The sequence below is a fragment of the Gymnoscopelus braueri genome, assembly GCF_963280865.1.
Source record: "Gymnoscopelus braueri genome assembly, chromosome: 11".
Classification (NCBI taxonomy): Eukaryota; Metazoa; Chordata; class Actinopteri; order Myctophiformes; family Myctophidae; genus Gymnoscopelus; species Gymnoscopelus braueri.
Genome location: NC_137613.1, coordinates 9,886,167 through 10,030,345, shown reverse-complemented (window position 1 = coordinate 10,030,345; position 144,179 = coordinate 9,886,167). Strand labels below are relative to the sequence as shown.

Here is a 144,179-nt window from a genome sequence, read left to right as displayed (position 1 = left end):
TGTGTGTGTGTGTGTGCAATCCTTTAAAAAGGTTACCAGAACAGTATAATAAAGTTGTGCATTTTCAAAAGTGCAGTTACATTATGTCCATGGGTGCCGTTTATTAACTGTATAACTATAAACTGCACAAACAATAAAAAATGTAATAAAACATCACAAACCAACCTTGGTGTAGTCATAGATTAGGAACTGAATTTCAACAGCAATATTATGAACACAATTAAAGTCAGCCTACTTTCACCTGAAGAATATATCACAGATTAGAAGAATATTACAGTATGTCTCAGCAGGATTTAGATAAACTTGTCCATGCATTCATCTTCAGTATACTTATAACAGTCTTGACTAGTGGTCTCCCTAACAAATTGTCAGGCGACTGCAGTTGATTCATACTACTACTTCTCCTTGCTAATACCTAGAAAGTGGAGTTCTTAAAGCCTTACACTGGCTCCCAGTATGTCAAAGAATTACTGTTGTAATATTACTGTTGGTTTAAAAAGCATTGAATGGTTTAGGGACAAAATACATTTATGATCTTGTGCGATATCATGCACCACCCAGACCCATACAGGTCATCTGGGAAAGGTCTGTTTTATGTTTTTATGCAGGTGAAACACATTTAATTGCCTTGTTGTTTAAATGTGTGATACAAATAAACGTTCCTTTATTCACGTTGTTGTTTTAATAGATCAGAATTAGATATTCAATTCTGAAACCAAAACATGGACAGGGGCCAAAACATCTTATTCAGTGTATAAGCCCAAAGTGAATATCCCAGACATTGCACAGTGAAAGGTTTGTTTTCAGTCACAGCAGTGAGACACGAAGAGAAGAGTGGATTTCATTTCACCTCTGCTGCATTCCAGTGATTATCACCTCATTTCATGTTTCTATTGTCTCAGACATTGATCCCCTTTCAAAGAGACCAGATGTTAATTATAACTACTAAATGGCAAGACAGGTTTTATTTGTGTAACACATTTCAACATCAAGACAATTCAATGTGCTTTACACACAGAACATCAAGCAAACTATCAATTGTGCTCCTTAAACTATTAGCATAGGAATGTTGTGAAGTACTGTACAGACTCATCCATTCACATCTTTGACCATTCACTGTGGCCAAAGATATATAGTGCATTGGTTCTCAAAGTGATGTCTGGGGACCACCAGGGGTCCTTGAGGGGGGTTCCAGGGGGTCCCCAGCCAAATTAGTTCATACAACATAAAAAACTGTTTAGCAACTTCAACCTTATATATAATCTGGACATATGAAAAATTTGAAATATTTTAACAATGGGGCTGGCACACACACACACACACACACACACACACGCGCGCGCACACACACACACACACACACACACACACACACACACACACATGCACACTCACACAGACACACACACTCAATATTAAATGAACATTACAAGTAATTCATTATTAAACATAATGTAGACATCATATTCTAAGCTGCATTGTAGGCTAAACAAAGACTTGAGTGAAGATGCTCTGGTGGATCCTTTAATAATCTTTAGTGGAGATGTGTACATAACAATGTATTAAGTCACATGAGATACATTCCAGTTATTATCACCTCATCCAGGACTCACAGGGTTTGTGAAGCTAATGGGCCATTCAATGAAGTCAACACATGTATTATACATTTACACAGTACAGTACAGTACAGTACAGTACAGTACAGTACAGTACAGTACAGTACAGTACAGTACAGTACAGTACAGTACAGTACAGTACAGTACAGTACAGTACAGTACAGTTATCAGTTTAGGCTTAATCTTGAGCGATTTACAGTAAGCAAGGTAAACATAAGGTCATACATCAAATGCAGACACAGTGTGTAGTGCCTCTGTAATCTAGGATCTAAACCAAGAACCGATCATCAGTCTAAAATTATAATACATAATATGTATATTAAACTATACAAACTACAGACAGGTCAACAAATTAACCTGCCATCAAGTATGGTACAGTGATATTTCATATTTTAAAAATAAGCAATTTAGGCTACAGTAGTAATGAATCACTGTATGAATCACATATCCAAAACCAAAATAAACAAATTGAAGATCATTGTTCCATGAGAAATGCATGTTTACTGTTTGTTTCCACTGTCATTCTGATATTCCTTATGATTTACATTATTATCTAAAATGCAATTACATTTAATAGTTTTTATTTCTATTTTCTATTAAATAAAACTAAACAAGAATGTTACACCAAGATGTACCTCCAGAGGATCTGTTGGACATGGTCTATTGTTATTGTGGTCATTGACTCCACCCTGGCCATCATAGCTCAACTGAAAATGTCCTCATTAAATCAGGAATTCACACCTTCTAATGTCCTATTGTTCCAACAGGGTTTATATCCAGAGACCTGGACTTCTGCTCATTCAACACAAGCTACTGACTGAGAGAAGTTCTCAAACCACTGCTCTGTGTCTGGGACTTGATTCTACAGCAAACAAAGATACAAGATGTCTGAAGACCATGGACCTCACCTGTCTTACCAAGCTCCATCCCATGCTACTCAGCAAGACAGTTTCAACAAGTGCAAAACCTACTTGGCAATGATTGCCTTCATCCTACAAGACTCTCCAGACAAGATGCTCACCTTTAGTCAGGTAAGAAACAGAGAATCCTGCTAACTGTTTGATGCATTAACTTATTTCATTTCACTGTTAACTTATTTCAGACTGCATTTGTAACTTGATTTCTTTTTCCTCCAGTTGATGGACAGACTGGAAGCATGCGGGTGTATGAGGACAAGATCCTTTGAGAACAACATCCGAGTCTGTTTGTCAACCAACAAATGTTTTGTCAAGGTAAATATAAATCCCTCAAATCAACATTTCACTGATACAAATGTAAACTGTAAATAGCTGAATCAAGCTTCATCAAATACTGACAATATACTGTGCTTTCATTTTCAGATTTCAATGAGCCCAGCAGACCCATGGAACAATTGGAGACTTGATCATAGTAAATTAACAGAAAAGATGGCACGTCGTCACCTCAAAGGACTTCTAGGGTTGTTCCCTGAGTTCTTTTCCATAGAGAGAAAGGAGCTGTTGACCACATCACCACCACCACCAGACCACTACACAACTCTCCATTCTCCTGAAGCTGCAACCTGCAAAGCTGTTAACAGTAGATGTGAGGTGAAGTTCAGCAGTTCTTTCTCCATTGAATCCATCCTGAAGAAAGACAGTCCCTCTGGTCTGTGCTGCAAAGCCTCTCCTCCATCAGAGGAGTCCAGTGTGCCTAGTTGGTCCACAGAGAGAACTGTTGGACTCAAGATGAAGTTCACCTGGGACTCTTCACCTGTGGACACACACCGTGTTCACTCCGGCTACACAACAGGAGGCAGCCCAGACCATGGACTCACTGGTGATGGTGCTTCTAGACCCACCAAGAGGATGCTCATGAGTCCTGATCCATCCAGTGTAACGCAGCAAGAACGTTTCAACAAGTGCAAATCCCACTTGGCAATGGTCGCCTTCATCCTACAACACTCTCCAGAAAAGATGCTCACCTTTAGTCAGGTAAGAAACATACAATCCTACTAATCATTTAACAGTTTCTCTTTCCCGGGCAGCATTGCAAGGCTAGTGTGGAGATATATAATCTGGTCCTTGGTCTGCCCCGTAGCCTTCTCTCAGCGGGACGTACCACAAGGACCTTCCGAGGGAAACGACCATTTGATATCAAATGTTACGTTGACTTGTTTAAGACCTCATTTGTAACTTAACCCTTTATTTTTTTTCCCCTGCAGTTGATGAACAGACTGGAATCCTTTGGATCTGTGCGGACAAAATCCTTTGAGAACAACATCAGAGTCCGCTTGTCAACCCACACATGTTTTGTCAAGGTAAATATAAATTCATCAAAAAAATAATATTTGACTGGTATTGAATGCATATTATTTATTTACACATGCTCTCATCAAGCTTAATTCTAACAAAAGTGTTCTTTCATTTTCAGATTTCATTAAGCCCAGAGTCCCCATGTAACTACTGGAAACTTGATCATAGCAAAATAACAGAAAAGATGGTGCATCGTCACTTTGAAGGACTCCTGGAGTGGTTCCCTGAGTTGACCTCCATAGAGAGAAAGGATATGTTGACACCACCACCACCATACCACTACACAACCCTCCACTCTCCTGAAGCTGCGTACTGCAAAGCTGTTAACAGTAGATGTGAGGTGAAGTTCAGCAGTTCTTTCTCCATTGAATCCATCCTGAAGAAAGACAGTCCCTCTGGTCTGTGCTGCAAAGCCTCTCCTCTGTCAGAGGAGTCTGGTGTGTCGGTCAAAGTGGAGCAGAAGCCTAACTGGTCCACAGAGAGAACTGTTGGAACGAAGAGGAAGTTAAACTGTGACTCTTGTGGACACACACCTTGTTACTCCATCTGAACAACAGGGAGCAGCAAAGATAATTAATTCACTGATGATACCATCAGGTCCACCAAGTGGATGTTCATGAGTCATGATTCGTTCCACAACAGAAGACTTATAGCACTGTTCCTTATTTCTACACTTATGCCAAGTATGGACTCATACTGATATTGACCCTGAAATTCATATTCATTTTTGTCTGTAAGAATTGTTATAGCTGTACTTCACTTGACTTAATTCATACTTGTGGATAGCAGTTGAGTTTTATTTTGTAATAAAAGCATTGAAAACATTTTTTATTCATTTTCATTATTTCCCTGAGAAAATGTACTAATACTAATACTAAATAACTAGATAAATTAATAATAATAACTTAATAGTTGCTGCCCTACTCTTAGTAGCCAGATATCCTGATTTTAGTCTATATGTACCATTATATTAATGTTATTGGGTTGCACCGTTTTGATAGGTAGTTTCAGTTCTCTGTGAGGACATTAGACCATGAAAGTGACAAATGTGGTCCCATTGCTTTTCTTGAAAGGCTCTTATCACGGCATAATGATATTATTGGGTCGTAATCCTAGATTTCCTCCTACCCTTCTTTCTGCTATAGCATATTTGTGTTGTGTAAACCATGAATGCACAGGTACAGATGTAATGCAGATTAGCAGCAAGCTTTCACTGTCATTTAGAGTGCTAAATAGTGTCTAAGTCAAATCTGGTAATAAACCGTAAGCCTACACTTCTCATTTTTATTGATTGAATACTTTATTGGTCAAATTGAACAGCACAGCAGTACAAAACATTTGGACTATAAGGATATCACAAAAAAAGCCCTGGGGACTTGTTTCCATTGTGGTCCTATTTATTCAATTCATGAAAAGAGCACATTAAGACACAATCTTACTATAAATGCACCGAATCTCTCTATGTATGTCTGTAATCCACGTATCTTGAGAACCGTCCGACCACATTACATTACATTACAGTCATTTAGCAGACTGGCTTCAAATTTGCCACACATATGTCACAAACGACCCGAGGGAGAAAATAACTCTTGAATGTGTACGTTTTAAGTATTTGAAAAACTAAAAGTTAAGTGCGCCCCATCAATATACCCCTCTCTTTCATACGTTTTTGGTTTCACCCAGCCATGTATCCAGACGCTCTGCTTTCAGTTTCAACAGTGTGGCAGAATCGGGATTCTTTTCCTGTGTTTTACCCTTTTCACTCACTGTGGCAACACAGAGGATGTACAGTGACAGGTTTCTTGTTTACAGACATTACTGGGCGTGTGCACATTAAGGGTGCAAAACCACTTTAAAAGAAACACGCACAGCTGAGATTAATACACTTTTTGATTCGAGTCAGCTAGAGCCATGAGCTTGCAGTGTGATGGTGATCACTTTACCTCAAGTGTCTCAAACTAAATATATTAAGACCTCTATTGCTATAAGGAGGCATTCCAGATAATGTAAAGAGTGCTGCGTTCATCCCAAACAGAAACCTGTTCATTAATTGCAATGGTACAGTGCAGTATAACATATTGTATATGGGCATTCAACAGCCACCCATGTGAATGGCAATGTGGCAATGTGTGTGTGTGTGTGTGTGTGTGTGTGTGTGTGTGTGTGTGTGTGTGTGTGTGTGTGTGTGTGTGCAATCCTTTAAAAAGGTTACCAGAACAGTATAATAAAGTTGTGCATTTTCAAAAGTGCAGTTACATTATGTCCATGGGTGCCGTTTATTAACTGTATAACTATAAACTGCACAAACAATAAAAAATGTAATAAAACATCACAAACCAACCTTGGTGTAGTCATAGATTAGGAACTGAATTTCAACAGCAATATTATGAACACAATTAAAGTCAGCCTACTTTCACCTGAAGAATATATCACAGATTAGAAGAATATTACAGTATGTCTCAGCAGGATTTAGATAAACTTGTCCATGCATTCATCTTCAGTATACTTATAACAGTCTTGACTAGTGGTCTCCCTAACAAATTGTCAGGCGACTGCAGTTGATTCATACTACTACTTCTCCTTGCTAATACCTAGAAAGTGGAGTTCTTAAAGCCTTACACTGGCTCCCAGTATGTCAAAGAATTACTGTTGTAATATTACTGTTGGTTTAAAAAGCATTGAATGGTTTAGGGACAAAATACATTTATGATCTTGTGCGATATCATGCACCACCCAGACCCATACAGGTCATCTGGGAAAGGTCTGTTTTATGTTTTTATGCAGGTGAAACACATTTAATTGCCTTGTTGTTTAAATGTGTGATACAAATAAACGTTCCTTTATTCACGTTGTTGTTTTAATAGATCAGAATTAGATATTCAATTCTGAAACCAAAACATGGACAGGGGCCAAAACATCTTATTCAGTGTATAAGCCCAAAGTGAATATCCCAGACATTGCACAGTGAAAGGTTTGTTTTCAGTCACAGCAGTGAGACACGAAGAGAAGAGTGGATTTCATTTCACCTCTGCTGCATTCCAGTGATTATCACCTCATTTCATGTTTCTATTGTCTCAGACATTGATCCCCTTTCAAAGAGACCAGATGTTAATTATAACTACTAAATGGCAAGACAGGTTTTATTTGTGTAACACATTTCAACATCAAGACAATTCAATGTGCTTTACACACAGAACATCAAGCAAACTATCAATTGTGCTCCTTAAACTATTAGCATAGGAATGTTGTGAAGTACTGTACAGACTCATCCATTCACATCTTTGACCATTCACTGTGGCCAAAGATATATAGTGCATTGGTTCTCAAAGTGATGTCTGGGGACCACCAGGGGTCCTTGAGGGGGGTTCCAGGGGGTCCCCAGCCAAATTAGTTCATACAACATAAAAAACTGTTTAGCAACTTCAACCTTATATATAATCTGGACATATGAAAAATTTGAAATATTTTAACAATGGGGCTGGCACACACACACACACACACACACACGCGCGCGCACACACACACACACACACACACACACACACACACACACACACACACACATGCACACTCACACAGACACACACACTCAATATTAAATGAACATTACAAGTAATTCATTATTAAACATAATGTAGACATCATATTCTAAGCTGCATTGTAGGCTAAACAAAGACTTGAGTGAAGATGCTCTGGTGGATCCTTTAATAATCTTTAGTGGAGATGTGTACATAACAATGTATTAAGTCACATGAGATACATTCCAGTTATTATCACCTCATCCAGGACTCACAGGGTTTGTGAAGCTAATGGGCCATTCAATGAAGTCAACACATGTATTATACATTTACACAGTACAGTACAGTACAGTACAGTACAGTACAGTACAGTACAGTACAGTACAGTACAGTACAGTACAGTACAGTACAGTACAGTACAGTTATCAGTTTAGGCTTAATCTTGAGCGATTTACAGTAAGCAAGGTAAACATAAGGTCATACATCAAATGCAGACACAGTGTGTAGTGCCTCTGTAATCTAGGATCTAAACCAAGAACCGATCATCAGTCTAAAATTATAATACATAATATGTATATTAAACTATACAAACTACAGACAGGTCAACAAATTAACCTGCCATCAAGTATGGTACAGTGATATTTCATATTTTAAAAATAAGCAATTTAGGCTACAGTAGTAATGAATCACTGTATGAATCACATATCCAAAACCAAAATAAACAAATTGAAGATCATTGTTCCATGAGAAATGCATGTTTACTGTTTGTTTCCACTGTCATTCTGATATTCCTTATGATTTACATTATTATCTAAAATGCAATTACATTTAATAGTTTTTATTTCTATTTTCTATTAAATAAAACTAAACAAGAATGTTACACCAAGATGTACCTCCAGAGGATCTGTTGGACATGGTCTATTGTTATTGTGGTCATTGACTCCACCCTGGCCATCATAGCTCAACTGAAAATGTCCTCATTAAATCAGGAATTCACACCTTCTAATGTCCTATTGTTCCAACAGGGTTTATATCCAGAGACCTGGACTTCTGCTCATTCAACACAAGCTACTGACTGAGAGAAGTTCTCAAACCACTGCTCTGTGTCTGGGACTTGATTCTACAGCAAACAAAGATACAAGATGTCTGAAGACCATGGACCTCACCTGTCTTACCAAGCTCCATCCCATGCTACTCAGCAAGACAGTTTCAACAAGTGCAAAACCTACTTGGCAATGATTGCCTTCATCCTACAAGACTCTCCAGACAAGATGCTCACCTTTAGTCAGGTAAGAAACAGAGAATCCTGCTAACTGTTTGATGCATTAACTTATTTCATTTCACTGTTAACTTATTTCAGACTGCATTTGTAACTTGATTTCTTTTTCCTCCAGTTGATGGACAGACTGGAAGCATGCGGGTGTATGAGGACAAGATCCTTTGAGAACAACATCCGAGTCTGTTTGTCAACCAACAAATGTTTTGTCAAGGTAAATATAAATCCCTCAAATCAACATTTCACTGATACAAATGTAAACTGTAAATAGCTGAATCAAGCTTCATCAAATACTGACAATATACTGTGCTTTCATTTTCAGATTTCAATGAGCCCAGCAGACCCATGGAACAATTGGAGACTTGATCATAGTAAATTAACAGAAAAGATGGCACGTCGTCACCTCAAAGGACTTCTAGGGTTGTTCCCTGAGTTCTTTTCCATAGAGAGAAAGGAGCTGTTGACCACATCACCACCACCACCAGACCACTACACAACTCTCCATTCTCCTGAAGCTGCAACCTGCAAAGCTGTTAACAGTAGATGTGAGGTGAAGTTCAGCAGTTCTTTCTCCATTGAATCCATCCTGAAGAAAGACAGTCCCTCTGGTCTGTGCTGCAAAGCCTCTCCTCCATCAGAGGAGTCCAGTGTGCCTAGTTGGTCCACAGAGAGAACTGTTGGACTCAAGATGAAGTTCACCTGGGACTCTTCACCTGTGGACACACACCGTGTTCACTCCGGCTACACAACAGGAGGCAGCCCAGACCATGGACTCACTGGTGATGGTGCTTCTAGACCCACCAAGAGGATGCTCATGAGTCCTGATCCATCCAGTGTAACGCAGCAAGAACGTTTCAACAAGTGCAAATCCCACTTGGCAATGGTCGCCTTCATCCTACAACACTCTCCAGAAAAGATGCTCACCTTTAGTCAGGTAAGAAACATACAATCCTACTAATCATTTAACAGTTTCTCTTTCCCGGGCAGCATTGCAAGGCTAGTGTGGAGATATATAATCTGGTCCTTGGTCTGCCCCGTAGCCTTCTCTCAGCGGGACGTACCACAAGGACCTTCCGAGGGAAACGACCATTTGATATCAAATGTTACGTTGACTTGTTTAAGACCTCATTTGTAACTTAACCCTTTATTTTTTTTCCCCTGCAGTTGATGAACAGACTGGAATCCTTTGGATCTGTGCGGACAAAATCCTTTGAGAACAACATCAGAGTCCGCTTGTCAACCCACACATGTTTTGTCAAGGTAAATATAAATTCATCAAAAAAATAATATTTGACTGGTATTGAATGCATATTATTTATTTACACATGCTCTCATCAAGCTTAATTCTAACAAAAGTGTTCTTTCATTTTCAGATTTCATTAAGCCCAGAGTCCCCATGTAACTACTGGAAACTTGATCATAGCAAAATAACAGAAAAGATGGTGCATCGTCACTTTGAAGGACTCCTGGAGTGGTTCCCTGAGTTGACCTCCATAGAGAGAAAGGATATGTTGACACCACCACCACCATACCACTACACAACCCTCCACTCTCCTGAAGCTGCGTACTGCAAAGCTGTTAACAGTAGATGTGAGGTGAAGTTCAGCAGTTCTTTCTCCATTGAATCCATCCTGAAGAAAGACAGTCCCTCTGGTCTGTGCTGCAAAGCCTCTCCTCTGTCAGAGGAGTCTGGTGTGTCGGTCAAAGTGGAGCAGAAGCCTAACTGGTCCACAGAGAGAACTGTTGGAACGAAGAGGAAGTTAAACTGTGACTCTTGTGGACACACACCTTGTTACTCCATCTGAACAACAGGGAGCAGCAAAGATAATTAATTCACTGATGATACCATCAGGTCCACCAAGTGGATGTTCATGAGTCATGATTCGTTCCACAACAGAAGACTTATAGCACTGTTCCTTATTTCTACACTTATGCCAAGTATGGACTCATACTGATATTGACCCTGAAATTCATATTCATTTTTGTCTGTAAGAATTGTTATAGCTGTACTTCACTTGACTTAATTCATACTTGTGGATAGCAGTTGAGTTTTATTTTGTAATAAAAGCATTGAAAACATTTTTTATTCATTTTCATTATTTCCCTGAGAAAATGTACTAATACTAATACTAAATAACTAGATAAATTAATAATAATAACTTAATAGTTGCTGCCCTACTCTTAGTAGCCAGATATCCTGATTTTAGTCTATATGTACCATTATATTAATGTTATTGGGTTGCACCGTTTTGATAGGTAGTTTCAGTTCTCTGTGAGGACATTAGACCATGAAAGTGACAAATGTGGTCCCATTGCTTTTCTTGAAAGGCTCTTATCACGGCATAATGATATTATTGGGTCGTAATCCTAGATTTCCTCCTACCCTTCTTTCTGCTATAGCATATTTGTGTTGTGTAAACCATGAATGCACAGGTACAGATGTAATGCAGATTAGCAGCAAGCTTTCACTGTCATTTAGAGTGCTAAATAGTGTCTAAGTCAAATCTGGTAATAAACCGTAAGCCTACACTTCTCATTTTTATTGATTGAATACTTTATTGGTCAAATTGAACAGCACAGCAGTACAAAACATTTGGACTATAAGGATATCACAAAAAAAGCCCTGGGGACTTGTTTCCATTGTGGTCCTATTTATTCAATTCATGAAAAGAGCACATTAAGACACAATCTTACTATAAATGCACCGAATCTCTCTATGTATGTCTGTAATCCACGTATCTTGAGAACCGTCCGACCACATTACATTACATTACAGTCATTTAGCAGACTGGCTTCAAATTTGCCACACATATGTCACAAACGACCCGAGGGAGAAAATAACTCTTGAATGTGTACGTTTTAAGTATTTGAAAAACTAAAAGTTAAGTGCGCCCCATCAATATACCCCTCTCTTTCATACGTTTTTGGTTTCACCCAGCCATGTGTATCCAGACGCTCTGCTTTCAGTTTCAACAGTGTGGCAGAATCGGGATTCTTTTCCTGTGTTTTACCCTTTTCACTCACTGTGGCAACACAGAGGATGTACAGTGACAGGTTTCTTGTTTACAGACATTACTGGGCGTGTGCACATTAAGGGTGCAAAACCACTTTAAAAGAAACACGCACAGCTGAGATTAATACACTTTTTGATTCGAGTCAGCTAGAGCCATGAGCTTGCAGTGTGATGGTGATCACTTTACCTCAAGTGTCTCAAACTAAAGATATTAAGACCTCTATTGCTATAAGGAGGCATTCCAGATAATGTAAAGAGTGCTGCGTTCATCCCAAACAGAAACCTGTTCATTAATTGCAATGGTACAGTGCAGTATAACATATTGTATATGGGCATTCAACAGCCACCCATGTGAATGGCAACAAGCCAACGACATGCACAATGCCAACACAGCACGTAAGTCACATTTCTTTGACATTTCAGGTATTTTAACTCCAGTTGTTTGCCTAGCTAGTAGCTCTGGTCCACGTTAGAGTTCTCCTAACGCTATGGACCAAAGATGGTTGCCCTCCCATTCAAATATCTTTGATCATACATTATCTATGCTCCTGGCTGGAAATTAAACACAGACGGCTTAGATGGCTCAGACATGTCCTGACATGGCCAGACTAATATCACTGTACATATTAATCTGCCGAGGGCTATCTTTATTTTCTTTGTACTGGCAGATTTGTCTGGTTTCCAGACTAGACCAGAACCGCTTAGTTCACATGCTGGCTGTCACATATGTGTACTGTACATTGTGTGTACATGTCACTTTACAGACCCCATTGGTCTTTCATTGGGCCAATTGTTTCTGTCCGAGGGACCCCTGTATATGAAAATGTCATAATTGGACATGAGAAACAGATTTGATGGTGACAACTAGCCTCCCCTGTACAGAAATGCCACATTTATGCCAATCTCATGCAGTTTTGGGCAAGAATCATGCACTTTATTGCATGCAGTACAAGTATGTAATTTCCGCCTATTGTAAAAAGGAGACCACTTTACTGTATCTATAGCTGCATGAGATCACTGTACTGTATCTATAGCTGTATGAAACCACTGTACTGTGTCTAGAGACCACTGTACTGTATCTATAGCTGTATGAGACCATGTACTGTATCTAGAGACCACGGTACTGTATCTAGACCACTATACTGCATCTATAGCTGCATGAGACCACTGTACTGTATCTATAGATGCATGCATGAGACCACTGCACTGCATCTAGAGATCACTGTACTGTATCTAGACCACTGTACTGCATCTCTTGCTATATGAGACCACTGCATCTATAGCTGCATGAGATCATGTACTGCATCTTGACCACTGTGCTGCATCTATAGATCACTGTACTGTATAGACCACTGCACTGTATCTATAGCTGTATGAGACCACTGTATTACATCTATAGACTACCTACTGTATCTATAGAATGCTGTACTGTATCTATAGACCACTCTAGTGCATCTGTAGACCACTGTAATGCCTCTCTAGCCCACTCTAGTGCACCTGTAGACCACTCTATTGCATCTGTAGACCACTGTCGTGCATCTGTAGACCACTGTCGTGCATCTGTAGACCACTCTAGTGCATCTGTAGACCACTCTAGTGCATCTGTAGACCACTCTAGTGCATCTGTAGACCACTCTAGTGCATCTGTAGACCACTGTAGTGCATCTGTAGCCCACTCTAGTGCATCTGTAGACCACTCTAGTGCATCTGTAGCCCACTGTAGAGCATCTGTAGACCACTCTAGTGCATCTGTGGACCACTGTGCTGCATCTACCGAGCCTTCGTGGCAGTACAGGCATCTCATACAGCTATAGATACAGTACAGTGGTCTCTAGATACAGTACAGTGGTCTCATACAGCTATAGATACAGTACAGTGATCTCATGCAGCTATAGATACATTAAAGTGGTCTCCTTTTTACAATAGGCGGAAATTACATATTTGTACTGCATGCAATAAACTGCATGATTCTTGCCCAAAACTGCATGAGATTAGCATAAATGTGGCATTTCTGTACAGGGGAGGCTAGTAGGTATACATGTAACCCATTTCAATTCACTTATATCGAGGCGACAGCTCAAGGGACCATTTGGAAAATGGTGATGGAAAATGTTGTCTAACTTTGAATCCTTAGGTATTTATTCCCCTTACTGACAAGGTAGCATGACAAGGTTGGTCCCATTGGAAACCTGAGGTTGTCTAGAATCAAATGGTATCTCTATCTTTGGGCTAAGTCTAAATTTGAGCGTGCCACAGTCTCCGAAAGACAGTCTCGCCGGCGTTTCAGCCAGCAATCCTGCAGGTCTCATAGGGGTAATAAAACATAAGAAGAAACACACTTTGGACCACTTTTTTTCTAGGGATCATCAAAATCCCTATATTAGAGGTCCTATGAATGCCAAAAATCGAAACTAGGAAAACAAATAAGAGGGTGCGTGTGGACCCCTCCTAGGGCCTCTACTACTTAGGGTGAAGGGTCACACCAAATCCTTAACAAGTTGTGAGTTATCACTTTTATCCTATGATGAAACATTTCTATCTTGATGAGAGGGGTCTCTTCCAGGATGACAATACCCCCATCCACAGGGCATGAGAGGTCACTGATGATTTCATTTTTATAATCTGTTTATTGGGTTTTTAGGATTTTCCCCCCATATAATGAGGTCATTATTCACGAAAGGTACATATACAGTACATATCATTCATTACATTACATTACAGTCATTTAGCAGACGCTTTTATCCAAAGCGACTTACAATAAGTGCATTCAACATAGGTAGGGAACGAAACTACTAATCACCAGAAGTCTTAAGTGCATTTCCTGCAAAAACAAGCAACCAAGAGTATACCTAGCGCTAAGGTAAAAGTGCAATATATCAGCTACCTACTTTCTTAAACAGATGAGACAAAATAGCAAAATCAAATGAGCACGAGCTAAAACAAATAAGTGTATCGACTAAACAAGATCCAATAAAACAATACAAAAATAAAACAAGAGTTCGTACAACTAGTTAACAACAAGTAGGCCAGGCAAAGAGGAAGGGTAGTGTTTCCTGAAGAGGTGGGTTTTCAGCCTGCGGCGAAAGATGGGCAGTGACTCTGCTGTCCTGACATCAGTGGGAAGTTCATTCCACCACTGTGGGGCCAGAACAGAAAAAAGTCGTGACTGTGTCGATCGACCAGAAGGACCCTTGAGTGACGAGGCAATCAGTCGCCCGAGGTGGCAGACCGAAGTGGTCGGGCAGGGGTGTAGGCATCGACCATAGCCCGGAGGTAAGAAGGAGCTGTTCCTTTCACTAACCTATAGGCTAGCACCAGGGTTTTAAACTGAATGCGAGCCGCTACGGGGAGCCAGTGCAGAGAACGGAGAAGGATAGTTGTGTGGGAGGACTTGGGGCGGTTGAACACCAGACGAGCCGCAGCTTTCTGAACAAGCTCCAGAGGTCTGATGGCTGATGCCGGAGCACCAGCAAGGAGGGAGTTGCAGTAGTCCAGGCGGGAGATGACAAGAGCCTGGATGAGCACCTGGGCTGCCTTCTCCGTGAGGAAGGGGCGAATCCTCCTGATGTTGTAGAGGAGGAATCTGCAGGACCGTGTCACTGATGCGATGTTAGCCGAGAACGACAGTTGATCGTCCAAGGTCACACCCAGATTCTTCGCAGTCCGAGTTGACGTCACCTTCCCCGCCCGTCCGCTCGCTCCACTGAATGTTTTGATGAGTATGAAAATTGTGTGAATCATATGCTATGACGTTATTAGTCACCGGATCTCAGTGGTGTAAAGTTACTAAGTACATTCACTCAAGTACGGTACAATTTTGTACAAATAAAGTAAATGTTGAGGTATTCTTTACTTGAGTATTTTCAACTTTCTATACTTTTACTTCTACTCCACTACATCGCAGAGGAAAATATTGAACTTTTAATCCACTACAATTATTTGAAAACTTTAGTTACTAGTTACTTTGTAGATATAGATCATTATTACAAAACACACATTAACCACTTCAGCCCTATACATTTCGACCATTTGAAAATAGCCGATCTACAAGCTCACAATGCGTTGTGATGTGACGCATTGTGAGCTTGTAGATCTGCTGTTTTCAAAAGTTCATTTTCTTTTACTTGAAAAATGGGATATATTTTTTACTTAAGTAACTTGAGTAAAAGGACTTTCACTTGTAACAGAGTATTTCTACATTGCAATATTGATACTTTTACTTAAGTAAAACATTTGAGTACTTTTTCCACCACTGCCAGATCTCACTGTCGTCAAAACACCACATGAGGGAATGTAGTTCTGTTAGCTTGTGGTGGCCCAAGCCTTACTAAGCCACTTTATGTGGATTTTTCATTTAATTTGTCACCCATCTCTCTGTATGGCCCCTGTCAAAGTCTTAACCTAACCCCCCCCCTCCTCCTCCTAAAGCTGTCTATTGTACATATTATTTGCTTTTCATACCAGTAACCTGTAAGCTGATTGTGTGACGTCCTGCATAGTAGTGTATATTTGTCTGTCTTCTTAAATGTCATCATGATTTGAGTGCATGGGGATCTCATTTTAAATAAGCCACTGGGCTTTTATGAGCGATCCAGTTTAGAGGACCTTGTATTGTGAATTGTACTTCCATGCTGTTTCCATGTCTTTCTAAATAAAGTATTCAATCAATCAAAAGTATGGGTGTTTGTACAAAGTATATTCACAAGTAAGACGCGCGAACGCTGGAAGCGAACGCAGCTCGAAAATATTGTGTATTTAGAGACTTGTAATCCGTGTTATTTCACCATGATGGGGAGAGAGAGTGTGAGTGTGTGTGTGTGTGTGTGTGTGTGTGTGTGTGTGTGTGTGTGTGTGTGTGTGTGTGTGTGTGTGTGTGTGTGTGTGTGTGTGTGTGTGTGTGTGTGTGTGTGTGTGTGGCAGGCTGGTGTGCATTGTCTAAATTCCTGCACTCTGGCGCACTCGGGTGGCTGCTTACAGGCAGTGCAGGCATGTGAGTCACATGGGTGCATGCAGCCAATGAGAGGTGAACACAGACGGACAGACAGACACACACACACACACACAACCTGAGCAGGTTTACATAGTAAGCTCCACTTGGTCGGAGGCGCGGCTTCGCCGCGCCTCCTTCCGCGTTCGCAATAACAGATATTTGTCCCTTTTTCTTACTATTTCTGTAAAAGTGAACTTCAGACAAGTCAGGAATTGCTATGCATTTTACACCACAACAAACATGCATGAACTTTATAAAGGAATATTTTATTGGGAGTATAATAATGATTGATACAGTATACAGTGCATTGATTTATACAGTGTGTGTGTGTGTGTGTGTGTGTGTGTGTGTGTGTGTGTGTGTGTGTGTGTGTGTGTGTGTGTGTGTGTGTGTGTGTGTGTGTGTGTGTGTGTGTGTGTACAGTACAGTACATAACAATATCATTTGTTTATGATTAAATGCTTAAATCAAAATATTTTGTTAGATTTCATGTCATGATTGTTAGAATAACCTATGGATTAAAAAAGCAATAGCAATGAATCTTCATAGAAAAGGACCCCCCCCCCCCCCCCGTTACACACACACACACACACATACACACCAGGTCAAGGTGTATGCATCAGATGTTGACATCAGATCGAATAACAACACATCCCTGCTTCACCTCCACCACAGTGTTAACCAGTTGAACGCCGAGGAGGCTGTTGAGGCCGGGTATAGCCACGCCCTGAGAGAGCATGGCATTCAGTTGAGGCAAGAACATCGTCTTGATGGCATTCTCCAGTCCAGCAGTACAATTGTTCACTTTAAAAAATATTATATTCAAAGATTTGCACAAATATTCCAGATTTTTCAAAAATAGCAGATCTACAAGGCACTAATCTGAGTTCCCAGAAGTTTTCGCCTGCTCTGGCGAGGAACTTCTGGGCCAGAGCCCTGGTATTTGTGGGCGGGATGTAGCTTACGCTCAGAATCTGAGTGGACACGCCTCTTACCGGTCTTACTCGTCTAAAAGGTCCGACGAGAGGCAAACAGCAGTACACAACAATGGCGGCCGCAATTTCTCAAGGGGAAATTGCTTCCCGTCGATCCTATTTAGATGAACACCCACTGCATGTGGATCCCGCCCCCTTTTCTTCATTGGCTGTTGATTTGAATCACAACGCAGTGGCCGCGCCCCTGCTGTCCAAGCTCCGACGCAATGCCTCCCAGACTAACAAGGCACAAGCTCATAGCCGCGCTATGAGCTTGTATATCTGCTATTTTTTAATAGTCAAAGTATAAAGGTTAAAGTATTTAAAACTATTGTGATGCTATATTAACGCATTTTGCTGGGGACCCCCTGGTACCCCTCCAAGGACCCCTGAGGGTCCCCGGACTTTGAGAACCAACGGAATAGGCTCTATATCCACCCCTGAAAGTCTCAAAACGAAAGTGCACTGCCGGATGCCAAATACAGATGTTATTAAGTTACAGAATTCACACCGCAAAATAATCTGTGGACATACATGTATTGGGTACTGTACTTATACTGGGGTGACAATGGACCCACAATATAGGTGAATTTGAGAAATAGAGAAAGTTTCCTGGTCCTCATAGGAATGGTTGTTTTAGGTTCAAAATGATTTCTTTGTAGGAAAAGGTTCAGGTTAGAATTATAGGCGTTTAGATGTTAGGTTTAGGAGATATGTGGTTAGCTTATTATACATACTGTATATACAAACTCACAACGTATAGACGAATCCACAGACGCGCTGCCTGTAGCTGCCTGTAGGCGGCCATTGCTGCGGTGTCGCGTCCGCGGAGCGTTGACACCGCAGCAATGGCTGCGCCCTGGGCAGCGCTCCGTGGATTCGTGTATAGATAGGCTATTTTTTGCTGTGTGACACCAATGCGCAACTAAGTATAAGTCAGACTTTATTTAATGTTAAAGCGTGTGTGTGTGTGTGTGTGTGTGTGTGTGTGTGTGTGTGTGTGTGTGTGTGTGTGTGTGTGTGTGTGTGTGTGTGTGTGTGTGCTCCTAGGACACTGCAGACCTTCTAGAGTGAGCCAGTACGCCAGCCCTTTTATCCAGCAAGTCTGTTTGTCAAGGTGAATACGTTTATTAAGGGGCGTTTATTCAACTATGCGGTTATGATTAGAAGTGGCCAGGGTTGCAGCCGATTAACTGCAGGGTTAAGGCCTTAAAATCTGAGAAATTGTATTGTTACATTTACAGTATATTTGTTTGTACATTACAGATGGTATTTCGTAACTTCTCAGCAGTTTGAGTCTAATACAGTATAATAATAATAATTGATTATCACAATGAAGTTATCAATGGGACTTGTTTTGATGGTTGTTAGGTTTATGTGATTGCAAAGTTTAAGTAATGATGACCCTATACAGGCCTATGTTAAATCTAATGTGCTTGGGCATACATGCGGCCCCCACCCACACTTAATGCGGCCCACAGGTTAATATTGGAATACTGATATATTATTGATTTCACCTGTCACAATTCCAAATATGCAAACATGACCTGCTTTAATTACTTCAGTCTATATTAGTAGTTTAATGACTAGTATTAAAATTACATTGTCTGTGTTTTTTGTCCAATGTATTTGTATTTAAGTTTTCAGGATTCCAATTCAAAAATAGCAAAACATAATTCAGGATTCCAATTCAAAAGTAACAAAAATAGCAGATCTTCAAGCTCAAAAGTGTGTTGCAATGTGCCCCCTTGGAATGAGTTTAGAAATATAGTGGCCCTCTCCATCATCAAAGCTGCCCACCCCTGTGCTTGGCGCTCGGGTGGTGCAGGGGTAAAGTACCTGACCACCTCTGTGGAGTATAGAGGTTGAGCATTTACAGTTTCCCTAAGGTGGCATACCCATTCCTCATTCCGGTTCATTTTCCGGTTCATTTTCCGGTTCATTTTCCTCATTCCGGTTCATACTTTTGTACTTATACTCAAGTAAATTCTGAATACCAGACTTTTAACAGAGTATTTAATTATAATAATAACTAGAGGTTTAACCTCTAGTTTGGTTCTAGTTTGGTTCCAGGGTATGTCAGCCCTTGGTTCCAGGGCATATCAGCCCTGAACATTTGAACACTCTCAGAGTTAAGGAGGTCCTTGAAAATAAAACATTTGAGAACCACTACCAGTGGACTCCTAATGTGCCATAGTGTCACAGTAAATCATATTTTGAAGAAAACCTGAAGACTAATATTCAGTAATTAGGTCTTGTGGTCAAAATAAGAACATTATAATGTTATGTGTATAATGTTATATTATCATGATTTGTCAATCAATGTAAAAGAACAGAAAATCTAAAATTTGCCACGGACAAGGACAAGTCTTGCCACGGACACATTTGTTCATGTACGGACATATTGATGACCTGTATGGAATCATTTCATTCCTAGCTTTAGTAGGAGTGTGCACACAATTGAAAGTTCAGTCCAAGATAGCAGAGAAATGTCAATATAGACAATAATATATAGATGGAATGATCTGCAGCTGATTTAAATATAAATATATAGGCTAGAGATGATAGTAATTATTTAAAAATATATATATATATATATTTATTATGATTATTATGATTATTATGATTATTATTATTATTATTATTATTATTATTTACAATAGTAGTATAGACAAATGTCATTGTATCTCTTGTTTTCGTTCCTCTTTACTCGTCCACAAACTACAGGTTTGACCCAGATCCTCCTACAGACCACTGCTGCCCTCTTGTGGATATAACAATAAGTGCAGCGTAGACTTACACTCATAACCACATAGAACTCAATACATCAGTGTAAACATGTGACACCTAAAGCTATAATTATATTATTATAATAATTATTATATTACTTTTCCATTTAACTGCTGACTGTCCACTTGTTAGACATGTAAGCATACATTAATTAATGGGTATGGGGCAAAGAGAAAGGGGATTCAGGTCTCCCAATAAGATAACACAATTATTGGCAGTAATATTTCAGACAGACAGCCAGTGGTGTAAAGTTAAGTAACTAAGTACATTTACTCGAGTACTGGAGTATTTACAATTTTCAGTACTTTTACTTCTACTCCACTTCATCTCAGAGGCAGATATTGTACTTTTACTCCACTACTATTATTTGAAAACTTTAGTTACTAGTTGATTGATTGATTGATTGATTGATGTAGTTTATTTAGAAAGACATGAGAATAGTACATGATAGTACATAACAGTACATGGAAGTACAAATTCACAATACAAGGTCTACTAAACTGGAAACCCTCATTAAGCATTACGCTTGTTTAAGATGAGAACCCCATGCACACAAATCATGATGAAATATAAGAGGCAGGCAGATATACACACTACTATACAGAATGTCATACAATCAGCTTTCAGGTTACTGGTATGACGAGAGAAAAAATATATAAATATATACAAAAGTTACTTTGTAGATTTAGATTGTTATTACAAAACAGGCATAGGCCTACCCCACTTCAGCCCAATACATTTCGGCCATTTGAAAATAGCCGATCTACAAGCTCACAAGTGTCTCGATGCAAGGCATTGTGAGCTTGTAGATCTGCTATTTTCCAATTATTATTATTATTATTATTATTATTATTATTTTTACATTTTATACATTTGAAAATGTGTGAAATTGGACATTCTGCATACTTTTGGTACTTTTACTCAAGTAGGCTACATATTGAAATCCGGACTTTTTCTTGTAACAGAGTATTTCTACATTGCAGTATTGATACTTTTACAAATAAAGTATGTGAGTTATTTTTCCACCACTGGAGTACACGCAGCGTTGCGATGACTCACCGCAAGAGGGCAGCATATGAGTGGTGTAGGGCTAACATTTCCCATACTTCAACATTTACAGCTCAGATTCAGAACCAGGTAGCAAGCCATTAGCCTCTAAGCTCTGGGCCGGGCGCCGGGGCTCATTAGAATTATAGCAGAAGAAGATTAGCACATGTCTCTGTGTGATTATGTTAAACTAAATATCCAACATTTCAAAGTGTAAAGCCAGTAAAAAGCGGTGCGGGGTGCGGCGGCAAGCCATTTTTCCGCTGCCGCCCTGCGGCGACTCCGTTGAGGAGACCAGCGTCAACGAGAGAGAAAGCGGCAGCCAATCAGAAACGGACGGGAATCAGAATGTCGCTACGTTTCTAAACTCGCGTTTCTATTTACCACTCTGGGTTCCGAATCCGGTTTAAAGCCCGCCTACTGTATCCGGTCTTTTTGCACGTGCCTATACAAGAGAAGCACCGTTTCCGTATCCGCTCTAGACCTCAAACCGGATCCCCAGTCTATTTAGCAAGTTTCCGATAAGTCCTTCCCACATGTGTTGCCATGTCCCGCTTATTATAAGCGACTTTGGGCTTATTGTTCTGTAAAGACGTTTGTAAATATTGGTATTTTGCGGGTTGCTGTTTTTTGGGCTTGTTTCTAAACGTGTAGTCACTTATTTGTATTTTCCCTTGTTTCTAAATTGTAGTTGTTTATTTGGGCTTGTTTCTAAAGTAAAGTGTAGTTGTTGTTTATTTGGGCTTGTTTCTAAAGTGTAGTTGTTTATTTGTATTCGCCCTGGTTTCTTAAGTGTAGTTGTTTATTTGGCCTTGTTTACAAAGTGTAGTTGCTTATTTAGGCTTGTTTCTGAAGTGTACATTTGGGCTTGTTTCTAAAGTGTAGTTGTTTATTTGGGCTTGTTTCTAAAGTGTAGTTGTTTATTTGGGCTTGTTTCTAAAGTGTAGTTGTTTATTTGGGCTTGTTTCTAAAGTGTAGTTGTTTATTTGGGCTTGTTTCTAAAGTGTAGTTGTTTATTTGGGCTTGTTTCTAAAGTGTAGTTGCTATTTGGGCTTGTTTCTAAAGTGTAGTTGTTTATTTGGGCTTGTTTCTAAAGTGTAGTTGTTTATTTGGGCTTGTTTCTAAAGTGCAGTTGTTTATTTGGGCTTGTTTCTAAAGTGCAGTTGTTTATTTGGGCTTGTTTCTAAAGTGTAGTTGTTTATTTGGGCTTGTTTCTAAAGTGTAGTTGTTTATTTGGGCTTGTTTCTAAAGTGTAGTTGTTTATTTGGGCTTGTTTCTAAAGTGTAGTTGTTTATTTGGGCTTGTTTCTAAAGTGTAGTTGCTATTTGGGCTTGTTTCTAAAGTGTAGTTGTTTATTTGGGCTTGTTTCTAAAGTGTAGTTGTTTATTTGGGCTTGTTTCTAAAGTGCAGTTGTTTATTTGGGCTTGTTTCTAAAGTGTAGTTGCTATTTGGGCTTGTTTCTAAAGTGTAGTTGTTTATTTGGGCTTGTTTCTAAAGTGTAGTTGTTTATTTGGGCTTGTTTCTAAAGTGTAGTTGTTTATTTGGGCTTGCTTCTAAAGTGTAGTTGTTTATTTGGGCTTGTTTCTAAAGTGTAGTTGCTATTTGGGCTTGTTTCTAAAGTGCAGTTGTTTATTTGGGCTTGTTTCTAAAGTGCAGTTGTTTATTTGGGCTTGCTTCTAAAGTGTAGTTGGTTTGCTGGGCTTGTTTCTAAAGTGTAGTTAATCAGTTGGGCTTATTTCAAAAGTTTTGATTGATTGATTGAATACTTTATTAACAGTTTGCCAAAAAGCACAGATAAGTATGATTCATACAAACTGATGCTGGTTGCTTATTTCTCTCACAACCTGGCAACACTGCTTCCCACCCGAAACCAAAGCAAAAACATCAGACCCTGGAGCGGTGGGACATGGAGGACCGTCTCATTGTGGCCGTCAGCTGCCATCCGATCCTCTACGATAAACACGTTGTGGACTTTAAGAACCTCAACAAGAAGAAGGCGCTATGGGAGAGCATTGCCATGATGTGTGGCATGACGGGTCAGTTCCATTATAATATAGACACTAAACCAGATATATGGGTGATTTTATTTGTGCACGTGTAACAAGACACGATGTTTACTATTAAAAATGCCAAGTTTGAGCTTCCAGAAAACACGCAAAACGTGTTAAAATGCATTTCTAAGTTGACGTTGTGTATGTATTGTTTGTATACAACAACAACATGCCACAAGAGGCCGTGCATGGTTTACTGTGTGGAGTGGGGCATTGGTGGGACAAGTACTCAAATGTTTTACTTAAGTAAAAGTATCAATACTGCATTGTAGAAATACTCTGTTACAAGTACAAGTCTGGAATTCAAAATTTACTTAAGTAATAAGTACAAAAGTATTGTTATCAAAATGTACTTAAAGTAGAAAGTACTCATTATGCAGAATGTCCCATTTCACAAGTTCAAGTTCAAAATGTATACACATCTTTTGAAAATTGTAGATCTTCAAGCTCACATCGCCAGACTTGTGGGTAAAATGCATATGGACTGAAGTGGTACTGTATGTTTTGTAATAATCAAAATCTACAAAGTAACTAGTATCTAAAGTTTTCAAATAATTGTAGTGGAGTAAAAAGTACAATATTTGCCTTTGAGATGTAGTAGAGTAGAAGTAAAAGTACTGCAAACTGTAAATCCTCCAGTAAAGTAAAAACAACTCAAAATTGTACTTCCAAGTACAGTACTTGAGTAATTGTTCGTAGTTACTTTCCACCACTGGTCACTGGGGGTGTTTTATTAACACTTTAAACTAACTACAAGAATGATGTCAAAAAGTATCCCCTGCATGGACAAACAAGGAGGTTGTTCTGTAAAGCCACACAGAAGGTCAGAGTAAGCCTTGTTTAAAAGTGATTTATAAAGGAATGCAATGCATTTGTTGTCAAAACCTGACAGGATGTGGAGTGAGTCAAAACGAGCGCTCCCCCTTCTCCCCTGCCAGGAAAAACAGTGTGTGTTTATAAAGTAAATACACACTTAGTAAGTATTTTACTACTCAGGAGGACTCAGGCCAGTCAGAATCTGGCAACGGAACTATCAGTTCTAAGAAAACAAACACCTGGAAAATGAACAAGGAGACGTACATCTTTTTATTCTTTTCATCATGTATTTCCATGTGCAGTTGTAGTAGGCTGCCAAAACAAGCTTGTTACAATCTAGACCAGTGGTTTTCAACCGGTGGGGTCCTTGAGGGGGTTCCAGGGGGTCCCTAGCCAATTTAGTAGTTAGGAACCAAATTGACCCTTATATGTGTCTGTAACTCTGAGAGTGTACAAATGGAACCAAATGGACCCGTTAGGGTCCATTTGGTTCCATTTGTACACTCTCAGAGTTAAATGAACACTAATGATGATGATACAGTGTGTAGATTAAGACCCCCAAGAAATAGAAATGGTTGAGTCCCTGGCATATCTTTATCTTTTCAAATGGGGGTCCGTGGGCTAATATGTGTCAATTTGGGGGTCCTTGACGCGGAAAAAGGTTGAAAACCACTAAGCTAGACAATTCCAATCTTACCATCAGTATTAGCCTTGGATCAAGACTTCATCATAGATGTATTTTATCGATTTTGACATTTGCATGCGTTATCATAGATACAAAAAGTAAAAGTCAGACTTGATAAAATACATCTATGATAGTCTTGATCCAAGGCCACATCAGCATCTTTGTATGGTAGCTACTAGCTGGTTTAGAATGAACAGAAAATACATTTTCAGGTGTGTGACAACATTTCAGCCAATCAGGAGAGAGTACCCATTTATCAGCTTCATTTTTTATAGTGTTCCAGTTCCAGTTTTGTCTGCTCAATTCTTTATTTGCACTTGTTTTATCTGTATCCCGACTGAGTTGGTCTCCTGACCTGCATTTTCTGTTTAATAACGAGCTGGGGAGACTGAACAAACACTCTATACCTATACCGATGATTACTATCAGAATATAGAGCTGTTTAACGCTTATTTGAACCAAAGAAAATCGCTTACCCTACCTTTTTAAAACTTTCTCTTTGTGACTATCAGTTTGTGTCGTCAGTCCTCCACACCAGGGTTCAGGTCATACATAAAACGTTTTTTTCGTCTTGTGTTCCCCCCCCCCCCCCCCCCAGTTGACAAGGCCCAGGCCAAATGGAAAAACCTGGTGGACACCTACCGCAAGATATTAAAAAAAGAAAAAGACCAAAACAGAAGTGGCTCTGCGGCGTTGCCGGGGAAGGAGTGGAGGCACGCGCAACGCATGTCTTTCATGGCGCTGCACATCATGGGCCGTGTCCACATCGTGGGCAACAACAGCACCCGATCGCCACCTCCGGCTCACCAGGGCGCCATCGCCCTAGCGCCGCCGCCTACGGCTTCCCAGGGCGCCGTCATCCTGGCGCCGGCTCCGGCGGCTACCCAGGGCACCGTCATCGGCACCCTAGCGCCACCACCAGCTCCTCAGGGCAACGGCACCCTAGCGCCACCTCCAGCTGGCCAGGGCGCCAGCAGCACACTACTTCTTACAGCTAAGGAGGAGGCCAGTCCGGACACCACACACGCCCAGGTAAGGGCTGCTGGGAACGATATCGATATTATTTAGAGACCGACCGATGCCAGATTTTTGACTTTAAAGCCCTGGTCACATATCTGTCTGTATTAGACGTGTCCGCTTCCCCGTTCACCTCCATATAGAGCATCGCAGTTCCCGCCCACTTCCTGGTTTTTCCTGGTGCCGGAAGGAAAAACTCCAAAAATATTTATATCAATTAATTTAAGCCTAGAATCAAGCCAATAAAACATGACCATCATCATGACCATAAAACGTTTTTTTCTGTGATTTTCTTTTATTTTATATTTAATTATATGATATACTATATTTAATAAATACCCTTTGTTTTGCCGTTTTCTAAAAAAAAAAATCACAGAATCAAACGTTTTATGGTCATGATGATGGTCATGTTTTATTGGCTTGATTCTAGGCTTAAATTAATTGATATAAATATTTTTGGAAATGTCAATGGGAAAAATGCATTGAGTATTTTCCGGTGGAACCCGGAAGGGGCGGGAACTGCGATGCTCTATATGGGAGAAAAGGGGTGCAGCCATTGTTGTAAGGACTAGAGGTTCTAGTTGTTCTATTTGTTGCCTTTACCCACCTAGAGATTATATAGGCATTTATGATGATTATTTACCCCAAATCACATTGTGTAACTATTAGTGATGCACGGGTCAGGTTTTTTCATAACCCGCCCCGCCACGGAGCCCAACCCACCCCAACCTGTCCCGCAAAACAATATATAAAAATCAACGACCGGCCCGCTAAAACAAAAAGCTTTTCAACACACTCAGCGTCAAGTCCGTCCATTCAATCGCTTTAGAGAGCGAGAGAGAGACGTAGGGAGAGAGAGACGTAGGCAGAGAGAGAGGGGGAGAAGTAGGGAGGGAGAAGTAGGGAGAGAGAAACGGGAGCAAACGGAACCATTCAACACCATTCGGTTTAGCTGCTATAGACAATTCATATTTTTCCTGTCCTTTAATTTTGTGTAGGCTTCGTGAGAGAACATTAAACGATAACGTAGATATATACAGTGAGTGTCCTACTACTACAACATAAGGGACATTAAAATAAATAAAGTTGGCATGCAGCGGGGATATCATTAGAGGCAGCTGTGTTCATAATTGATCCGATAAGCGACACATTGAACACAAGCTCATGATTCCAGGAGGAGAGACAGGAGAGAGGGAGTGAGAGAGACAAAACAGGAGAGAGAAGGTATCAGAATGCTTTTTCTTTTTTCTTTTCTTTTTCGTGTGCCTGTCCCAAGATAATTGCGTCAGAAATCTTGACCCGTCCGCCTGCCCCACGGCTCAACACGCGGGACCTGCGGACAACGGGTCGGGCCCGCGCATCACTAGTAACTATATAGTGAAAGCCCCAACAGCCATCCTCACAATATCATCATAACATTAATATAGGAACTTGGTCAAAACTAATGTAATGTTTAATTTTGTCCCTTATCGCCAGCCATACACCCCGGAAACCCCAGACATCCTGGAAGCCCCGGACATCGCGGACACCCCGCCAGAGTTCTTGTACGAGGTCTCGGAAGAGGAAGACGAAGAGGACGAGGAAGAAGAGCTTCCGGTCCCCGCCAAAGTGCGCCGCTACCACTCGCACGAGCCGACGCTGACCCCTTTCCAAGCAGGCCTGTTGCGGGCGATAGAGGAGACCACCTCTGTCCCCTCGTCCCAGCCTCTGTCCGACCGGGACGCCGATGAAATGTTCTTCATGAGCCTCGTCCCCACGGTGAAAAACTTTTCGCCGAAGCGCAAGGCCGCCGTGAAATTTAAAATATACCAGCTGATTTATGAGAATGAGACTGAGGCACTGAATGACGCTTCTTCAACACAGGAACAATAAAAAAGGGGATTATTTTTTAATGATGCCATCAAGTAGTGCACAGTGAGACATGCAACCACTTCCTAAACCAAGGGTTCCTAAACGTTTCAGGCCCCAAAATAATCATATTTATACTGGGGACCCCCCATCCTGACAAGCACTTGGAATTGTAGGCATTACATTTAGTTTGACTCGGTTCCACAGATAAATATTGTGAAAATAGCCAAACTACAAGTGCCTTGTTCTGCCAGGATTTGTGAGCTTGTAGATCGGCTATTTTCACAATGTTTGCCTCTTTCTTATGTAATATTTGACATGTTGGCCAATTTGGTATTAAAATCTCGCAACGCATCTCGGATGCGTTGTGACCTTGTAGATCGGCTATTTTCAGTGAATGTTTGCCTATTTGACATTCATGTGGTTAAAAGGTAGGAACTAGGGCTGTTGGCCAATAATGACTTTTGAATATTCCTTTAAAAAGCATTTGAGCTATTCGAATATTTCGCATTTCAAATATATATTTTTAATATGAAATATTGTATGCAGTAAAACGTAAAGACCGCAGACGTCTCTGTCTTTCACTTTATGTGCCGGCCGTGGTTGGTGCTTTTTTTTTTTTTTTTTTGGTGAGATTTGACGTTCATAGTGACAGAACACTGTCCCAAAAAAAATAAAAAATAAATAAAAAAACAGAAGTCTCGCTAGACGAGATTGAAATCTCGAGATTTCAATCTCGTCTAGCGAGACTTCTGTTTTTTTTTTTTGGTTGCATAGTGTTCTGTCACTATGAACGTCAGATCTCACAAAAAAAAGAAAATAAAAAGCTATTAAAATATGTGATCTAACCTAAGGCCTATCCGCGCACCTTCAATCCAAAGAGTAAGGACCTTAGTTCAAAGCACTTTGCCTAGTATGTTCTTTATGCCAACCTTATTTTTAAAAAAAATATAATTTAGAGTAGCCAATAATTCTTTACCCCTTTTTCTCCCCAATGTAGTCGTTATGCCAATTGATTCATCCCCACACACATTTCTGTGTTGTCACTGCTGTCGTTTCCCACCGGGAGGACATTCATCCTACTCTTCCCGCTCAACATTCCCTGCTGACCGGTGCCGCCCCAGCCAGTAGGGGTACATGCAGAGACCAATGTCACCCTCCCCGCCCGGCTTCCCTCCCTTGAACACGGGCCGATTTGTGTTCGTTTAGAGTAGACGCCCGACCGACAAAGCCGGATGTACCGCGTTGGATTCGAACCTACAACTTCCGTGGTGGTGGGCAGGGACTTTACCACTGCGCCACCCGAGCGACCCACCTTATTAGTGTGCTTGTTGAACTGTGCACTACTTCATGGCACCATTATTATTATTTGTTTCTGTTTTTCTGCCTTCAAGGAGCTTTCTTTTTTTTAAATATTCTTTCATAGTTTTATTTCAGCCAGTTGGGAAGCCCTCCCCCTGCTGTTCGTCCTTATGTTTAGCACTTGACTTGTTCTAATGTTCACTTGACTTCTTGCTGGAGTGTTTTTATTTCCCCCCCTTTTTTTGGACTGTTGTAACTTAGGCCAGGAGTTTTGTATATATTTTTTTGTATATAGTGTCAATAAATGTTGTTTAACTATTTGGTAGCACAATGATTTCTTTTGCCACTCATTTAGCTGTTATGTACAGTAAATGTAAGTATGACAATAATACTACAAATTCTGCATATATTGGTATATGTGTGGTTCTTTAAAAAAACAAACAGCATTTGTGTGCTTGTGCATATACCTGTATACTGTTGAGGAATTGTGGATCAATCAGGATGTTGAGGCAAACTGAGTGTATTATAAGGTAGTTTATTACATGAGGTCATGGGAGAAGTACATGAATCACTTACGTGCTATGTTTATAGTTTGTTGTACAATAAATGGCGAAAGTAGCAGATCTACAGGCTCAATGCGTTGCAATGCGACATGTGAGCTTGTAGATAAGCTATTCTTTATGGATATTTTGACACTACTTGCTTTTTTTCTCTCTATGGGAGGAAACTGATGACAAAAAAAGAGAGAAGTATGACTGAGTTACAGAAGCTGTCAGTTTTATCATCGTCATCATGTTGAAATCGGTTGTCAAAAATGTGTGTGTGTGTGTGGCTGCAGAGTGTGTGAGTGGGGGGGACATTGTTTTCTTGACTTTTCCACTGGCGACAACAAAGAGTCAAGAGAACGCACGGCTGCATCGATAGAGAGACCGGTGAGTGTAGAAACCATTTAATATATTCTAAATAATTATGTATTGAAAGATGTTTGTCTTTGGCGTGACTCCCCGCTGCCAGGAATTGAACCAACCACCCGACCTGGCGACCTCCCATTTTCAGGGCGGACACTCTAAACACAATGTTTCACAGATAAATATTGCGGAGTGAGTGAATTTAAACCATTTCAAATATTCGTGAAGAGAAAAGGGTATTTGTTTTCTCTACTTTTCTAGGAGAACGCACGGCTGTATCGATACAGTGGCAGCAGGTGAGAATTTAAATATTCAGAATAAGGTATTTAAAATGTTGTATTTGTGATATGACGACATTAAAACTGATTGCTGCCTGTAAACCAGGGGTCGGCAACCTTTTTGACATGAAGTGCATGTATTTATTTTCTTGATAGTCAGTGTGCCACATCAACATTAAGTTGAATTATGACACCACATTAAAATGAAATATTTCCAACAGATTTTTATTTGTCCATAAATATAACTTTTTATTGTTATTCTGCAATATTTTCTTTCACATCAGGACATGATCATAACACTCAGAGCGATAACCCACCTACCCCCTAGACTCCCTCCCCAGTCAAGTTCAGAGTTTGAATGAATATAGAATTATGTGCAGGATGTAATTTGCATCCAGATGTGAGGGCGCTTAATTTAATTGACTAAATGTTTTAAGTATTTTTTATTTTAAACCAAAAATCCTCTCTCACACTTATGCCAGTGTGCCAGTGATTACCCTCCCCTGTGCCAATGTTGGCACCCGTGCCCAGTGGTGGAAAAAGTACTCGATCTGTTTACTTAAGTAAAAGTATCAATACTGCAATGCAGAAATACTCTGTTACAAGTAAAAGTCCGGAATTCAAAATGTACTTGAGTAAAAGTACAAAAGTATTGGCATCAAAATGTATTTAAAGTATCGAAAGTAAAAGTACTCATTATGCAGAATGTATAAAAATCTTTTGAAAATAGCAGATCTACAAGCTCACAATGCGTCGCATCGCAACACAACCCATTGTGAGTTTGTAGATCTGCTATTTTTAAATGGCCGAAATGTATATAGGGCTGAAGTGGGTAATGTATGTTTTGTGATAATAATCCAAATCTACAAAGTAACTAGTAACTGTAACTAGTACATTTTCAAATAATTGTAGTGGAGTAAAAGTACAATATTTGCCTCTTGAGATGTAGAGTAGAAGTAAAAGTACTGAAAATTGGAAGTACTTAGTACCTAAAAATGTTACTTAAAGGGGAATTTTGGACCCCGGTTTTCTTACCTTTTCTATGATGTTATGATATCTTAGGATGAATGCTACAGTAGAAAAAATTCAGAACTCGCCACAGCTTAAAATGTGCACCAATAGGCCTTGCGTTAGATTGCGTTTTTTTTTGTTTTTGATCTGACGTTCATAGTGACAGAACACTATGCAACCGAAAAAAAATAAAAATAAAACGGGAAGTCTCGCTACAAGAGATTGAGATCTCAAGATTTCAATCTCGTCTAGCGAGACTTCCGTTTTTTGGTGTAGCCCGATGGTGTAGCCCAGCAAAAATAGCCAATTTGCGAGCTCACAACAACCTGTGAGCTTGTAGATGTGCTATTTTCACTTCTTCTTTTTTTCATGTCATTTTTTTAAACAAAGGTTTGCCTATATATGTCAAAAATAGGGAAGCCAAGTTGACTGTGGTTAAATGTGTTAGAAGAGTTGGAGGACCCTTTCCTTAGGATGCAATACCCAAGGCACCAGTAGAGCCCCTCCCACCTTGGAGGTGGTTCGAACACTGCCTCAACGGCAGGCTTTTCCCCCGGGCATAATGACGGTGGGACATTTGCCAAACATTCACGCTTCACGTTGCCACACGTGAGATGTTCAGCTAAGAGATTTGGTGTAGCAGGAAAAAAGGAAGGGACCAATTAGACCCCTGGGGGACGCCAGTCAATGAAATATATAGGGTTTAAAAGATTAATCGGATTAGACCGTCTCATGAAAGAAAAGAAAACCCACATCACTACTCTACCTCTTTTTGCCTCCCTCCTTCTCATTCTGTCTTCATCCTTTAGTCTCCCTTTCTCTGGATCTCCTCCTCCTGCATGCAGCAGAGATGGCGGCTTATCAGCGCCAGCAGGAGAACATGACAGAAGAAGAGAGGACCGAGCTCATGGAGTACCTGGAGAAGGGTACCTGTATGACGGTGTTGCACCAGAACAAGACAGAGTTGGCCAATGTGCAGGTGATCATGGAGACGGGACAGGTGGCCAGAAGAAGCCTCTTGAAGTCTCTTGTATTCAGTGAGTAAAACGCAAACACATCAGGGATGCTATATTTTATCTTAAACTGGAAAAGTCCTCCGTAAAGGGTAATGCTGCAAATCTTTCCCCTAAATGTATAAATACAATGACATCCAGTGTTTCCCCTAGCCAGAAGATGACGGTGTGGGGGAGGATGCGTGGCGCGCACGGCGGAATAACTTTTGGGTTCTCAAAATGCATATTTGTGCTCAAACACGAAGACTTATATAGTACATGTGCACAGTAATGAGCAGTAATATATCTGTATAGTTTACATATGAATTGTCTCCAGATTTAGGAAAATATACTTTTACTAGACCAAGTAGTATAGACAAACTGTCAAACATAACAAAAAAGACAGTGGTGGAAGAAGTACTCACACTTCTTACTTAACACATTACCTGACAATCACGGATATGTCCATGATTAAAACAAAACAAAAAATGATTTAAGGGGTGGCGGACCGCCACTGCTTAATGCATATAGGGGAAACACTGACATCAGTCCCCAAAAAAGATCTATCTTCTTCTGTTTCAGTGGACGTGTTTGAGATCAGGGAGATTCGTCGAGGAAAGAACTCAAAAGACTTTGAAGACAGCAAGGATGAATCGACCAAGGGATGGAATGAAAATTTCACAATCTTCTATGGCTCAGAGTTTGTACTGAACACGCTGAGTATTACAGGTGGGTATTCAGTAAATCCTTAATGTTCATTTATCCCCAGCTGGGGGGGGGGGGGCGGGGGGGCTACTGTATGTTTAGCAATTTTTGCTCTTCCCCAACATAGTATATTAGGCCTTTACATTTTTGCTAAACTAATTTGATATGAAACGCTGGTGAAATACCGGTATCTGTGATTTTGCAGCCGATTCGGTGCAGGATGCAGACAAATGGGTGACAGGACTGGAGTTACTGAGACAAGAGACACTGGTGGCCCCTACTCCACACATCATAAAGAGGTAGATTACTCATGTACACATGCTAATGCTAATGAAAATGCAATGAATGACATGGTTATCTTACAAAACACTTACTGTGTTTCTGTACTTCTAGATGGTTGAGAAAACAGATGTATTCCATCAGTAAGACCAAGAAGGACAGGTAGAGTATTATGCTTTGTGTTTGTCTCTATTATAGATATACAGTATTGTACATAGACCTTTTATTTTACTTTATTGCTTGTTTGTTTTGATTGTTTGTTTTGTTTTTCTCCAAAGAAAAGTTTGACGTCACCAATTTGCCTGAATAATTGAGTCAATGTTAGCTAAACATCTTTGCATGGACAATTACTCATGGATGTTTGAATTTCATTCATAAATCAATATAGTCGGCTACAAATTTCAAATCAATTTCACACTGTTCACACTGGCACGGCACTCCAAATCGGATTTTGGGCCTATTCAGATTGCTATCAGATTGTGTTTTTATTAAGTCTGAACAGCAAAAAAAAACTACTTGGGAAACTTTTATTTTCAACTCATATTTGAATTACATTCCTCAGCCTTGTTCAGTACTTCAGACTGCATATAACCAATCTGACTCACCAATCATTTGGGCTGGCAGTCTGAAGAAGACCACGAAGACCAATTCAAATGTAGCCTACTACCTAAACCCTTAAGTCCTGAACCCTCACAGACTTAAGTGACGTCACTTGGTAAATGCTTGAGCGTGAGAGGCTGCAAGGACTCCAGATTATATAAAAGGGTTAGAATTGAAATAGACCTTTGGAACTGTGCCAGAGAAACGAGATGGAGAGAGACACAGAGACAGAGAGACATGGAGACAAAGTAACAGATAGACATACAGAGAGACAGAAACGGCCCATGACAAAGGCACCATACGCCAGAGTCCAGCCATAGAAAATACATATTTTAAATTCAGTCTCTTTGTTCTTACTAGAGCTGCAAGTTATTAACAAAACATTTCTTTCCACCTGTCACTACAGCTGCAGCATCAGCTTGAAGGAGCTGAAGTCATTGTGCCCTCAGCTTAACTACAAGGTCCCTAGCATGAAATTCCTCAACGGCAAAGTCCTGGTACTGTCTTCCTTTGTCTTCACCTCACAGAATCTTTTGATTTAGATTCAGGGAGGCTTAATCCTGGACACAAAATATTCCTCACCAAATAATATTATTCACTGAATAACACAAACATGATCACCCTATACATAGGAGTTAAGACTGTCCTCTGACAAGCAGTTAGTAGGATAATACAAAGTGTGTCATGATCCTGACTGGTTAAAGGAGTAGTTCACCCAAAAGATTACTTATTTTCTATCAATTACACACCCCATGAAGCCTTGATTTCATGGAGATATATTTGTTTTCCTCCTGTTGCTTTCACAGTTAGCGAGAGCAACAAAAGACAATTTTGAGCAGTTTCATAAAGTGTACAACCTCATAATGTTTGAAGAACAGAAAAAAGTGAGTGAGCGCTGCTGTTTTAAGACAGTGGTGATATATTTTATTTATATATATTTGATATGTTTTTTTTTGTCGCATTCCTAAGCCAACTACAAATAGAGCACAGGCCTCTGCCTGGTCAGAATATGAAAAATCTGAAAGACCCGTTTTGTTTAATGACTAGAGATACTGTATACCGATTTGCATGATGTTTGGACAAAATCTGTTGGATTACTGTGTTTAGCAAAAAACAGCCTCCTGGTGGCTCATGTGAAACATTTGGGGCAGAGGTTCTGCTCTGGAGTGAGTGTGTGTGCACAGTTTCACTTCGATCAAGCCAACGGTGCCGGAGATTAGCTCTTCACAGATATACACACACACGGACGGACGGACGGACGGACGGACGGACAGGGTGCAAAACATAGTTTCCCCATGCCTACGGCCTGGCGGAGACAATAATTTGATGACCGGCGAAGGAGACTCAATGGAGACTCTTCGAGTCATCAAATTATGACAAAAACTTTGTGACAAAAACAAAAATAATAAGAGCATTTTTTGGGTGAACTACTCATTTAGTGCACATCTCAGTGAGTATGTTAAGGTTTCTTTTCATTGGGATGAGGGATTCAGACTACTATAGACACTTGAGCATATTGTATTCAAAGATAACTAAGACAAGATTATACAAGTTCACACCTACAAGCAGGCATATGTCTCACGTTGGTCAAATAGAAAGTCTGGACGCTCAATCAATCTATTGTAAACCTTTCTGAATGTAACTGTATGTTCTGTTATGGTGGTGTAAGATAATTATTTTGTTTTCCTCCTGTTGCTTTCACAGTTTGCAGGAGCTACAAAAGACCAGATTAATTCTGAGCAGTTTCATAGAGTGTACAACCTCATAATGTTTGAAGAACAGAAAAATGTGAGTGAGCGCTGCTGTTTTAAGAAAACATTGAACATCCATTCTAATGCCTCTTGCAATGCCTTGTACCATTCACGCTATCATTCTTCTATCTCAGATCATCCTTCAGGAGTTTCAATCCTTCATCAAGGGGTAAGCCTCTATTCTTTCAAACTATTTGCAGATTTCTTCTGTGGCTTTGAATTGGATTGCATGTTTAATAGTCTTTTTTAATCTTATTCTTAACATGACATGACATTACAGGCAGGTTGCAATACACAGTGTGCTTACCGAAAATCTGTGGTTACGGGGCTTGCTTGACAGTAGCTGAGCGAATTGTAGGTTGACCACATTATTGCAACAACCCCTGTTTGAATCCGGCCAGAGACCTGTGTTGCATGTCTTAGCACCACCCCAAGCCCTCAGCTTTCTGTCTGTCTATTAGTGTCCCTCACTCTACCTTATGATTCTGTGTTTTGTAACACTGAATAATTATCTTTTATTTATCTCGATTGGACATGTTGATAGCATCTATTATAGTGTGTCCGTGTGCTGTCACTATGTATTGGATCTTTTCTGTCTTGCAGTTGCACAGATGATCCTGATTACAAAGTTTATTATGATTCCGAAGTTTTGCTCCTTGACTTCCAAGAGTTTCTCCGTCAGCAGGAGGTAAAGGAACCATCTATTCTGTTGTACTTAAAGGGATATTTCACTTTCAAACATGTTTTGTGAGCACCCCAGACAGTTTTTAAGTTGGTTGATTCAGTATTTAGATATTTGATATTCATTTCAGACTACCCTTCCTATACAAACCCATTGTAACATCAAACTCCATTTTAACCATGATAGGTTAATTGAAAACACCCTTCCTTGGTTCTGGTGACTCATACTGCCCTCCTAATGCGTGAGGGGGCCATGTTTTTTTTTATTACTTTCTTCATATTTTTTTGCTGTATCTTTTTTTCATTTTCATGTAAAAAGTAATTGAAAAAACACGGCCGCCTGACGCATTACAGACAATTTCAGTCACCAGAACCAAGGACGGTGTTTTCGATTAATCTATCATGGTTAAAATGGAGTTTGAAGTTACAAAATGTATAGGAAGGGGCCGTGTCTGATTAAATGAATATCAAATATCTAAATACTGAATCAAGCAACTTGAAAAAAGCCTGAGTAGACGTTAAAATTACCCCACACATGTTTGATAAAGAAATATCCCTTCAAACCCTATACTTCCCAAGGGCTCTATACTAGGCCCCTCCTGTTTTCACTCTACACTAAAAATCACTTGTAGATCACGTTTGCCAATGTTAGTCCCAGAATAGGGTTGCTAGGGTTCAAGTGGTCAGTATAAAGATGCATTGTTATAATAATTTAGGGGCGGGGGGGTACATGGCAGACAAATGAGACACAAAACACTACAGCCATTCTCCCAATCTCTCTCTCTCTCTCTCTCTCTCTTGTTGTTTCCTTTCCTCTCTCGTCCTTCAGGAGTCGTGGGCCAGTGATGAGAACAAAGTCAGAGAGCTGATGATGACTTTCATAGATGACACCAAGAGGGAAACCAGTGTCCCCAGGTTCACCGTCATTGGGGTAATTTTTTTACTTTTTTATTTCTGTGTTAAAGCCAAAGAGCTACGGTATGTGTGTGTGTATGACAGTCAGGGAGAGTTAAGAGGGTCAACTACAAAGCTCAATGGAGCACCAATCTCTGCCAGAATCTGAATAGAATCAAGTTTCATTCATCAACCTGACGTAGAAACCAGCGCAGATCCGAGTGCAGGAATCATCTTACGACAAGTTTCACGTGTATTTTATGAAACAGTCAGTCAACCCTGAAAATGGTTGGGTGTTGATAAATGTTATGGCAGAAAATGATTGGCCCTCTCTAATGCTCATCATAAGATGGCACAATTTCTGTCTGTGTGTCAGAGGAGGGCTGTGGACAGTTCAGAAACCTGCCTACCAGTGACGTCATCGGTAGGTAGGTTTGGTCATTTCAAACAAGATTTTTTTTTTTAAATTTATGCAACAACAATTTCTTCTATTTAACACATTGGGTGCCAGAGGTTTATTAAAATATTATACGTTGAGTGCCTGCATTTCTTCCATCCACTTGCGTTATACGTTTCGTGCTGTGAGAAGCCCAGACGCGGAAGTGCATGTAAACAAAGCGTGCGTGCGAGACGGCGGAGGGTCCCGACTAACGCCTGGAACAATAATATTTCTAACGCGATCCTCCATTGCAGCGTGATCGCCGATCGAAAACGGCTCGTTTTCACCACATTAAAAAGAAATGGAGATATTAAGCTTTTAGTCAAGGAGATAACATTGAAAACGCCGACCGGAAGGATTTTTGACATGGAGCCAGATCCAGCCTCTTCTTCTCAGAAACTCTTTGGGTGATGTCAAAGTTTCGTTTTAGCGCCCCACGTGGCCCACATGTATAAAAATAGAATTGGGTCAAAAACGGTCCGGACCGTTTTCGGCACTTCTCGTTTGGATCCTCAAAAACGGTCCGGACCGTTTTTGGCATTCAATGTGTTAAGCGTATTAGCTTTCCAGGAAGAGAAAGGCTGTAGTTTCTATTAGCTTGTAATCCCCGTCGATGATGTCATTGGTAGGCAGGTTTCTTAACTGTCTGCAGCCAACCAATGAGACGCAGAGTGAGTAGACATGGTATCTTATCATCTTATAATGACTGTCTGTCTGTCTGTCTGTCTGTCTGTCTGTTTCTCACTGTCAAAGCTGACGCCAGTCTTGTCTTCTCTCTGTATCATTCACAGTTTTTAAGTTTCCTGTTTTCCAAGGAGAACTCGATTTGGAATGAGAAGTTCTCAGAGATCAACAACCTGGACATGAACGAACCCCTGTCTCATTACTGGATAAACACCTCACACAACACGTCAGTACTGTGTCTGTCACACACACACACACACACACACACACACACACACACACACACACACACACACACACACACACACACACACACACACACACACACACACACACACATATACATATACATATACATATACATATACATACACATACACATACACATACACATACACATACACACACAGTACAGTTTTCTTATTATTAACCTACTTTTGTCTTGTCTTCAAGGTACCTGACAGGTGACCAGCTTCGTAGCAAGTCGTCCACAGAAGCCTACGTACGCTGCCTGCGCCTCGGATGTCGCTGCATAGAGTGTCAGTAGTTGAAATATCTTGAAATTGTTTGTATTACTCTCCCAGTATACAATTATGTCTACCAGTAACATGAATTACCAAACAATTAAAGCTGCAATCAGTAAGATTGATGTCCTACCTGAGATTTGAACCTGGGTCTACCATGCAAGTCCCGAAATCTTTACTGTTGAGCTATAATGGAATGTTTGGGCCAGCAAGATATTATTTGAGCTTCATGCAATATCCCTTGTCACCAGTAGGTGTCCTTCTCCACCTACCACAGTTTACAGTTTAGGCATTTAGCAGAAACTCTTAATCCAGAGCGATTTACAGTAAGCAAGGACAGAAGATAATACATCATAATACATCAAATGCATAGAAATAGTAATCTAATAATAAAGTAATACATAAGTAAACCAATAATCTAATAATAACTAATACATACGTAAACGAAGAACCTATCATCAGCCTACATTGAAACTATACACACTAGATAGGATGCCAGGTCAACAGATTTATATATATATATATGTTAGATATATTATATTATCAGTCTAAACGGTATAATGTAAAAAAAATCAATAATCTGTACATTGAAACTATACACACTTATAAACTCAGATGCATGCATGATTTGAAGTATCCTTTGTATAATTCCAGTGGACTGCTGGGATGGCCCTGGTGTGACGCCAATCATCTACCATGGACATACCCGCACGTCTAAAATCGAGTTTAGAGACGTGGTCGAAGCCATCAACGAGCATGCCTTCATCACCTCAGAGTTAGTGTCAGAATAAGCCTCTCTCCATTTCTGATATTGTCACCAGTACAATGGAAACAAGGCCCCCCCTCCAATCATCACCCTCAAACGCATATGCGCGAACACACACACACACACACACACACACACACACACACACACACACACACACACACACACACACACACACACACACACACACACACACACACACACACACACACACACACACACACACACACAGACAGACTAAAGACTTGGTTGTTGTTATTCTTATGTTTTTCCACAGTTACCCAGTGATCCTGTCCATAGAGCAGCACTGCAGTACAGATAAGCAGATTAAGATGGCTAAAACCTTTAAGGATGTGTTCGGGAACAAGCTGCTGACCAAACCTGTGGAAGAAAACGCTGAACAACTTCCCTCTCCAACACAACTCATGGGCAAGATCATCATCAAGGTGAAGTAACCTCTGTTATGTCACTGAGAAAAATCCATAAAACAATAAAAAGTAACCCAGGGGAAAAGAATGAAGGAAAATGAAAAATAATCATAGTAATATAGAACCAATAAGAAACACAAAAAAAGTTTCCGAATAAACAACTGAAATCCACTTTCAAAGAAAGAAGAAAACCAGCATATCTTGACACATGGATAACACAAACAAACATAACAAACACACTCCCATGAAAAAGGAGTTGCCACCGACCAGTGGTGTGTTCTAGGTTTTTTTCGGAGGGTTTACCACAATTATTCTCTCCCACCGAATGAAATAACCACTCTATTGTTAAGTTATTGTATGAATTACTTCGAAGCTCCAATGGCCAGTGGACGTTATCACCTCAAGACAATATATACAGTAGCCACACATCACCACGGACGCCACGTTATCACATGAAAAAGGCTATTTGAACTGAAGTCTACATTCTTGTAGACTTCGGTCCCTCCTCCTGCGCATCAGATACGCTTCCTCAGATGGTTACTGGACGGTATACGATTTCTTTCCAAATTTTCTTGGACAGTATACTACGTATATAGCGTAACACGGTAGAACACACCACTGCCACTGACCCTGGTGCACCTGCACCTCAAGCACTAGCTTTGGTTGTGTATCCAACACACAGCCTAAACAGGCATGGTGGCCTAGAGGCAAGAGATAACAATACAACCAAAGAACTTCTATTCCTCTCTATTCTTCTGATGTTCTGTGGTTGTCTTGCAGCACAAGAAGCTTAAGGAGTCCAAGAAGGAAGACGGCAGTGGCCCATGTCAAAGTGTCCCTGAGCAAGGCACTGAACCCCTGACTGCTCCCGATGAGCAGGTTGGTGCCTTGCAAGATTTGCCTGTCTTCATTCTGTACCTGTTCTACAGTATAGCAGTGTTAATTTCAACAGCAAATGATGATTTAGTTTTAGTCAGTCTTTTGAATAAAATTCCATTTAGTTTTAGTCCTATTTTAGTCATTTGAAATGTTTTAGTTTTAGTCTAGTTTTAGTCGACTAAATCTACAGTTGATTTTGTTCGACAATAATGTAGTTTGGCGGACCTTGATGGCGTCGTAATGACTGATTTTACACTTGGTTGCATGCTGAAAGCAGCCGATCTACAAGCTCACAACGAGCTTACAGATCGGCTTGTGAGCTTGCAGATCGGCTACTTTCAGAGCACAACACCCGAGCGCAACCGAACATAAAATGACTTGTCTTTTAGTTCTACTGGATCTCTTCTCCACTAGTCCCTCACTAACATTTAAATTTGTATTTGTTGACAAAATTGTCAATATATTTAGTCTTTAATAAATAAAAAAAATTAGTTTTCATCAGTGAAAAAATGTAGTCGACGAACATTTTTCGTCATGGTTTTAGTCGACGAAATAAACCCTGCTGTATAGTCTTTAGCAAGGTGGATGGAATCAATTAGTATGTAACAATTGCATTTCAGGGGATTACTACAGCTAGCCTACCCTCTTAGTCTCTCACAGCCGGCCCACAAATACAGCTTTGCTCACTGTAAAAACTGAACATGCGAGATTTAGGTTGGCTTTGCGACACCCAGTGCCCACTTGCTTATGGTGTGCATTTTGAATACTTTCTGTAGAAAAGGGGTCTATCTCTCTATGCTCTGTTGTTCTCTTGCAGCACAACACACAGAGCATGGAGACTGGGACATCAAGGGCGTTAGACAAAGATGGTGACCTGCATATCTGGGATCCCATAGACGAGGTACTGTATAGCAGTAGCATGGCTCGGGACCCATTTGTGGGTAATGTTATATTGTTCAAAAGGTGGGTTATTTATTTAAAGCATCATATCTTGCAGTTTTCTAAGCAAAATGTTGTCGTGCTAAGGGGGTACTTGGACTCAGAAATCAGGTTAACGGGGTTGTGAAGCCAAAATGTTGAGAAACACTGCCTTAACGGAGTGAAACAAATGAATTTTCTGTATGTATTTTAATCTCTGTTGGATTTTCTCTGCAGCGGTGGAATACACACTACTGTAAAATCGCAAATGGAAAACTGTATTATCTAGAGGAGGAGGACAAACCGGAAGACCCCGGAGAGGTAAAGCAGTCAGGGGAATGTCTGGGTACAACTTTAAAAAAAAAAGAATTCCAGAGTGTTTGTTTAATAATTACACTCTCAGAGTAAAACTCTGAGAGTAAATCTTCCACGTGATGCTGATTTTCTCTCCAGGCACAAATTATCCATCCTAAACCCTTCTTCTTCCACACACATCTGTTTTTATCTCTCTTCCACAAACCAGTTTAAAGGTGCGGTCACACCGAACTTTAATTCTGCCTATGTGGGTGGCTTCTGCCAATTTTTTTCAATGGGAACAGAGCTTTTTTTTTGTCCAAATCCTCGAAAAGCAACAAAACGCTTTGTTCCCATTGAAAAACATTGGCAGAATCCGGTCGTATAGTCAGAATTAAAGTTCAGTGTGACTTTACTCATATTTCCTTATCTTCCTTATTTCACTGCCTCTCTTCCTCACAATTTCTTTGTCTTTGTACCTCCTGTTCACGTCCCTCCATTATCCCCTCCTTGCCTATCTCTGGATCCCGCCATCCTCCTTCCTATGTCTCATACATTTTAGCGCCACCGTTCGGAGCCGTGGTTCCACGGCCGCGTGCCAGAGGGCAAGCAGATGGCTGAGAGGCTGCTCCAGGAGTCTGGTGGCATAGATGGAACCTACTTGGTCCGTGAAAGTGACACATCTGTCGGAAACTACACTCTCTCCTTCTGGTACTAAGTCCACTTGATTTAGTTTAGAGCGTAACTTGAACTGAACATTTGAGTGCAAGCTGATTTGAGTGCAAACATTTTAATTGACTAAACATACTCTTGAAATGGTTTATAATTATTGTGTTCCATATGGTGTGTATGCTGACTGGTGTGATGAGGGAATTGAATTAGTTGTGTGTCTGAATTATTCTGTGTGGTGTGTTACATCGATCTATTTGTGTTCATACATGTACCTATAGGCGCAGTGGGCGTGTCCATCACTGTCGTATTCAATCTGGTTCAGAGGGTTACAACCTGACGCCTCAACGTTACTTCACCGACATCTACACTCTGATCCAGCATTATGGAGACAGCCCCATGTGTTTCAAAGAGTTTGAACTGTGTCTCACAGACACCATGCCTCAGCCTGACCCAAACCTGAAAGAGGGGTAAGTCTTTACTTAACCACACGCACATGCCGTGGTGCATCCGGCTTTGTCGAGGGTCTATACGAACACAATTGGGACGTGTTCTGGGGGGAGGGAAGCCGGGCAAGGAGGTTGATATTTGTCACTGCACTCCTACGGGCTGGGCCTATGACACCAGCACATGCACTCATAATCATCACACATATACACAGCCACACTTGCATACAACTTGCAAACTCTAAAATATTAGACCTGCGTATATGGTTTTGCAGTTGGTTCTACAGTAACCTGAGCAGAGGCCAGGCGGAGGACTACCTAATGACAATCCCCAGAGATGGAGCTTTCCTCATCAGACAGAGAGAGGGAGAGCCAGACTCCTTCGCCATCACCTTCAGGTAGCAGTGGTACATTATGACACAATACATACAACCCTGAAAACCCTTTGAGTCTGTCAGTAGACGACACACATTCACATGTGTATGTGTAGTTCATATACTATAATAACCCACTATAATAACCCACCCGCTCTATTCTAACCCTAACCCTATAATTCAAGGTATTCAGAAAAGGCTGATCTACAAGTAATAGTTCATATTTTGAAACATTTAGATTTTTTTTTGTCAAATTCTGACTTTTCACCTGTTAAGACATGCACAAAATAGATATGTCATGTCATGGCTAAATGTCACAATTAGAATTGGACACCAAGTTCCTGCATTTGTTATATTTTTCCCCACTTGCTTGTTGTCCTTCAGAGGAGAAGCTAAGGTGAAACACTGTCGCATCCAGAGAGAGGACGGCATTTACCGCCTGGGCACCACCATGGAGTTTGACAGCCTGGTGGAGCTGGTCAACCATTTCAGGAAAAAGCCACTGTACCGCAAAATCAAACTACGTTACCCAGTCACCCCTGAGTTGATGAACCGCTTCAGCATGGTGAGTGAGTCTTCAGGGAGGGAGGATGTATGCTAGATAGAAAAAAAACGCATGAAATATTATTCACAAGGGAACGAGAGAGTGAGTGACTTAGCAAATGAGAGAGTTTGCAATGTTTGTGCTGTTGGTCACTGTGTGGCTGCCAGTGTTGATTTCGTCGACTAAAACTTTGACGAAAAATGGTCGTCGACTACTTTTTTTCACTGACGAAAATAAAACAAAATAAAAAGCTATGATGACTAAAACTAAGACTAAATATATTGACAATTTCGTCAACAGATAACAACTAGACTAAAATGTTAGTGAGGGACGAGTGGAGAAAATATGCAGTAGAACTAAAAGACATTTAATTTGATGTTTGGTTGCGCTTGGGTGCTGCGCTCTGAAAATAGCAGATCTACAAGCTCACAACGCTGCGACGCATTGTGAGCTTGTAGATCTGCTATTTTCAGCATGCTGCCAAGTGTAGAATCAGCCATTACGACGCCATCAAGGCACCGCCAAAATACATTTGAGTCGACTAAATCAACTGTAGATTTAGTTGACTATAATCTTATGATATTTAGTCGACTAAAACTAGACAAAAACTAAAACATTTCAGATGACTATATATAAATATGACAAAGACTAAATGGAATTTTATTCAAAAGACTACAACTAAAACTGTCAACTGGTGGCTGCTCATGCTTCGCCGTAAAATACTCTGTATAATAAACTGACTACTGTATAGAAGTAGCGAATATATATATATGCTAGTTTTAAACTAGCAGTTGAAGGTGTGAAATGTATCTAGACTGAGCAACCAGAACTATAGGTACATGGCCTATGTCTTACCTAAAATGTTTACATTGTTTACACACAAGCTACCAGAGACCAGTATGGAGTGCACTTCTCTCTGTATGCTGTGAGCTCCCCAGCCGGCCACAGCAGCTCACTTTGAGCCTCCTAGTGGAGCTCTCGCTTATTTACAAGGGTGTCGCTCATAATTCAGACACACACATTGTATTGTATTTTGCAAATGTCCGCACTACAGACCTAACTGCTGGTGTAACTCTGTCTCTATAGGAGCAGGACTGTGCTTCTCTCTATGATGTCAAATTATATGTGGACCCTAATGAGACTGAGACTGAGCCATCAATGGTATGTGTACACAACAGTGAGAGTGTGTGTGCGTGTGCGCGTGTCAATTAATTATTACTTCAGTACATAGGGTTTAACCCATTCAATCCGGGAATGCATATACTGTGTCATATTAGATTTTTTAGCTATAACCATTATTTTATACTTTGGGCTATTAAAAAATTGCAGATATACAGCTCTAGCGCGGCACCGAGTGCCGCATTACGAGCTCGTAGATCTGCTATTTATTTATTTTTAATCATAAAAATGTGTCCAAATCTTTGAATATATGTTTTTCAAAAGCGTGTGTGTGTGTGTGCATGTGCGTGTGCGTGTGCGTGTGCGTGTGCGTGTGCGTGTGCGTGTGCGTGTGTGTGTGTGTGTGTGTTCTAGCCTCCAATTACTGTCAGAGCCCTGCACGCCTACCAGGTCAAGGGGTCAGACAAGCTCAGCTTCGGTGAAGGAGATCTGATACACAACGTGTCCAAAGAGACTGAAACTGAAGGATGGTGAGGACATGCACACTCTCATACACATTGCTTGATTGATTGATTGAATATTTTATTAGGCAAAAATGTAAAACAGCACATTTGTAATACTTTGTCTAAAAGGTCCGTTCAAAAAAGTCCTTGCGGTCTTGTTTCCATTGAAGTCCTTGGTATTCAATTCATAGTCATATATAGTGGCACCAATAGTTCAAATATCATCACAAAAAAAATACAGACAAAAAGAATATCACTATATGTACAAAAACACAGATCTACAAGCTAACAACGCGTCAAATTGCGACGCGTTGTGAGCTTGTAAATTGGCTATTTTCATATAGCTGATATAAGGTTAAAGTGGTTAAATTATTTGGGGGCTATATTAACTGCTTTAGCTGGGGACCCCCTGGAACCCCCTCAAGGACCCCTGGGGGTCCCCAGACCCCACTTTGAGAACAACTTACTAAGTTAGCCTACTGGCAGTATGCACAAGAAATTTGCCGCTGTTTATTCAAGTGTTCTCAGTCTGATTACCTCCGGACACATACACACACACACAGACACACACACACAGACCGACCCTTTTATAGGCGGCTAGCCTAGTGCAGAGCCACGGCGTAAAAATAAATGCATGCAACAAAATGTTGACAAAATGTGTCCGCATGTACGTCGCTGTCATTGCCATATTATTAGATTCATCTGGTTTCCAGGCTAATGTTATTTTGACACGAGATGTGCCTCATGTGCCGGCAGAGTGGCTCTTCAGAGTGGCACCGCTGTGACGTCCAGTACTCTGCGTTGCACAAAGATGGTCTTTCCTCCAGGATTCATCACACTGCTCTCTACTCTCCTACTCTCTGCAGGTGGAAAGGGGACTGTCATGGAAAACTGCAGCTGTTTTTCCCATTAAGCTACGTAGAGGAAGTGTCCAAGCCTGAGACTAAACAGAAGGTATACATTAGAACTTAAAGGGATAGTTCACCCAAACAATTACTTATTTTCTATCAATTTCTCACCCCATGGAGCCTTGAATTCATGGAGATTTTAGTTTTTGTCGCATTCCTGAGCCAATAATTTGATGAAAGGCGGAGTCGGTAGGAGACTCAATGGAGACTCTTTGAGTCCGCCGGTCATCAAATTATTGGCTTAGGAATGTGAAAAAAACTTCAAGACTCCATGGGGTGAGTAATCGAAAGAAAAAAAGTCATTTTGGGGGTGAACTATGCCTTTAATAGAGCTTCATTGATAAATTGATAAGAATTTAACTACCACACACTCAAAAAACACATTTCATCATACGAAGGTGTTGCGTGAAAATAGCCCATCTACAATGTCATCTTTTTAGAATCTCTTTTTTAATATTTTTAAGCAACCCTTAACTGCATTGTGCTGTATTTGTGCTGTGTAATGAAACAGGAAGATGATAACCTACTGAGTACACTCTGTCAAGGTGTGGTGGACATCACTAAGTGTAAGGTCCAACGTGTACCCAACTGTGAGTATATCTATAAATGTCTCAGTATGTAAGTGAGGTACATACTCTGCACTAATTATTATTCCATGTATATACTGTCTGTGTGTGTACGCACTACGCAACGTATGATGTTTGTATTTTATTTATTATATATATTGTATATATGTTACAGTACAAGCACGAAACCAGTAAGATTGAAAAAGGCTCGCTCGTTTCGAGTCTCCGAACCGAACGCTCAGCTCTGCCCCGCAGACGGAATAAAAACAAAAAGAAACGCCCGATCGCGACCGTATCACCGCTAGACCCCCCAAAAAAATTCGGCCGCGCGTGCCCAGGATAGGTGTCCCTTATTTTAATCTCTGGGAGTTGGCAACCCTAACCTTGCCATACCTTAGCTTTTGCTGAACTGACGCCACTGCAACTCACGTTTCTTGTTCGATCTTACTGGTTTCTCGAACGCAATGTCATATACGGTATATGTAACAGAATCTAAAATGACGTCTACATTGCGTCTGGATCTAAAGGTAGCTATAACCATTATTTTATACTTTGGCTATTCAAAAATAGCAGATATACAAGCTCATTGCGCAGCACCGAGTGCCGCACTTTGAGCTTGTAGATCTGCTATCTTTGAAAAATCTTGACAATTTGTGCAAACCTATGAATATATAATTTTTTTACTTAAATCTTTGCTTCTGGGGGGTTCCTGGAATGAAATATTTTGAGATGGGGGTCCAAATACATATAATTGTGGGGGTCCTTGACATGAAAAAGTTTGAACAACATAAGTTTTTCAGAAAACTGTTAGGATTTAGAAGACATTTGCAGATGCGTTCCCGGATTGCATGCGTTAAAGTGGACTATTTGCCTTTCCTCAATTCTCTCCTTCCTTCCTTACTTCCTTTTCTCTCCAGCAAAGAATGGGAAGGATCACGTGATGACTCTTCAGGATGTGGAGAATAACAGTCTGCAGTTTGACTTGGCAGCAGACTCAGTGGAGGAGCTTTATGAATGGTACCAGGTGGTCTGGTCCCATTCTAATGAGTCTCAGATCAACCAGCAGTTAATACCACATGAACATGAGGCCAGTATCTAATATCCAGCATCACATCATTTCTTTAAGTCATCCCTAAAGAGTTAGCTCAAGAGAACTAGAAGCTGGTCTGAAAAACAAACGTCTATTTATGGACAGCTTGGCTTTTATACAAAGTATTGTTTTAGATTTAGATTGTGGGTCTATTTTGGATTTATTCTCTATGTATATTATTTCTATATTTGTTTGTTAATCCTTATGCCCCCGCCCCTTCGTGTGGAAGGCACACCCATGCTTCTACCTCACAGTGGTGGAAAGTAACTAAGTGACCTCAACAATTTTGAGGTATTTTTACTTTACTGGAGTATATCCAATTTTCGATTACTTTTACTTCTACTCCACTACATCTCAGAGACAAATATTGTACTTTTACTCCACTACAATTATTTGAAAACTTCAGTTACTTTGTAGATTTTGATTATTTGTACAAAACCTACATTAATCACTTGAAACTTTGGCTATTTGAAAATAGCCGATGTACAAGCTCACAGCGCGTTGCGATGCGACAGTTATACATACTCATATTTATTGGTAGATATTGAGGGGCTTCAACCGGGATGGTTTACCAGGCTAACATAACTGTAGCCTAGTTTCACTTTGACCCATAGGGGCAACAAATAAATATCAATATCAACCTCAAATTTGAATCACATGTTGAGGGGCCACGATAAAGTCTCTTCTGACGATACAGGGCACCACAGATGTGAGAAGTTGATCCATAGTCTTAGAGACGCTACTTTTCCTTACAGATTCTACAGGCTGTGCCCATAACTTGCATCGGGGCAACCACTGTAACGTATTCAAATCTGTAATGTAAACTGTAATTCATTTGTAAATGAATTGGTAATCTGTTGTTGATTCCAATGTATTGATCCTGTTCACAGTATACTCACTGTGTTGTGTATTCCTTTCTTATTTAAATGTCATGTTTTTCCTTTCAACAGGACAAAGGAAAATCAAGTGTGAAGGAAAAGTCTTGGCTAAAACGACTTAGCAGCAAACGAAGAGATGGTGTTGAGGTGCTTTAGTTTCTATTGAGCTGCTTTTTATTTCCCCATGTTCGCTCTATAGTATATTATTATTGCATGGCTTGGCTGAATGGTCGTTTCTGATTGGTCAATCACACCATGCAGCGGAGTGATTGTACATTATGTCCAAAACCAATGGTCCACTCCTTCGGACTCGCCAAACTTATAACTATAAATTGACGTCATTCCGAACTTCGTATGGGCGGTCTCAGAACTTTTATTCAGAACCCAACGTGCACCTCCAGGTGTCCTGACTCTCTGAACTATAGTTCTGAAAGCATTTCTGAACCGGAAGATTTTACGACGTCGGAAGGAGTATAGATTGGCCTTCACTTTCCAGGAAATGGAAAAAAGAACCTCTGTTCCAATGGATCCAGTGTACTGTAGTTATTCTTTAGTCACAAGCTCTTGTTAATACAATCTTCATTGTATATTTCTATAACCCACGGACATCCTTAACCACTTTCAGTTTCACTTTCAAAATGTTTCAGAAATAGTGAAAATAGCAGATCTACAAGCTCACAACGCATCGATGTGAAGCACTGAGCTTGTATAGATCGGCTATTTTCGCTACTTTTGTGTGGCAGGGCATTAATTTGTGAAAAAACATAAAATGTTGAACTGTGGAGATAGAAGGTTTCTGCTCAACAGCAACTATGTTATATTTTATATTGTTTGATGTGTTATTTTCTTATTTAAATGTCATGCTTTTCATTTTAACAGGACAAAGGGAAGACAGCTTACCAGGATGGGAGAGGTGCCGAGCACAGTGTAAAATCAAGTGTGAAGGTAAAGTCTTGGTTTCAACGTAGCATACGAAGGCATGGTGTTGAGGTGCTTTAGTTTTATTAGGCTGCAGAATGCAGCCTCTAATACGTCTAATAATCAGAATCCAGCCAAAAGGTACCTGTCTGAAAGTACATCAAGAAAATGCTTCTGTGTTCGCGCTAGAGGGCGCTCTCCCATAGCGAGACCTTGAGTGGAGTATTGAATTTAGAACTATGTATATTTGGTTAAAAAGAAAAATCACTGTTCGATTTCGTCCTTAAGTTATTGCCCAGCCTTAAACCAGAGGAAGATAGGCTGTCAGAGTTATGCTTACAGGAAGTGGTTGTTTTGTTCTGTCCAACTTCAGTTTTCCAGTGATATGATGGACCTGGCGGTTTATTGTCAGTCACTGTTCAGCCAGGACAAGGTCAAGGACAAGGACAAGGAACGTTTTGGTAAACCACCAAACAAACAACCATACTTTCACAGAATACCCAACAGCTTAAATACTCGCAAATATACACATGAATGGTCTCATCCATAGAAGTGACCAGAGACACCCACAGAGAGGTCCGCTCCTTCGGGGAGAACAAAGTTCCAGGGAACAAGGTCCAGAAAGGCTTCCTACAGTACAACCGCACAGGTCTGAGTAGGACCTACCCTAAAGGTGATCGTATCGACTCCTCCAACTATGACCCTTACCCTATGTGGGCCGTTGGTTGTCACATGGTGGCACTGAACTTCCAGACTCCAGGTCAGTGGGCTGTTATCGGCCTTATTTTATACTTTGTCATACAGCGGTTTCAAATAGCTGATCTACAAGCTTTGTAGATCAGTACAACGCTTTGCCTCGTGATGTCTTATGAGCTTGTACATCTGTTTTTTTTTTCTTTTTCAGTCCAGTCAAAACTCCTTGGATTGCAACTTTTCACTTTTTGGGTATTTGATAACATATATTGGATCATTTCATGTTTGTCTAGATAAACACACCCAGTTGAACAGCGCCCTCTTCAGTCTGAATAAACGTACAGGATATGTTCTGCAGCCAAAGTTGATACATAACGATGGCTACAACCCCAACCATGACCCTCAGGACAAAAAGGTGTTCAAGAGCAGCATTGGCATCAGGGTAGGTCCCCACGGAAACACTCACACAGGGGCTGTTGTCATTATGACAAAATCCGGAGTTAATTTAAGTCTAACATTAGAGTTGCAGCTTGCTGTGTACTATTTCTCACGGCCTGCTCAAGATGAATATTCTGTGACTGCTGATTTATGCCCCATGCAGGTGCTTGGAGCCCGACACCTTCCTAAGCTAAACCGAAACATCAGCTGCCCTTTTGTAGAGATTGAATTGTGTGGACATGGATACACTGACTTCAAGACAGTTGCGAGCGACTTCAAGACTGTTGTCTTTTGTAAGTTGGGGGAATGTTGGAAGAATGGCGTGTTTAAAGGGAAGTGCAGTAACTCTGGCAACACCGGGCAAGCTGATAATATGGTGTGAACCCTTGCCGCTGCGTTATCGTTTTCTGCTTGTTTTAGAATGAATTTAGAATGAGGCTGCTTTAATTTTGAAGAAAGTTGACTTCCATTTTGGTGTGTGTTTCCCAGCTGATAACGGTCTGAATCCAGTGTGGAAGACAAAAGAGCCAGTAACCTTTGACGTGTATGAGCCAGAGCTGACCCTCCTACGTTTTGTGGTCAGTGAAGAGGACATGTTCTCAGACCCTTACTTCCTCGCTCAGGCCACGTTTCCTTTTAAAGGCCTCCTCACAGGTGGAAAACATGCACGCGTGTATACACACACACACACACACACACACACACACACACACACACACACACACACACACACACACACACACACACACACACACACACACACACACACAGACACCAGTGGGAAAAAAAAGTACTCGCATATTTTATTAAGTAAAAGTATCAATACTGCAGTGTAGAATACTCTGTTATAAGTAAAAAGTCCGGTAATTAAATTTGACTTGAGTGAAAGTACAAAAGTATTGTCAGAAAAATATACTTAAAGTACCAAAAGTAAAATTACTCATTTTGCAGAACGTCCCATTTCACAAGTTCATAATGTATACAAATCTTTTGAAAATAGCCAATCTACAAGCTTACAATGCGCTGCGATATGACGCATAAGAAGAAGACATATATATACTTCTGTGTCTCTGTGTCTGCACGCGTTTATCGTGGTTCATGTTTTGACAGGTTATCGTTCAGTACCATTGACGAATGGCTACAGTGAAAGCTTAGAGCTGGCCTCTCTGTTGGTCCACATCGATATAAAGGTGAGGAACAACACAAGCACAACCATAAGGTACAGATATATCAGCCTACCAGATCATCTTCTTAGGACGTCTAAATGCAAGTTAGTTGTGGCGAGAACAGCTGCTATCAAAGCTAAGCCTACTGCTATGGAAACCAGTCACTGCACCAATACGAAGTGCTGCCCTATTAACCGCCTAAAGGTAGGGTAAGTGATATTTTTTTGTTTAAAACAAAACGTTTTTTTTTGTTAAAAGGTTAAAGCTCTATATTGTGATAGTAATCGTTGCTTTAGAGTGTTTGTTCAGTAACAGGCGTCTCCCTGTCTCTCCAGCTCTTTAATAAACAGAAAATACATTTTCAGGTAGGTGACAAACTTTCAGCCAATCAGGAGGGAGTACCCATTTATCAGCTTAACTTTTAGAGTGTTCGAGTTCCAATTTTGTCTGCTCATTTCTGTGTCATCAGTCCCAATTTCACTTGTTTAATCTGTATCCTGACTGAGTTATCTATCCCGATTGGATACAATTGGTATCCCGACCTGAAAATGCATTTTCTGTTCAATAAAGAGCTGGAGAGACATGGAGACTCCTGTTCCTGAGCAAACACTCTATAGCAATGAGTACTATAAGAATATAGAGCTATTTAACACTTATTTTAGCCAAAGAAAATCACTTACCCTACCTTTAATTCCCATACTTCATTTTCTGGGGGCACCTAGGGCAGTGGTTCTCAAACTTCTTCATGTCAAGGACCCCCAAATTGACATAGCGGACCCTCATTTGAAAAGTTATGCCCAGGACCCCCATCTATATCTATAGCAGTGATTCTCAATCATTTTAATTTCAAGGACCCCCAGTTTGATATGCATCAGACCACATACTCCCATTTGATACCATTTTGATATCTGACCCCAATCAGCTGTGTTAATTTCACTCTGGGAGCGTACTGTACAAATGGAACCAAATGGACTCTTAACGGGTCCATTTGGTTCCATTTGTACGCTCTCAGAGTTACAGACACATAAGGGTCCATTTGGTTACCTAAGTAACTACGGTATCAATCATTTGGCTGGGGACCCCCTGGAAACCCCTTAAGGACCCCTGGGGGTCCCCGGACCCCACTTTGAGAACCACTGACCTAGGGTTCTCTACTTGGTCCCCTTATTTATTCCCCCGAAACGCCATGTCTCACTGGCGAAAATAGCCAGTTGGCTATTAAATAGCCAACTGGCTATTTAAGCCAATTTTGGCTATTTTTCACCGAACGTACGCCTACTTTGACAAGTCCAGTATAGGGACACTAGGGTTGCATGAAGGTTGCCCCCCCCCCCATGCAGTATACGGATGCTGGGGGTTTAAGTGGTTGAGAATTTGGATTGGTTCTGATTATTATTATTATTTTTCTTAACCACAGACTGTTGCTATGGCAACGACCCCTGACCTTGGAGGCGCATGGACTCCTACTACCCGTAGACGACTCCCGCTGCCAAATCTGGACGTGGTCAACAACACCAGGCAGCCAATCATAACTGGGGTACGCAGAGTATAGCCTGGGATCAATACCATTTTCGGGTTTTTGATCCTGTCGGAACGGTACGTCATGGTGGCCGGAACCAACGGCCGGAACCACCGGCGCTGTGCATCTCCAAAATGATTCCCCGGGCCTAGTTTAAAACGTGTTTAGTTTGGTATAATTGTTTGGTTTCTTTTGGTATAATAATGGTTTGGTATGTCCAGGCTTTCCTCCACGCCGGTGGAAAGTCTGGTGACGCGAGGTTACGTTTACTAATCTGCTTTGAACTTTAGTGACCCGGGACAAAATTATCTCCAAAGGCCTGAACATAGGCTTACTATAAGTAAGAAAGCGGCAAGCCAGCTCACAGAAAGTTGTGATGGTTTTATGGTGAAACCGTTACAAACCCTGGTTAAAATGTAAACAGTTTATTATATGACATAGATATAAAGTATTACACCTCTGCAATACCTCTGTAATACAAAAAACAAGATGAAAAAGGCACTTGATTGTTTAGCACCATCCTACCTTTCTGATCGCCTGCCCAAATATGTTACAACCCGTCTCCTTAGGTCATCTAGTGCTGGCCTCCTCGAGGTGCCAAAAATGAAGAAAGAAAAACATGGCGAAGCAGCTTACTGCTTTTATGGGCCAACGGCCTGGGACAAGCTCCCATTACATACAGTATAAGACAGGCAACGACCATAGATAGCTTTAAAAGCAAGCTCAAGACCCACTTTTTTTTACTCTTTGCTTTTAGTGGTTCCCTGCAAATGTAGATTTAGTATATCTTTCAATAGGTAGAGTCTGTGTGGTTCCTCATTGAAGTGTGTACCTTAATGACAGTTAGTCTGTGTGGTTCCCTGTAAATGTAGATACTGTAGGCTTACTAGGCTACTAGAGTCTGTAATCCTTCTAAGCAGGTGATGTTTTGTTCATGCTATTTTCTTGTATTGTTTTAATTTTGATCTAGCCTCCTTTTAATTTGTTCTTGATCATGTTTTTGATCTTATTGTTTTTATTTGATCTTGTTATTTTGATCTTTGATCTTTTTTATGTAAAGCACTTTGGGCTGCATTTGATGTCATGAAAGGTGCTATACAAGTAAAGTTTATTATTATTATTAATAAAAAACACACAGGCAACTATTATTATCTCCCTTTGAATGTTTCTATGCTGAATCGATGAACATTGTGAACCTTTGGGAATTGATAAAGTATGTCATCATACTTAAAGAGAAGTACAACACTTAATATTTCTCCCTCAAAACCTTCATGTTTGTCACTCAAAACCGTTTGCAGAGACTCTGCACGCTTATCACCGGTAGCAAGTTATCACCCGCAAACTGTCAGACTGTGACAAGACTGTCAGACAGTCAGACAAACCAATAACACTGTGACAGCTATTTTTAAGTGGAGGAGACGTTGAGGACAGCACTCTGAGAGAGTGTGTGTGTGTGTGTGTGTGTGTGTGTGTGTGTGTGTGTGTGTGTGTGTGTGTGCGTGTGCGTGTGTGTGGAAAAAAATAAAAGTGTTACAGTTTCAAAAGAAACCGTATAGACTTTTCCACAAGAGAAGAGTCAGGAGAACGCACGGCTGTATCGATACAGTGGCAGCAGGTGAGAATTTAAACCATTTCAAATATTCAGAATCATTATGTATTTTAAAATATACATATACATGTGACAACATTAAAACTGATTAATGTACACCAGGGGTCGGCAACCTTTTTGACATGAAGTTCATGTATTTATTTTCTTGATAGTCTGTGTGCCACATCAACATTAACTCCAGTGGCACTGAATGAGTTAAGTTGAATTATGACACAATGAAATATTTCCAAATTTTGATTGCCCATAAATATCACCTTTTTTTTCTTCTTCTGAAATAGTTTCTTTCACATCAGGACATTGTAATGTAGCTCTAAGCGCAAATTCAATAAAGAAGATCTAAGGCTTTATGGGAGCGCATCGCTATTGTCTGCGTCACTTCCGTTCCCACGCTGTCAGTATCTTTCCATTCACAGATCTAGCGAGCACACGCAATCGGCAGCCAGCCAATCAGCGATCGGGCTCCACTCTGTCAAATATCACTGCCGCTAAACTGTCATTCTCCTTTCAGTCGGCGAACAGCAAGCATCATTACATGGGCATGAGGTTGCATTATATCAAATCCGTATTTCTAAGTATTCTATTAGTGCTCATCATGTCTGACTCAGACGATGACATTACCAGAGAAATAGCGCTGCACGGCGACATTGTGTTTGACGCTACAGCACAGCAGCCTAGGAGAAGTCCCAGGCTATCTAGGCAGCCGGAGAGATATGATGCGGTTGAGTTACACCAGCAGTTGGTTGCTCATAATGTGAACCCAGCACCGGGGTTAACCGCCTCTCAAATTCAAAGCTTAACCGATCTAGCCTTGGCTCATGTTGCATCTGGCCCTGTTGCTGCCATAAACGCTGCTTCTACACCTGCAGCTGCACCCGAATCTGCTCCTGCTTCTGCATCCACGTCTGTTCCTGCTACTGCATCTGTGTCTGCTCCGGCTGGTGCCGACCCAAAGCCAACTCGGGGGAGAAAGAGGACTAGGAAGGCTTCTCCACCTCCTCAGCAACCGCAACCAAGCCCAAGGCCCAGCGGAAGCGGTGTCATTCAGTTCCAGCCCAGAGTCAGCGACATGCAGATCATTCTAGACAACCTCCATGCCATTAATGCTCGGCTGTCATCTTTAGAGAATGGGGCTGCCGCTACCGTTCATGCGCCTCCGGCTCCACAGGCTGTGGAGCCACCACAGCCCGTTGCAGTTATTCAGCAGCCCGCCGGGGCAAATATTCTCTCACCAGAGGAGCCACCTCAGTATTCCCTAGCCTCTGCTGTTCGCCATACAGTCCAAGGTAGAGCCTATATACCTCAAGCCTCTAACATGTCCCCCCGCTTAAGAGCAAAAATTGTTCAAGGCAAGGACATCAATTTGATCAAAATCTTACTGCCCTCTCCCGAGTGCGACAGGAGAATTGCCACAGGCGATCAGTTCGCTGCTGTGTTAAAAAACACTGATCCCCGGCTGTCAAGGGATTTGTCTATTGGGGAATTTCTAGTGGCTTTCGGCATTTATCGTAATGTCATGTGCTCTGCGTTTCCCGACAGGAGACAAGAGTTTGACTCTTATCTAGCACTAATCGGGGATTTAAATTTAAAATATGGTAGGAACATATTTTATCAGTACCACAAGGCTCTCTCCAGCAAGTCGGCTCTGTACGTATCCCAGTACAACACGATCATTGACTGGTCATTCCTCGATACTGAATTACTCGTGCTGTTAACCGGGGGCCAGCAGGCACTGTCTTGCGCTACTTGCGGTGACATGGGTCATTCAGCCTCGCTCTGCCCCAGAGTGCCATTCCAGTATCCCCCACCATCTACGGCACCACCGCCCGTGGGTGTTCCCGGGTCTCTACCAACCACAGGGTCTAAAGTTGATAGTTTCGGACGGAAGGTGGTTATGCTTAACAACAAAGCAGTTTGCAATAATTTCAATTTCAATGTTTGTACATATCCACATTGCGTTTTCCTCCATGTTTGTAGCGGATGTGGGGAGGCGCATCCCAAGTCTGTTTGCCCCCGCACGCCATCCCGCCCCCGTCCTCCTCGGAAAGGGAAGTAGGATGGTTCCAAGAACTGCTGCGGGTCCACCCTTCAACCCCAATAAATGTCAGCGTGCTGGCTGGTGAACTGGCTGAACATCAAGACCATGTCTTTTTTGACCATTTAATTACGGGTTTGTCTCAGGGTTTCAGAGTAGGTGTAATCTCAGATGTGAGTGAATCATTTGTCTGTAAAAATCTGAAATCAGCATCTGAAGAGCCTGAAATAGTTTCCCAATTACTGGAGAAGGAGTTAAAAAAGGGGTATTTAATCGTGATTCTCCTTTTCCTGTGTTTCGCACAAGCCCTGTCGGCATCGCTACTAGGAAATATTCGGGAAAGAAAAGGCTCATTTTCGATTTATCTGCTCTTCGTTCAGGCCCAGTGGCCAGCATAAACAGCCTTATCCCATTAGAACCATTTTCCCTGAATTACGCAACGGTGGATAATGCCATCAGGCTTATTAAGAAAAGTACAAAACTAAATTTTTCTCCCCCAAAACCTTCATGTTTGTCACTCAAAACCGTTTGCAGAGGCTCTGCACGCTTATCACCTTTAGCAAGTTATCACCCGCAAACTGTAACACTTTGACAAGACCGTCAGACAAACCAATAACACTGTGACGGCTGTTTTCAAGTGAAGGAGATGCTGAGGCCAGCACTGTGAGAGAGGCGGGGCTGCTACGTGGGTGTGTGTGCCGCTGCGGAGTGGGAAAAAAAGAAAAGTCTGTACAGTTTCAAAAGAAACCGTATAGACTTTTCCACAAGAGAAGAGTCAGGAGAACGCCGGGCTGTATCGATACAGTGGCAGCAGGTGAGAATTTAAACCATTTCAAATATTCAGAATCATTATGTATTTTAAAATATACATTTGTTATGTGACAACATTAAAGCTGATTAATGTACACCAGGGGTCGGCAACCTTTTTGACATGAAGTGCATGTATTTATTTTCTTGATAGTCGGTGACTGTGTGCCACATCAACATTAAGTTGAACTAGACGCGTCGCAATTCAGGGCAATTGCAAAGTGTGGTTGCGCCGACGCCGGTCGAGGGTCGCCGCCGCCGGGACTTGAGGAATACGTTTGGAGGAATACCGTCGGAGGCCGTGCGACGTGCCATTCGAATTTGGTGCCGATTGGATCCTGCGATCGTGATACATGGTGTTTTGATTTTAAGAAATAGGCCCCTCCCACTAAATAAATAGGCCCCTCCCACAAATGTAGCGGGCCAATGACATCGTCATGTAACTCCTGAGATCACCTGCTTTTCATTTTGAGAGGAGTGATCCCCCCAAAAATCATGTTTTTGCATCAAACGGTTACGTTTTGTGCATTTGTGGCGCCCCCTATGGGTCAAAGTGGAAATGCTTTTGGGGATTTGTTGAGTAAACCACCCTCGACATGTGATTTAAATTTGGGATCGATTGGACGTTTCGTTCGTGATTTTTGGCATTTTTGGTAAAACGGGCCCCTCCCACTAACTTTGGAAGCCAATTACGGACGAACGGTAAGGACTATCAAAATGCCGTTTGGATATATTTATCGCATGGGTCCATAGATGACCTGTACCGATTTGTGTGAGATTTGGACAAAATTTGTAGGAAAAGGAGCAAAAAGTGTGTTTTGAAGAAAATTCAAAATGGCGGAAAATCTATCCTGACGCAAATGGGCGTGGCCTATATGGGGAGTTTTGTCATGACCCAAGGAATCTAGGGAAAAATACATTTTGATTTTACGACCTACGGTTCAAGAGTTATAGGCCAAAAGGTAAAGTGGGCTGTTATAGCGCCACCATGTGGCCGACTGGTGTGATTTTTTTTGTAATAATTTTGCAATAATCTATTAACCTCCCCTCCAAGTCATGTAACTGTAGCCCTTATGGTTACCGAGAAAAAAATACTTGAATGGGAGTTTTTGCAATTCCCATTAAAGTGGATGGGGAAATTTAATGCACTAATAAATCAATATCAAAAAATCTATCCAGACGCAAATGGGCGTGGCCTATATGGGGAGATGCGTCGTGACCCAAGGAATCCAGGTGAAAAGAAATTTTGATTTTACGACCTACGGTTCAAGAGTTATAGGCCAAAACGTAAAGGGGGCTGTTATAGCGCCACCATGTGGCCGATTGGTGTAATTATTTTTTCAATAATTTTGGACTAAATTATGAACCTCCCCTCCAAATCTGGTAACTCTAGCTCTTACGATTTCAGAGAAAGAAATACTTGAATTTGAGTTTTTGCACTTTTTCATTAAAGCGGATGGGGAAATTTAATGCACTAATAAATCAATATCAATTAAACTATTTAACCAATCTCTTAGCAAAATACAAGCGCACGATTCCAGGTCAAGACGGTCATTTTGAGATATGGCACAACATTGGGGGATAAAAACTGTGGGAGGAGATGCGGTCTAAAGTATTGTTTATCTAGAAATAAAGTTCATCAAGTACTATAGTCTGGTTGCCCTGTTAGGGCAACCACACTAATTATGACACAATGAAATATTTCCAAATTGTGATGGCCCATAAATATCACTTTTTTTTCTTCTTCTGAAATAGTTTCTTTCACATCAGGACATTGTAATGATCATTAGATTAAGGTTAGAGCAATAACCCACCTATCTCCCAAACTCCCTCCCCAGTCAGAGTTAAGAGTTTGAATGAATGTAGAATTACTGTATGTGCAGGATGTAATTTGCATACAGATGTGAGGGGACTTAATTTAATTGACTACATTTTTTAAATATTTTTATTTTAAACCAATCCTCTCTCACACTTATGCCAGTGTGCCAGTGTTTACCCTCCCCTGTGTGTCTAAGGTTGTCTACCCCTGCTGTACGCACTAGAAGTGAGTATACACACAGGCAATGCCAGATGAAAAAGAAGTGGATATACGGAATATTCTTTCATATACCCTTCACTAGACAACACCTATAATCTCAGAGATGAATTGACCATTTTCATGAAGAGGAGTAACAAGTATCTTTGAGTGAATGTATGTTGGCATTGTATCCATTACTTGACTATAACCACTTTTTATACTTAGTTGTACGATGGTGTCGCACAGCAAAAACAGCCGATTTGCGAGCTCACAACACCCTGTGAGCTTGTAGATATGCTATTTTCACTTCTTCTTTTTTCATGTCTTTTTTTTATTCATGTTTTTACAAAAGTTTGCCTACACATGTCCAAAATAGGGAAGCCAAGTTGACTGTGGTTAAAAGCGTTAGAAGTTAGAAGAGTTAGAAGAACCTTTTCTTATGATGCAATAAATACCTTAAGGCACCAGTAGAGCCCCTGCCACCTTGGAGGTGGTTCGAACACTGCCTCAACGGCAGGCTTTCCCCCCGGGCATAACGACGGCGCAGGGACAGCTGTAGTCATGAGGTCATGCACAGCATGATACTATATAAAGGAGAGGACAATTAAAACAACTGGAAATGGAAATGCACTCGTCCTCTGTCCCAGTGCATTTCGACCGAGTGGTCTGGCCACTTGGTCGAAATTTGTAAAACATTCACAGGAAATCTACAACGTGTCACGTTGCCACACGTTGTGAAATATTCAGCTAAGAAATTTGGTGTAGCAGGAGAAAAGGAAGGGACCAATTTTAGACCCCTGGGGGACGCCAGTCAATGAAATAAATAGGGTTTAAATGAATCGGATTAAACTGTCACAATATATGAAAGAAAGAAAAAAACACATCACTACTCTACCTCTTTTTGCCTCCCTCCTTCTCATTCTGTCTATCCTTTATTCTCATTCTGTTTATCCCTTTCTCTGGATCTCCTCCTCCTACATGCAACAGAGATGGCGGCTCATCGGGGCAAGCAGGAGGACATGACAGAAGAAAAGAAGACGGAGCTCATGGAGTACCTGGAGAAGGGTACCTGTATGACGGTGTTGCACCAGAACAAGACAGAGTTGCTCAACGTGATGGTGATCATGGAGACAAGACAGGTGGCCAGGAGACTAGTAAAAAAAAAGTTTGCTGTATTCAGTGAGTAAAAAAGCTCAAACGTTTTATTGTTTATTTGTTTGTTAAGGATCCCCATTAGTCTACACCGTAGTGGAGACTATTCTTCCCGGGGTCCAGGCAAAAAACATCAATACAAATCATAAAATGCAGTACAGCATGGTCAATGTTAGTGAACGAAAACACAAACTTGGAGAACAAAATTTAAAATTTAAATTAAAAGTAAAATGCGTCTGTCTGAAAATACCAATAATGATAACAACCTAATCTAATCTAATTTCCTTTCTGGTTATTGCTTCCTTAAGTTTATTTTTGAAACCAAATATATAGTTATATATAGTTCTAGTTAGAGTCAAATGTGGGGGGAGCACATTCCAGTACGCAATGGCACTGTCTGTACGTTACTATTTTCTTAAGTGCATTGCTTCTGGGCAGTGGTGGAAAAAATACTCACAATTTTTACTTAAGTAAAAGTATCAATACTGCAGTGTAGAAATACTCTGTTACAAGTAAAAGTACAAAAGTATTGGCATCAAAATATACTTAAAGTACCAAAAGTAAATGTACTCATTGTGCAGATTGTCTTATGCACTTTGTGGTGTATCTTGGTATATGTACATTTTGTGTCTTGTAAGCCTGTGCGGGCTGGGCATCGCAGGACACTATAATATATCTATTTTTTATCTATCTATACATTATATTAGTATAAGTTATAATGCTTCATAAACCTTGTTATAAGTTGTTATGCATAATTATAAACATTTATAACAAGTGTTATAAATGTGGTTATAATGCATTATAGATCCAACCTTAATATAAAGTCTTACCAAAGTTTGCATATGATGTGGACCGCTTCTTATGAGCTGAAGGCACAGTTCAGGGCTTCCCTCGAGGCTTGCCTGGAAATGCTTCTTATTTCACTATTTTCAGTTCAATAAAAACAGCATATTAAACCAATTATTAAATATGATTACATTGTGAGCTTGTAGTAGCCTGACACTCAGCCTGAATTTTCATTTCGTTTCACTTCATTATTCAGTCTGAAAGCCCTCTCAATGCAGCGGAGTTCTGAGATGGGGGCGTGGCCAAAGTGGGACTCCACTATGAACCAACGCGATTGGTTTATACTGGATTGTCCCGATCCCGATTCGTCGTACAGATTTTCAACCGAGGAACACCCGCCTTCGAAAGCGTCACCAGACCCTGAATGCTAGGCAAAGGATTCAGGGGGTGGAGCCAGGCTAAGCTTGTAGTCCTATTTTTGCCGAACTTTTGCCTATTATATGACATGCTCAGAATAGGGACTCTAGGGTTCATGTGGTTAATATATTGCAAATAAGCGAGTTGTGGTCCAGCAGCATGAGTTCCGGTTGACATGCCCGGCAGCAGAGCTGACAAATGAGGGAGGAGAAACCGAGACCTCTGTGCTCGTCTCTTTCAGCTGTAAATTATCTACACATTTTGGGTAATCAGAATCAGAAATATGCCATACAGTTGCTCAATCACCATCTAGTTAGTTTTGTTTTCTTCAATATTCGGCATGTTCCATAGAATTATATTGAAGTCTGTTTCAGTCGATCGCAGGACCGCCCGCATCATCTTCTTATTTTCTCTTTTTTGCATTTTCAGCCGAAAAAGGGCTCTAGGCAGCGCTTTTACCTTCATAAAAGGCTGATAGTGTTAACCCTTAATTAACACTCTGGATTTATGGTGTACGAGTCTGGAGCACCGCATGGAGATGTGGAAGTAACTCACTCACTCACTAAAAAAAAAAATCTTCTGTTTCAGTGGACGTGTTTGAGATCAGGGAGATTCGTCGAGGAAAGAACTCAAAAGACTTTGAAGACAGCAAGGATGAAACGACCAAGGAATCTGCTGAAAAGGCCTGTTTCACAATACTCTATGGCTCAGAGTTTGTACTGAACACGAGTATTGAGCTGAGTATTGTTGGTGGGTATATACAGTAAATCCTTAATGTTAATGAATCCTCAGATTCTTTGCCTTTATTTCGATAACAGTGTAGTAGTACAGTGGAGAGAGACGGGAAACATGGGAGAGAGTCAGGGAGTGACATGCGCTGCATGGGCTCGGAAATTCGAACCCTGGACACACTGTCAGGCATCAAAGCCTTACTGTATAGCCTATGTGGTACGCGCCTCAACCACTTGACCATCGGCCATTTTTTACTAAACTAATTTGATATGAAACGCTGGTGAAATACCGGTATCTGTGATTTTCCAGCCGATTCGGTGCAGGATGCAGACAAATGGGTGACAGGACTGGAGTTACTGAGACAAGAGACACTGGTGGCTTCTACTCCACACATCATAAAGAGGTAGACCACTCATGTACAGTACTTTACTTTTACTTTTACTTTACTTTATTTTGGCTCCCCATTAGCACTTGCCTAAGCATGGCTATTCTTCCTGGGGTCCGTCACACCCAAATACACATCAACAACGTACTACAGATACAATACACAGACAATAGTTCACCTACACAAGTTAAGAAATACATTTCAGAAATGTACAATATTGTAGATCAACAAATCATACATTTCATTTATTTATTTACTTGTATTGCTTTCTTTCTTTCCCTCTGTTTCTTCAACCTACCAATATCAAATTAACTAAAATAATAATAATAATTAAAAATAAAATAAACAAGTCAATACAAATATAATGGTTAAACACAAATCAGTCAAGTTCATGAAATATTGGAAGATACTGTTGTACCATCATTTTGAATCCTTCATTTGTATTGGCTTGAATAATATAACCTGGCAATGAATTCCACCTTACAATAGCTCTATACGTAACAGTTTTTTGTGTATAACAGATGTTTTCACTTTGGGAAAATTAAACCTCCCTTCTATTGCATGTCTTGTTTGATATTCATGATGAGCACAAAGTTTTAATAACCTTTTATATAATATCTTTGGAGATTGTGTGACTTTTATGTGTCTGATTAAATTTACCAAAAAAATAAGTGGACCTGTGACTAACAGACAACCATCTCAGACTGTCATGCATGTCTTTTACATTCGTGGCTTTATTTTGAACACCTTTTAATTTCTTCATATCCTTCATTGAGGCACTAGACCAAATAACGAAACAATAATCAAGCTGTGACAGAACTAGAGCATTTAAGACCTGTCTAATGACATCTGGTGGCAGACCCTTAGAAATTCTTCTTGTAACTGAAACAGCCTTTCCCATTTTGCTCACAATATTATCAACGTGATGGGACCATGATAAAGTGTGGTTGAAGGTAATACCTAAGAGTTTTGTCTCTTGTACCTGGTCAATGGGAATATTGTTTATATTTAAGTTCAAAGTACACATGCTAATGCTAATGAGCATGCTATGAATTAATGTTTATCTTCCAAAGACACTTACAGGTACTCTATTTCTGTATTTCTAGCTGGATGAGGAAACAGATGTATTCTATCAGTAAGACCAAGAAGGACAGGTAGAGTATTATGCTTTGTGTTTGTCTCTGATATACCAGCATCAATATAACATTGTCCAGTCACAGCTTCAGGTATATTGTTTGGCTATATAGATAAGTATTGTACATAAGCATAGACCTTTTATGTTTCTTTATTGCTTGTTTGTTTTTGTTTTATATTGTTTTGATTTAACTCCAAAGAAAGGTTTAACGTCACCAACTTAGCTGAATAATCGAGTCAATGTTAGATAAGCATCTTTGCATGGACAATAAGTCATGGATGTTCGTATTTCATTCGTTATTCAATATAGCCGGCTAGAACTTTCAAATAAATTCCACACTGTTCACACTGGCACGGCACCTGCAAATCGGATTTGTGGTCTATCCAGATTGGAAAAACACATCGAAACTGATTTTTGCAAATCAGATTTTAATAACATTCCTCAGCCTTATTCAGACTGCATATAACCAATCTGGAAATCATAGGACATTGTGATGGATTTGGGCTGCCAGTCTGAAGAAGAGAGAGGCCCCGTTCCAATGTACCCTGACCCTAAACCAGGGGTCTACAACGTTTTTCAGGCCAAGGACCCCCTATATAGATAGAGATGAAGCAGGGGAGATTAAATGTTCATAGATAGCATCATAGACTTGTTTGACAGCACTGTCATCAGTGTTTGATTCATGTTAAAGGGAGACACAAAGGAGACTGTTTGTGTCACCTACCGGAACCACTGCCGGTCATCAAATTATTGTCTTAGGAATGCGACAAAAAACAAAAAAATATCCATGAATTCTAGTCTCCATGGGGTGACTAATTGATAGAAAACAAATCATTTTGGGGGTGAACTATCCCTTTAATATGTATTCTCAGACATTTAACCCCTTAAACCCTCCATACTTAGTAAACTTGACCTTTCACACTGTACTTAGTCTGCTCTTTTTTCCCTGAACACCAAACCTCAGAAAATAGCAGATCTACAAGCTCACAACAGCGAGGCGTTGTGAGCTTGTAGATCGGCTATTGGCTAAAGTTCTCCCCAGAATAGGGATGCTAGGGTTCAAGTGGTTCATGTAAAAATAAATATCCTATCACACAAAGATTTGGCGGCCCCCCTGTAGTAACTCTGAGGACCCCCCCCCCCCCGTAGGGGTCCCCGGACTCCCTGTTGAAGACCCCTGCCCTAAACCCTTAAGCCCGGAACCCCTCTGGCACTCTGTCCTGTTTTAAACTCTCTTTATTCTTACTACGCCTGTAAGTTATTAACTGAACATTGTCTTTTCCACCTGTCACACTGCAGCATCAGCTTGAAGGAGCTGAAGTCACTGTTCCCTCAGCTTAACCACGAGGGCCCTAGCATGCAAGACCTCAAAAAGAAGCTCCAGGTACTACTGTCTTCCTTTGTCTTCATCTCACTGAATTTTTCATCCTGAACACAAAATATTCCTCACAGAATAGCAGGAAAATGATTACCCTATAAATGGGAGTTAAAGGGATAGTTCACCCATTTTTTTCCCTTCTATCGATTATTCTCTCTCCTACCGGTTCGCTGGTCATCACATTATTGGCTTAGGAATGCGACAAATGCTAAAAAATATCCATGAATTTAAGTCTCCATGGGGTGACTAATCGATAGGAAAAAAAGTCATTTTGTGAATGAACTATCCCTTTAAAACTGTCTCCAGACAAGCAGTTAGAAGGATAATAATGAGAAGTGTGTCATGATCCTGACGGGTTAATGCTCACCCCAGTGATTTTGTTAAGGTTTCTTTTAATTGGGATGAGAGACTGAGATTACTATAAATGGGGAAATTGTGTTGAGATGCATTGATTGAAAATGGCACAAACACTTGAGCATATTGTATTCAAATACCTAATACATGTCAAGCAAGATCACACAAGTTCACTCAAGCAGGTAGATCTCTCACATTTCAATTCAATTCAAAGGAGCTTTACTGGCATGAGCAAATAAAGCAAGTGTCAAAATATATATATAATAAGTATATTATTAGTAGTAATATTAAGAAAATGGGGAAAGTATTTACAGTTTGAGGGGGGTACAGCATTGTGTTAAACAGAGCTATGTGATATATGCGTTGTTGTATACATGTTATGAGGTATAAAGCTTTTTGAAACCCATACTGTAGCAGCAATTAGTATATCGTAAACCTTTCTGAATGTAACTGCATGTGCTGCTATGGTGTTCAACAACGTTTTTTTTGTTTTTCCCCTCTTGCTTTCACAGTCTGTGGGAGCAACAAAAGACAAGCTGGACTTTGAGCAGTTTCATAAATTGTACAACCTCATGATGTTTCCAGAACAGAAAGAACAGAAAGAAGTGAGTGAGAAAACATTCAGAATCAACTTTATTGTCACATCACAGGTTTACAGGTGTAAAGCAGTGGGTGAAATTAGTTTTTCATTGAACATCCATTCTAATACTTGTTATCGTATCATTCACGCTATCATTCTTCAATCTCAGACTCAGATCCTTACGGAGTTTAAATTATTCATCAAGGGGTAAGCTTTTTTTCATAATATTTGCAGATTCCTGCAGTGGCTTTGAATTGGAATGCATGTTAAATGGTCTTTCATCTTATTCTTAGCATGACATTATGTAAGGCAGTGCTTATAGAAAATCAGCTCACCCCAAAACACGCTCGCCCCGGGTCAAATCTGGCAACCTCAGAACGGTCGCCACAAGGTATTCCTAAATGTAACCTCAGTAAAACTATGCATAAGCCTAACCTTATTCCTAACCTTAACCTCAGTAAAACTATGCCTAAACTTAACCTTATTCCTATACGTAACCTCAGTAAAACTATGCATAAACCTAACCTTATTCCTAAGCTTAACCTCAGTAAAACTATGCCTAAACCTAACCTTATTCCTAAACGTAACCTCAGTAAAACAATGCATAAACTTAACCTTATTCCTAAACTTAACCTCAGTAAAACTATGCCTAAACCTAACCTTATTCCTAAACGTAAGTTAACCTCCGTAAAACTATACGTAAACCTAACCTTATTCCTAAACGTAACCTCAGTAAAACTATGCCTAACCCTAAACCTATTCCTAACCTTAAACCCTCAGTAAAACAAATACAAGAATACAAGAACCGCTCAGTGCGAGTGGTCTGCGAAAAAAACACTGGGAGAGAGTGTGTTTTGGGGGGAGAGTTCTGGTTACCATTGCAACAACTTGAATTTAGCCAGAGACCTGTGTTGCATGTCTTAGCCCCACCCCCAAGCCCTCAGCTTTCTGTCTGTCTATTAGTGTCCCTCACTCTACCATATCATTCTGTGTGTTTTTAACACTGAATAATTATATCTATGTATCTTGATTGGACATGTTGATAGCATCTATATCTATTGTGTCTGTGTGGTGTCACTGTGTGGTGTATTGGGCCTTTTCTATCTTGCAGTAGCACAGATAATCCTGATTCTGAAGTTTCGCTCCATGACTTCCAAAGGTTTCTTGTCAATTCTCCGTAACATACTCACTATGGGATATCACCGCCCCCTGGCGTTGATGCAGAGCTACATACCATAAACTCCCGGGCCATTCATTGGCTGAGAAGGGTATGTCACGTGTCCGGTAGACCGGAAGTGGTATAAAACCTCTTGCGTGACGTGGCTCATCCTCTTTCGCTTCTCTGCATGGCAGATGCAACAGCTCAAGACATACCTTAATAATAACAAACGTAACTTTGATCAGGACAGAAACCAGCTTTAGCCCACTCGGTGGTACTTGTACTAACCAACGGGTTTTCCTCCTATTAAAAAAAAAAAAGTTTTATTATTTCCACTCCCGCGGCTATCTTCTCTTTCTTTCTTTTACTGCTAAAGCAAGTTTTCCTCCTTGAGTTTTCCGCGCTCTTAGCCTTGCGGTTGAAAGCTAACAGGTTAGCTCGAGATGGAGGTTCCACGTCCCTGCGTGTTGCTGCTCTGCCGCTTGATGATCTCCGGGGATGACCCTCATGGTTTCTGCGTCTCGTGCCTCGGTCTCTACGGGGCCGAGGCATTTCCAAGATGCACCGGGACGCTGCGAGGACTGCGCTGTTCTCCACGCTGCACCTCGATAGCCGCTTAGCCAGGGCGCTGCCCTGGCTGCGGGAGGCAGCGACGTCTCGTCCCCGGTCGTCGCGGATCCAGCAACACGGCCCAGGGAACGTGGGTGGTGGGGCCCACCACGTGCGCTCACAGTCCACAATGGGCCCTCCGGCAGTCCCGGCTGCGAGCGGCGTTAGCCCCCGCTCGCAGCACCTCCAGGCTGCTACACAAGCCGTGCTACGCAGCACTGCAGCAGCCGCTAGCACCGTGTCTGGGAGAACCACCCAGGTGCAACTACCTAGCGGCACTTCCTCCCCCTCTTCCCAGCCGTCTACTCCGCTGCCACAGCAAGCGTACCGGGCCAGCGGTGCGTCGCCAGGAGACAACGAAGGGGCTCCGGCGACGGCGGCATAGGCGAGGGGAGAACGAGGCAGAAGCTCGTGAGTGAGTTAGCCCAGACTAGCTACGTTAGCTGCTTCGCTAGGTTAACGTCGCCTTAGTCAGGCAGTGTTTTGTTGGCTTAACACCCATGCAACAGGTTATTAACAGCGTTGTCCTAGCCTAGCTTGCCTCGCTAGGATAACACCAGCTTGTTAGCCTTCTCACTCTGTGTATCGAGCAAACCTCGGGGGCTTCTGAAGACCTTACTCGAGGGACAAGATGGACGGCTCCTCGACTGCCAGAAGGCCATGTTTAATGAAAACGAATGTGTGTTTAAAAGTACAAATTTTTTTCTGCCAAAGAAATAAATGTGTTACATGTTACAAACGATCTCGTTCTTTCACGTGGCTTGAGTGCAGCGGAGCAGTGGAGTCCCCTACCGCGGGCTTCTCTGCTCCAATGCTCTCTGTATATAAGCCCATAATGTCTGTGATGCCCGAACTCCGGTATCCCAGACATTGATGGGCTAATATCTGTGCATGTAATGTAAATGTATCAACGTTCTCAATTACATAAGCCCACACTGTCTAGAACACCCGAGTCCCGGTGTTCTAGACATTGTTGGATAACATCTGAAAGAGCAGCGGAGCAATGGAGTCCCCTGCGGGCGGGCTTCTCTGCTCCAATGCTCTCTGTGTATAAGTCCACAATGTCTGTGATGCCCGGACTCCGGTATCCCAGACATTGATGGGATGATATCCGTGCATGTAATGTATCAACGTTCTCAATTACATAAGCCCACACTGTCTAGAACACCCGGGTTCCGATGTTCTAGACATTGTTGGATAACATCATATGAAGGTAATATAAAAACCCACATCACCCCTGTCCGCCAGAGGGCGCAAATGCGCCAGTGGAATGGGGTCACGCCGGTTTTTGCCTTCCGTCCCACAGGAAGTGCTCTCGCACCACTGTGAACCGGAAGTACTTCGGTCAGACATGACCCCTTGGCCGTACCGCCTCATGTTTTGCAGGCCACGTTCGCCTTTAACGAGCGACAAAGCATCCCCTACGGGGAGGAAGGTTTTGTCGCCTCACGGGCTTCCGTCCGACAGGAAGTGCCCACGCACCACTGTGAACCGGAAGTACTTCGGTCAGACATGACCCCTTGGCCGTACCGCCTCATGATTTGCAGGCCACGTTTGCCTTTAACGAGCGACAAAGCATCCCCTACGGGGAGGAAGGTTTTGTCGCCTCACGGGCTTCCGTCCCACAGGAAGTGCCCACGCACCACTGTGAACCGGAAGTACTTCGGTCAGACATGACCCCTTGGCCGTACCGCCTCACGTTCGCCGCTGGAGGGCGACAAAGCACCTCCTAGGGAGGACGACTTTGTCGACAAGATGGCGGCGGCCAGAGTAAGTTAGGAAGAGAGTAATGACAGTAGCGTCGATCCCATTGTGAGAATGGAATGCGGAAGTGCTCTGTCTACGTCAATGAGATAGTTCCAATGTTGGAACTATAGCCCATGGAGGCCCGCTTTGCGGCGAGATCGAAGCGTGACGTTACTCTCTCTTCTACACTCTGGCGACGGCCAAGGTAGGATTAATCATTGATATATATATAGTTTTCACTGTATATATCTTTGGGCTTAATTCTGACGCCGGGGTTTTTCCCCGCGGCCAGTCTCGTGACTCCTCCGAGTCCTCCGTTGGCCCGAGGGTTAGCACCGCCGGCGGCAGTGGCAGCGTCACTGGTCCCCATGGCAACGGTCCCCATGGCAACGCTCCCACTCTCCGAGCGGCTGGTGACGTCATCGTCCAAGCCACTCGCTCGGTGTGTGAAGCAATGGAGGTTTGCAAGCCGAATGCTTAGGTATTGCTCACAATACTAAAGGGTTTCAGGCTGCATTTCTCCACAAATCCCCCCGTGACAGAAAAAGTATTGTTTTCCCGTGCAAGGGGTCCAGCAGCCAATACTCTGAGGGAGGAGGTCTCCTTCCTCTTGAGCTTGGGCGCTATTAAAGAATTACTTCCGATACTTCTGTTTACTATCCCAGTACATCAGCGTTACACTGTGTGTGTACAGGGTTTTTCAGTACAGCAGTGACACACTGTGATTGTACTGATCAACTCCCCTGATCCGCAACAACACATTGTGGTTGTACTGGTGTGTTTTCCACGTGCTCTTATGCATATAATCTCCTATGTCGGACACGGTGTTGTTCCTCTCATGCAGAGGGTAAGGCAACCATGTCTCTGAGAGAGGGGGTTCACTCTCTCTCCATAGTGAGTATGTTACGAAGAATTTGTCAAGAAACGCGAGGTTACGTTGTAACCCCGGTTTCCTTAGGATTCAGAGTAACATAGTCAGAGAACTATCTATGAATCGGAACCAACTGGTTTTCTATTCGTAATATCTTCTGGTGGAAAAGAAGGGGGGGGGGTACAACCCATTCTGAATCTGAAGGGTCTCAATAAATACTTGGGTCAAAGAGCGGACCTCTGTCTCCGCCATTTTGGAGGGACTGATGCCCCCTTTGCCGTACCGCCTCACGGACTACAGGCCTCGTTCGCCACTAACGAGCGACGAAGCACTCCCTAAGGGGAGGACGACTTTGTCGACGCTCCGTCCGGAGCCTTTGGGCTCAGACGAGAGGGCGACGGCCAAGGTAGGCTTACTTCGGACGGCCCCGTTTGTCAGAGTGACAGCGCCGTTGGTTTCCATGGAAACAGACAGGCTGCGCTGGCGGACAAACCGGATGCTGGCGTCAGGCAAGGTCCCCGTGACCGGTCACGTGACCCCGCCGGGTCCTAACGGACCGTTAGTACCTCTACTGCCTCGGGCGGTCACCTCAGGGTTAGCACCGCTGGCGGCAGTGGCAGCGTCGCTGGTCCCCATGGCAACGCACACAGGGTTAGCGCTGCTAGCACCAGTAGTAGCGTCTTTGGTCCCCATGGCGACGCACACACAAGAAACCGGTTCCCTTGGAAACGGATCTCAACGTTTCTTGGCTCATGGTGATTTAGCCTTGACTAGCTTGTTAGCTGCTAGGTTTGCAGAACCTCCAGTCAGGCTACTGTTGCTTCGATTGGCGGCTAACTGGCCTCACTAACAACAACACATTGCAGTGTTGTTTTTTGGTGCAGCGCATAGCCAGCCCCGCTAAAGCAACACCACGGTGGCCACCTTCCACCGCTACCCTTCCACGGTCTCTAACGGCCCCGCATGTGCGGGTCCGCTGGATCACGTGGCGACATCACCGGTCCAGTTGGAAACGTGTGCGTTGTCCGCACTGGGTGACATCAGAGCCCCTCCTGACTCGCTTGCTGAGGCAGCTTGTTGGAGAGTTTGCAGTCCGGAACTGTTTTACTATCCCGGTACTTCAGTGGTACACTGTGTGTGTAGGGGTTTTTTCAGTACAGCAGTGACACACTGTGGTTGTACTGGTCAGCTCCCCATAGCAACAACAACACACTGTGGTTGTACTGGTGTATGACCCTCTCTGCGGACGGTGCGGTAGGGAGATGGGTGGACCAGCATTGTTTTCAATGCTTATTTCCACGTTCCTTTCTATCCACCACAGTCAGGAGGTGGCGCGGCACACGGACGTGGCCGTTTCCCCACTTGACGTCGAGGGGTTTTTCACCGCCACCGTCCGTCGAGCGTCTTGGTCCGTCTCAGCAGACCACCTTCATAGGGGATCTCGCTGGGCTAGACCAGGCTCACGGCGCGTCTGTCCCGGGCGGGATAGACGGCGTTTCGGCCTAGGGTCTTCTCGCGTGAGGCGACAAGTCACATACAGGCTATGCGTGCAGGCGACGGGTCTCATGACTTCGGCCTTACACCTGTTTCGTTTGGACAAGCCCCACGTGTGACCTTTTTTCCCCGGAGGTGGATGTGGGCTCTTGGTGCCCCGTCCACCGGAGGTTGTCATGTCCTGATCGGGACCGACAACACCACGACCGTGTGCTATGCCAAAAAGCAGGGAGGCCTGGCCTCTCCAGTGTTGGACAGGCTAGCTGCCGATCTGACGCTGTGGTGCGACGCGCGCCTTACGTCAACCAGAGCCTCACAGGTACCGGGCCTCCTGAACAGTGGAGCGACTCTGTTGTCCAGGGGCTTTTTTGGTACGCAGATTGGCCTCTCCTCCGGAGATAACAAGCCAGATCTGGGCCAGGTTGGCCGACTGAACTGCTTTATGCATTCCCGTCACTGGAGTTGGTCCTCTCAACTTGTCAGACTCAACGGACTGTCAGTGCCACTGGTGGCACTGGCGTGGGGCGCATGGAGGTTAGGAATAATCCTCTCCTCTACAACGAGTCCTGGGCCCTCCCCCCGATCAGAGATCTGCTACGGCAGGCAGGGGTCGGAATTTTCCACAAGCAACCTCAGGACCTAGACCGGTGGGCTTGGCCCGTGAGGGGGAGACCTTGACTTCTTATGGCCTGCCCCCTGAGGTGGTAGCTACCATCCAGGGGGCGAGGGCCCTTTCCACGAGGTCTGCGTACGACGACAGGTGGAACCTGTTCGTGTCATGGTGTCTGGGTCAGTCACCGCCGGTTGAGGCCTTCCGGGCCTCGGTACGCAGCATCCTCATGTTCTTGCAGGACAAATTGAACCAAGGTCTGGTTTTCTCGACGGTTAAGGTGTACCAGGCGGCCGTTTCCGCTTGTCACGTGGGTTTCGATGACATGACGGTTGGCCGACATCCGCTGGTGCGTAGTTTTATGAACGGTGCCAGGCGGGCCAGGCCGGTCTCTAGGCCTCTGTTCCCGGCCTGGGACCTGGCGGTGTTGCTGGGGCGCTTTGCCTCCCACCGTTCGAGCCTTTTCACTCTATGGATCTGGAGATCGTTAGTCTCGAAACGGTTCTTGTGGTTGTTTTCACTACAGCTACACGGGTCAGCGACATACATGCGCTCTCAGTAAGTTCGGAGTGCATGAGGTTCTTGGGAGACGACAGCAGGGTTTGGTTAAGCCCAACATGGCGTTTGTTCCCAAGAACGGAATGGTGACCCAGACACCGGTTGAGCTGATAGTTTTCATCCGCCTCCTTTCGCTTCGGCAAAGGATAGGCGGCTGCACTGTCTCTGCCCAGTGAGGGCGTTGAAGCTCTACTGCCAGAGGACGGCGGTCGGCCGGTCGTCGTCGCAACTTTTTGTCTCCTTCGGCCCAGATGGTCGGAGGAAGGCAGTGACTAAGGCGACGCTTTCTAGATGGAGTGTGGATGCCATTAGGCTGGCCTACGTCAGTAGTGGCGCTCCAGTTCCAGAAGGACTGAAGGCTCACTCTACTAGAGGCGTGGCTACTTCCTGGTCCCTCTCCAGGGAAATGTCGGTCCAGGAGGTGTGCGCGGCCGCAAACTGGTCGTCTCCATCGACTTTTGCGGCTTTCTACAGCCTGGATGTGGCAGCGGCGTCAGTGGCGCACGCTGTACTGGACATAGCGGCTGTCTCTAGATAGGGTAGGGGAGGTTAGGCAGGTCTTCTGTGTAACCCGCCTTTTTTCCCTTCTCTACCTTCCTTCTCTTGAGTCCCCTCGGAACCACCGTTGGTAGGTTTCCAGGGGAGGAGGCCCTGTTTCCTTGTTTTCACTTATGGGTCAGACTTGTGTCTGTTCATTAGATGAATAGGCAGACTTGGTCTGTCAGGGTCCTTTTCTTTCAAATTATATACCGCACCCCGGCCCGGAGGGCTGGGGCGCCCGTGAGGCCGAAGGTCACGTCCAGGGGGACGGGGCCTTATGGCTAGGGGGCGTGCGGACCTGAGATTCGGTATGGCTATAAGCCCCAGGGGGGTTTATGTATCCCATAGTGAGTATGTTACGGAGAATTGACAAGAAACTCAGGGTTACGGATGTAACCCCGGTTTCTTTAGAATTCGGAGTAACATACTCACCTAACACCCCTGTTTGTGTGCATCTGCATGCAGGAAGCGTGTTAAAGAGGATGAGCCACGTCACGCAAGAGGTTTTATACCACTTCCGGTCTACCGGACACGTGACATACCCTTCTCAGCCAATGAATGGCCCGGGAGTTTATGGTATGTAGCTCTGCATCAACGCCAGGGGGCGGTGATATCCCATAGTGAGTATGTTACTCCGAATTCTAAAGAAACCGGGGTTACATCCGTAACCCTGAGTTTCTCCGTCAGCAGGAGGTAAAGGAACCATCTATTCTGTTATATACTTAAACCCTATACTTGGTTGACCAGATTCCCAAGGGCTCTATACTAGGCCCCTCCTGTTTTCACTCTACACTAAATATCTTAGCGAAAATAGCCTAATCTACAAGCTCACTTGTAGATCGCCTATTTTTGCCTCTTTAACGAGCAGGCCTTGATAAGTTATAGCTCACCGGGTGTGATTTAAGGCCCGACAGACACATGAGAGAACAGAAAACAAGAAGGAACGCAAAGCACTACAGTTCTCTCTCTCTCACTCTTTCTTTCTGTCTCTCTCTCTCTCTCTCTCGTTCTCATTCTCGTTCTCTCGTCCTTCAGGAGTCGTGGGCCAGTGATGAGGACAAAGTCAGAGAGCTGATGATGACTTTCATAGATGACACCAAGAGGGAAACCAGTGTCCCCTGGTTCACTTTCACTGAGGTGATTTTTTCATTTCCTTTTTTATTTCTGTGCAGCGTTCATGTCACAATCAGGGAAAGTCAATAAGTATAAAGTCAATAAGTAGTCAACAACTACACAGCACCACTCTCTGCCAGAATCTGAATAGTTTTATTTGTCACAAATCCTCATTTACCAATCTGACATAGAAACCAGTGCAGATCCCAGTGCAGAAATCAGGTGCCGCCCCAGCCCGGTTTGTCCGTCCGTTTCTCTCTCTCTCACTGTCAAAGTTGACACCAGTCTTGTCTTCTCTCTGTATCATTCACAGTTTTTTAGTTTCCTGTTTTCCAAGGAGAACTCGATTTGGGATGAGAAGTTCTCAGAGATCAACAACCTGGACATGGACATGAACAACCCTCTGTCTCATTACTGGATAAACTCCTCACACAACACGTCAGTCACACACAAACACACACACAAATCCTAGACACATACAGTAGTTTTCTTATTATGTAACCTACTCCCCCCTCAATTGAATGTGTTCCCAGTGGTGTAAAGTAACTTAAGTACATTTACTCAAGTACTGTACTTAAGTATAATTTTGAGGTATTTGTACTTTACTTGAGTATTTCCAATTTCCAATACTTTTACTTGTACTCCACCACATCTCAGAGGCACATTTTGTACTTTTACTCCACTACAAGTATTTGAAATCTTTAGCTACTAGTTACTTTGTAGATTTTGATTATTATCACAAAACATTCATTACCTACTTCAGCTCTGTATACATTTCGGCCATTTGAAAATACCGGATCTACAAGCTCACAATGCGTCGTGATGCGACACATTGTGATCTTGTAGATCTTCTATTTTCAAAAGATTTGTATACATTTGAAAACTTGAAATGGGACATTCTGCATAATGAGTAGTTTCTACTTTTGGTAGTTGATACCAATACTTTTACACTTTTACTCAAGTACATTTATAATTCCCGACGTTTACTTGTAACGGAATATTTCTACATTGCAGTATTGATACTTTTACTTAAGTAAAACATTTGATTACTTTTTCCACCACTGTGTGTTCCCTGTGTTGGTGTTGTCTTCAAGGTACCTGACAGGTGACCAGCTTCGTAGCAAGTCGTCCACAGAAGCCTACGTACGCTGCCTGCGCCTCGGATGTCGCTGCATTGAGTGTCAGTGAAATGGTTAAAATATCTCGTTTTACATCTGGAAATTGTTCTCTCTCCCGTTATACAATTACACCTGCCAGTAACATAGATTAACAAACAATTCTCAACTCAACTCAAACTTTATTTTTAAAGCACATTTACAAAGACCAGGGGTCAACCAAAGTGACAAGGTCAGATTAAAAACAAGCATACAGAAAACAGGAAGACATGATATTAAATAGGCAAAGCAAATAACACAATTATACAACAAAAATAAGAAAATGAATACAGACAGCATTACACAAGTAAACAAAAGAAGTAAGGGCCAGGGTTTTACGATCAGACAGAATTAAAGCAGCACTTTGTAACTTTAAAAAAAATGAATAACATTTATTTTTGTCCGATTTGTATGGCAGAGCATGTTAATACAATATTAGCCTCGCGTAGCCAGACTATATCACTGCGTGGATATGAGTCTGGTGCTTCTATGAGGACGTTTTTTTCCCCAAGGGGTGGGATCAAAACACAATTGCTCTGGACGCAATTGGTTAGACCTACAACCAACTACCAATTACAGTCTCCCATATTTGAATACTGGGCCCTGATTGGTCACCCCAGACTTCGGGAGCAGGAAATGGATTCACAACGGAGCGGTGGCAGACCCAAATCGCAGAGGGCAATTTTATTTTGCACTGGCAGATTTGTCTGGTCCCAGGCTAATACAATATAACTTATACAATTGGGGTGGTTGTATTTTGACTCCAGGGGTCAGGGGTTTGACCACAGCAACAACTTGAAGTTGTTGCCGAGCATCACACCCATGGTACTTTACTGAAGTGTGGATGTTAGTGCTGAGGGGGCCCAAGGCGGTGTGAGAAGGGACAGAATTTTGGCCGAAAATTATTACCTCAGTCTTACTTTCATTCAAAGTGAGGAAGTTGTTGTCCATCCAACTTTTTTATTATCTGTGAGGCAGTTTAGCAGTGGCTGAAAAGGGTCAGTGAGCATACAAGCAGCTTTTAAAGGCACCTGAGATTACCTGAGATTTGAACCTGGGTCTCCCATGCCAGGGCTGAAATGTTTACTGTTGTTGAGCTATAATGGAATGTTTGGGCCAGCGAGATATTATTTGAGCTTTGTGCAATACCTCTTATCAACCAGTAGGTGTCCTCTTAGACCATCTCTCCACCCACCACAGTGGCTTTGGGTAGGCCTATATTGCCATGCTTACACCCTGCATCTAGAAATGTTGATATGAAATGTATCTCTGCTTTCAAATATGTTTTTTATAAACGTTTAAACTAGACACCAGGTTGTGTGATTTTAAGTATCCTTTGTTTAATTCCAGTGGACTGCTGGGATGGCCCTGGTGGGGAGCCAATCATCTATCACGGAGGGACCATGACATCTAGAATCGAGTTTGCAGACGTGGTCAAAGCCATCAACGAGCATGCCTTCGTCACCTCAGAGTTAGCCTCTCTCAATTTCTGATATCATCACCTCAGTTGTGCATGATGCGACACACGCTAAAGGTTTGGTTGTTGTTATTTCTGTTATACCACAGTTACCCAGTGATCCTGTCCATAGAGCAGCACTGCAGTACAGATCAGCAGTCTCAGATGGCTGGTGTCTTTAAGGATGTGTTCGGCAACACGCTGCTGACCCAACCCGTGGACGGAATCGCCGAACAACTTCCCTCTCCAACACAACTCAAGCGCAAGATTATACTCAAGGTACAGTCTCTCAGTTGCATCACTGAGAAAAATCCAGAGGATGAGGGTAGTAACAATATATGTATATTAACCCGGGAAAAAGAATGAAGGAAAATGCAAAATAAACCATAATAAAGCAAAAATAAGAGATACAATTTAAATTAAACTTACAAGAAGAAAACCAGCATATCTAGACACATGGACAACACATAAACACACTCCCTTGAAGTTGCCATCAAGACCTCGCTTCATTTTCCCCACCTGGCCGGAATGGCCAAAGACGAGGGATTACATATCACTTTTATGAGTCAGAATGTTTCAAATCAGCTTGTTATAGCGCCACCATGAGGCCTATATTGGAAAAAATATTGCTACTATAGTCCTACAGATTTTGTCCAAACCTCACGCAAATCGAGCCAAATTTTCTCATGTGATCAAGTCGTATTGGTCCGATTTTTTGTATTCTATTCCAATTGGCTGTGATTGGCTTCCAAAGTTTGCGGAAAAATCAGCCTCATGTTGGCACTATAATAGGCCAATTCATGTTTTGGCCTATAACCGTTGATCCGTAGGTTGTATAATCAAACATTCATTCCCCTGAATTCCTTGGATTTGAATGCAACTCCCCAAGATTTTCCGCCTATTGCATTATGTTTTTGCAAAACACGCTTTTTGATACTACTCCTACAGAATTTGTCCAAAACTCACCCACATTGGTGCACCTTATCTCTGTAGTTATGTGATCAAGATGTATCTGTCAAGTTTTTCAGATTCCATTCCGATTGGCTTTCAAAGTTTGTGGGAGGGGCCCGTTTTGCACAAAATATCACGAATCATGAACAGAGTGGATGGAATACATTTGTATGGGCTAGTAGGTTGTTGGGCTAAAATAAATAAATTGCCACACCCTCTTAGTCTCTCAAAGATGACCCACAGACAAATTCTGTTATGCTAATTATGAACATTTTGCTTGTGAGATTAGGCCGGCTTTGCAATTAGTGCCCACTTGTTTACACGGTCAAATTTAAATACTTGCTGTACAAAAGGGGATCTTTCTTTCTTTCTTTCTTTATTATATTTATACATTGGACTTGAAGATATATCCACATTTCTGTTCTGATATTTTGTTGTTCTCTTGCAGCACAAGGCTTGTGCAAAGAGCACAAGGATGGGCAAAGAGGGCAACCTGCATATCTGGGATCCCATAGACCAGGTACTGTAAAACAATGATCATTAATGACCTCATAATAACCCAAAGTGCATGGTAGAAGTATGAACCCCTCGCTTCATCTCGTTCTGTTTTCAACACATACAGTATAGTCCTTAGCAAGGTTGATGGAATCAATTGTTATGTGCCAGTAGGTTATTGGACTTTAAAATTATCCCAAAATTAAAGATCACGTCCAACTAATTATATTTTTGTTTGCAAGAACATTGCTACAGTTCTGTAGGCTAGCAATAAGTGATTAATGTATGTAACCATGTATAATATGAATACATTGAAACTCAACTTACTTTGCCGTTGTTGTTCTCCACCCACCTGCCATGACACAGTCTAGATACAGGGTCCATAATGGTATTTACAGTAGTACCACTGTGTCAATAGTAAATGACTAATACGTTGATGTGTTGATATATTCTCTACATGTTTTGCACTCCATATAGTAGTGTACAGTACAGCCTTATATAATAAACTAATATTTGAGACTGAGGCCTCTCTTTCTATCTCTCGCGCTCTCATTCTGTTTCTGTCTGTTTGTAATGCTTTTCGATCTCAATGGAAATATTGCGGGTTTAGCGGGACAAATGATAAAATCGCGGGATTAAATGGGATTTATTCTTTTGTTGCGGGAGGGAATTATCAAAAATAAAATCATTGCGGGCACGCACAGGAGTGGTCAGGAATCCAACGGGAGCGGGCAGGAGCAGGATTAAGAAAGCATGCCCACGCAGGGCTCTAATGCAGAGTTCATTTTTTTATTCTTATCTGCTTGTGAGGAGAAAACAGGGACCACTGTTGTCACAGACTTTGGTATAGGTCATCAATACTAGCTTAACTAGCGGTCAATAATATGCAGACAATAAAGATTTGTGCTGCAGCAACATAAATATTGAAGCAATTTTTTATTTTATTTTATTGAATTTTATTGAGCACTGTTATTGAATATAAAGCAATACTTATTTGCTTTTATGCTCTTTCATTTTGAACATACTGACATCAAAATAATTGGACTTACTGGACTTACTGACCACTATTCGAAATAGAAAAGTGCACCGCTCGTATCCCAGATCCCTGCCAGGCCAATTCAAAGTTTGCCTACCCAAGGCTGCATCACCAAGAGGCCGATTTGAAACATGCACTAACTGCAACTCTTTGACTCCTCCATTTCTTATTTGTAATGTTATGTTCTTCTAATGGCGAGGTATCGTTCTAGCATACATACTACGTAGCTATTGGTTTTCTCTTGCAGTTTTCTAAGCAAAATGTAGTAGTCGGGTAAAGTGGATACTTTTATTCAGAAATGTATTTTAATCTCTGATTTTCTCTGCAGCGGTGGAATACACACTACTGTAAAATCTTAGATGGCAAACTCTATTATGCGGAGGAGCAGGACAAACAGGAAGACCCCAGAGAGGTAAAGCAGTGAGTGGGGTGTCTGATGGATGCCTCTCTCTGCCTCCAACCATCCTCCTTCCTATATCTTTATTAAACCATTCAATCCGGGAAAGTATCTGTGTCATTTTAGATTTCTTTGGCTATTCTTGTAGATCTGCTATTTATTTATTTTTAATCGTGAAAATGTCTGCAAATCTTTGAATATACACATTTTAACTCAAATCTTTGCTTCTGGGTTTCCCTGGAACAAAATATTTTGAGAAATGATTTTTTTCCAACAATTTGTCACCCCATGGAGACTTGAATTCATGGATATCTTTTTGTTTTTGTCGCATTCCTAAAGCCAATAATTTGATGACCGGCAGCGGTTCCGGTAGGAGACACAAAGAGTCTCCTTTGTGTCTCCTACCGGAACCGCTGCCTACTGGTCCGCTGGTTATCAAATTATTGGCTTAGGAATGCGACAAAAACTATAAAATATCCATTCATTCAAGTCTCCATGGGGTGACTAATCGATAGAAAAACAATTTTTTTTGGGGTGAACTATCCCTTTTAATGGGTTATAATTTCAGCGCCACCGTTCGGAGCGGTGGTTCTACGGCTGCGTGCCAAAGGGCAGGCAGACGTCTGAGAGGCTGCTCCGGGAATTCTGTGCCGAGTCTGGTGGCGGAGATGGAACCTTCTTGGTCCGAGAGAGTGACACATCTGTCGGAAACTACACTCTCTCCTACTGGTACTATGTCCAGCTGATTCATTCATGTTAGAATGCAGCTTGACCTGAACATTTTTAGTACAGCATGACTCCATAGCCTATATGGTTATAGCTTTTTAAATTTACTAAACATATTTGAAATGGCTTATAATTAGCAGAAAATAACCTACCAGGGAGGCACATTTTTCTATGAATTAATGGTGTGTACAGTATGCTGGCTGGCATGATGAGGGTGTTTAATTAGTTGTGTGTCATTATTCTATGGTATGAAAACATTAATGTGTGTTCATACATGTACCTATAGGCGCAGTGGCCGTGTCCATCACTGTCGTATTCAATCTGGTTCAGAGGGTTACAACCTGACGCCTCAACGATACTTCACCGACATCTACACTCTGATCCAGCATTATCAAGACAGCCCCATGCGCTACGAAGGGTTTGAACTGTGTCTCACAGATGTCATGCCTCAGCCTCACCCACACCTGAGAGAGGGGTAAGTCTTTACTTGACCACACGCACATGCCGTGGTGCATCCGGCTTTGTCGAGCGTCTATACGGACACAATTGGCCCGTGTTCAGGTGAGGGAAGCCGGGCGGGGAGGGTGATATTTGTCACTGCACTCCTACGGGCTGGAATTAATTGGAATAACGGCTAAATTGGGGAGAGAAAGGGGGGGGAAAGCACAAAAAAAAGAAAAACACACACGCATGCACTGATCTATAGGCCTATACACGCAGTCACAATTCCCACCTATGACACCAGCACATGCACTCATAATCATCACACATATACACAGCCACACTTACATACAAACTCTTAGACCTGATTGAGTGGTTTTACAGTTGGTTCTACAGTAACCTGAGCAGAGGCCAGGCGGAGGACTACCTAATGACAATCCCCAGAGATGGAGCTTTCCTCATCAGACAGAGAGAGGGAGAGCCAGACTCCTTCGCCATCACCTTCAGGTAGCAGTGGCACATTATGCCAGAATACATGCAACCCTGAGAACCCTTTCCGGGTCTGTCAGTAGATGACACACATTAACAGTGTGTGTATTTCATATAAGTATAACCCGTAACCACGTAATTTATATGGATCTCCACACACTACAAAACTGAACTATTTTAATACTTAGTCTTAACCACTTAAGCTCTATTCTATAATTCAGGTATTCAGAAAAAGCGGATCTACAAGTAATAGTGTATATTTGTATTATTATTTTTTTTTACAAATTTTGACTTTTCACCTGTTAACACATCGGGTGCCAGCATTTTATAATAACAGATTAAGTTCGGTGCCAGAAATCTCACCGTTGAGCTGCGCAGCGCTGTTTAAGCTGTAGACTCCACGACGTGCATTTCATGTGAAAAAAAGCATGCCTCCATTTTGACCGATGGTCCTGGCTAACGCCTGGAACGATAACATCTCTTACGCGAGTAACAATGGCGGAGCGATCGTGCATACAAAATGAGTCGTTTTCCCCAGCGTAAAAAGTTTCGGAGTTATAGGGGTTTTAGAGAAGGAGATAGAACGGAAGCGGATGGGCACCATGTTTTTTGACACGATGATCCATCTGTCCTTTCCTTCTCAGAATCACCACGGGTGATCCTAGAGCTGCTCCAGCCCCTCCCGTGTGGAAAAAAACGAAAAAGACACCAAACACGGTTGACGGTTCAGACCGTGTTCGGCACCCGATGTGTTAGAACTCATTGACTGCTAGAGTTAAAACATCGTCTATAGCTGCCCTTGCCAGCGATTCCGAGCGTTTTCACTAACCTTTGAAAAATCATAGAATATTTTCCTTCACAACGATCCACCCGCCGATCGCTTTAAAAGACGTAGGAGAGCGGAGAGCCGGGACTTGTACCGGACTATTTCACTTTTTTAGAGTAGAGTTCACAAGTCTGATGGCTTGGGGGAAAAAAACTCTTGCAGAATCTGGCCGTTCTGCTCCCGATGCTGCAATACCTTTTGCCAGAGGGCAACAGGGTGAACAGTCCATGATGTGGGTGGGTAGGGTCAGTCATGATCTTTTTGGCCCTAGTCAGGCAGCGGTTGTCAGCAACATCCTTAATGTCGTATGAACCATGACATTAACCATGTCATGGTTAATGTGGCTAAATGTCACAATTAGAATTGGACAACAAGTTTTTTGTCATATTTGTCCTCACTTGCTTGTTGTCCCTCAGAGGAGAAGCTAAGGTGAAACACTGTCGCATCCAGAAAGAGGACGGCTTTTACCGCCTGGGCACCACCATGGAGTTTGACAGCCTGGTGGAGCTGGTCCACCATTTCAGGAAAAGGCCACTGTACCGCAAGATCAAACTACGTTACCCAGTCACCCCTGAGTTGGTGAACCGCTTTAGCATGGTGAGTGAGCAGGTCTGCAGGGGAGGGAGGATGCATGATTAGGCCAAGTTTGAGGAACTACGTGGCCTATTTCTCGCCTAAAATGCACAATTTCAATTTAATTTACAAACAAGCTGCCAGAGATTTGTATGGAGTGTACCGTCTGTGAGCTCCCCAGCCAGGCACAGCTCACTTTTAGTAGTGGAGCTCTTGCTGTAGCCAAGGTTATAATAGTTTTGGATTTTTCATTTTAGTTTGAGTTAGTTTTGAATATATTTTTTCTAATTCAGTTAGTTTTAATTCGTTTTAGAGCGGATTTGCTAGTTTGTATTAGTTTTTACTTTTGAAAAAAATGTGTCATAAAAACTTCACAAAAGATAGCATTTATTTATACATTTGGTACAGCAAAATCAATAAATTCCTATTATCCCAAAAACCTTATGAATAAACTAAAACTAAGGGCATTTTGTCTATTATTTCAGTTTGTTTTAGTTAGTTTTGTAAACACATAATACAGTTTCAGTTATCGTTTATTTTTTGTATTCTAGTTTTTATTTAGTTCAGTTAACGACGATGTTAAGTTAGTTAGTTTTCGTTATTTTGTTAGTTTCCGTTAACTATAATAACCTTAACTTGTTATTTATTTACAAGGGTGTCACTCATAACTCAAACCCATGTATTGCATTTAGCAAATGTCCACACTATACAGAATACATGAACTCCTAACTGCTGATGTGAATCCAGTGTAACTCTGTCTACAGGAGAAGAAGGACTGTGCTTCTCTCTATGACATGTATGTGGACCCCAATGAGACGGAGCCATCAATGGTCCAGGTATTCATTCACCATTCACTTAATTATGCATACAGTATGTATTCTCTTAATCGCTTTCCCTAATGATGTGTGTGTGTGTGTGTGTGTGTGTGTGTGTGTGTGTGTGTGTGTGTGTGTGTGTGTGTGTGTGTGTGTGTGTGTGTGTGTGTGTGTGTGTGTGTGTGTGTGTGTGTGTGTGTGTGTGTGTGTGTGTGTGTGTGTGTGTGTGTGTGTGTGTTCTCTAGCCTTCAAATACTGTCAGAGCCCTGTACGCCTACCAGGCCAAGGGGCCAGACGAGCTCAGCTTTGGTGAAGGAGATCTGATACACAACGTTACCAAAGAGACTGAAGGATGGTGAGGCCACACACTCTCTAATACACATGGCACAGCATAGCACTGTATCAGTACCAAGATCTATTGGACATCTTTAGTCCATATACTGTAGTGCTGGTCTTCAACAGCTTCTGAGAATATGCTCACAGTGTGGTTTTGATTTTAATATAACATACATAGATAAAAAGAGCTCCTGATTGTCCGAAGTAGGGAAGACAGACAACTTCTATCTGTCTGGCACTGCCCGTGTGCAGTGAGATTACTTATTTGGGCCATATTATCTTAAATCACTTTTCGGATGACAAGGACATCTATGGACAGCGGCGGAAGCTGTATGCTCAAGCCAACATGCTGTGTCGCAAATTTAGCATGTGCTAGTCTGCATGAGTCAGTAAATGACATCATGGCTGTCATAATAGACCCTATACGCAGTTCTTTCAGGTTCTCCTCTAGACTGTGGAACCATTGCCGCACATTTCTGTTGTGCGCCAAACTGAAGATTGTCTTTTTCTTTCACCCCTGGGAATTAAAGATTTAATTGAAATATGTAAAAAATATGTAAGATGTTTGCTGACTATGTCACGAGCGATGCTTGTGCGTCTTGACTGCTATTCATGGCACCGACAGGTATACAGTCCAGTGATGCTCGACCATTGAGATACTTTCCTGTGACATTTAGGACGTTCATACCACCATATCCCCCCCAAAATGTCACTTCAGAGCAGCACCAGAATGAGCGAGTGTTGGGATGTACACGATACAGTACTCTGCGTTGCAAAAAGATCTCTGCTTTCCTCCAGGATTCATATCACTGTTCTCTACTCTCCTACTCTCTGCAGGTGGAAAGGGGACTATCATGGAATGGTGCAGATGTTTTTCCAATCGAACTACGTGAAGGAAGTGTCCAGTAATGTCACGCCTGAGACTAAACAGAAGGTACATTAGAACGTCATTGATAGATTGATAAGAATTGGACTAGGACACACTCAACACACAAGAATCACTGTGTTTACTTATTTATATCATAATAATAAATGTTTCCCTTAAAAAATCTGCACTATCCACATGTTTCTCACAGATTTAATGTCTTTGCTAAATTTAAATCATTGTAGTGTATTGTATCGCCATGAATGAACCAATATCGGCCATGTATCGTATCGTCAACTATGTATCGTGATGCGTATCGTATCGCTGTTAAAATGTATCGTTACACCCCTACTATCTACAATATTGCAACGCATCGCATCATGACACCTTGTAATCTTGTAGATCTGTTATTCTGCAATTTTAGAATGTTTTTTTTCTTTGTTCTGTGTAATGAAACAGGAACAGGCCAACCCCATGGGTACACTCTGTCAAGGTGTGGTGGACATCATTAAGTGTAAGGTCCAACGTGAGCGCAACTGTGAGTATATCTCTGTCTCTTTACGTGAGGTATTAAAACATTGCTTTGTTACCTCACTTCTCTCGTTAACACTTTGTATGAAGCTCAAGTCTTTAATGCATTATATACACTAGACCATACCCGGTGAAGTGTGCATGCGAAAGTGGTTGCAAACGTGGGGTTATTGCGCGCCCTGTCGCGCGGCCCCGTTACGCCGGGACGCACGTTCTTATAACTCGTTTTAGTAGAACTCATACTCCTTTATAACAATAATCATTACATTATAAAGCATTTTATAATGACTTATATTAAGCGCAAGTCTAAATGCTTACAAGGTGGTACTTTATAATTACTGTCACTCACAGAGCTTTTCTTTTGACCAGGATCCTACTATAAAACCCTGTTTAGATATACAAGATTTGCAGGCAATGTGCCCGACAGCAGAGATGACGAGATGTCATGTGTGAACGTGCACCTAATCTTCAGTTGCGGCAATCTTGTTTTGGCATTTATGCCTGGTTCCTGACAAAGTCTTAGCAGAACACAAGTGTGAACACCATGCCGGCAGCGTCATGACATTGTTTGCTTATTCTGAGTGCAACTTTTGAATTCATAAACTCAAATAAAGGTGTGTGTGTGTGTGTGTGTGTGTGTGTGTGTGTGTGTGTGTGTGTGTGTGTGTGTGTGTGTCCAGCAAAGAATGGGAAGGATCACGTGATGACTCTGCAGGACGTGGAGAATGACAGTCTGCAGTTTGCCTTGTCAGCAGACACAGTGGAGGAGCTTTATGAATGGTACCAGCTGGCCTGGTCCTATTCCCACAACTCTCAGGAGAGCGAGCAGGTAATAAATGAACTTTAGGCTAGTGAATTTGCCTTGATTACATACAATGTAATACATAAGCACCAAAAATTAGTGTCAAACAGCATTTTGATATGCCATACCATTTGGCTGTAATTGGCTTCCAAAATTAGTGGGATTGAACCAAAAATGCTGCATAATCATGGTAAACACCCCCAAATTTGAAGAGTCTCTTCTGACCATAGATGCCATAGATGCAAGAAGTTTAAAGGGGTATTTCACTTTCAAACATGTTTGGGTTCATTTTAACGTCTACTCAGGCTTTTGTGTTTCACCCCAGACAGTTTTTAAGTTGCTTGATTCAGTATTTAGATATTTGATATCCATTTCATCAGACACGCCCCCTTCCTGTATAAACCCATTGTAACTTCAAACTCCAATTTAACCATGATAGATTCATTGAAAACACCCGTCCTTGGTTCTGATGACTGATATTGTGCTTCTAATGCGTGAGGGGGCTGTGTTTATTCAATTACTTTTTTCTTATAGCGTTATTAGCAAAAGACTGTTGTTATATGTAATATTTTACATTGTTTTAAGTATACTTTTCTTATTTAAATGTCATGCTTTTTTATTTTAACAGGGCAAAGGGGGAAAAGCACAACCGGATGGGAGTGCTGCTGAACACGGTGAAAAATCTAGTGTGAAGAAAAAGCCATCTTTATTACAAAGGATACGACATAGTACTATTCGACATGTTGTTGAGGTGCTTTTATTTTTATTGAGATTCCTTTAATGTTTTTATTTGAGTTATAAACTTAAAATGTGCCTATGGCTGCTCATATAACTATGATCAAAAATGTATATTGATATATTTAGGCGGTACTTGAGAGATCTGTTTCATTACTTTTTCAAGTTAATTTGATGGTGTTGAGGCTTTAGTCCCTAGTCTGTCAGAGATGTTATGCTAACAGGAAGTGGTTGCTTTGTTCTGTCCAACTTCAGCAAATGACCCACAAGAAGATTGAGACTGCCAAGGAGATGTCAGACCTGGTGGTCTACTGTCAGTCGGTCAGCACGGACAAAGACAAGTTTGGTATAACACACACACACACACACACACACACACACACACACACACACACACACACACACACACATTATAATGTTACACAAAACAAATAATACACACAAATGGCCTCATCCGTAGATGAAAAAAACGGAGACACCCACAAAGAGGTCCGCTCCTTCGGGGAGAACAAAGTTCCATTTCAGACCCCAGGCTTCCTACAGTACAACCGCACCGGGCTGAGTAGGATCTACCCTAAAGGCGATCGTGCCGACTCCTCCAACTATGACCCTTACCCTATGTGGGCCGCTGGTTGTCACATGGTGGCGCTGAACTTCCAGACTCCAGGTCAGTGCCTGGGCTGTTGTCCACTTATTTTATACTATTTTATACTTTGTCATACAGCGGTTTCAAATAGCTGATCTACAAGCTCACAACGCATTGAGTCGTAATGCGTTATGAGCTTGTACATCTGTTATTTTTGCTTTTTAAAATTAAGATACCATTTTATAAGATTGAAAACATATATTGTTTTAATTTTTTATGTTTTGCCTATAATGACATACCCAAATTAGGTATGACTCTGATGAAAATGCATGCTCCTGGCATCGAAACATTGATATAGCACCTTATAAATAAAAAAGGTATTCAATAGTCTCCAGTGTCTCCTTCCTTCTGTATACACACATTAGGTATGTCATAACACTGCTGTTTGACTGGTGGCTTTGATAATAATGGCTGCAGCTCTTCTTTTTCTTTAAATATTTGCTGCATTTTTGCCACATTTTTGCCAGAGTCAACCTGAACAGAATTTACCCTTGAATACAAAGCACCCAGTATTCAGCCCACTTTACATTGCAGGGTCTGAGGATCAATATGGTCACGCAACATGAACCGAGATGTTCATACAATGTTAGATCTGTCCTGTCGAAAACTCCTCTGATTGTAAAAGTTTCACTTTTGGTTATTGGATAACAGATAATATAGGATAATTTCATCTTTGTCTAGACAAATCCACCCAGCTGAACAGCGCCCTCTTCAGTCTGAATGAACGTACAGGATATGTTTTGAAGCCGAAGTTGATTCGTACTGATGACTACAACCCTCAGCACAAAAAGGAGGTCAAGTGCCACATTGACATCAGGGTAGGTCCCCACAGAAACACACTGGTGCTGTTGTCATTATATGACAATTTCCCCCTCTTCTATCATCCACTTCTCCTCGTACTGACAATACACAGTAAAATATGAGTTAAAGTTAATTTAACTCTAACATCAGTGTTACAGTTTGCTGTGCTACTTCTCTGTTATGGCATGGCATGCTCATGACCTCGGTGTATATATAATGATGTGACATTCATTGTGTTTGCTGTCTGCTGCCCCCTGCAGGTGCTTGGAGCCCGGCACCTTCCTAAGCTAAACCGAAACATCAGCTGCCCCTTTGTAGAGATTGAATTGTGTGGACATGGACAGACAGAGAAGAACTTCCTCAACGAGGAGAGCAAGACCGTCTTCAAGACCGTTGTCTTTCGTAAGTCGGGGGGGGGGGGGGGGGGGGGGGGGGGGGTGTTGGACGAATGGCATGTTGAAGGGAAGGTTGTGTGTGTCAGACCAGAGCTCATATACCGAGAGAGAGAGACAAGAGAGCTCCCACCCTCTCGCCCTCTACCTCCTAGGGGGAGGAAGGGAGGTAGAGGGCGAGAGGGAAGGAGGGATAATCCAGCCAGTGCTGGGTACCGAAACGGCGAAACCTGAACGTGCCGATCAACGCATTACTTTTTGTCAGGCTAATGTCAGTGCAATAACTCTGGCAACACCGGGCAAGTTGCTAACATGGCGTGAAGCGCTGCGTTACCGTTTTCTGCTTGTTTTAAAATGAGGCCGCTATAATTTCTAAGAGTTATAAGAGTTCACTTCCATTTTGGTGTGTGTTTCCCAGCTGATAACGGTCTGAATCCAGTGTGGAGGGCTCCCGCAGAGCCAGTATTCTTTGAAGTGCATGAGCCAGAGCTGACCTTCCTACGTTTTGTGGTCAGTGAAGAGGACATGTTCTCAGACCCTTACTTCCTCGCTCAGGCCACGTTTCCTTTTAAAGGCCTCCGCACAGGTGGTTTCCACATGCACACGCACACAAAATACAACAGCATGTACTATGTGCATGTGTGCACAATGGTACGGCGTGTTTATTGTGTTTCATGTTTTGGCAGGTTATCGTTCAGTACCATTGACGAATGGCTACAGTGAAAGCTTAGAGCTGGCCTCTCTGTTGGTCCACATTGATATAAAGGGGTGGAGCAACGCTATGGCAACGACCCTCGACCTTGAAGCAGCGTGCTCTCAGACTCCTCCTGCCCACAAAAACCCAGACAAGATCCCAAGCAGAACTGGGTCACGCAGACTACAGGTTTGATCTTTCGCACACATTGGCCCTCATTTATCATTGGAGCGTGAAAAACTGCTTATTTTTTGGCTTAAATTCGTCCGTACACCAACGTCCAAGTGGCATTTATCACAGGATCCTATACAACCAATCCTAGTGTACATTTGGTCGGAGCTCTGATAAATCTGACGGCTGAAACCGAGCGTCATTTAAATAATTCTCGAAACGCCCTGATTTTACGACGAACCGGAATACGACCAAAAGATAGCATGGAGAAGAGTTTCCCCGGCCCGCCTCACTGCCTGTCAAGTCACACACACACACACACACACACACAGACACGCATGCGCACGCACGTACGCACGCACGCACGCACGCACGCACGCACGCACGCACGCACGCACGCACGCACGCACGCACGCACGCACGCACGCACGCACGCACTTCCCTACTTGCAAACCCAACTGTGTCTTTCGTGTATTCCGTAACGGTACAATCTTTGTCAAGTAGGCTAGTAGCCTACATGAATGACAGATTATGACATCATAAATGGAATACGTTTGTAATTACATTATTTAACCCATACCGAGCAGTTACACTAAAATAAAGCAGTCATTCCGTGAGACTCGGGCGGGCGATGCGACGCGTTGTGAGCTTGTATATCTGCTATTTTCAAATAGCCAATGCAGCCAGATCTGCAATCTTATCTGAATGACTGTTAAAGCAGTTTGTTTAAATTAGTTTATAAAATGTTATATTTTCACAGGGATTATTTATGAGTGTTTTAGATATACATTTTGGAGTGGATACATATGTTCAGATGCCTGTCAGACGGTCAGACAATGCTGCTCCGCATGTCTACAATGGAACACGGGTGTAGCCAAAGTCAACAACTGCCTCCGACCTGACGTGAGATCTGAGCGGGCCGTAGGCTGAAATCAACGTCAGGATATATTGATAAATGCCGAAGGTTGCGGTGATCTCGCCGTACGCCCGTTATTTGGTCTACACCGCGTTGATAAATGAGGGCCATTTAGTCTACGAGTCGGAAGAGTCACTTTACTGACCAGTGTGAGGAATCTGAAATTAGCCGATCTAGGAGCTCACAAGGTGTCGCGTTGTGAGCTTGTAGATTGGCTATTTTCACAGAATTTATTTTTGCAGAAAGTTTGTCTATTATGATAATTATGCAGAGCATAAGGATGCTTTTTGTGGTTAAGGATGTGGATTGGTTCTGAAATGCAGTTTCCCCCCCCCTCCACCTTCAGAATGTCTATATGGCAACGACCCCCAACCTTGGAGCAGCACGGACTCCGACTCCTCCTACCAGCAGAGGAGTCCCGCCCCCAAACCCTGCCAGACCGCCAACTGGGGCGCGCAGACTGCAGGTTCGAAGTTTTGTGCAAATGTACTACTTTTAGTTGACTGGGGTCCCCCAGGGCTCTATAATACTTGTTTATACGTGTGTGTGTGTGTGTGTGTGTGTGTGTGTGTGTGTGTGTGTGTGTGTGTGTGTGTGTGTGTGTGTGTGTGTGTGTGTGTGTGTGTGTGTGTGTGTGTGTGTGTGTGTGTGTGTGTGTGTGTGTGTGTGTGTTCTAGCCTCAGAATACTCTCAGAGCCTTGTATGACTTCCAGACCGAGGCACCAGATGAGCTCAGCTTCAAGAGAGGAGACCTGATATACAACGTGTCCAGAGAGAAGGGCGAATGGTGAGGCCACACACACACAGCACTGCTCTGTACTGTATTCTGGTACCGTGGTTCTCAACCTGTGGGTCGGGATGCCCGGTGGGGTCCCCACATGATTTTTGGGGGGTCCCCAGGTGACAGTGAAGTGTCAATTTAAGGACCTTTAACACCTTTTTAATACGTACAAAAAAACAAAAAAAAAGACCATTGCAGCATCAAAAGTAATCAACAAACTATACTATGAAAACTGGTCAAACATCGGCCAAATTGTCAAATAATATAAGAGGTAAGAAATTAGGAAAATAGCCGATCTACAAGTTCACAAAGCCTCGCAACGTGAGCCATTGTGAGCTTGTAGATCTGCTATTTTCATAATATTTATCTGTGGAACAGAGTCAAATTAAATGTAATGCCTCAACTCCTACAATTCCAAGTGCTAGTCAGGGTGTGGTCCCCAGTTCAAATAGGATTAGTTTGGGGGGTCGCGGCCTGAAATGTTTGAGAACCAAGATATTTTTATCTACGTTTTATCTACTGTTGACTATGCCAACTGGTGACAAGTCAGTACAGTAATGGCTGGCAGTAATGGCTGTGTATTGTACATGTGAGCAGTGTCAGTGTTTTTTTTAATGTTCAATAAAGGGTGAAATGACAAATGTATATATTTAATTTTATACGTTTGCATTTCCAGTTTAAAAATACATGAAATAATATTCTAATATCTGAGAGAACTTAATGGTTCTAACTTCCATTCTTTTTCCAATTATTATATTGACTGTGCTGAACCACAACAAGGTAAAGGCTCAAGGCCAGTACCACCAAAAATAGCTTTTTCCCCGAAGCTGAAACAGATGACAGCTTCCTGCCTCGGATTTCAGGAGGTTTAGTTCCAAACTCTATATAGCAGCCGGAGAGTGTGGAATAGTTGTCTACACAAGACTACTCAGCATGTGATTCCAATTTGGGATATTGCGTTCATGATATATATCTTTTTTTTTTAAAGAAATAACGTTTTGCATAACCTCTTGAAGGCATTTACAGGCAAACCGTATGGAATATCAAACACCTGTTTGACGGTCAGCAAAGTTTGTTTATACAAAGTTTGTTTACAACGCGTTGTGAGCTTGTGGATCTGCTATTCTCAAATAGAATGACCTCAAAATTGTACTTAAATACAGTACTTATACTTCGTTACTTTACATCGCTGCTAAGGGCTGACAAGCAGCACCTGAGAAGAGCAAGCATTGTTGTGACGTCCAGTACTCTCTGCGTTGCAAAAAGATATCGGCTTTCCTCCAGGATTCATCTCACTGTTCTCTACTCTCCTACTCTCTGCAGGTGGAAAGGGGGCTGTCATCTCACTGTTCTCTACTCTTCTACTCTCTGCAGGTGGAAAGGGGACTGTCATGGAATGGAGCAGATGCTTTTCCCTGCGTGCTACGTAGAGGAAGTGTCCAACAATGCCAAGGAAGCAGGTATACATTAGAACTTAAGCTAATGGGGGAGTTGGCGAAAGGGCCTACTCTGTGTGGAGTTTGCATGTTCTCCCCATGTCTCTCAGGAGGTAGTTAATACCCTCACACAAACTTGTAGTAATCCTGGTTGCTATAACACCTCCCCCATGACAGCCGGGGCGTCTGATGGAGGGGAAGGGAACTGGTTGGAATAACGTGTTCCTTCCACGCGCTACGCTTCAACATAATATGTGCTGTCCTCCACTTTTGTTTTAGAATAAAAGAGAAGAAAATAAACAACAGTCTATTCTACCCATGAGAACATCACCTGCCAAGGTCCGGCTGCATCTCCATCTGAGGCCTTCTTTCCCTGCATGATGGTGGTAACATGTAGAACCATGTTGCACAATCCTGAATAATGTACATTTAAAGGTGCTATAAGCTTTTTTGTTTGTTTGTTTGTTTGTTTTGTTTGAATAAGTGTTAATTAGCTCTGTATTCTGATAGTAATCATTGCTATAGTGTATGCTCAGTATAGTAATCATTGCTATAGTGCAGCGCTACTCAACCCGCGACCCGCGGGCCGCATGCGGCCCCAACGCAGCGTCTTGGCGGCCCCTCATGGTCAAAAAAAAAAAAAAAAAAAAAGCACAGGATAAAAATATACATTTCCGTTCAAATATATGGATTGCTAAAAAAAATTCAAAGACAAACATCAATTGTTACAGGTATAATGCATAGTTTTCTATGCATTTCGTGTTTTTTGGGGGGTTTGACCCCCATTTTTTTCCGGCTGCGCGGCCGCGCGCCCAGGGTAGGTGTCCCTTATTTCAATCTCTGGGAGTTCAGAATCAGAATCAGTTTATTGTCACATCACAGGTTTACAAAGTAAAAAAGTGGGTGAAATTCATTTTAGTGCAGCTTAATAAAAAACAACACCACAGCAGCCGTAAACAGTGGACTGGCACGAACGATGACATGATACAAGGCGGCAACTTCGTTGCCTCTCAATGAAACATGAACAACAAACATAACCATATACCACCATGGCAACCCTAACCTTGCCATACCTTAGCTTTTGCTGAACTGATGCCACTGGACATACACACAAAATAAACAGGTACAGTGAAAAGAATATGATGTCAAAATGTACATTTTCTTATAACAATAACAATGCAACAAAATCGAAAAATCCAAAATAGGACCGTCATTTTTAGCTTGCGGCCCCTTGGACTTTTGGTATTTTGCTGAGTGGCCCCTGAGCCATCTTAAGTTGAGTAGCCCTGCTATAGTGTATGCTCAGTATAGTAATCATTGCTATAGTGTATGCTCAGTATAGTAATCATTGCTATAGTGTATGCTCAGTATAGTAACTAATCATTACTATAGTGTATGCTCAGTAAGGAGTCTTCTTGTCTCTTTCGCTCTTTAGTGAAGAAATGCATTTTCAAGTCGTGATACCATTTTCATCCAATCAGGAGAGGAATTCATACACGATACAGGATAAACCAAAAGAATGAAAGTGATGATGATATAAATATAATAATAAACTGGAACACAATAAAATGTAAGCTTATAAATATGTTCTCTCTCCTGATTGGATGAAATTGGAAACCCACCTGAAAATGCAATTTATTTTTATTACAGAACGGGGAGACCAACGTTACTGAACAAACACTATACTATAGCAACGATTAGGTCTACTATCAGAATATTGAGCTTTGACTTTTTTAAAGAAAAATATTTTGTTTTAGCCAAAAAATATTACTTACCCTACCTTTAACCGTGAGTGTAAAATGTACCTTTACACTCTGAGTTATCCCCACCTTTTTTCTCTCTACAAATGTCTGAAAAAGTTGGCCCATGTTTTCACCAAAAGGTCTGCCTATTGGTTAAAGTAACCCTCAGGATTTTGTGTTTAGCTTCTCTCTTTGAGCACATTGGATGTACAGTAACCTGTCACTTGCTTTCAATCGATGTTTGATTCTGGCCTACAGAGAATAATTAGTAAGAGATACTGTGTACAAAAACTGGTTTATGTGTATTCTGCAGACAGAAGGATAAATACAATTACTGATAGAAGCATGGCTGGCATGTAAGGTTGCTGCAAAGTACAAAGAAGTTAAGAAAAGTTATCTTGTATTGTAATCACATTTCTCTTTTCAATTTAAGTTTTTCTCAGGTTTTTCTCAGCACTTATACAAGGGAACTATTTCAGAGATTGGAAGTTGCTGTATGTCCTGTACTGAATCTGCAGTGATAATAATAATAATAATGATGTCTGTTTAGCCTGTCATTTATTTTTTATTTTTTATTCTGTCTTTATTATTAATATTTTCATTATGGAATTAAATGCAATGGTACAAGTGCATGTGTACATTTACATTTTTGTATCCCTCTTTTAATTTTTTTCCCCCCTCACATTGTCTCGAGAAGAGAACATCAGAGAACATCAGAAATAACAGTGTAGTAAGTGTTCTTGGAACCAGGGGCGCCGGATTTTGTGCACGGCCAGGGGGGCTGAACTTGACCTCCAGACGCAGCACCTTCGGAGCTGCGCCGTGCTATAGAAATGGTAATGAAATTGGGCCCCGATATTTGACATTCATGAGGGGGCTGACCAGTTGAGCATGGGGGCTTTGGTCCCGAAGCCCCCACCCTATGCCTATGCTTGGAACATATAGATTTCAAATATATTAGACGTTACTGTAAGTACTCACAGACATAAGTGTGCAAAATGAGAAATTGCTGGGATTGTCTACACCGTTGTGGACAATTAAACAAAACGGAAGAAAGAGAAAGAAAAAAGGGAGAACAAAGATAAAAGAAAAATAAGAAAGAGATAGGGTTTTTTATTATCTTTTCATGAACTGAGTCAATAATGTATGCCCTTGGTAACTTTTGTGTCACATTGTTTCATTACCCAATTGGTTTTCCCAAAGCCATGTGTTTACACAGGCAGCATGTGTATTTTACCTACAGTATAGAGGTCACCGTCAAGTGACAAATTATGATCTAATCATCTGCTGTGCCAATAGATGTGGACATTCCAATTTAACCACTTAAGCCTTTAAGAATGCATCTGTGTCACTTTAGATTTCTTTGGCTACAAAGAAATCAAAAATGTCTTCTAAATCCTAACAGTTTCTTGCAGAAAAAAAACCCTATGTTGCTATATCAGTGGTGCTCCAAATTTTCCTTGTCAAGGACCCCCAAAATGATTATGTATTTGGCCGTGGACCCCCATCTCAAAATATGTTGTTCCAGGGACCCCCAGAATCACAGATCGGAGTTAAACATGTTTGCTTTAAAACATGTATATATTCAAAGATTTGCACAAATTGTCAAGATTTTTGAATAGCCCAAGATATCTAAAATGACACAGATGCGTTGCCGGTCTCAAAGGGTTAAGCCAGTGATACCCCAGATATAGCCCCTGTAGCTAAAAAGCTAACCGCCGTTTTCAAGGGGAACAACAACGAGTCAAGTGAGGAGATGCTGAGAGCAGCACTGTGTGTGAGGCGGTGTTGCCACCACGTTTCCTTTGAACCACTTTAACGTGCTGCAGCGCGACCAGTTGTAACCATGTCGATCTGCTATCTTCCTGCGAAGGTTTCCCCTCAGAATATGGATCCTGGGGTTTAACCCATTAAAATTGGTAAAACGTCATCTGTGGAACCACTTTAACCATTATTTTATTATTTGTCTATAAAAAAAATTGCTTGTAGATCTGCTATTTTGGAAAAATCTTGATAAGTCTTTAAATATATATATATATATTTTAATATATATATATATTTGTACACTCTCGGAGTTACAGACACATAAGGGTCCATTTGGTTCCTAACTATCAATCATTTTGCTGGAGACCCCACTTTGAGAACCACTGACCTATAGGGGTCACACCATAACCTATCAAATAGATTGGCTATTTGGCTGTTTGTCACCGAATATACACTTATTTTGACATGCCCAGAATATAGGGACACTATAGGGTTCATGTGGTTAACCACTTAAACCCTATATACTTGTTTGGCTTGGATCCCCTGCCACAGGCGACGTGTGTCTCTGTTTTCAGTGAAGTTGTTATTAATCCTCCTGGAGTACTATGTTTCTTCGCTCTCTTGATTCCCCTGAGACAGATGGTTCCTTGCAGTGTTCAGGGCTGCCGTGTCCCCTAGCTGCCCTGAGGGCTGCATCTCCAGTCCTCAACAGAGAGCCGACCTTTCCCGTCATCCACGGTTTCTGGTTGGAGCATTGTCATTGTTTTGGTTGTTGTTACTAGTGGTGGAAAGTAAGTAAGTAAGTACATGTACTTTAGTACAATTTTGAGCAACTTTTTACTTTACTGGAGTATTTCCAATTTGCTATATTACTTCTACTCCACTACATCTCAGAGGTAAATATTGTACTTTTACTCCACTACAATTATTTAAAAACTTTAATTACTAGTTCCTTTGCAGATATAAACTAAGTTATTATGAAACATGCGTTAACCACTTAACGCCCTATTTTATCATCTTTAGCAAGTTATCACCCGCAAACTATAACACACTGTGACAAGACCGTCAAACAAACCAATAACACTGTGACAGCTGTTTTCAAGTGAAGGGAAGAGATGCTGAGGACAGCACTGTGAGAAAGGCGTGTGTGTGTGTGTGTGTGTGTGTGTGTGTGTGTGTGTGTGTGTGTGTGTGTGTGTGTGTGTGTGTGTGTGTGTGTGTGTGTGTGTGTGTGTGTGTGTGTGTGTGTGTGTGTGTGTGTGTGTGTGTGTGTGTGTGTGTGTGTGTGTGTGTGTGTGTGTGTGTGCGTGTGTGTGTGTGCGCGTGTGCGTGCGTGCGCGCGCGGCTGCAGAGTGAGGAGAAAAACATATTTTTTCTCTACTTTTCCACAAGAGAAGAGTCAGGAGAACGCACGGCTGTATCGATACAGAGGCAGCAGGTGAGAATTTAAACCATTTCAAATATTCAGAATCTTGTATTAAAAATGTTATATTTGTGACGTGTGCCAACATTAAAACTGATTAATGTACACCAGGGGTCGGCAACTTTTTTGACATGAAGTGCATTTATTTATTTTCTTGATAGTCAGTGTGCCACATCAACATTAAGTTGAATTATGACTAAAATATTTCCAACATATTTTATAATAACTATACATAACTATAAAAACTTTTTTGTTGTTGTTCTTCTAAAATATTTTCTTTCACATCAGGACATTGCAATGATCATTAGACTAAGAGCAATAACCCACCTATCTCATATAGACTCCCTCCCCAGTCAGAGTTCAGAGTTTGAATGAAAGTAGAATTACTGTATGTAATTTGCATACAGATGTGAGGGGACTTCATTAATTGACTAAATGTTTTAAAATATTTTATTTTAAACCAAAAATCCTCTCTCACACTTATGCCAGTGTGCCAGTGATTACCCTCCCCTGTGCCAATGTTGGCACTCGTGCATCAATACGGCAATGTAGAAATACTCTGTTACAAGCAAAAGTATTGGCATCAAAATGTGCTTAAAGTATCGAAAGTAAGTACTCATCATGCGGAATGTCCCATTTCAAGTTTTCAAATGTATAAAAAACTTTTGAAAATAGCAGTGTTGCATCGCAACGCATTGTGAGCTTGAGATCTGCTATTTTCAAATGGGCGAAATGTATATAGGGCTGAAGTGGGTAATGTATGTTTTGTAATATTAATCAAAATGACAAAGTAGTAACTGTAACTAGTAAGTTTTCAAATAATTGTAGTGGAGTAAAAGTATAATTGACTCTGAGATGTAGTGGAGTAGAAGTAAAAGTACTGAAAATTGGAAGTACTCCTGTAAAGTAAAAGTACCTCAAAATTGTACTTAAGTACAGCACTTGAGTAAATGTACTTAGTTACTTTACACCACTGCCCGTGCCTAAGGTTGTCTACCCCTGCTGTACACACTAGAAGTGAGTACACACAGGCAATGCCAGATGAAAAAGAAGTGGATATACGGCATATTCTTTCATATACCCTTCACTAGACCACACCTATCATCTCATAGATGAATTGACAACTTTCATGAAGAGGAGTAACAAGTATCTTTGAGTGAGTGTATGTTGGCATTGTATCCATTTTGATTGGTTATGTCATTCATTTCCTTTCATATTACTTTACCATTAACGACTTAAGCCCTTTTCATACTTAGTTGTACGATGGTGTTGCACAGCTAAAATAGCTGTTTTGCGCGCCCACAACACCCTGTGAGCTTATAGATATGCTATTTTCACTTCTTCTTTTTTCTTGTCAATTTTTTAAACAAGAGTTTGCCTTCACATGTCCAAAATAGGGAAGCCAAGTTGACTGTGGTTAAAAGTGTTAGAAGTTAGAAGAGTTAGAAGACCCTTTCCTTATGATGCAATAAATACCCAAGGCACCAGTAGAGCCCCTGCCTGCCACGTTGGAGGTGGTTCGAACACTGCCTCAACGGCAGGCTTTTCCCCCGGGCATAACGACGGTGGGACAGCTGTAGTCCTGAGGCCAAGTACAGCATGATACTATATAAAGGAGAGCACAGTTAAAACAACTGGAAATGGAAATGGACTCGTCCTCTGTCCGAGTGCATTTCGACCGAGTGGTCTGGCCACTCGGTCAAAATTTGTCAAACATTCACAGAAAATAGATCTACAACGCATCACGTTGCCACACGTGAAATATTCAGCTAAGTCAGAGATTTGGTGTAGCAGGAAAAAAGGAAGGGACCAATTATAGACCCCTGGGGGACGCCAGTCAATGAAATATATAGGGTTTAAAAGGTTAATCGGAGTAGACCGTCACATGAAAGAAAAGAAAACCCACATCACTACTCTACCTCTTTTTGCCTCCCTCTTTCTCATTCTGTCTTTATCCTTTCCGTCTATACGTCTCCCTTTCTCTCGATCTCCTCCTGCATGCAGCAGAGATGGCGACTTATCGGGGCAAGAAAAAGGAGGACTTGACAGAAGAAGAGAAGGCAGACGTCATGAAGTACCTGGAGAAGGGTGCTTATATGACGGTGATCCACCAGAACAAGACAGAGCCGTTCAATGTGATAGTGATCATGGAGACAGGACAGGTGGCCAGAAGAATCACCACGGACAAGTCCCTTGCATTCAGTGAGTAAAACGCAAACATATGTGGCTCAGGGATGCTATATTTTATCTTAAATTGGAAAATCTTAAATTGGAAAATTCCTCCATAAAGGGTAACGCTGCAAATCTTTTCCCTTAATGTATAAATATAATGACATCAGTCCCAAAAAAAAGATCTGTCTTCTGCTGTTTCAGTGGACTTGTTTGAGATCAGGGAGATTCGGCGAGGAAAGAACTCAAAAGACTTTGAAGACTCGACCAAGGGATGGGATGAAACGACCTGTTTCACAATCTTCTATGGCTCAGAGTTTGTACTGAACACACTGAGTATTAGAGGTGGGTATACAGTACATTAATGTATTTATCCCCAGCTGGGGAGGGGGGGCTTTTTGCCTTCATTGGTTCTTGACATATCGTTCATGTACCTAATTGTACGTGGAAAGAAGCTTTTTTGCAGTCTATTGCTAGTAGCTTTGAGATTGCGTAGCCGTTTTCCATGCGCAACATCTCAAACAGTCTTTGGTTGGGATGGTTTCAATCTTTGATGATTCCTCATGCTTTGCTGACACAGCTTTTGTCGTACAGGGCTTGGATGTCATGCAGGCATCAAAGCCTACTGTATGTTTTTCTTGCTCTTCACCAACATACAGTAGTACATTTTTGCTAAACTAATTTGATATGACACGCTGGTGAAATACCGGTATCTGTGATTTTGCAGCCGATTCGGAGAAGGATGCAGACAAATGGGTGACAGGACTGGAGTTACTGAGACAAGAGACACTGGTGGCCCCTACTCCACACATCACAAAGAGGTAGATTACTCATGTACACATGCTAATGCTAATGAACATGCAATGAATGACATGGTTATCTTACAAAACACTTACTGTGTTTCTGTACTTCTAGATGGTTGAGGAAACAGATGTATTCTATCAGTAAGACCAAGAAGGACAGGTAGAGTATTATGCTTTGTGTTTGTCTCTGACAGCATCAATACATGTCATTGTCTAGTCACAGCTTCAGGTATGTTTTTTGTCTATTATAGATAATACAGTATTGTACATAAGCAGTGGTGGGAAAAGTACTCAAATGTTTTACTTACGTAAAAGTATCAATACTGCAATGTAGAAGTACTATGTTACAAGTAAAAGTCCGGAATTCAAAATTGACTTGAGCAAAAGTACAAAAGTATTGGTATCAAAATGTACTTCAAGTACCAAAAGTAATATTACTACTGTACAATGTTTGAAAATAGCAGATCTACAAGCTCACAACGCCTCGCGATGCGTTGTGATCTTGTAGATCGGCTATTTTCAAAAAGCCTAGGTATAAAATAGGGCTGAAGTGGTTAACTGTATGTTTTGTAATGTAATAATTTATATCGGCAAATTAACTAGTAACTAGAGACGTAGTGGAGTAGAAGTAAAAGTATTGAAAATTGGAAATGCTCCAGTAAAGTAAAAGTATACATACAAGTTACAGTACTTGGGTAAATGTACTTAGTTACTTTACACCACTGTACATAAGCGTAGACCTTTTATTTTTCTTTATTGCTTGTTTGTTTTGATTGTTTTGTTTTTCTCCAAAGAAAAGTTTGATATCACCAATTTGCCTGAACAATTGAGTCAATGTTATCTAAACATCTTTGCATGGACAATATAACTCATGGATGTTTTTCAAATTTCAATTTCACACTGTTTACACTGGCACGGCACCCCAAATCGGATTTTGGGCCTATTCAGATTGCAATCAGATTGTTTTTTATGAGGTCTGAACAGCAAAAAACATGGACAACTGTTGTTTGAATTACATTCCTCAGCCTTGTTCAGACTGCATGTAACCAATCCGCAGTCTGAAGAAGACCACAGAGACAGGCCTACTCCCTAAACCCTTTAGCCCTGAACCCTCACAGACTTAAAGGAGTAGTTCACCCAAAAATGTCTTATTTTCTATCAATTACAAACCCCATGAAGCTTGAATTCATGGAGATTTGTTTTGTTTTTGTCGCATTCCTGAGCCAATCATTTGATGGCCGGTGGAGTCTCCGCTTATGACTCAAAGAGTCTCCACTGAGTCTCTTATTGACCGATGACCCAGTCATCAAATGATTGGCTTAGGAATGGGACAAACAAAAAAATCGGCATGAATTCAAGGCTTTATGGGTTGTGTAATTGATAGAAAATAATATATTTTTTAGGGGAACTACTCCTTTAAGTGACGTCACTTCGTAAATGCTTGTGCATGAGAGATTGCAAGGACTATAAAAGGGTTAAAATTGAAATAGACCATTGGAACTGTGCCAGGGAAACGAGATAGAGAGAGACACAGAGACAGTGAAACAGAGAGACATGGAGACAAAGAAGACACATACTGAAGAGACATGGAGACACATACAGAGAGACAGAAACAGATAGACATACAGAGAGATGGAAACAGATAGACATAAACACGGTTAGCGATACAGATATACGGACCATGACAAAGGGGCCATACGGCAGAGTCCAACCATAGCAAAATACGTCTTTAAATTCAGTCTCTTTATTCTTACTAATGCTGCAAGTTATTAACAAAACATTTCTTTCCACCTGTCACTACAGCTGCAGCATCAGCTTGAAGGAGCTGAAGTCATTGTGCCCTCAGCTTAACTACAAGGTCCCTAGCATGAAATTCCTCGACGGCACAGTCCTGGTACTGTCTTCCTTTGTCTTCACCTCACAGAATCTTTCGGTTTAGATTCAGGGAGGCTTGATCCTAGACACAAAATATTCCTCACCAAATAATATTATTCCCAGAATAACACAAACATGATCACCCTATAAATAGGAGTTAAGAATATCCTCAGACAAGCAGTTAGTAGGATAATATAAAGTGTGTCATGATCCTGACTGGTTAAAGGAGTAGTTCACCTAAAAGATTACTTATTTTCTATCAATTACACACCCCATGAAGCCTTGATTTCATGGAGATGTGTGGGTTTTTTTTGTCGCATTCCTAAGCCAACTACAAAAAGAGCACAGGTCTCCGCATGGTCAGGTAGGTTATCGTGGGCCAGCAATGTTCGGAATTCGCCAGTCAGGATGGAATATGAAAAATCGGACGGATCCGTCTTCATCACTTGACTATAGAGATAATGCGTACCGATTTGCGTGATGTTTGGACACAATTTGTTTAGGAGTAATATAACAAAAATTATGGAAAAAGCGGCCTCCTGGTGGCGCTATAATAGGGCAATGTTACGTGTGGCATTTGTTCCTCAACGTAGTGCAAATCTTCTTGCAAAGTTTCGAGTCATCATGATTTGCGGCATTTAGTTCAAAACAGGCCACTCCTGCAAACGTTAGATGTCAATCTTAGCCAATCAGGATGGAATATGAAAAATCAAACAGACCCGTCTTGATCACATGACTATAGAGATCATGTGTATCGATTTGCGTAAAATTTTGATCAAATCTGAAGAAGTAATATAAAAAAAATTGGTTTACATAAGACAACCTCCTGGTGGCGCTATAAAAGATGGGAAAAATGCAGGGCAAACATTTTTCTTTGGCCTCTAGGGAGTGCGCATACAAAGTTTTACACAGATCATCCCAGTTATAGGTAAAAACGTGAATCGGCCTGTTATAGCGCCACCATGAGGCCAATTTGAACATTTTCAAGGGGCATTTCTTCCTCGGCCTAGTGAGAATGTGCGTGCAAAATTTCACGGAAATCGTACGCTGTGTTCATGATTTGAGGCATTTTGTTCAGGATGGAATATGAAAAATCTGAATGACCCATTTCGTTTAACTCTTTCAGTGCCAAGAGTATTTTCATAAAGTACTCCCAAACTGCCAGGAATTTGCGTTTTTTTTAATTTTGTAATTTTGTAATTTTTCATTCAAATAAATGATCTGATTGGGGTTTTAAACCCATAATACAGTTCTACCAGTAGAGAGCAACAAATCGACACATTGATGATCTCGCTGGCTCACTCGCCCCCTCCCAAACAGGCCCACGTCATATCCGGTCAGAACCGGATGTTGACATTTTCGACAATCGTTGATCGCGCTAAATTACGATGCGATACACGACTACGATGACTGATCGTCACCCAGACCAAAGAGAGTAGACATGGACCTCTCCGTTCGCTTTTTATACCGTGTGAAAAACCGTGACTTTCCCTATTCTGGCCGAAAATCACCGGAGAAAAACAACGTGACCCGGAAATGATTTTTTTTTTTTTGCATCCAGTTCCGGGTGAGTCTGAAGGAGTCAGGAAGCGAAAGTGATCATGAAAAATAAACAGAATAACGCGACCACAGTCAAAAGTAAAAACTCGGGATTTCTCGTGCTGGCACTGAGGGTACTCGGGAAAAACTCGGGATATGTCGGGGCGTGGCACTGAGAGAGTTAATGACTAGATATACTGTATACCGATTTGCTTGATGTTTGGACAAAATCTGTAGGATTACTGTGTTTAGCAAAAAACGGCCTCCTGGTGGCGCTATAACAGGCCCATGTGAAACATTTGGGGCAGAGGTTCTGCTCTGGCATCCAGGGAGTGTGTGTGCACAGTTTCACTTCGATCAAGCCAACGGTGCCGGAGATTAGCTGTTCACAGATGGACACACACACGGACACACACGGACGGACGGACAGGGTGCAAAACATAGTTTCCCCATGCCTACGGCCTGGCGGAGACAATCATTTGATGACCGGTGGAGGAGACTCAATGGAGACTATTCAAGTCATCAAATTATGACAAAAAAAATTGCGACAAAAACAAAAATTATAAGTGCCTTTTTTGGGTGAACTACTCCTTTAATGCACATCCCAGTGATTATATTAAGGTTTATTTTCATTGGGATGAGGGATTCAGACTACTATAGATGGGAAATTGTGTTGAGATGTATTTATTCGAAGATAACTAATACAAGATCATACAAGTTCACACCTACAAGCAGGCCTATGTCTCACGTTGGTCAAATAGAAAGTCTGGATGCTCAATTGATCTATTGTAAACCTTTTTGAATGTAACTGTAACTAACTGTTTTCCTCCTGTTGCTTTCACAGATAGCGAAACAACAACAACAACAAGCAACAAAGGACATTAATTTTGAGCAGTTTCATAAAGTGTACAACCTCATAATGTTTGAAGAACAGAAAAAGGTGAGTGAGTACTGCTGTTTTAAGAAAACATTGAACGTTCATTCTAATGCCTCTTGCAATGCCTTGTACCAATCACGCTATCATTCTTCCATCTCAGATCCTTCAGGAGTTTCATTCATTCATCGAGGGGTAAGCCTCTATTCTTTCATAATATTTGCAGATTTCATCTGTGGCTTTGAATTGGATTACATGTTTAATAGTCTTTTTAATCGTATTCTTAACATGACATGACATTACAGGCAGGTTGCAATACACAGTGTGCATACAGAAAATCAGTGGTTATAACTTATGGGGCTTGCTTGACAGTAGCTGACCGAATTGTGGGTTGACCACATTGCAACAATCCTTGTTTGAATCCGGCCAGAGACCTGTGTTGCATGTCTTAGCACCACCCCAAGCCCTCAGCTTTCTTTCTGTCTGTCTATTAGTGTCCCTCACTCTACCTTATGATTCTGTGGTTTGTAACACTGAATAATTATCTTTTTATCTCGATTGGACATGTTGATAGCATCTATTCTAGTGTGTCCGTGTGCTGTCACTATGTATTGGATCTTTTCTGTCTTGCAGTTACAGAGATGATCCTGATTACAAAGTTTATTATGCTTCCGAAGTTGACTTCCAAGAGTTTCTCCGTCAGCAGGAGGTAAAGGAACCATCTATTCTGTTGTACTTAAAGGGATATTTCCCTTTCAAACATGTTTGGGGCTCATTTTGTGAGCACCCCAGACAGTTTTTAAGTTGGTTGATTCAGTATTTAGATATTTGATATTCATTTCAGACTACCCTTCCTATACAAACCCATTGTAACATCAAACTCCTTTTTAACCATGATAGGTTCATCGAAAACACCCTTCCCTGGTTCTGGTGACTCATACTGCCCTCCTAATGCGTGAGGGGGACATGTTTTTTTGATTACTTTCTTCATATTTTTTTGCTGTATCTTTTTTTCATTCTCCACAAAAAAAATACACAAAAATGTAAAAAGTAATTGAAAAAACACGGCCTCCTGACACATTACGCATTACAGACAATATCAGTCACCAGACCCAAGGACAGTGTTTTCGATTAATCTATCATGGTTAAAATGGAGTTTGAAGTTACAAAATGTATAGGAAGGGGCCGTGTCTGATTAAATGAATATCAAATATCTAAATAATGAATCAAGCAACTTAAAATCTCACGAAAGCCTGAGTAGACGTTAAAATTACCCCACACGTTTGAAAAAGAAATATCCCTTTAAACCCTACACTTAGTTGACCGGATTCCCAAGGGCTCTATACTAGGCCCCTCCTGTTTTCACTCTATACTAAAAATGACTTGTAGATCACTTTTGCTAATGTTAGTCCCAGAATAGGGTTGCTAGGGTGGTCAGTATAAAGATGCATTGTTATTGTTTAGGGGGTACCTGGCAGCACACATGAGGCACAAAACACTACAGCCGTTCTCTCTCTCTCTCTCTCTCTCTCTCTCTCTCTCTCTCTCTGTAGAGTGATGAGAACAAAGTCAGAGAGCTGATGATGACTTTCAGAGATGACACCAAGAGGGAAACCACCGTCATTGAGGTGATATCTTTATTTACTTTTTTATTTATGTGTTAAAGCCAAAGAGCTACGGTGTGTGCGTGTGTATGACAGTCAGGGAGAGTTAAGAGGGTCAACTAAGGCTCAATGGAGCACCAATCTCTGCCAGAATCTGAATAGAATCAAATTCCATTCATCAATCTGACGTAGAAACCAGCGCAGATCCGAGTGCAGGAATCATCTTACGACAGGTTTCACGTGTATTTTATGAAACCGTCAGTCAAGCCTGAAAATGGTTGGGTGTTGATAAATGTGACGGCAGAAAATGATTGGCCCTCTCTAATGCTCATCATGAGATGGCACAATTTCTGTCTGTGTGTCAGAGGAGGGCTGTGGACAGTTCAGAAACGTGCCTACCAGTGACGTCATCGGTAGACAGGTTTGGTCATTTCAAACAAGATTTTAAACACTTTTTTTAAAATTAAATGCAAGAACAATTTCTTCTATTTAAGCGTACTAGCTTTCCAGGAAGAGAAAGGCTGTAGTTTCTATTAGCTTGTAATCCCCATCGATGATATCATTGGTAGGCAGGTTTCTTAACTGTCAGCAGCCAACCAATGAGACGCAGAGTGAGTAGACGGACATGGTATCTTATCATATTTTAATGAACGTTAGTGACGACCAATTATAATTATGAAGATAATGGTTGAAAATGGGCGAAGTACTCAGTTTAGAGGCCTGTCCCCTTGAGTTTAGGACTATGGAGAAACGGAATACGGCTAATAAGAGAAACTTCTTTGTCTGTGAATGAGTTTCTACGTCTGTCTGTCTGTCTGACTGTCTGTCTGTCTGTTTCTCACTGTCAAAGTTGACACCAGTCTTGTCTTCTCTCTGTATCATTCACAGTTTTTAAGTTTCCTGTTTTCCAAGGAGAACTCGATTTGGGATGAGAAGTTCTCAGAGATCAACAACCTGGACATGAACGAACCACTGTCTAGTTACTGGATAAACTCATCACACAACACGTCAGTACTGTGTGTGTGACACACACACACACACACACACACACACACACACACACACACACACACACACACACACACACACACACACACACACACACACACACACACACACACACACACACACACACACACACACACACACACACACATACAGTACAGTTTTCTTATTATTAACCTACTTTTTCCCCCTGCCATTCTGTCTCAATTGAACATGTTTGTCTTCAAGGTACCTGACAGGTGACCAGCTTCGTAGCAAGTCGTCCACAGAAGCCTACGTACGCTGCCTGCGCCTCGGATGTCGCTGCATAGAGTGTCAGTAGAGGGGTTGAAATATCTTGAAATTGTTTGTACTACTCTCCCAGTATACAATTATGTCTACCAGTAACATGAATTATCAAACAAGTAAAGCTGCAATCAGTAAGATTGATGTCCTACCTGAGATTTGAACCTGGGTCTACCATGCAAGTCCAGAAATCTTTACTGTTGAGCTATAATGGAATGTTTGGGCCAGCGAGATATTATTTGAGCTTCATGCAATATCCCTTGTCACCAGTAGGTGTCCTTCTCCACCCACCACAGTTTACAGTTTAGGCATTTAGCAGACACTCTTAATCCAGAGTGATTTACAGTAAGCAAGGACACAAGATAATACATCATAATACATCAAATGCATAGAAATAGTAATCTAATAATAAAGTAATGCATACAGTAAGTAAACCAATAATATAATAATGACTAATACATACGTAAACCAAGAACCTATCATCAGCCTACATTGAAACAATACACACTATTGGATGCCAGTTTAGTCAGTGTTTTGTACTCTGTGCGGGCAGTAACTGGGAACCAATGGAGGAGAGGAGCGGAGAAGGGGGGTGACCACAGTGGTGTTAGATATATTATATTATCAGTCTAAACAGTATAATATAAAAAAAACTAATAATCTGTACATTGAAACTATACACACTTTAAACTCAGATGCATGCATGATTTGAATTATCCTTTGTATGATTCCAGTGGACTGCTGGGATGGCCCTGGTGTGACGCCAATCATCTACCACGGACATACTGCCACGTCTAAAATCGAGTTTGAAGACGTGGTCAAAGCCATCAACGAGCATGCCTTCATCACCTCAAAGTTAGTGTCAGAATAAGCCTCTCTCCATTTCTGATATCATCACCAGTACAATGGACTACAATGGAAACAAGGCCCCTGGGCTTTTTGTGTTATCCTTCTAGCATAACCTTTGTCCGTACTACCTGTACTGCTGTTAACAAAACTTGTTAATAAAGTATTCAATCAATCAATCAAACCTCCAATCATCACCCTCAAACACATGTGCATGTGCGTGAGCACACACACACACACACACACACACACACACACACACACACACACACACACACACACACACACACACACACACACACACACACACACACACACACACACACACACACACACACACACACTAAAGACTTGGTTGTTGTTATTCTTATGTTATTCCACAGTTACCCAGTGATCCTGTCCATAGAGCAGCACTGCAGTACAGATCAGCAGATTAAGATGGCTGAAATCTTTAAGGATGTGTTCAAGGACAAGCTGCTGACCCAACCTGTGGAAGAAAACGCTGAACAACTTCCCTCTCCAACACAACTCATGGACAAGATCATCATCAAGGTACAGTAACCTCAGTTATGTCACTGAGACAAATCCATAGAACAATAAAATGTAACCCAGGGGAAAAGAATGCAGGAAAGAAAACACAAAAAAAGGAAACACAAGAAAAGGTTCCAAATCAACAACTGAAATCCACTTTTCAACAACTGAAATCCATGTGTGTGTGTGTGTGTGTGTGTGTGTGTGTGTGTGTGTGTGTGTGTGTGTGTGTGTGTGTGTGTGTGTGTGTGTGTGTGTGTGTGTGTGCTCGCGCACATGTGTTTGAGGGTGATGATTGGAGGTTTGATTGATTGATTGAATACTTTTTTAACAAGTTTTGTTAACAGCGGTACAGGTAGAAAGAAGAAAAGCAGCATATCTTGACACATGGATAACACAAACAAACATAACAAACACACTCCCATGAAAAAGGAGTTGCTACCGACCAGTGGTGTGTTCTTGGTTTTTTTTCGGAGGGTTTACCACAATTATTCTCTACCACGAATGAAATAACCACTTTTTTTTTTTTTTTTATTAAATCTTTTATCCCGCGATTTTTGGAACCCATTTTTTTCACCCGGTGCCAATTTCCTAAGTGATCCTGGGCGCTACACCTGCCCTACACCAGCGCTACACCAGTCCCCCACAGCCTAGGGAGGCCAGGGCCGAGCTCATGCTTCCTTCAATGCATGAGAGCCAACTGACCTTCTTGTCACCTGACAGGGGGGAGTTTCCCTGGTAGGACGTAGCGCGTTATTCCAACCAGTTCCCTTCCCCTCCATCAGGCGCCCCGGCTGTCATGGGGGAGGTGGTATAGCGACCAGCATTACTACATGTTTTTGTGAGGGTATTAACTACCCTAGGAGACACGGGGAGAACATGCAAACTCCACACAGAGTAGGCCCTTTCACCAACCCCACCTAGGGTATGGGCGCTGATGACGCGGAGGAGAAGACACGCCCCCAGCGCCCACAGCGTCCCCGGCGGGAATCGAACCCAGGACCTTTCTAGCTGTGAGGCGACAGCGCTACCGACTGCGCCACCGTGCCCCCTGAAATAACCACTCTATTGTTAAGTTAATGTATGAATTACTTGAACTGAATTCTACATTCTTGCTGCCCCCAGCCCCTCCTCCTGCGCATCAGATAGGCTTCCTCAGATGGTTACTGGACAGAATATGATTTTCTTTGGTTGTGTATCCAACACACAGCCTCAACGCTTCTGGATGGTCCACAGATTTAGCCACTTAAACCCTATATACTGAAGAAATCATTAATTGACACACTCTCTCTCTCACACACACACACACACACACACACACACACACACACACACACACACACACACACACACACACACACACACACACACACACACACACACACACACACACACACACACACACACACAGGAAAACACAAGATTCTATGTCCCGGCATGGTGGCCTAGTGGCAAGAGATAACAATACAACCAAAGAACTTCTATTCTTCTCTATTCTTCTGATGTTGTGGTTGTCTTGCAGCACAAGAAGCTTAAGGAGTCCAAGAAGGAAGACGGCAGTGGCCCATGTCAAAGTGTCCCTGAGCAAGGCACTGAACCCCTGACTGCTCCCGATGAGCAGGTTGGTGCCTTGCAAGATTTGCCTGTCTTCATTCTGTACCTGTTCTATAGTGTAGCAGTGTTAAATTCCATTTAGTTTTAGTCCTATTTTAGTCATTTGAAATGTTTTAGTTTTAGTCGACTAAATATCATAAGATTTTAGTCGACTAAATCTAGTTGATTTTGTTCGACAATAATGTAGTTTGGCGGACCTTGATGGCGTCGTAATGCCTGATTTTACACTTTTTTGCACGCTGAAAGTAGCCGATCTACAAGCTCACAACGAGCTTACAGATCGTCTTGTGAGCTTGCAGATCGGCTATAACACCCGAGCGCAACCGAACATAAAATGACTGACTTGTCTTTTAGTTCTACTGGATCTCTTCTCCACTAGTCCCTCCCTAGCATTTAAATTTGTATTTGTTGACAAAATTGTCAATATATTTAGTCTTAGTTTTAGTCATCATAGCTTAGCTTTTATTACATTTTTATTTTGTTTTCGTCAGTGAAAAAAGGTAGTCGACGATTTTTTTTCGTCGTAGTTTTAGTCGACCAAATTAAACACTGCCTTATAGTCTTTAGCAAGGTGGATGGAATCAATTAGTATGTAACAATTACATTTCAGGGGATTACTACTGTACAGCTAGCCTACCCTCTTAGTCTCTCACAGCCGGCCCACAAATTGCTGCTCACTGTGAAAACTGAGCGTGCAAGATTTAGGTTGGCTTTGCGACACCCAGTGCCCACTCGCTTATGGTGTGCATGTTGAATACTTGCTGTAGAAAAGGGGTCTATCTCTCTATGTTCTGTTGTTCTCTTGCAGCACAACACACAGAGCATGGAGACTAGGACATCAAGGCCGTTAGACAAAAATGGCAACCTGCATATCTGGGATCCCATAGACGAGGTACTGTATAGCAGTAGCATGGCTCGGGACCCATTTGTGGGTAATGTTATATTGTTCAAAAGGTGGGTTATTTATTTAAAGCATCATATCTTGCAGTTTTTCTAAGCAAAATGTTGGATTTTTGTTGAATGTACTTGGACTCAGAAATCAGGTTAACGGGGTAGTGAAGCCAAAATGTTGAGAAACACTGCCTTATGTGCCGTAGTGAAACAAATGAATTTTCTGTATGTATTTTAATCTCTGTTGGATTTTCTCTGCAGCGGTGGAATAAGCACTACTGTAAAAGCGCAAATGGAAAACTGTATTATCTAGAGGAGGAGGACAAACCGGAAGACCCCGGAGAGGTAAAGCAGTGAGGGGAACTTCTGGGGGCAACTTTCATCATAGGGGATCAATTATAAAATATAATTCTTCATAGAAAATTCCAGAATGTTTGTTTAATTATTACACTCAGAGTAAAACTCTGAGAGTAAATCTTCCACTTGATGCTGATTTTCTCTCCAGGCACAATGATCCATCTTAAACCCTTCTTCTTCCACACACATCTGTTTTTATCTCAATTCCACAAACCAGTTTAAGGGTGCGGTCACACCGAACTTTAATTCTGCCAATGCTTTTCAATGGGAACGGAGCTTTTTTTTGCCGAAATCCTCGAATAGCAACAAAACGCTCCATTCCCATTGAATAGCATTGGCAGAATCTGGCCGTATAGTCAGAATTAAAGTTCAGTGTGACTGCACTCATATTTCCTTATTTTCCTTATTTCACTGCCTCTCTTCCTCACAATGTCTTTGTCTTTGTACCTCCTTTTCACATCCCTCCATTATCCCCTCCTTGCCTCCCTCTGGTATCCACCATCCTCCTTCCTATGTCTTATTAATTTTAGCGCCACCGTTCGGAGCCGTGGTTCCACGGCCGAGTGCCAGAGGGCAGGCAGATGGCTGAGTGGCTGCTCCAAGAGTCTGGTGGCATAGATGGAACCTACTTGGTCCGTGAAAGTGACACATCTGTCGGAAACTACACTCTCTCCTTCTGGTACCACCATGACCACTTGATTGATTTTAGAGTGTAACTTGAACTGAACATTTGAGTGCAAGCTGATTTGAGTGCAAACTTTTTAATTGGCTAGACATATTATCTGAAATGGCTTATAATTATTGTGTTCCATATGGTGTGTATGCTGACTGCTGTGATGATGGAATTGAATTAGTTGTGTGTCTGAATTATTCTGTGTGCTGTCTTACATCGATCTATATGTGTTCATGCATGTACCTATAGGCACAGTGGGCGTGTCCATCACTGTCGTATTCAATCTGGTTCAGAGGGTTACAACCTGACGCCTCAACGTTACTTCCCCGACATCTACACTCTGATCCAGCATTATGGAGACAGCCCCATGTGTTTCAAAGAGTTTGAACTGTATCTCACAGAGGTCATGCCTCTACCTCACCCACACCTGAGAGAGGGGTAAGTCTTCCTTAACCACACACACATGCCGTGGTGCATCCGGCTTTGTCAAGGGTCTATACGAACACAATTGGCCCATGTTCGGGGGGAGGGAAGCCGGGCGAGGAGGGTGATATTTGTCACTGCACTCCTACGGGCTGGGCCTATTATTATGACACCAGCAAATGCACTCATAATCATCATCACACATATACACAGCCACACTTGCATACAGACTATATATTAGACCTGCGTGTGGTTTTACAGTTGGTTCTACAGTAACCTGAGCAGAGGCCAGGCGGAGGACTACCTAATGACAATCCCCAGAGATGGAGCTTTCCTCATCAGACAGAGAGAGGGAGAGCCAGACTCCTTCGCCATCACCTTCAGGTAGCAGTGGTTATGACACAATACATACAACCCTGAGAACCATTTGAGTGTGTCAGTAGACAATACGGCAGTGGGATGGCAGTGGCTCAGGGGTGGAGTGGCCGGGTAGAGTGAAGTGGAAACCGCAAGGTTCCCAGTTCGATCCCGGGCTGGGGCGCTCATAGATATATATAAAGGCTAGATGGCTCAAGGGGGCGTCGCAAGCGTAGCTCAGCCGTGGCCATCTTGCGACAGTCATTCATAACATTATGTCTATGGTGCATGTACTATTGAAATAACCATAGCGTGCTCAATTTTCATCGGATTTTCAAACGGTTTGGTGTGTTGTAAACACCAAAGATGTAGTTATGATACTGCATACTTATAATTATAATCATGTTTTTTTTTAAATAACATTAAGTATGCAGTATCATAACTACATCTTTGGTGTTTACAACACACCGAACCGTTTGAAAATCGGATGAAAATTGAGCACGCTATGGTTATTTCAATAGTACATGCACCATAGACATAATGTTATGATTTATGAATGACTGTCGCAAGATGGCCGCCATGTGGCAACGTCGTACTCCATTGGCCAGCAGCGCGGGTGAGTCATCTAGCCTTTATATATATATCTAGGGGGGCGCTCATCCAGAGTTAGTGTCGAAGTGTCCTTGAGCAAGACGCTGAAACCCTAATTGCTCCCGATGAGCAGGTTGGTGCCTTGCATGGTTTCCTCCGCCATCGGTGTATGAATGTGTGTTTGAATGGGTGAATGGCACAATCAATGTAAAGCGCTTTGGATAAAAGCGCTATTTAAATGCACCATTTACCATTTACATTCACAGTATGTGTAGTTCATATAACTATAACCCACTTAATTTACTTTACTGCAAAGTGGTTTTAATACTTAGTCTTAACCACTTAAGCTCTATTCTATAATTCAGGTATTCAGAAAAAGCTGATCTACAAGTAATAGTTCATATTTTTGAAACATTTTGATATGTTTTTGTCAAATTCTGACTTTTCACCCGTTAACACATTCCCTAACAGAGGTTTTTTTAAAACAGGGTACAACCAGTGCCAGCGTTTTTAACGTTTTTTTTAATCGTTAAAATCGTCACAATATATTTTCAGTGATCACCGTCCTCACGGTGATCCCTTCATTACACACACAGGAGTGTCGTAGAAACGAAATATATATATATATATATATGATCGTGGAAATCTGTTCCATAATTGCAGCCAGTTGAAAATAGCATGTTTAACCAAAAATACATATACATATAAAAAGAAGCCAAGATACAGGATTTTAAAGTAATAAGTTAACCAGGAAGTGAATGGAGCAGTAAATCTTCGGATCACGTTATCTTGGGTTCTAAAAAAAAAACATGTCCGTCTTTGGCGGTAAACGGGTGTATTTTAAAAGATGGACATGTCCATCTTTGGCAGGCAATGTCTTAAGACAAAATAGGGATGTCATGTCATGGCTAAATGTCACAATTAGAATTGGACAACAAGTTCCTGTATTTGTCATATTTTTCCTCACTTGCTTGTTATCCTTCAGAGGAGAAGCTAAGGTGAAACACTGTCGCATCCAGAAAGAGGACTGCATTTACCGCCTGGGCACCACCATGGAGTTTGACAGCCTGGTGGAGCTGGTCAACCATTTCAGGAAAAAGCCACTGTACCGCAAAATCAAACTACGTTACCCAGTCACCCCCGAGTTGATGAATCGCTTCAGCATGCTGGTGAGTGAGTCTGCATGCAGGGAGGGAGAATGTACGCTAGACAGACAGACAGACCTTTATACCTGTTATAGCGGTAAGGATGAAACAAATATTCAGGAAAGGGTAGAGTACAAGAATTTGAAAAATAGGATAACAACATAAAAGACAATAAAAAGATGACTTCATATTCAACCTTGCCCTCTGTGTCATGGTTGGGTTAGGTGTGCATAATGTGTAAGCCATCAGTAGATACGTATCATGTGCATTCTATAACCGATAAAAAAACATATGAAATATTATTCACAAGGGAACGAGAGAGTGAGTGACTTAGCGAATGAGAGAGTTTGCAATATATATAAATATATATATCTACTAGTTTTAAACTGGCAGTTGTAGGTGTGAAATTAACCTAGACTGAGCAACTACATGGCCTATGTCAGGGGTGAGCAGAATATGTTTCTGGGGGGCCATACTGACTTCGATAAAGTGAGTGAAGGGCCACACATTAGACAATTGGATTGAAACTTCAAACATACTGTATGGTGCAGAATTATGTTAAAACTGCATCAATTTGGTAGACACGACAGACCCCCCCCCCCTTTTTTTTCCATCTGTACTGTATCACTCACATTATCAAACGTTACATTATGTTATAAATATGGACTCACAGCAGACTGTTTCTCTGTCACATTATAAACATTTAACATTTGAGTTACATATCTATGGAATATGGAATGCAAGTATATACTGTAATGGTGCATATTCATTACTAATGATTAATTGGAGTACATTTCCCTCAAAACCATTAACATAAAATGCTGCCTAATAAGATGTAGATTGAGATGGTCAAAGGGCCGGGTCCGACCCCCGGGCCGTATGTTGCCCATGTGTGGCCTATGTCTTACCTAACATGTTTACATTGCTTCCAGAGACCAGTATGGAGTGTACTTCTCCCTGTGTGCTGTGAGCTCCCCAGCCGGCTACAGCAGCTCACTTTGAGCCTCCTGAAGTAGTGGAGCTCTCACTTATTTCCAAGGGTGTCGCTCATAATTCATCCAAGCCCATTTTATTGCATTTCGCAAATGTCCGCACTACAGATATTCACTCCTAACTGCTGGTGTAACTCTGTCTCTATAGGAGAAAGACTGTGCTTCTCTCTATGATGTCAAATTATATGTGGACCCTAATGAGACCAAGGCTGAGCCAACAATGGTACGTGTACACAACAGTGACTGATGGAACAGTGCCATTCACTTAAATATATGCATGTTTTCTCCTCTATTCTTTCCTTAAAGGTAGGGTAAGTGATATTTTTTGGTTAAAACAAAAAGTATTTTGTTAAAAGGTTAAAATACTATATTCTGATAGTAATCATTGCTATAGAGTGTTTGTTCAGTAACAGATGTCTCCCTGTCTCTCCAGCTCTTTAATAAACAGAAAATAAAATTTTCGGTAGGTGTCAAAATCTCAGCCAATCAGGAGAAAGTACCCATTTTTAAGCTTAATTTGTATAGTGTTCCAGTTCCAATTTTGCATGCTCATTTCTTAGTGTCATCACTTCCAATTTCACTTGTTTAATCTGTATCCTGATTGAGTTCTCTGTCCTGGTTGGATAAAATTGGAAATGAAACTGAAACTGAAACGAAAATGCATTTTCTGTTTAATAAAGAGGTGGAGAGACAAGGAGACTCCTAATACTGAACAAACACTCTATTGCAGGGGTGTCAAACTCATTTTGGGGTGAGGGCCAGATTGGTCAAATGGTGACTTGATGGGGGCCGGAACCAGTTGCGGACGCACATTGCTATAGAGTCTATAGCAACGAGTACTATCAGAATATAGAGCTATTTAACAATTATTTTAACCAACGCAAATCACTTACCCTACCTTTAATGATAGATGATTATATTGTGTGTGTGTGTGTGTGTGTGTGTGTGTGTGTGTGTGTGTGTGTGTGTGTGTGTGTGTGTGTGTGTGTGTGTGTGTGTGTCTGTGTGTGTGTGTGTGTGTGTGTTCGTGTTCTAGCCTCCAAATACTGTCAGAGCCCTGTACGCCTACCAGACCAAGGAGTCAGATGACCTCAGCTTTGGTAAAGGAGATCTGATACACAACGTGTCCAAAGAGACTGAAGGATGGTGAGGACATGCACACTCTCATACACATGGCACAGCATAGCGCTGTATTATAGTACCAAAACCCAGTACCGAAACGTTTTCACGTCAATAACCAACCCGTTCTTACTTCCAAGGTGTCACATTTTGACGCTCTGTCAGTAGCCCTAAAATGTCAAGTTTTGACATGACGGGAGTGGGACGCCCTGAAAGTGCATTTTTGACGTGACGGAATGCCATGGCGACGTCGCATGTTGACAAAACTATGACAAACAACAATGATCGCGCCGCGCCCACTTGTCTCTCCGCACCTCAACTTCTCCGAGCGTCCCAAATAATCGCCCGTCTCTCATTGAAAATGAATTACTAAGGCGCGTCACTCGTTCCCCGTCTGAAATGGCCTTTAGGGAGTGAAAATGACAGAGCGGCAATAACTGACGCCTATCTGTGAGAATGTGTTGCAATAACCCCCAAATTGATACATATTTGGCAACAGACCCCCATCTGAAAACATGTTGTGCCAGGAACCCCCATACAATATTTGTGTTATTATTTTTTTTTTATTGAATCGTATATTATTTTATTGGCCAATCTACAAGCTAACAATGCATCAAATTAAGACACGTTGTGAGCTTGTAAATTGGCTATTTTCAAATAGCTGATGTATAAGGTTAAAGTGGATAAGGATTTGGGGGCTATATTAACAACTTTAGCCGGGGACAGCCTGGAACCCCCTCAAGGACCCCTGGGGGTCCCCAGACCCCACTTTGAGAACAACTTACTAAGTTAGCCTACTGGCAGTATGCACAAGAAATTTGGCGCTGTTTATTCAAGTGTTCTGAGATTAGCTCCGGACACATACACAAATACACACAGACGCACACACAGACCATAGACGACTAGCCTATAGTGCAGAGCCACGGCGTGAAATAAATGCATGTAACAAAATGTTGACAAAATGTTTCCGCATGTACGTCGCTGCCATTGCCTATTATTAGATTTGTCTGGTTTCGCGCTCAGGTGGCGCAGTGGTAAAGTCCCTGCCCACCACCACAGAGGTTGTGTGTTCGAATCTACCGTGGTGCATCCGGCTTTGTCGAGCGTCTACACAAACACAATTGGCCCGTGTTTGGTGGAGTGGGGCGGGGAGGGTGATAATGGTCATTGCATGTACTCCTACGACTGGGGGGCGGCACCTGTCAGCGGGGAGTGTTGGGCGGGAGGAGTAGGACGAAGGCTCTACGCCCTCCCGGGGGGGCTCCTCACTGGCAGGTGAGTCAGTAGAATACGACAGCAGTGACTACACAGAAATGTGTGTGGGGAGGAATTAATTGGCATAACGGCTAAATTAGGGAAAGGGGTACAAAATTATTGGCTACTCTAAATAAAGAAAGAAAGAAAGAAAGAAAGAAAGAAAGAAAGAAAGACAGACAGAAAGAAAGAAAGAAAGAAAGATTTGTCTGGTTTCCAGGCTAATATTATTTTGATATGAGATGTGCCTCATGTGCCGGCAGAGTGGCACCGCTGTGACGTCCAGTACTCTGCGTTGCACAAAGATGGTCTTTCCTCCGGGATTCATCACACTTCTCTCTACTCTCCTACTCTCTGCAGGTGGAAAGGGGACTGTCATGGAAAGCTGCAGCTGTTTTTCCCATCAAACTATGTAGAGGAAGTGTCCAAGCCTGAGACTAAACAGAAGGTATACATTAGAACTTAAAGAGATAGTTCACCCAAATTCAATTTCTCACCCTATGTAGCCTTGAATTCATGGAGATTTTAGTTTTTGTCGCATTCCTGAGCCAATAATTTGATGAAAGGCGGAGTCGGTAGGAGACTCAATGGAGACTCTTTGAGTCCGCCGGTCATCAAATTATTGGCTTAGGAATGTGTCAAAAACAAAACATTCTCCATGAATTCAAGTCTCCATGGGGTGAGTAATCAAAAAAAAAGTCATTTTGGTGGTGAACTATCCCTATAGTAGAGCTTTATTGGTAGATTGATAAGAATTTAACTACAACACCCTCATAAACCTACACAAACACAATTGGCCCGTGTTTGGTGGAGTGGGGCGGGGAGGGTGATAATGGTCATTGCATGTACTCCTACGACTGGGGGGCGGCACCTGTCAGCGGGGAGTGTTGGGCGGGAGGAGTAGGACGAAGGCTCTACGCCCTCCCGGGGGGGCTCCTCACTGGCAGGTGAGTCAGTAGGATACGACAGCAGTGACTACACAGAAATGTGTGTGGGGAGGAATTAATTGGCATAACGGCTAAATTAGGGAAAGGGGTACAAAATGATTGGCTACTCTAAATAAAGAAAGAAAGAAAGAAAGAAAGAAAGAAAGAAAGAAAGATTTGTCTGGTTTCCAGGCTAATATTATTTTGATATGAGATGTGCCTCATGTGCCGGCAGAGTGGCACCGCTGTGACGTCCAGTACTCTGCGTTGCACAAAGATGGTCTTTCCTCCGGGATTCATCACACTTCTCTCTACTCTCCTACTCTCTGCAGGTGGAAAGGGGACTGTCATGGAAAGCTGCAGCTGTTTTTCCCATCAAACTATGTAGAGGAAGTGTCCAAGCCTGAGACTAAACAGAAGGTATACATTAGAACTTAAAGAGATAGTTCACCCAAATTCAATTTCTCACCCTATGTAGCCTTGAATTCATGGAGATTTTAGTTTTTGTCGCATTCCTGAGCCAATAATTTGATGAAAGGCGGAGTCGGTAGGAGACTCAATGGAGACTCTTTGAGTCCGCCGGTCATCAAATTATTGGCTTAGGAATGTGTCAAAAACAAAACATTCTCCATGAATTCAAGTCTCCATGGGGTGAGTAATCAAAAAAAAAGTCATTTTGGTGGTGAACTATCCCTATAGTAGAGCTTTATTGGTAGATTGATAAGAATTTAACTACAACACCCTCATAAACCACTTATTTCATCAAACAAAGGTGTTCAGTGAAAATAGCCCATATACAATGTCATCTTTTTAGGATCTCTTTTTCCCCCATTTTTAAGCAACCCTTATTTGCATTGTGCTGTATTTGTGTTGTGTAATGAAACAGGAAGATGATAACCCACTGAGTACACTCTGTCAAGGTGTGGTGGACATCACTAAGTGTAAGGTCCAACGTGAACCCAACTGTGAGTATATCTCTGTCTCAGGATGTGAGTGAGGTACTGTCTGTGTGTGTACGCATGTGCGTGTGTGTATTTTATTTATTTTATATATTGTGTATATGTTACAGTACAAGCACGAAACCAGTAAAATTGAAAAAGGCTTGCTCGTTTCGAGACTTTCGAGAACCGAACGCTCCGCTCTGCCCTGCAGACGGAATAAAAAAAAAGAAACACCCGATCCGCTAGTTCGCGACCGTATCGTATTCTAGCTTGCACGCGCGTGATCCTGATCCGTACCGTACCCGTGCGTACACGTGAAAAAAATACTGACACCACAGCGTTGCGTGAAGCGCATTTGAAGCGCATTTTCATGTCAAGGGGTCCTTGACATGAAAATGTTTGCGCGCCACTGATATATATATAGCAACATAAATTTTTCAGATAACTGTTAGGAATTAGAACACATTTGTAGATGCGTTCCCGGATTGAATGGGTTAAAGTGGACATATTTGCTTTCTCTCAATTCTCTCCTTCCTTCCTTACTTCCTTATTTCCTTCTCTCTCCAGCAAAGAATGGGAAGGATCACGTGATAACTCTTCAGGACGTGGAGAATGACAGTCTGCAGTTTGACTTGGCAGCAGACTCAGTGGAGGAGCTTGATGAATGGTACCAGGTGGCCTGGTCCCATTCTAATGAGTCTCAGATCAAGGAGCAGTTAATACCACGTGAACATGAGGCCAGTATCTAATATCCAGCTACACATCATTTATTTTACGTCATCCTTAAAGAGTATTGTACTTAAGTACAATTTTGATACCATTTGGCGGTAATGGGCTTCCACAATTAGTATGAGGGCCTTATTTTAACAAATAAATATCTATCCATCTTCAACCGCTTATCCGGAGTCAGGTCGCAGGGGCAACAGTTCCAGCAGAGACAAATAAATATCAATATCACATATCATGACAATCGACCTCAAATTTGAATTACTGTACATAAAGCCACGAGAAAGTCTCTTATGACCATGCATACAGGGCACCACAGATGCGAGAAGTTGAACCATAGTCTTAGAAACGCTACTTTTCCTTGCAGATTCCTCGGGCTGTGCCCATAACTTGCATCGGGCCAACCACGGTAACGTATTCACAATCTGTAATGTAAACTGTAATTCATGTGTAAATTAATTGGTAATCAATGTATTGATCCTCTTCACAGTATATTGTTTTGTGTATTCCTCTCTTATTTAAATGTCATGCTTTTCCTTTCAACAGGACAAAGGAAAATCAAGTGTGAAGGAAAAGACTTCGTTTAAACGACTTAGCAACAAACAAAGTCATGGTGATGAGGTGCTTTAGTTTTATTGAGCTGCTTTTTATTTCCTCATGTGTCGCTCTACTGTATATTATTATTACATGGCTTGGCCGAATGCTCGAAGGCGTATCTACTGGCCTTCACTTTCCAGGAAATAGAAAAACCTGTGTTCCAATGGATCCAGTGTACTGTAGTTATTCTTTAGTCACAAGCTCTTGTTAATACAATCTTCATTGTATATTTCTATAACCCACAGACATACTTAACCACTTTCAGTTTCACTTTCAAAATGTTTCAGAAATAGTGAAAATAGCAGATCTACAAGCTCACAACACATCGTGATGAGAAGCACTGTGAGCTTGTATAGATCGGCTATTTTCGCTACTTTTGCGTGGCACTCGAAGCAGGGCATTAATTTGTGAAAAAACATGAAATGTTGAACTGTGGAGATAGAAGGTTTCCGCTCAACAGCAACTATGTTATATTTTATATTGTTTGATGTATTATTTTCTTATTTAAATGTCATGCTTTTCATTTTAACAGGACAAAGGGAAAAAAGCATACCAGGATGGGAGAGTAAAATCAAGTGTGAAGGAAAGGCTGCTAGATCGATTTAGCAGCATACGAAGTGCTGCTAAAGAGGTGCTTTAGTTTTGTTAGGCTGCAGAATGCAGTCAGTTACTGGCATTACTACTGATAATTATTTAGGAAAAATCTCATTGTGTAAATATTTTGTGACTGCACCTTAGTTGTCTCCATAATATCTTCACAGTCCTCACCCAGGACATTCAGTGCCAATAGGCTGAACAGAGTTATGCTTACAGGAAGTGGTTGCTTTGTTCTGTCCAACTTCAGCCTTCCAGGGAGATGTCGGACCTGGCGGTCTATTGTCAGGGCAAGTACAAGGACAAAAACAAGGCCAAGGACAAGGACAAGGACAAGGACAAGGACAAAGACTTTGGTAAACACACACACACACACACACACACACACACACACACACACACACACACACACACACACACACACACACACACACCAAACAAACAACCATACTTTCACAAAATACCCAAAAGCTAAAATACTCGCTAATATACACACGAATGGTCTCATCCATAGGAGTGACCAGAGACACCCACAAAGAGGTCCACTCCTTCGGGGAGAACAAAGTTCCAGGCCTCCTACAGAGAAAGACCAAAGATCCAGAAAAGGTCCAGAAAGACTTCCTACAGTACAACCGCATAGGTCTGAGTAGGACCTACCCTAAAGGTGATCGTGTCGACTCTTCCAACTATGACCCTTACCCTATGTGGGCCGTTGGTTGTCACATGGTGGCGCTGAACTTCCAGACTCCAGGTCAGTGGGCTGTTATCTGCCTTATTTTATACTTTGTCATACAGCGGTTTCAAATAGCTGATCTACAAGCGCATAAGCTTGTATACATCTGCTATTTTTGAAAAATAAAATGTGATCAAATGTTATATATATATAAATATATATATATATATATATATATATATATATATATATATATATATATATACACACACACACACACACACACACACACACACACACACACACACACACACACACAACTTTTCACTTTTGGGTATTGGATATCAAATATTGGATCATTTCATGTTTGTCTAGATAAACACACCCAGTTGAACAGCGCCCTCTTCAGTCTGAATAAACCTACAGGATATGTTCTGCAGCCGGAGTTGATTCATAACGATGGCTACAACCCCAAACATAACCCTCAGGACAAAAAGAGAAGCATTGGCATCAGGGTAGGTCCCTACGGAAACACTCACACTGGGGCTGTTGTCACTATGACTAAATCTGGAGTTAATTTAAGTCTAACATTAGAGTTGCAGTTTGCTGTGTACTATTTCTCTGCCCATGATGACTATTCTGTGACTGCTGATTTATGCCCCATGCAGGTGCTTGGAGCCCGACACCTTCCTAAGCTAAACCGAAACATCAGCTGCCCTTTTGTAGAGATTGAATTGTGTGGACATGGACACACTGACTTCAAGACCGTTGAGGAGAGCAACTTCAAGACTGTTGTCTTTTGTAAGTTGGGGGAATGTTGGAAGAATGGGGTGTTTAAAGGGAAGTGCAGTAACTCTGGCAACACCGGGCAAGCTGATAATATGGTGTGAAGCGCTGCCGCTGCGTAATCGTTTTCTACTTGTTTTAGAATAAGGCTGCTTTAATTTTGAAGAAAGTTTACTTCCATTTTGGTGTGTGTTTCCCAGCTGATAACGGTCTGAATCCTGTGTGGATCAAGGCTCCTGCAAAGGCTCCTGCAAAGGCTGCAAAGGCTCCTGCAAAGCCTGCAAAGCCTGCAAAGCCAGTAACATTTGAAGTGTATGAGCCAGAGCTGACCTTCCTACGTTTTGTGGTCAGTGAAGAGGACATATTCTCAGACCCTTACTTCGTCGCTCAGGCCACGTTTCCTTTTAAAGGCCTACGCACAGGTGGAAAACTTGCACACACACACACAAAATACAACAGCATGCACTATGTGCGTGTGTGCATAACGCACGTGTGCACAATGGTACGCCGTGTTTATTGTGATCATGTTTTGGCAGGTTATCGCTCAGTGCCATTGACGAATGGCTACAGTGAAAGCTTAGAGCTGGCCTCTCTGTTGGTCCACATCGAAATAAAGGTGAGGACCCTTGAAGCAGTACGGTCCCAGACTCCTCCTGCCCCACCAAACCCTGCCAGACCGCCAAGCAGAGCTGGGTCACGCAGACTACATGTTTGATCTTTCGAACACATTTAGTCTATGAGTCGGAAGAGTGTTGTAGATCGGCTATTTTCACCGAATGTTCCATCTATTTTTGCCGAATGTTCGGCTATTTTGACATGCCCAGAATAGGAATGCAAGGCATCATGTGATTAAAGGTAGGGTAAGTGATTTATTTTGTGTTCAAATAAGTGTTAAATAGCTCTATATTCTGATAGTAATTGTTGCTATAGAGTTCAGTAACAGGAGTCTCCTTGTCTGTCCAGCTCTTTGGTAAACAGAAAATGCAATTTTATCCAGTCAGGAGAGAGAACTCACACAGGATACAGTATAAACAAGTGAAGTGGAAGTGATGACACAAATAAATGAGCAGACAAAATTGGAACTGTTACACTATCAAATCTAAGCGATAAATTAAGCTAAACTAAATTCAGTGGAAAAAATACTTTTGAAAAACGCGAAACAATGGGTATTTATCAAATATAGTATATCATACAATTAAATATTCAAAATGTTTTTTTCACAGAATCAAATGTTTTATGGTCACGATTCATCAGGAGTCTGGATGGCCTGGCCCTGGGTCCAGGCTTAAAATAATTAATATAAATATTTTTAGAAATCTCTATGGGAAAGATTTATGGGCTTTCAACTTCTGGATCCAGCAAATGGCCGCCACTGCTATGCCATATAGCAATGACTACGATCAGAATATAGTGCTTTAACCTTTTAACAAAAACCTTTTTGTTTTCACCAAAAAATATCACGTACCCTACCTTTAACGATTTGGATTACTTGCACAGACTCGGACTCCTCCTACCAGTGGACGAGTCCGCCCCCAAACCCCAGACTACAGGTTCGAACTTTTGTGCAAATGTACTACTTTTAGTTGACTGGGGTCCCCCAGGGCTCTATACTTGGTCCGCTCCTTTTGCTCTCTATACGAAATGTCTTTGCCAAAAATAGCAGATCTACATGCTCATTGTATGCTTGTAGATCTGCTTTTGTCGTTGAATGTGTTTGTCCCTAGAAAATGGATGCATAAATCACTTCATGGCCTGGGTCTATAGATCGGCTCTGGAACCACCTGCCTGGGGAGCTCAGGCCTGATAATGATTGTCTTTGACATCACTTTTAAATCGTGTGTGTGTGTGTGTGTGTGTGTGTGTGTGTGTGTGTGTGTGTGTGTGTGTGTGTGTGTGTGTGTGTGTGTGTGTGTGTGTGTGTGTGTGTGTGTGTGTGTGTGTGTGTGTGTGTGTGTGTGTGTGTGTGTGTGTGTGTGTGTGTGTGTGTGTGTGTGTGTTCGTGTTCTAGCCTACTGTCAGAGCCCTGTACGCCTACGAGGCCACGGCGTCAGACCAGCTCAGCTTTGGTGAAGGAGATCTGATACACAACGTGTCCAAAGAGACTGAAACCGAAGGATGGTGAGGACATGCACACTCATACACATGGCACAGCATAGCATAGCACTGTATTCCAGTAGTACCAACACCTTTTACAGATCTTTGTGGACTATATGTCACCATGATGCTTGTGCATCTTGACGGCTGTTCGTGGCAGCTTTACTGTGCAGTGATGCTTGCAGTGATATTGTAAGTCGCTTTGGATAAAAGCGTCTGCTAAATGACTGTAATGTAATGTCTTGCCCTTAGGGAAGGTTGTGTGCGACGTCAGGCCAGAGCTCATGTACCAAGAGAGAGCTCCCTCCCTCTCGCCCTCTACCTCTACCTCCTAGGGGGAGGTAGAGGGCGAGAGGGAGGGAGCTCTCTCTTGGTACATGAGCTCCTAGGGGGAGGTAGAGGGTGAGAGGGAGGGAGAGATAATCCGGCCCAGGGGCTCCGATCCTGCGAGTGCTTCCTCGCTCGAGCCCCTGGGAGAAATAACGAGCACCTGCCTCAAGCGCCGTCGCGCGGGGCCCAGATTTACATTACCATTACAGTAGCTCGCCCATTGGCTCGGACAACCTGTCCACTGGGGGGGCGCTCGATTCGGGTTGAGCCTCCGGGAGCGTGCACATAATTCGGTGTTGGGTACCGAAACCTGAACGCGCTGATCAACACATTACTTGTTGTCACGCTAATGTCAGCGCATTAACTTAGTTCCAGCCCCTGAATACTGTTAGAGCCTTGTATGACCTCCAGGCCGAGGCACCAGATGAGCTCAGCTTCAAGAAAGGAGATCTGATATACAACGTGTCCAGAGAGAAGGGCGAATGGTGAGGCCACACACACGCATGGCACAGCATTGTAGCCTACTGTATTCTAGTACAGTGGTTCTCAACCTGTGGGTTTTGGGGGGTCCCCAGTCCAGATGACAGTGAAGTTACAATTTAAGACCTTTCTAATATCTAAAAAAAGACCATTACGGCATCAAAAGTAATCAAAAAACTATACTATAAAAACTGGTCGAACATTGGCCAAATTGTCAAGGCAAAAATTTGGAAAATAGCCGAACTACAAGTTTGTGAGCTTGTAGATCTGCTATTTTCATAATGTTTATCTGTGGAACCGAGTCAAACTAAATCTAATGCCTCAACTCCTACAATTCCAAGTGCTTGTCAGGGTGGGGGGGTCCCCAGTTCAAATATGATTATTTTGGGGGGTCCCCAGTTCAAATATGATTATTTTGGATCTTTTTATCTACATTTGTTGACTATGCCAACTCGTGACAAGTCAGTACAGTAATGGCTGGCAGCAGTGTATTGTATGTGAGCAGTGTCAGTGTTCTGTTGATTTCTTTGAACTGATTAAGGTATCACGCCACTGTATTGAAATGAACGAAAAGGCTTTTAAATCACCAGAGTTGTACTCTGTTTGTGAAAGAAAGACAGACACAGCTAATAAAAAATTAGAAAGGTGTGCTCCTTGCAGTACAGATCTCCACCAGGCCGGGTTGCCTACCTAGGGCTGTCAGTCGTGGAGTTCAGCTGTCAGGACATGTCTGATGAAGCTGTGGGGGGAATAGACTTTGTACTAAAAAACTTTGTACGCAAAAAAAGTGAAACCCCCTTCCAGAGTGGAAATCTTTGAAAACGCTCCGCCTCCCGTCTCCATGTAAACAGGCAATATGGGGCAAACCGTGTGACGTCATGACTCACGCCGTGCACGCTATTACATCGGTGTAAACAAACAGTAGAGTAGAACGGAAGTGGTTCTACGCATGCGTGACTGGTCTATCTGGCAGCGCGTCACACCGCCACCTAGCCACCTTGCATGCACACTACAGCGTTTTCAATCACTTTGGTGTGAGAATAAAAGGTTAGAACGCAACGGCACTTTGTCGTTTTCCGTTCTGATCGTTACCGTGTAAACGTGGCCTTAAAGGCAATTACAGGCAAACAGTATAGAATATCAAACACGAAAAACGTTCATCCAGAGATGAGTTTTGGGGATTGGAAGGGGGATTTGTGTGTGAGAAAGCTGTAGTAGGACCAAAACGTATTTTTGTTTTGTTTCCCAGTCAGCTTTATATGTGTTTCTTTGTGTGTCGTGACAAAAGCTGTGTCCTAACAAACTGAACCAGTTTGTGCTCTGTCAGGAGAACAGTGACCAGCACGACCAGTAAACATCCTGCTCCCACAGCCGTGTGGACCAGTCTCAACATCCATCCGCCATCGCAGCAAAATAGGCCCTCAGAGATGGCGGTGACGACCGCACCGACGCCAAGCGCCAGAAGCAGGGCCCGACCGGGCCACAGGCCTCGCAGGGGCTTCCACTGACTCCCCTGGAAGTAGCGGTGGATGTAGACGAGGCTGTGCAGAACTCGGAGGCCCACGTTAAGACAGTTGGCCAGTATGAAACCAAGGCCTCCCGCCCACTGGGTCAGAATGTAGGAGAGCAACAGGAAGGACCCGGACAGGCCCAGCATCACCAGGTTGTACCGCTCTACCTCTTCCTGGCTCATGGCGGCGAATACAAAGCATTCGGTCACACCGTTGACCGCTAGCAGGAGCACATAGCAGCTGTAGCAGCGCAGCAAAGCGGGCCCTGCCCCGCTGCTCAGCAGAGAGCCCCCGTAGACGTCCAAAGCCACGTGAGAGTACGCATAACCAAACACCGGGATAATTAGACCGATCACAAGCACCAACTTCAGCAGACACTCCAGCACCTCTGCCGCGATGGCAACTTCCTCCTCTTTCTGCTTCTTGACATCGCGTCCTCTCTCGAGCACTTTGGCGAAGAACACGTAGAAGCTGTCCTCTATAGGCTGGAAGACGAAGCGAGCCACCATGGAGCCCAGGTTGTTGACGATGTCGTAGACGCCCTGGTCTCCGAAACTGAGGACGTTCAGGAAGGTCATGACGTAGCGCTCGCCCTCCGTCAGGATCTGCTTCAGGAAGGACTGTTTGAAGAAGCTCCATGTCAGCCTGGCCATCGTGCGGTCGATCAGAGGCTCCCCGTTGTTTCTGCGCGGCAGCAAGTCTCCAACGCTTTGCACGGGAAAATGCTTCTTGTCGCCGTCGTCAGAACCCAGGAACCGTACGAAGTAGACGGTGTAGCACAACACCAGGAACCCTGTGTACACAAACTGAGCAGCAGCGAAGATATAAAGCCCCCACTCAGGAGCAGAAACCACCAGAACCACCGTCAGGACGCACTTGGCGATCATGGCCAAGCTCTCCGCTACCACCTTCAGCTTGACAAACATGTGTATCTGGGCCAGAACCCGGAGGGGCTCAACCAGCAGCTCCTGCACGGCAGCCAAAGCAAAGATCCCCACAGCGGGGCCATAGTGTGGAACAGCCTGGGGATCTGGGACTTCCAGGAGCCACAGCCACACATACACCAGGAGGGACGCCCACAGCACACCCAGGGGCAACGGCAGCCACAACATGTTGATGATCCGTCTCCAATTATGTCTCGTCCCTGTTGCCGCACTCGGACCGGCCTTCCGGAACGCTTCTCTGGACAGGAAGACGAGTGTGGAATACAGTAGCGTCAGCCTGACGTTGACTATACCAATCAGCTCTTTGGACACAAACCGTAGTGTGAATGCATTCAGCAAGAAAGTGAGCACACGAAACATGAGCTGTAGCAATACGTTATATGATACGTTAGTGGATGCATTCTTCAGAATGTCTTGGGCGCTCATTTTGTCTTGTCCTGCAGTAATCTCGGGTGATTCCCACTTTCTTTCCTGTTTCTTTCACAGGATCAGGGAGAAACACAATGTAAGTGTAATCGTGGTAGAGCTGAAACCGACATGTTTGTTTGTAGTTGAAAATGTCTGAATTAGCCTTTCATTGGCAGATCTTGCAGACTTATGCATAATTTATGCTCCGCCGTATGATGGTATCACGCACCTACAACAAATGACCTAGAATCTCATAACTCATGGTGCTGTACAATGAAGTATAAATCTGTCTGTCTGGGTATAAGGCTGAAACCTTGCCCAATTATAGAGTCACATGTCATAGATACATCATAGGTGACTGACGTCACAGACAGGCCACATGAAGTTTTCATTTTGAAACTCAAATTTTTTTTTTGAACTTATTAACCAAGCCAACAAACCCACCTAAAGAAAATCCATAGAACAAAATATTGACACTGTCTACACGTACAGCATCGCTGCCATCGTCGGCATATTGTATTATTATCTTGACACGAGTCGTGCTTCGTGCCGGCAGAGCATCGATTCAGCTGAAACTAACCTAACGGCAGACAAGCAGCACCTGCATGGTAGAGCGTTGTGACCTCCAGTTCTCTCTGCTTTGCAAAAAAAGATCTCGGCTTTCCTCCAGGATTCATCTCACTGTTCTCTACTCTCCTACTCTCTGCAGGTGGAAAGGGGACTGTAATGGAATGGAGCAGATGTTTTTCCCAGTGAACTACGTAGAGGAAGTGTCCAACAATGCCAAGCCAGCAGGTATACATTAGAACTTAAACCACTTACGTAAGTTAGAAGGTCGGAGTGACTTATTGACGGTATCAGCCCAACAAGGCTGTCTATCTCCCTCTTTTCATTGCTCTAGACCCCTGGAAGATGGATTGCTGATATGGAGCTTAACAACTACTACAGCAAGGGTTCCCAAACGTTTCAGGCCGCGACCCCCCAAATAATCATATTTGAACTGGGGGCCCCCCAAATATACCAAACTACAAGCTCACAATGTTTCGCACTGCGACGCGTTGTGAGCTTGTAGATCGGCTATTTTCACAATATTTGCCTCTTTCTTATGTAATATTTGACAATTTGGCCAAGGTCTTAAAAGTCATAAACTGTAACTTTAGAAATGAGCAGATACCCTGCATACACTTATACTTTATGTTGGTTTCTTTACCGTTGTTGAAAACAATGTTGCACATTAAGCTAATCATCTGGGGACCCCCCCCCCCCAAAAAATAATTTGGCGACCCCCCTTGGGGTCCCGACCCCAAGTTTGGGAACCACTGACCTACAGTACTGTCAGCTCCAACTACTTACTGTAAGACTTAGTCACGCAAGCCGTGCTACTCATACACAGAGTTGTTTTTTAGCTATTTTAGAAATGTTTTGCCTACTGTATAATGACATGCCCAAAGTACAGACGGGTTTGAAAGTGGTAGGAAAAAAAGAAATTGCAGAACCAATCCAAAGTCTTTAGGACGGTCCTTCATATTTGGGCATTGATTGGTTTTCAAAGCAGTGGACGTACGTAGGTTTGCTAGTGGCCATTCTCACTGCTGTTCTAGCAAGTGCTTTGGATTTTGAAGTCAATCGTCTAGTGCAGTGTATATCAACCCTGGCAAACGTCCCAATTTTGGGCCGGGGCTACTGCTGAGGTGTGCCGCGCCGTTTGAAGAAAGTTTGAAAAAATATAATTTTGAAAAAAAAATAAAAAAAGAAAAAAACTTTTTTTTTTTTTTAAACAATAATAATAATCAGGCATGCAAACAGCCCCGAGGTGAAAAGGGTGACAAAATGCTGTTTTTTTCGGGTCAGGTGTCACACTATTGCCCTATTTGGATTAAAAACGGCTAGTGGAAGCTGAAAAGCTACAAGTTTGCATGTCTGAATAATGCAAAAACAGAAATATTTGTTTGCATTTGCTTTTTTTCTATATATAAATATATACCGTATATCTAGGTGTGCCCTGGGATTATTTGGCTATACCAGGTGTGCCTTGGCACAAAAAAGGTTGATAGACACTGGTCTAGTCGTCAAGCAGTGGGTTCCTCCAGAGCTGGAGACTGCACTGCTTTAACCCATTTAGACCGGGAACGCATCTGTGTGTCATTAGTTTTTATTTCTAGATTTTTTTTTATTTAGTTATTTTTTAGTTTCATTTCGATTTTTTTATTTTTTAGATTTCTTTGGGCTATTCAAAAAATAGCAGATCTACAAGCTCGTAGCGCGGCACCGAGTGCCCCGCTACGAGCTTGTAGATCTGCTATTTTTTGGAAAAGAATGGTGAAAATGTGTGCAAAGCTTCGAATATTATATATACATTTTTAACTCAAATCTTTGAAACGGGGGGTCCCTGGAACAAAATATTTTGAGATGGGGGGTACGCAGCCAAATAAATACATGGCGTTTTGGGGGTCCTTGACATGAAAAAAGTTTGAGAACCACTGATATTATAGCAACATAGGTTTTTACAAAAAAAAATATTTAGAAGACATTTGTAAAATCCCTAGAAGCAAAGATTTGAGTAAAAAAACGTTCTACAAGCTCATAGCGCGGCACTCGGTGCCTCGCTATGAGTTTGTAGATCTGCTATTTTTGAATAGCCGAAAAAAATCTAAAAATGACACACAGATGCGTTCCCGGTCTGAATGGGTTAAACACATTCTTAGAACCTACCCTAACCCCAACCTTAAACCTAAACCTAATCCTAATCCGCAAACATAAAACCTTGCAAGCTATTAAGACCAACATTTCTGGCTTTGTGTTAACAAGAAGAAATAAATAGAGACACGTGTTTACCTAAATGCATATCTGGTGCCTGACATCACAGTCCTCCGCCTTTGCAGGGACCCATGTACTGCATTGTCTGGCAACGTGAGACTAATTGTATACGGTCTGTGCGGAAAACCTGGACCTTCTTCTGATGCAGCAACGGGAAAGAATGCAAATTCCATCCCTGGGTTACTAGTGTTTGAGTCCTTCAACATGATAATGTGCTGTCCTCCGCTTGTGTTTTAGAATAAAAGAGAAGAAAATCGAGTCTATTCTTCCCATGAGAACATCACCTGCCAAGGTCCGGTTGCATCTCCATCTGAGGCCCTCTTTCCCTGCATGATGATGACATGCTATGGTAACATTTAGAACCATGTTGCAGAATCCTGAATAAAAAGTACATTTAAAGGTGCTGTAACCTTTTTTGTTTTATTTTGTTTTTGTTAAGAGTAACGCTACTGATCATAATGATTGCTACAGTATAGTGTATGCTCAGTAACAGGAGTCTCTTCCACGCTTTAGTAAACTGAACATGTATTTTCAGGTCAGGATACCAAATTCATCCAATCAGGGTAAAAAAACGTGTATACGATACAGGATAAACAAAAGGTTAGCAGACAATTAGCAGACAAAATTGAAACTTGAATACTATAAAATGAGAGATGGGGAGACCAACGTTACTGAACAAACACTACTATAGCAATGATTAGGTCTACTATCAGAATATTGAGCTTTGACTTTTTTTAAAACATTTTGTTTCAACCAAAAAAATATAATTTACCCTACCTTTACACTCAGAGTTAGCCCCCCCACCTTTTTCCTTTCTTTCTCTTAGCTGAAAATGTTTTTCATGTTTTCACCAAAAGGTCTGCCTATTGTGACATGCCTATAATAAGGACGCTAGGGTTCATTTGGTTAAAGTAACCCTCAGGATTTTGCTGTGTTTAGCTTCTCTCTTTGAGCACATTGGATGTACAGTAACACACTGTCACTTGCTGTCAATCGATGTTTGATTCTGGCCTACAGAGAATAATTAGTAAGATACACAAAAACTGTGTACAAAATTTGGTATAATTATGTGTATCCAATCCAATCCAATCCAATCCACTTTATTTATATAGCACGTTTAAAAACAACAGTGTTGAACTAAAGTGCTGTATATGTGTATTGCGGGGTACTGGTATAAGTGTATTGATAGTTGCAGACAGAAGGATAAATACAATGATAGAGGCATGGCTGGCATGTAAGGTTGCTGCAAAGTACAAAGAAGTTTAGAAAAGTTATCTTGTATTGTAATTGCATTATTATTATTATTACTATTATTATTTGTATCAGGTTTTTCTCAGCACTTATACAAGGGAACTATTTCAGAGATTGTTGTATGTCCTGTTCTGAATCTGCAGTGATAATAACAATAATGATGTCTGTTTAGCCTGTCATATTATTATTATTTTTAAATCTTTTTATTAATATTTGTATTAGGGAATTAAATGCAATGGTACAAAGGTACCCCCACATTGCAAGTATTCTTGAAGATTTCAAATATATAACTGTAGACGTTACTGTAAGTGTTCATTGCTGGGATTGTCGACAATGAATTAAATAAAACTGATCTAAATAAGGATAACAAAAATGTAACTAAAAGAGAAAGAAATATAGACAAAAAGTATAGACAAAAAAAGAGAATGAGAAGGGAGAACAAAGAGAAAAGAATAAGAAGAAAAATAAATGTGGTTTTATTATCTTTTCATGAACTGAGCCAATAAAGTATGCTGTGCTAACTTTTGTGTTGCATTGTTTCATTACCCAATTGGTTTTCCCAAAGGCATGTGTTTACACAGGCAGCATGTGTATTTTACCTACTGTATAGAGGTCACCGTCAAGTGACAAATTATGATCTCATCATCTGCTGTTCCAATAGATGTGGACATTCCAATTTAACCACTTAAGCCAGTGATATCCGGCTGTTCAGACGGACTACGTACTGTAGCCACCTTAACCCCAAGTTAACCTAAACCTGCACCCCCGCATGGTGCAGATGTGACTTATAAGCATTGGAATGCGTTCTGAGGGCAGCATTCAATTTCATTGGTCCTCGTGACTGGTACAATACTCCCCGATCTGATCACAGCCCTGCGTGGGACAGGCTGTGAACCACGTAAGAAAGCAGCAGGCCAGCACTAAAGTTGTGATGGATTTAGGGTGTAACGTTACACACCCTGGTTAAAATGGTTTATTAGGCCTGTGTATGACATAGATTTAAAGTACTACACCAAACACACAGGAAACGTTTCTATGCCCTTGAACAATGTGAACCTTTGGGAATCAAAAGGTATTTCAACATCATACTTAAAGAGAAGTACACAAGTATTTGTCAGTACAAAACCAGTCATCTTTAGCAAGTTAACACCCACGTCAAACAAAAGATGCTGAGGGCAGCACTGTGTGAGGCGGGGGTGCTACATGTGGGTTAGTCTGTGTGTGTGTGTGTGTGTGTGTGTGTGTGTGTGTGTGTGTGTGTGTGTGTGTGTGTGTGTGTGTGTGTGTGTGTGTGTGTGTGTGTGTGTGTGTGTGTGTGTGTGTGTGTGTGTGTGTGTGTGTGTGTGCGTGCGTGCATGCGTGTGCGAAAAGAACATGTTCTCGACTTTTTTACAAGAGAAGAGTCAGGACATCGCACGGCTCTATCGATACAGTGGCAGCAGGTGAGAATTTAAACCATAGTTCGGTAACAATTACTAAATGTGGTACTGGGCGGCCTCTAGTTGGAGGCCTACAGTAAGTAGACAGTTGGATACAGGGCTGTAATTTTATACCAATCTAATTTTGTCCATTTTTACTTTTGAACTCAATGGTGGAATAGGTTTATAAGAGAGAGCTGTTTATAACCACAGTCCAGACATTACCATACATTTCAAGGAGCATTATGTTGTTTGGTTTGTCTGTCTGTCTGTTTTCTTTTTATTTACTATCCTTTCTACTATTAGAAAGGATAGTAAGACAAAACAAGACATAGCAAAAATAAGTATATGAACACATTTTGTTCATATACTTATTTTTGCTATGTCTTGTTTTGTCTTTTTCTTTTTGTTTTGTTATGACCTTGGTGGGGGGTGGGGGAATGGGGAAATAATATGCCGAATACAGTACAATGCACATGTATGTTTATTGTATGTTACACATACAAAATATAAAAGTGTTAAAACTGATTGCTGTACACACTAGAAGTGAGTATACACAGGCAATGTCCGCTGAAAAAGAATTGGGTATACAGCATATTCTTTCACATACAAAATATATAGGGTTTAAAAGGTTAATCGTATTATACGTCACAATATATGAACGGGGGAAAAAACTCTTTTTGCCTCCCTCCTTCTCATGTCTTAATCTTTCTGTCTTCATCCTTTAGTCTCTCCCTTTCTCTCGACCTCCTCCACAGAGATGGCGGCTTATGGGGGCCAGCAGGAGAACATGACGGAAGAAGAGAAGAAGTCTGTGATCATGAAGTACCTGGAGAAGGGTGCCGATATGACGGTGATCCACCAGAACAAGACAGAGTCGCTCAATGTGATGGTGATCATGGAGACGAGACAGGTGGCCGGTAGACTCACCACAGAGAAGTTCCTTGTATTACGTGAGTAAAATGCTCACACATGATTGTGGGCTTGAGAGAAAAAAATCTGATCTAATGAAGGTTACACAAACCCGGAGTATTAATTCCATTTAAGCATTGTGGTATTTTTTTTACATTTGAAAATGTTTGATTTTGCCCAAAATAGGGACAGTTTGAAAGTGGTTAAGGCTGAGAGTTATATAAATTTACCCATAGACTATTTTGGTCCATTTAACTCTGAGAGTTAAACTGACTCTTTCATGGTATGTTCACTCTATCTGCCTTAAAAAAGAAAGAAAACACCTTTCTACATTAAAACCTATGAAAAATTACCAAAAGGTTTAAAGCGGCCACCTTCATAAGGTAGCCTACTGTTCAGTGCGTTTTATTGGCCAAGTGGAACGCTGTAAAAAGCAGAGAAAATTAGACCATATATTCTTTGTCGGTTGGGGTCCCCAGGGATTTTATTTATATTTCTATTGTTTTATTGATTGAATACTTTATTAACAGAAAAGGGTGCAGTGGTTCAGATTTATACCAAAGGATTCTAAAAGGATAACCCAAAAAAGCCCAGTATATCAATATCAATATCAGGCCAAATATCAATATTCGGCCTGTTCCATAGAGTTATAATGAAGTCAGATTCAGTTAATCATGTGACCACCCTGCATCATCTTCTTGTTCTTTCTTTTCGCATTTTCAGCAGAAAAAGTGCTCTAGGCAGCACTTTTTCTTCATAAAAGGCGGATAGCGTGAACCCATAATTAACACTCTGGTTTTACAGTGTACAAGTCTGGTGGTGGTTAAGTGAAATGCAAATCAACTCGCTCGCTCGCTCCCTCCCTCACTCATTCACTCACTCACTCACTCACTCACTCACTCACTCACTCACTCACTCACTCACTCACTAAAGCACTTTAAGTTAAAATGCTCAGTGAGGTGCTGAAGAGAAATGAAACCAAATAAATATTCTAAAACAGTTCACTCTTTGAGATACAGCTTACAGTAAAAATGACAATAACTGTGTTAAGCCCCGACCCCAACTCCCTCGGATGGGTCATACCATCAAGCCACATTGCTACTGAACTCGTCATCGAACAACTTTGGATAACATACTTACCAAGTCTATACTACTGCACATCTATATGTATGTCCCTGTTTGAATTAATAGATTATGTGACCTCCATGTTGACTGCAGATTTTAAAAACAACCATTCCCTTAAAATTTTAAGAAGTTGCCAGAAGCCTGTTAATCTTGCCATAACATTTTAATAACCTTAAAATTGTATTCAAAACTTTACAACTTCAACCCACTTCCTTACATAATATTCTGTGACACCCTGCATGTCCATGTATAATGTCTAAAAAGTTATATATTTTAATAGGATTATTCTAGGGTGTTTTTGTCAGTCTAAAACAAATCTTTCTTCTGCTTCAGTGGACGTGTTTCAGATCAGGGAGATTCGTCAAGGAAAGAACTCGAAAGACTTTGAAGACAACAAGGATGAAACGACCAAGAGATGTGATGAAAAGACCTGTTTCACAATCTTCTATGGCTCAGAGTTTGTACTGAACACACTGAGTATTGTTGGTGGGTATGCAGAAAATCCTTAATGTTAATGTATCCCCAGCTGTGATGTGAGGGTGGAGGGGGGTGTTGCCTTTATTTCGATAGTACAGTGGAGAGACAGGAAACAGGGGAGAGAGTCAGGGATTTGGAAATCGATCCTGGGCAGACTGTCATGCATCAAACTCTACTGTATGCGCCTCAACCACTTGGCCATCGGCGCCCTGTAAATTTGTTATTTTTGTTATTCATTAACATAGTATATAGTAATAGTGTTTACATTTTTTACCAAACTAATTTGATTTGAAACGCTAGTGAAACATCTGTGGATTTTGCAGCCGATTCGGAGCAGGATGCAGACAAATGGGTGACAGGACTGGAGTTACTGAGACAAGAGACACTGGTGGCCCCTACTCTACACATCATAAAGAGGTAGATTACTCATGTACACATGCTAATGCTAATGAACATGCAATGAATGTCAACGTTATTTTGCAAAAACATTGTATTTCTATACTTCTAGATGGTTGAGGAAACACATGTATTATATCAGTAAGACCAAGAAGAACAGGTAGAGTAATATGCTTTTGTATAAGTCACAGCTTCAGGTATATTGTTTGGCTATATGGAGTATTGTACGTAAGCGCAGACCTTTTAATTTTTTATTTATTTTAGTTTGTTTCTATTGTTTTCTATTGTTTAGATTTTCTCAAAAGAAAATGTTAACGTCTCCAATTTGCCTGAATAATTGAGTCAATTCTAGCTAAAGATCTTTGCATGGATAATAAGTCATGGATGATTGAATTTCATTTGTAAATCAATATAGTCAACTACAACTTTCAGATCAATTTCACACTTGTACCCCAAATTGGATTTTTGAAAATCATATTTGAATTACATTTTGCATAAAACTAATCCGACTCCAATCTGGATAGGAAAGCATGGTGGATTTGGAGTCCTGAACCCTCACAGACTCAAGTGACTTGCTTGAGCGTGAGAGGCTGCAAGGGCTCCAAATTATATAAAAGGGTAATAGAACATTGGAACTGGGCCAGAGAAACTAAAGATAAAGAGAGTCACAGTGCTGTGCCTCCCGGCCCGGCTTTCATTTGTTCCGCCACTGCAGAATCCAGCCATAGAATCCATCTTTAAATTCACAGCTAGCAACAAAAGAAATGCAGTTAATGCTGCTGTTCATAACGGACTAGAACTTTTGGAATCTGGATGCCCCTGTATGGATCATCCCTACGATCCCAGCCAGTGTCGTACAGTACTGTATGTTCGCCAGGTTACATTTTGGCCTACGTCATTGCCAAGTCAATGTTTTTTGGGTAGTAGAAACAATCCATATGGATCAAGCATGAATCAGGCCTCTATCTTGTTTTAATCTCTATGTATTCTTTGCTGCAAGTTATTGACCAAAAACATTCTTTCCACCTGTCACTACAGCATCAGCTTGAAGGAGCTGAGGTCATTGTTCCCTCAGCTCAACTACAAGTTCCCAAGCGTACAATTCCTCAAAGACAAGCTCCTGGTACTGTCTTCCTTTGTCTTCACCTTGTCCTCACTGAGTTTTTCAGTTCAGATTCAGGGAGGCTTAATCAAGGACATCAGATATTCCTCACCAAATAATATTATTCACAGTCTAATAGAGAAATGATCACCCTATAATTGGGAGTTAAGACTGTCCTCAGACGAGCAGTCAGTAGGATAATAATGTGAATTGTGTCATGATCCTGACTGGTTGTAGTGATTATAATAAGGTTTCTTTGAATTGGGATGAGAGATTCAGACTACTATAGATGGGAAATTGTGTTGAGATGCACTGATTAAAATGAACAGAAACACTTGAGCATATTGTATCCAAAGATACCTAAGATAAGATCATGCAAGTTCACACCTACAAGCAAGCATATGTCTCACGTTGGTCAAATAGAAAGTCTGGATGCTCAATTAATCTATTGTAAACCTTTCTGAATTTAACTGTATGTGCTGCTATTGTGTATGACAATTATTTTGTTTTCCTCCTGTTGCTTTCACAGGAAGTGGAAGCAACACCAGACAAGATACATTTTGAGCAGTTTCATGAATTGTACAACCTCATAATGTTTTCAGATCAGAAGAAAGTGAGTGAGCGCTGCTGTTTTAAGAAAACATTGAATATCAATTCCAGTGCTTGTTATTGTAGAATTAATGCTTGTTATTGTATCATTCACGCTGTCATTCTTCAATCTCAGATCCTTGAGGACTTTGAATTCATCAAGGGGTAAGCTTTTCTATTCTTTCATATATTGGCAGATTTCTTTTGTGGCTTTGAATTGTAGTGCATGTTTAATATTCTGTAATTGTCTCCGCCAGGCCAAAGCGTGGTTATGTTTTCACCCGTGTGTGGTGTGTGTGTGTGTGTGTGTGTGTGTGTGTGTGTGTGTGTGTGTGTGTGTGTGTGTGTGTGATCGTGTGTCTGTCCGTCTGTGTACATTTCCAGCATTGTTTTTATATGACTCCTACAGATTTTGAAATCTTGTGCTTTGCATTGTTGATATGGACTTGCAGGTCTAAATAACCTTTATTTATGACGGACACATAAGTGCCAGCTTTAAAGACAGTACACTCTGCTTCCCATTGGCCACAACCATGACAAAAACACAACTTTTTCTGCATTTCATCGCTTTTGCGTTTCGGCATTTTCCTTCACTCACAGAGAGCTCAAGCAGTTCGGCTGCTGCGAGCCGTTGCTGAATAATACACGTTCCGGGGTTCTGGGTGGAACTCCGCCTCTCAGAGTGTGTTTCCGAATGAACCATTGAATGGTCTGTGACTGTGATACACACAGATATACGAGCTAAACCCCAGACATTTGAGGGAAATTATAAACCCCCCCGGACAGGCCCCCAAAAGAGGACATGTCCGGGTAAAAGAGGACGTATGGTCACCTTACAACAACCCCTGTTTGAATCCGGCCAGAAACCTGTGTTGCATGTCTTAGCACCACCCCAAGCCCTCAGCTTTCTATCTGTCTACTAGTGTCCCTCACTCTACCTTATGATTCTGTGGTTTTTAACACTGAATAATTATATTTATTTATCTTGAATTTGACGTGTTGATATAGCATCTATTCCAGTGTGTCCGTGTGCTGTCAGTCACTGTGTATTGGATCTTTTCTGTCTTGCAGTAGCACAGATGATCCTGATTACCCTCACCCTGATTCCGAAGTTTTGCTCGATGAATTCCAAAAGTTTCTCCGTCAGCAGGAGGTAAAGGAACCATCTATTCTGTTGTACTTAAACCCTATACTTACAGTAGTTGACCGGATTCTCAAGGGCTCTATACTAGGCCCCTCCTGTTTTCACTCTACACTAAATATCTTGGCGAAAATAGGCGATCTACAAGCTCACTTGTAGATCGCCTATTTTTGCCAAAAGTTAGCCAGTTAGTTAGGGATACCAGGGTTCAAGTGGTTAGTATAAAGATGCATTCTTATACAAATTTAGGTTCAAAAATTCAAAAAAGGTTTGTCTTTGTCAGCCTCTTTAGCCACCAGGCTCTAAAGAGTTAGCACACAGAGTTGGGTGGGAGGGGGGTGTACCTGGCATATAGAACAGAAAGACAAGAAGAGAGAACACCAAACACTACAGCTCTCTCTCTCTCTCTCTCTCTCTCTCTCTCTCTCTCTCTCTCTCTCTCTCTCTCTCTCTCTCTCTCTCTCTCTCTCTCTCTCTCTCTCTCTCTCTCTCTCTCTCTCTCTCTCTCTCCCACTCTCTTTCATATCCTTCAGGACTTGTGGGCCAGTGATGAGAACAAAGTCAAAGAGCTGATGAAGACTTTCAAGGATGACACCATGAGGAAAACCAGTGTCCCCTGGTTCACTGTCAGTGAGGTGATGCTTTTATATTTATTTATTTATGTTAAAGCCAAAGAGCTAGTGTGCGTGCGTGCCTGCGTGCGTGCGTGCGTGCGTCTGACATCACATTTTAGAAGCAATGAATGAGGTCCTGTCTCCATCGTACCGTGGCTTTGCTGGTCATGGTTGTCTGACTGCAACACCCAGTGGCACCCCGTTATCCAGTGTATTATTGTGCAGAACCCCACAGTCCAGAATAATGTTGCACACGTTTACAGCATTGTGACCTGTTGGCAGTGTACATGAAAAATATGATGCTAATCGGTATACAACTTTGTAGTAGTTTGTGATATTTGCTGCAGACAGTCAGACACACACACGAGCATGAATGGGTTTCCACCTCTCTCTCTCTCTCTCTCTCTCTCTCTCTCTCTCTCTTTCTCTCTCTCTCTCTCTGAAAAAGTTGACACCAGTCTTGTCTTCATTCACAGTTTTTAAGTTTCCTGTTTTCCAAGGAGAACTCGATTTGGGATGAGAAGTTCTCAGAGATTAACAACCTGGACATGAACAATCCTCTGTCTCATTACTGGATAAACTCCTCACACAACACGTCAGTATAGTCTCTCTCTCTCTCTCTCTCTCTCTCTCTCTCTCTCTCTCTCTCTATCTCTCTCTTTCTCTCTCTCTCTCTCTCTCTCTCTCTCTCTCTCTCTCTCTCTCAGCTCAGAAGGCAGCTGAATGGAGCAAATCAGTCTGGATTCCAGACTAGCTTTCTCTCTCTCCCTCCCTCATGACATGTGCGCACACATAAAACCTAGACACATACAGAACATTTGTTTT

At 41.8% G+C, this 144,179-nt stretch overlaps 7 protein-coding genes across 10 annotated transcripts in view; 6 read left to right on the top strand and 1 right to left on the bottom strand.

The window, feature by feature from the left end:
• Window positions 1-23,349: 23,349 nt before the first annotated feature.
• Window positions 23,350-28,519, top strand: LOC308094534 (uncharacterized protein). Its single transcript, XM_080441258.1, has 3 exons — window positions 23,350-23,533; window positions 25,648-26,081; window positions 27,543-28,519. The coding sequence occupies exons 1-3, from the start codon at window positions 23,404-23,406 to the stop codon at window positions 27,936-27,938; spliced, it is 960 nt and encodes a 319-aa protein (XP_080297384.1). The 5' UTR covers window positions 23,350-23,403; the 3' UTR covers window positions 27,939-28,519.
• Window positions 28,520-30,077: 1,558 nt separating this feature from the next.
• LOC308094693 (1-phosphatidylinositol 4,5-bisphosphate phosphodiesterase gamma-2-like) lies at window positions 30,078-95,246 on the top strand. Of its 4 annotated transcripts, XM_080441477.1 has the most exons (38): window positions 30,078-30,148; window positions 30,386-30,420; window positions 32,223-32,450; window positions 32,988-33,134; window positions 33,316-33,409; window positions 33,504-33,551; window positions 34,396-34,486; window positions 35,694-35,777; window positions 35,875-35,909; window positions 36,344-36,428; window positions 37,251-37,352; window positions 38,546-38,664; window positions 38,892-38,977; window positions 39,617-39,737; window positions 40,006-40,174; window positions 40,937-41,035; window positions 41,853-41,936; window positions 42,191-42,274; window positions 42,810-42,958; window positions 43,198-43,386; window positions 43,638-43,760; window positions 44,121-44,301; window positions 45,367-45,441; window positions 85,767-85,876; window positions 86,695-86,791; window positions 87,182-87,260; window positions 87,934-88,082; window positions 88,684-88,806; window positions 89,046-89,136; window positions 89,251-89,457; window positions 90,118-90,254; window positions 90,498-90,639; window positions 91,048-91,215; window positions 91,316-91,512; window positions 92,757-92,876; window positions 93,088-93,197; window positions 94,566-94,651; window positions 94,907-95,246. In XM_080441477.1, the coding sequence occupies exons 3-38, from the start codon at window positions 32,264-32,266 to the stop codon at window positions 94,909-94,911; spliced, it is 4,173 nt and encodes a 1,390-aa protein (XP_080297603.1). In that variant the 5' UTR covers window positions 30,078-30,148; window positions 30,386-30,420; window positions 32,223-32,263; the 3' UTR covers window positions 94,912-95,246. The 4 variants fall into 4 exon arrangements, 3 of the variants coding, with proteins under 3 accessions (XP_080297603.1, XP_080297605.1, XP_080297604.1); XM_080441479.1 differs by lacking the exons at window positions 85,767-85,876; window positions 86,695-86,791; window positions 87,182-87,260; ... (10 more) ...; window positions 94,566-94,651; window positions 94,907-95,246 and adding exons at window positions 45,814-45,929; window positions 46,769-46,856; window positions 47,322-47,400; ... (9 more) ...; window positions 53,977-54,096; window positions 54,648-55,132; XR_013933977.1 differs by lacking the exons at window positions 85,767-85,876; window positions 86,695-86,791; window positions 87,182-87,260; ... (10 more) ...; window positions 94,566-94,651; window positions 94,907-95,246 and adding exons at window positions 45,814-45,929; window positions 46,769-46,856; window positions 47,322-47,400; ... (8 more) ...; window positions 52,504-52,583; window positions 53,977-54,095.
• Window positions 95,247-101,565: 6,319 nt separating this feature from the next.
• On the top strand, window positions 101,566-102,744 carry LOC308095437 (1-phosphatidylinositol 4,5-bisphosphate phosphodiesterase gamma-2-like; the record flags this gene model as incomplete). Its single annotated transcript, XM_080442497.1, has 4 exons — window positions 101,566-101,758; window positions 101,930-102,070; window positions 102,453-102,546; window positions 102,641-102,744. 4 exons carry the CDS (start codon window positions 101,566-101,568, stop codon window positions 102,690-102,692), a joined length of 480 nt encoding a protein of 159 aa, XP_080298623.1. The 3' UTR covers window positions 102,693-102,744.
• Window positions 102,732-123,683, top strand: LOC308094915 (1-phosphatidylinositol 4,5-bisphosphate phosphodiesterase gamma-2-like; the record flags this gene model as incomplete). The annotated part of the gene is made up of 23 exons (XM_080441738.1): window positions 102,732-102,757; window positions 104,332-104,422; window positions 106,787-106,882; window positions 106,980-107,011; window positions 107,450-107,525; window positions 108,370-108,444; window positions 109,309-109,427; window positions 109,654-109,739; window positions 110,445-110,565; window positions 110,940-111,108; window positions 112,610-112,681; window positions 113,510-113,593; window positions 113,854-113,937; window positions 114,480-114,628; window positions 114,872-115,060; window positions 115,307-115,429; window positions 116,979-117,162; window positions 118,279-118,353; window positions 119,167-119,276; window positions 121,762-121,849; window positions 122,316-122,394; window positions 122,938-123,096; window positions 123,643-123,683. 23 exons carry the CDS (start codon window positions 102,732-102,734, stop codon window positions 123,681-123,683), a joined length of 2,328 nt encoding a protein of 775 aa, XP_080297864.1.
• Window positions 123,684-124,549: 866 nt separating this feature from the next.
• Window positions 124,550-126,461, top strand: LOC308094914 (1-phosphatidylinositol 4,5-bisphosphate phosphodiesterase gamma-2-like; the record flags this gene model as incomplete). The annotated part of the gene is made up of 6 exons (XM_080441737.1): window positions 124,550-124,643; window positions 124,802-125,038; window positions 125,336-125,475; window positions 125,629-125,761; window positions 125,947-126,168; window positions 126,283-126,461. The coding sequence occupies 6 exons, from the start codon at window positions 124,550-124,552 to the stop codon at window positions 126,459-126,461; spliced, it is 1,005 nt and encodes a 334-aa protein (XP_080297863.1).
• Window positions 126,462-129,905: 3,444 nt separating this feature from the next.
• Window positions 129,906-131,531, bottom strand: LOC308094913 (man(5)GlcNAc(2)-PP-dolichol translocation protein RFT1-like; the record flags this gene model as incomplete). The annotated part of the gene is made up of 1 exon (XM_080441736.1): window positions 129,906-131,531. One exon carries the CDS (start codon window positions 131,529-131,531, stop codon window positions 129,906-129,908), a length of 1,626 nt encoding a protein of 541 aa, XP_080297862.1.
• Window positions 131,532-143,285: 11,754 nt separating this feature from the next.
• Window positions 143,286-144,179, top strand: part of LOC308094912 (1-phosphatidylinositol 4,5-bisphosphate phosphodiesterase gamma-2-like) — a 29,927-nt gene continuing 29,033 nt past the window's right edge. The window contains exons 1-2 of the mRNA XM_080441735.1: window positions 143,286-143,375; window positions 143,831-143,949. Coding sequence (XP_080297861.1) covers window positions 143,313-143,375; window positions 143,831-143,949 — 182 coding nt within the window. The 5' untranslated portion in view covers window positions 143,286-143,312. The remainder of the gene's footprint in view (window positions 143,376-143,830; window positions 143,950-144,179) is intronic.

Excerpts from the sequence above, each read along its gene's own strand:
- LOC308094534 (XM_080441258.1), top strand. The coding sequence starts at position 23,404 with ATGGAGGACCGTCTCATTGTGGCCGTCAGCTGCCATCCGATCCTCTAC. Across the intron at positions 23,534-25,647 it reads CATGATGTGTGGCATGACGG|TTGACAAGGCCCAGGCCAAA; the intron begins GTCAGTTCCATT and ends CCCCCCCCCCAG. Across the intron at positions 26,082-27,542 it reads CGGACACCACACACGCCCAG|CCATACACCCCGGAAACCCC; the intron begins GTAAGGGCTGCT and ends CCTTATCGCCAG.
- LOC308094693 (XM_080441477.1), top strand. The coding sequence starts at position 32,264 with ATGGCGGCTTATCAGCGCCAGCAGGAGAACATGACAGAAGAAGAGAGG. Across the intron at positions 38,978-39,616 it reads CGGATGTCGCTGCATAGAGT|TGGACTGCTGGGATGGCCCT; the intron begins GTCAGTAGTTGA and ends GTATAATTCCAG. Across the intron at positions 85,877-86,694 it reads ACCAAAGAGACTGAAGGATG|GTGGAAAGGGGACTATCATG; the intron begins GTGAGGCCACAC and ends TACTCTCTGCAG.